Source organism: Siniperca chuatsi, linkage group LG24 (assembly GCF_020085105.1).
Source record: "Siniperca chuatsi isolate FFG_IHB_CAS linkage group LG24, ASM2008510v1, whole genome shotgun sequence".
NCBI lineage: Eukaryota > Metazoa > Chordata > Actinopteri > Centrarchiformes > Sinipercidae > Siniperca > Siniperca chuatsi.
In genome coordinates, this window is record NC_058065.1 from 16,336,649 (window position 1) to 16,464,268 (window position 127,620).

Genomic DNA, 127,620 nt, shown 5'->3' on the forward strand with positions numbered 1-127,620 from the left:
GTGCTGAATTAGTTTGTTTTTTTAAAGCAAAAGTAGGGCAGTATGCCTAACATTTTACTTTCCCTGACAACAAAATAAAATATAAATCTTCTCGCTTCTGAGTGAATTGATGTTATTGATGACATAGTAACTATATATTTAGAATTCCAGCACTGTAAAGAAATTAATGTTAAATATTCACTCATCATGGATTGGCTGAGGAAAATTACATCACAAGCCTCTCTCTCTCGCTCTCGCTCTCTCTCTCTCCCTCCCTCCCGCTCTCTTTCTTTGTCGCTTGCTCGCTGTGAATGAACGGAACGTTTTCTGGTGCGCGAGAAACCATGCCATAGAAGCTGGGCGGCCAGATTTTTATTGTCGGGATTATCGATGAGTAATCAAGAAGTACTAGTGATTGGTTGCTGTTGATTTGTTATGTGTTTATATTCTAAATTCTTATGACAAACCGGCTGATTGACACAACATCTACCCCCAGAGAGGAAAACTGCATTATATAAATTGGTTAATATAGCTACCAGAAAGAGAAACCATAACAGAAGCAAAGGACCAACAACACAGAGTAAATACTGATTCGCCGGTACTCAGCGGAAGTGTAGGGGGAGGATAAAATAAAAAATTAAAGCGATATAAAATTATAGAAGGACCACGGAAGGAATTTTGTTGCGACAGCCAGTGGAAAACTTGGATAAAGGAAAGTGGACGAGAGAAAGCGAAGAAATAGGGGAGAGAGGTCTCAGGTTGGCAGTTGTTGGTGCTCCGCCATGCAACATGAGTAACGACAGTAACGGAGGTTGGGGGCTTCAGCCCCTCTGGAACTTCAATGGTGAGTGAAAAGCTCAATTAATTTTGTAAAAGGACACGCGCACAGTTGTTAATTAAGGCTTTGACAATACTGGTAATGTTAAATAAAAGACGGTTGGTTAATTATAATTATAGTAACCACTTATAACAACAACTTAAAGAAACGAAATAAGCATAATAATTCAGAATTTTCACGTTTCAAGTTCAGAAGTTTCTGGATATGTTAAACAACGTGAGGCAAAAAAATCATTGTATTTTAACAATGGAACATTTTGAACCAAACAACGTGGTCAACATTTTCACAGCCTACCAATACTGACAGGCTAAAGATGTGGAGTAGACATGGTGTTGTGGCATACTTTTAATGATAGAAAATAAGGGCTGCATTTAGTCCATGATTATTCTTTATTCTTAATTACATTGACATTTTTCTACCTTTTATAACTAATAATTGACTTAAAAAGTGCTCTTGGTTCAGCAGGTAAGTGATAATTTGATATTCACATGATCAATAATTAACATCATGTTGGAAAGATCAGTCAGAATATGATTTTCTTTTTCATGAGCATATCTAAATGGTGGAAGGGTGTGTTGTTTTGGAAATCCAAATCCAAACAAGAGCAGCAGCTTTGTGTGTGTGTGTGTGTGTGTGTGTGTGTGTGTGTGTGTGTGTGTTATGAGATACTCAGACCTAAAAGGAAACACATGAAGAGACATAGGAGGGAGAAGGAGAGAAATGTGGGAAATATAGTTTATAAACCATTTGAAGACACTCAGTGTATATCTGTCATAAAACACTTACTGACTGAACAGCTCTATAGTTGTATGAGTGATAACTCAATTCTTTGTATTAGACTGCATGATCTTGAAAGATGTTTATAATTTTTTTCCAGCTCATTTACATATACTGTATGGAGAAGCAAAATAGTAGACACACCCTACAATGTAGTGCAGTCCAATATAACAACACAAAAACAAATCTAAAGAAAACCTCTATGACACCTTATTGGCAACAACAGTTAAAAGTTTGTCAGAGGTTGTATTGTATACTCACTCAGTGTATGTGTTTCATAGTATTAGAATAGTATTTAATTAAAGGTCTTTATCATGTGCATTTTTACATGTCTTACCTGACCATTTATTACAAATTGCATGTATAAAACAGTATGTTGGGTTAATGAGTTAATACGTGGTTACCCAAAAAAAGCTTTCCCGGAAGGAAAAGTGCTGCAAGACACTGTACAATAGAATGATTGACAGCTCTGAGTTCTAGAATAAACATCAGGGGGTTGATGTAACATTCCCCCTCTTCTCCATTTTCTCTGATCTGTTCTTATGTTCTCCTCGCCTCCCTCACTTCACCTCTTATGTCTCCTCTCTTCTTCCTGCTCTCTTAATTCTATCCTATTTACATCCCTGCTCCTGCAGAGAACAGATCCCTGCGGTGTAAAGGTGTGTGTGTGTGTGTGTGTGTGTGTGTGTGTGTGTGTGTGTGCATGTATGGTTATGTGTGTGGATAAAGCATTTTGTATGCAGGTCTGTATACATGATGACATGCATATACTGTAGGTAAAACATGTTTGTGTATTTCAGCAAGCAGCAGTGTGTGTGGGGAATTCATTTCTTGTATGTATTTACAGTATGTGTGAGTATGTGTCTGAGTATGTTTGTGTATAGATGAAATGAATGTATGTCTCTTTGTGTTTGTCTTTGCAAAAAACAAAACAATAACATACATGCATAAGTATTGTGGTGACACTAACTAACTACTAACTACTACCGTGGGTACGGAAAGTATTCAGACCCCTTTAAATTTTTCACTCTTTGTTTCATTGCAGCCATTGTTGAAATGTAGAAATTTTTGCAAATTTATTAAAAAAGAAAACCTGAAATATCACATGGTCATAAGTATTCAGACCCTTTGCTGTGACACTCATATTTAACTCACATGCTGTCCATTTTTTCTGATCCTCCTTGAGATGGTTCTACTCCTTCAATGGAGTCCAGCTATGTTTAATTAAACTGATTGGACTTGATTAGGAAAGGCACACACCTGTCTATATAAGTCCTTACAGCTCACAGTGCATGTCAGAGCAAATGAGAATCATGAGGTCGAAGGAATTGCCCAAGGAGCTCAGAGACAGAATTGTGGCAAGGCACGGATCTGGCCAAGGTTACAAAAGAATTTCTGCAGCACTCAAGGTTCCTAAGAGCACAGTGGCCTCCGTAATCCTTAAATGGAAGAAGTTTGGTATGACCAGAACTCTTCTTAGACCTGGCCGTCCAGCCAAACTGAGCAATTGTGGGAGAAGAGCCTTGGTGAGAGAGGCAAAGAAGAACCCAAAGATCACTTTGGCTGAGCTCCAGAGATGCCGTAGGGAGATGGGGGAAAGTTCCAGAAAGTCAACGATCACTGCAGCCCTCCACCAGTCGGGGTTTTATGGCAGAGTGGCCCGACGGAAGCCTATACTCAGTGCAAGACATATGAAAGCCCGCATAGAGTTTGCCAAAAAACACATGAAGACTATGAGAAATAAGATCTTCTGGTCTGATGAGACCAAGATTGAACTTTTTGGCATTAATTCTAAGCGGTATGTGTGAAGAAAACCAGGCACTGCTCATCACCTGCCCAATACAATCCCAACAGTGAAACATGGTGGTGGCAGCGTCATGCTATGGGGGTGTTTTTCAGCTGCAGGGACAGGACGACTGGTTGCAATTGAAGGAAAGATGAATGCGGCCAAGTACATAGATATCCTGGAAGAAAACCTCTTCCAGAGTGCTCAGGAACTCAGATTGGGCCGAAGGTTCACCTTCCAACAAGACAATGACCCTAAAATAACAAAGGAGTGGCTTCGGAACAACTCTGTGACCATTCTTGACTGGCCCAGCCAGAGCCCTGACCTAAACCCAATTGAGCATCTCTGGAGAGACCTGAAAATGGCTGTCCACCAACTTTCACCATCCAACCTGACAGAACTGGAAAGGATCTGCAAGGAAAAATGGCAGAGGATCCCCAAATCCAGGTGTGAAAAACTTGTTGCATCATTCCCAAGAAGACTCATGGCTGTACTAGCTCAAAAGGGCTTCTACTCAATACTGAGCAAAGGGTCTGAATACTTATGACCATGTGATATTTCAGTTTTTCTTTTTTAATAAATTTGCAAAAATTTCTACATTTGTTTTTTTCTGTCAAGATGGGGTGGTGAGTGTACATTAATGAGAAATAAAATGAACTTTTTTGATTTTAGCAAATGGCTGCAATGAAACAAAGAGTGAAAAATTTAAAGGGGTCTGAATACTTTCCGTACCCACTGTATATGGGCAGAGTGATGTTATGAGGATTTCTTTATCATAATCTTATATATGAATATTTTCAAGTAATTATACCCTAATCTACTAATACCTGCCATTTATTACCATGATTCAATATATACACAAGTTTTTTACATTTTGTGTAAGAGTTATATCTCCACCAGCACAATTTAACATGCTATTTACACAAATTATATAACTTGCTATTTATATTATTTCCATCTGTACTCCTAAATAGAGTAGATAGCATGCTCGTTTGTAGTGATTTTCTTGTTAAATTAAATAAGTTCATATTGTAAGCCTTCGTGCTATACTGAGCTTAATTTCTTTGTAAAAAGCTCAGTTAAGAAATCCCATTGGAAATCAGCCATACTGATTGGAGCTAACGTCCAGGTTGGACTACAAAAAGACACATCACTGCTGGACTGCCCTAAAGATTGTCAACCTGTGCAAAGGACAGGTACAAAGACATTTTTATGTTTATGGCTAATGTTGGTTTAATATAGAAGATTATTCGCAGTCTTACTACACAATTCGTTTAGTAGTTTGCAACAACCTGTAGTGCTTGCTCAATGGCTCAAACAAGAAAAAGAAAAAAAATGGCTGAAGGATACTTTTACTTGCAGTCACTGAGCTAAGCGACACTATATATTGAAGACAATTTAAATGAAAAGTTGTCCAGCGTTAGTACTATGTATTTGTTTTGAATTTTTGATTTTGAATATGCTTTAGATTACTGGTATTACAGTGGTTACTTGTGGTGACTGTTGCTGACTGTGTTTTTAAGTTTTCTTTGTAAAAACAATGTGATGAATCCTCTCAGGCCACCGTTTGTTTGACTGCTGCCTTCTTTTGCATTTCAGACAGTGTAGCTGCTCATTGCATGTTTGCTGACCGTGGTGGTTGATAGAAGTTTAATTTTGAACAGATTTGTGGTAGTAAAATACACTTACTCTAAATACCATCAACCACAGGTGCCACCAAATATACCAGTACTGACTTGGCGAGGCGAGGTTGCCAGGCAACCAGCACAGACTCCAGGATGTCATTACCTCTGGTCAATAAATAGTCCTGCACATAACCCCCTGTAAATTAAATTTTAAACAAACAAGATATAACGTGTTAATGCTTTAGAGTTGCTGGTAGGTGGATTTTGTTACTTTCGGACAGAGCCAAGCTAGCTGTTTCCCCCTATTTCCAGTCTTACTGCTAAGCTAAGATAACCGGCTGCTGGCTGTAGCCTTATATTGTAGCCTTAAAGGACAGACATTAGTGGTATTGATTGCTCAACATTTAACTTTAATTTAACTATCTAAGAAAGCAAATAAGCATAGTTCCCAAAACGTGAAACTATTACATTAAGAGCTTACAACAATGTCTCTTTAGAATCAAACAGTCACTCTTGTAAGCTTGAAAGGTGACTGTAAAAAAGGTTGTATTTAACTCCATTGCAGAGAGTGGAGGCTGTGATCAGCTTGGAATTATGTTGGTTACTAAGGTTAAAACAGCTGGTTCCTTCTTGTTCGAGCTCCCTGAATTTTTATTGAGTCTTGTTTTAAATTATGATAGAATTGTTGTTTGTGGTGATTTTAATATTCATGTTGATGACTCTTCTAATGCCCTTGCTGCTGATTTTTTAAATATCACTAGCTCTTATAACTTTCAACAACATGAACAACTGCCAAACTCATTCCCGTGGCCACACTTTAGACCTAGTCTTTAGTCTGGGTCTGAGAATATCATCTGTGGATATCAGGGACATGTTTTTATCTGATCACCAATGCATTGTTTTTAACTGTGGATTACAGGCTGCTAGTACTGAACTATCCTGCTCTAAGTACACACGTGTCCTTAATGAGCATAGTGCCTCAAAATTCTGTACACTGTTCAATTCTCCAGGCAATGTGTTTCCTGATTCCTACAACATCAACAATGTGGTTGATTATTTTAACTACCTGTGTTCTTCAACCTTAGATCTCATAGCTCCTCTGAAAAATAGACCAAACTCAAGGACTAGAAAAAGCCATGGTTAAATGACAGTATTCAAAGGTGTAAAAGGAAATTCAATTCAATTTTATTTATATAGCGCCAATTCATAACAGAAATTATCTCATTACACTTTTCCTATAGAGCAGGTCTAGACCGTACTCTTTATATTGTTTACAGAGACCCAACAAATCCCACCATGAGCAAGCACTTGGCGACAGTGGCAAGAAAAAACTTCCTTTTAACAGGCAGAAACCTTGGGCAGAACCAGATTCAGTGTTAGGCGGCCATCTGAGTGAGAGAGAGAGAGAGAGAGAGAGAGAGAGAGAGAGAGAGAGAGAGAGAGAGAGAGAGGGGGGTGTCTGCCTCCCGAACCCAAACTAGGACCTGATTCCACAGGAGAGGAGCTTGATAACTGAAGGCACTGGCTCTCTACTTTTGGAGACTCTAGGAACCACAAGTAACCCTGCATTCTGGGACTGCAGTGTTCTAGTGGGGTAATAAGGTATCATGAGCTCTTTAAGATACGATGGTGCCTGACCATTAAGAGCTTTGTAGGTCAGGAGAAGGATTTTATACTATATTCTGGATTTTACAGGAAGTCAGTGCAGAGAAGCTAATATTGGAGAAATATGATCTCTTTTCCTAATACTTGTCAGTTCACGTTCTGCAGCATTCTGGATCAACTGGAGACTCTTAAGGGACTTATTTATTTATAGTAGTCCAACCTAGAAGTAACAAATGCATGGACTAGTTTTTGGGCATCATTTTGAGACGAGATGTGCCTGATTTTTGCAATGTTACGTAGGTGAAAGAAGGCAGTCCTTGAAGTTTGTTTTATGTGGGAGTTAAAGGATAAATCCTGATCAAAGAACTCCAAGGTTCCTTGTGGTGGTGCTGGAGGCCAGGGCAATGCCATCTAGAGCAACTATGCAACAATGGAGGTGTTTGGGGCCAAGTAAAATAACTTCAGTTTTGTCAGAGTATAACATCAGAAAACAGTTAAGGTCAGTGTTCATGACTCCACCTTAAGAAAGAGACTGGGCAAAAATGGCCTGCATGGCAGAGTTCCAAGAAGAAAACCACTGCTGAGCAAAAAGAACATTAAGGCTCATCTCATTTTTGCCAGAAAACATCTTGATGATCCTCAAGACTTTTGGGATAATACTCTGTGGACTGAGACAAAAGTTGAACTTTTTGGAAGGTGTGTGTCCCAATACATGTGGCGTAAAAGTAACACAGCATTTCAGAAAAAGAACATCATACCAACAATAAAATATAGTGGTGGTAGTGTGATGGTCTGGGCTGTTTTTTTATCCAGTCTCTTTCTTATGGTGGAGTCATGAACACTGACCTTAACTGAGGCAAGTGATACCTGCAGTTCTTTGGATGTTGTTGTGGGGTCTCTGCATGGCTGAAGAAGAACATAATGAAGACTTTGGAGTGGCCTAGTCAAATTTCTGACCTGAATCCTATTGAGATGCTGTGGCATGACCTTAAAAAGGCAGTTCATGCTCGAAAACCCCCAATGTGGCTGAATTACAACTATTCTGCAAAGATGAGTGGGCCAAAATTCCTCCACAGCGCTGTAAAAGGCTCATTGCAAGTTATCGCAAACGCTTGATTGCAGTTGTTGCTGCAATCAAGGTGGCCCAACCAGTTACTAGGTTTAGAGGGCAATCCCTACTTCACAGAGGGCCATGTAGGTTTGGATTTTTATATTTGTATATTTAATAATAACAACCTTCATTTAAAAACTGCATTTTGTGTTTACTTGTGTTATCTTTGACTAATATTTAAATTTGTTTGATGATCTGAAAAATTTAAGTGTGACAAAAAAATAAGAAATCAGGAAGAGGGAAAACACTTTTTCACAAGACTGTATAAGGTGAATAGAATCAATCCAAGCACAGAACCTTATGGAACCCCGTGACTAACTTTGGCGTGCACGGAGGACTCATCATTAACATGGATAAACTGAGATCGATCTGATAGGATTTAAATCAGATTAGTGCGCTTCCTTTAATACCAATTACATGTTCCAGTCTCTGTAATAGGATGTGATGGTCAATGGTGTCGAATGCAGCACTAAGATCTAACAAGACAAGTACAGAGACAACTCCATTGTCTAATGCAATTAAAAGGTCATTTGTAATTCTCACCAGTGCTGTCTCTGTGCTATGAGTCACTCTAAATCCTGACTGAAAATCCTCAAATAAACTATTGTTATTTATAAAGACACACAACTGATTGGCGACTGCATTCTCAAGGATCTTAGAGAGAAAGGGAAGGTTAGATATAGGTCCATAGTTGGCTATGGATGAAGAGTGGGCTTTTTAAAAACAGGTTTAATTACAGCTACTTTAAAGGACTGTGGTACATAGCCTGTTAATAAAGACAGATTGATCATATCCAGCAAAGAAGTGCTAACTAAGGGTAAAATGTTTTTTAAGCAGCCTAGTTGGAATGGGATCTAAGAGACAGGTTGATGGTTTAGATGAATTAATCGTTGAAGTTAGTTGAAGAAGTTCGATAGGAGCAAAGCAGTCAAAATATATATCAGGTTTCTAAGGTTCCTGTGTTTGAAGATAAATCGGTACCAGTTGATCATCAAAGAAGCTCATGAATTCACTACTACTGAGGGCTAGAGAAATACATGGCTCAATAGAGCGGTGATTCTCTGTCAGCCTGGCTACAGTGCTGAAAAGAAACCTGGGGTTGTTTTGATTTTGTAAAATCTAATCTTTCAGGAGAAAAAGACACATCCTTCTCTGTTGTCTGTCTGGTGCAGAGTGAGGTTTGAATGAATTGGAAGAAAGTGGGAGGGTAGGTGGAGCTTGCATGAACCAATGGGAGCACAGCAGGCAGGGTTAGGGTTAGCCAATGGGAAAATAGGTTAGGAGGAGCTTGCGTGAAACGAAAAAAATAAATAAAAGCAGAATATTTCTGGTCTGAAACATCAAACAAAATGAATCAGTTGAAGATGATCAACCAGACTGTATCTGAGTCGGATCCAGACGCCTCAACCCCAACACGCTTCAGGAGGAATGGGTTTTAGAAGATGGAGGCGTGTGGGGATATGCGTTCAACTATGAAGTCAATGAGCTTTATTTTTACCGGCTGGAGAAAGGAGAAACGTTTGGCCCCCTCACTCCAAAAGCAACGCTCACATCAATGGACATCAATGGATTCATCTTTGTGTGAAAATTACCAACACAGACGGATCAAACCTAGCTGCCTACACAGCAGTGGGTCTCATCAATTATCCTCTGAATACAATTTTTAACCAATGCAACGTAATTCTGGGGGATAGGTTGATTTCACAATCCAGTGCAACTCACCCTTACTGAGTGATGATAGAGACCCTCTTCAACTATTCAGGCGATACGCTAAAAAATCACTGCCGGGTTATTTTACAAAGACACGGCCGGTGCAATGCGGTGAGGACTATAGTACCAAATAACAGTCAAAACAGAGAAAGCTAATGACGCCTTCTGTCTCATGGGCACTGCTTCCAGCACCTTCTGTTTAAAAATACTGGGGGTCTCGTTGTTTGTCAAGAAAGTCACCGTTTCCCCTGCTGTGCAGTCACGCGCCGGCTTTAATGAGGGGCAACGCTCTCTACCCTTTATCACGCGTGAACGTAAAAACCTACTCCATCCCAGAGAATTCCAGAATATATAACCAAGAAAATCTCTTCCTGGCAACAATGCCTAAATATTTAGTGATAGCCATGGTGAACCACGAAGCCATTACAGGAAAAAGAGATCTGTAAACAACATTGAATATATGGCTCTGTCAGGACTGGAGACAAGTGCCCGCCAAAGCATTTCCAACCTCAATTTAATCAGGGGCTATCCGTCAGAGAGTTTTACAATATGTTTACTGCTACAGGGAGACACTTGAAAGATTTTTTTTAAGGTGGGGGGGATGTTTTCATCACTCTCATGGCCCCAGCGCAGTGCTAAGGGCGTCTGTTTTTTCCCCTTCTTCAACACTAGGAGTGACCCTTCATCCGCATCGTCCCAATGCAGTCCTCCCTTTTGAAGTTTATGATATTGCTTGCGAGCACTGGGGTTACTCATCAAGGATGAAGGGATGTTGAGCTCTCGTAAAGTACTTAGAAACCCTGTTCAATCCCTTGGGTTCTCTGTATTTTTTATGCATGATGGACAGATTTATAAACAGGTCTAGCAGGTGTGAGCCTTTCACAATCTCTCCCTTATGGACAAACTCTCCAGAGGGAGCCCATCTGCTCTTGGCTAATTTCTTCATAATGTACTCATTGAACTGCATTGTTACGGTAGCGAGCAGGTAGGTTTTGCAGCACCTTGCTAGCAGTTTCATCCAGCGTTACTTGTCTTTTCGCTTATCTTCTTGCTCCCCAGATACTTTGGCAAGAGTCAAAGTGATATGACAGTCTTCTTTCTCATCTTGTTTGAGCAAAGCTAGATATCTTTTAGCGTTGTATTTTTACATTTTTTCATGGGCGTTCAACACATCCCTCATTTTTACATCAAAATCATTTTCGGCCGTACGTCTCATCATTTCCCCAGTGTTGGGGCTAACCAACAAAAACATCTTTTGACTCATAATTTATCTTCTAATAAGCCCTCCAAGCAGCTCTCCAAACATCGACACTACCGCTTACAGCAAAGGTAATAGAAAACCTTCTGACTGTTTTCTCAGAGCCTGATTTTTGTTTTTACTGGCCAACAATCTGATAATTTTCTTTTGTTTTCTGAGTTTTTTGTATTGAGCTGAGGTCAGGGGAATGTTTCCTTTTAAGAGGTTTAAGGAGAGCTCGCACAGTGACTGAAGAAAGTCCGATGAACAATGGTTGAGAATATCTTTACGTTTCCGAGGCGTGGCGTGACATAAAGCGCATAGTAAATGCTGACATGCTGGATCAGGACTTGGATTTAGGTAGATAGACGATGGGCCACTGATGGGGGAATATTACCGTCCTTAGTCTGTATTGTTCTGGGTAGCTGGGTGTGAGATTGATGATTAAATACCCATGAAGATCTTTGGTAGAGTCTTCAAAACTGTCTAATAAAAAGTCTTTTTGTCCAGGAAACATTTGTTGAGCCAATATATTCATCTGTAATCTGTGTCGAGGGTTTATAAACAGTACTAGATAATTACTGTTTAAACTGATGGTGTGGCTGTGTTTACAGGCTGTGTTATTCTTGATGGAAAAGATTTTGAGTCAGCATCATGATGGACATGTTCTTGTGATGTCTGTATTGTGTAAAAATTCTGACTTCATCGGGATCGTCCAAAATAATCAAATGATTTTGATCAGGGGGAAACAGGGTGGGAGACATTGTCCAAGATGGCATGTAGTTTGGCCAGCATCCTCCTCTCTGACACCACCGCCAGAGAGTCCAGCTCCACCCCTACAATGTCACCGGCCTTACGGATCAGTTTGTTGAGTCTGTTGGCGTCCGCTACCCTCAACCTGCTGCCCCAGCATGCAACAGCATACAGGATAGTACTGGCCACCACAGACTCATAAAACATCTTCAGCATTGTCCGGCAGATGTTGAAGGACCTCAGCCTCCTCAGAAAATAGAGGCGGCTCTGGCCCTTCCTGTAAAGAGCTAGAGTGTTCTTAGCCCAGTCTAGTTTATTGTCCATGTGTACTCCCAGGTAATTGTAATCCTCTACAATGTCCACACTGACCCCATGGTTGGAAACTGGGGTCACTGGTGCCTTGGCCCTTCGTAGGTCTACGACCAGCTCCTTAGACTTTGTCGCATTGAGCTGCAGATGGTTCTGCTCACACCATGAGACAAAGTTCCCCACCACAGCCCTGTACTCAGTCTCATCACCACCGCTAATACTTCCTACCACAGCAGAGTCATCAGAAAACTTCTAAAGGTGGCAGGACTCTGTGCGGTGGCTGAAGTCCGTGATATAGATGATGAGGAGGAAGGGAGAGAGGACAGTCCCCTGAGGGGCCCCAGCGTTGCTGACCATGCTGTCCGACACACAGTGCTGTAGGCGCACGTGCTGTGGTCTGCCAGACAGGTAGTCCACAATCCAGGACACGAGGGGGGCCTCCACCTGCATCGCTGCCAGTAGGGCTGGCCGGATGGTGTTGAAAGCACTGGAGAAGTCAAAAAACATGATCCTCACCATGCTTGCCGGCCTGTCCAGGTGGGTGTGGATGCGGTTCAGTAGGAAGATGATGGCATCCTCAACTCCCGGCTGGGGCTGGTAGGTGAACTGAAGGGGGTCCAGGAGGGCTCTGACAATGGGCCGCAGCTGTTCCAGCACCAGTCTCTCCAGGGTCTTCATTATGTGGGAGGTCAGTGCCACCGGTCTGTAGTCCTTGGAGCCACTGGGACACGGCGTCTTCGGCACAGGAACGAGGCAAGATGTCTTCCACAGAACAGGGACCCTTTGAAGACTCAGGCTCAGGTTGAAGACATGTTAAAGGACTCCACCTAGCTGGGGGGCACAGGCTTTTAGCACCCCGGGGCTAACTTCATCGAGGCCTGCAGACTTTTTTGAGTGGAGTTTCATCAGCTGTCCTCTTACCTGGTCAGTAGTCAGGCACACAGCAGAGGTTACAGGCGGGGGAGGGGGGGAGTCATTAGTGTGAAGAGTGCTGTTAGCCTGATAGCCAGATGAGGGGGAGTAGGACTCTCCCAGGAAGATGGAGGAGGGGGGAGCAGAGGACTCAGAGGAGCTTGAGGGCCAACAGCAGCTGATATAGAGGGGGGATGAGCATGAGCCGGTGTGTCGAATCTGTTAAAGAACAGATTAAGTTCGTTGGCCCTGTCCAAGCTGCTTTCAACTCCTCTGCTGCCAGTTGGTCTGAAGCCAGTCATGCTCTTCATGCCATTCCAGACCTCTCTCATGTTGTTCTGCTGGAGTTTCAACTCCAGCTTCCTCCTGTACTTCTCCTTGGCCTCCCTGATCTTCACCTTCAGGTCAGCCTGGATTGCCCTCACCTCCTCCCTTTTACCATCAGTAAAGGCCCTCCTCTTGGCATTCAGGATGTCTTTGATGTCATTTTTTACCCACGGTTTATTATTTGCATAACAATGGACCACCTTAACTGGGACATTGCAGTCCACACAGAAGTTAATGTAGCAAGTGATGCACTCAGTGAGCCCATCAATGTCCTCTCCATGAGGCTCACAGAGTGCATCCCAGTTTGTCACCTCAAAACATACCTGCAGTGTCTCATAGGCCTCCTCTGACCATCTCCTCACTGACCTTGTGGTCGCAGGCTGCCTTTTAACCAGAGGCACATAGCAGGGTTTGAGGTGAACCAGGTTGTGGTCCGACCTACCCGGAGGGGAGGGGGGAAGAGCTGTATGTGTCCTTAACGTTAGCATACAGCAGGTCCAGTGTCCTCTCCTCTCTAGTAGGACAACTCACCTAATGGGTGAAATTAGTCAGTGCTGTTGAAACACTGACATGGTTGAAGTCACCCGAGATTAATATGAGTGCACTCGGGTGTTGAGTCTGGAGTTGTGCTATGGCGGTGTGAATGGCGTTGCACGCTGATGCTGGGTTAGCAGAGGGGGGGATATAAACAGCCACAAGGAGGGCATGTGAGAATTCAAATGGCAGATTATATGGCCGGAGTCCCACGCTAACAGTTCAATGTCCGGGTTACAGATACTCTGCTTGATAGTAACGTGACCAGGATTACACCATCTGTTGTTGACCAGAATAGCAAGCCTGCCGCCTTTTCGCTTACCGCTCCCGGTGTGATCCCTGTCGGCCCGAACAGTCTGAAAGCTATCGATGGAAACATTATGATCCGGGATATCCTGGTGTAGCCATGTCTCTGAGAAGCACTTCAAACTACACTCACGGAACTCCGTCTGACTCTGAGCTAACGCCGTTTTTTATGCGCCAGTGATCTCACGTTTCCCATTACGAGAGAACGCAGACACGCCTTAAATCTCTTGATCTTAAGTCTCTTTTGTCTGGACCCCTCTCTCTTCCCTCGCCGCTTCATTCCACCTCTGCATCCTCAGTGTGTCCTCCTCTAGATGTCAGTGGGGACATCGGTTGTTCTGGGCGCCATGCTGCTTGGCTTCAGCGCGATCAGCTGTTCCCTGGTGTAAACAATGCGGCCAAACAGCTGATCTGCAGTGGTGCCGTGACCGAGTGGCAGGAGAAGAAGTTCCACGGCGAAAAAAAGTACAAAAATACTTTTTACTCTCATTTTCGTAAAGAGCATAGTTTAAATTATACTTACACACAAGTTTGGAAGGAAAAGGAAAGCTAAAAGTTGGAAAAAGTAAGACGACGAGATGGAGCTACGGCAATAGACAGCATGTACGTTGGCGCATGCGCACTGGAAACTGGAAAAGTTGACCCTTTCGCAGCATTGGTGCGTCTGCGTAATGCCTTTTAAGAGTAAAACAACCTTTTTGTTTCAAGTTTGGTAAGCATAACTTTTTGGACCCACAGTCACAAATTCTTTGATGCTATCTCCCCCTAACTTGTCTTTCAAATTTCCCAGCTTGAGTGTCTGTCCCTCTTTGACATAGATGAGGCTGTCTGTATTGTATTAAAGGACTCTGTCTTGCAGCTGTTCCAAATAACTGTACAACATCAGACGCCTATGAAAGTAGTGAAAGCGGCTATAAAAACGTTATTTACCTTGTTTGGTGGCAGGATACAACAGTCTCCATAAGACCACTGTACCAAAGCCACTTTGTCATTGACAAAGGAGAAGTACTTGACTTTATATTTTTCAGAAAACGTTAGGTTAAAGAATTCTTCTGGGTCTGTGACTAGTTTGGTTTGTTGCATCTCTGTGCGAACTTACCCCAAAAGGGGTTCAGACATAATTTAGGGACTTGCCTTTTAGCAGGGTTTGGTTTGATTTTATCAGCCTGCAGCTTGATTTGCATAATAGTCACTGATGTACTTTTCTCTGCTTTCCTGATCTACAGCATCGGATGTGTAATCCAAAGATTCCTTCAGCTTACCATTCAGAAAAGTGTGCATATAGTCGACAAATAAAGAATCGCTCTGTCTATCAAAGTGCCATACCTCAGTTATTTCAGCTATCCGATAGCCCATCTCCAAAGCCTTGTTAAATTCATGGGTGACCCAGACACCGGTCAACGTCCTGTCATCATTGCTCAAAGCCGACACAGACCCTCCTGCAAATTGAGCTTGGCGCATGCTCGACAAAGGGTAAACACAAGCTTAGCCCCTGCCATTCTATAGGGCAAGACTGGAAAGTACAACTCTGTCGGCAGGTAGACCTTTGCCCTTATTATCCCAAAGCAGCTTTGAGGTTTTTCTGGAAATCTTCATAGATTATTTCAGGGTGTCCGAGAGGATAAGGGAAGTTGGTGTTACAGTGAGGATAGAGAGATGTCATAACTACATAAGAGATTGTCTTGTTTGATGCAGCGGTGTGTCTCAACTTTATAGCAGAGGTACGCCCTCCGTACAAAGCTTTGCGGGGTGATAAAGAACAGCCGTGATTGAAACATCCTAGAAACTCAGACATATTTCACCCCGGCGAGCTCAGCATACCCGTCTACAAAGAATCGCCCCAACTGTTTTTCCTCCTTATTTAAAATATGTTGGATAGGGATGTCATGGGTGGGTGCGTTTGAAAATGTTTTGAATTGATGCCTGTAGTCGTCCGGTGAGGGGATTGCTAAAGTTTTCGATGGTAGAAAGTTTGTAAGAAACACCTTCATGCATGCCAGGAGACTTCCCATGATGCGCCTCTTTCCTCTCTCCTTCTCTCCCTCTCCATCTGTATGCATTTTTGTTCCATTACTGCATATTACTAACTCAACATCTTCTCTCTCCTATAGTTTTGTGCTTTCTCATTTCTCTCCTCTCTCCTTCTGTCGCTTTCAGCAGGTATTTCTGCCTCCGAAGCTGCAGAGACTGGATCTGTGGTTGTGGGCCACCTGCTGCCCCCGTGTTCCTGCTCAACAACTGCTACTAAAGTTGTTGTTTTTTACTGCATTATATAGGTCATCTGAAATGCAGTAGAAAGTCTTTGGCACAGTCTGTGTACTGGGAGCTCCATGTTTTACCATCTAAGGTTCATGTACACACTAAAAATGGAACGTGAACGCCGTTCTCGTTGACATAGGTTTCATAAAACACTACACCATGACCTTTTGATTGCCTGAGGCAAGCACGATCTCTGTGGCTGAGATGATGGCGATAGCCCTTCTTGGAAATATTGGTCCAATCCCCCACAGGTCTAGCATGAGAAAAAGTTTTTGATAAATATTCTGTGTAAGTTTTAGGTAAAAACTGATTAAAAATGCAGCAACTCACCAGGTAATACCACGTCCTTAGAAAGCACAGATAAGGAGTCAGTATCAGATGAGGTCTCATATGTTGAGGTGTCAGTTGATGACTCTGAAAGGCATAATTTCTAATTACGATAGGAAATAAAAGTCTTTAAATATTTCTGTATTAAAAATACACAATGTAGACCTGTACTTACCAGACTCTTCTGATTGAAGCCCTCCGCTTAGAGTCACTGCAAAGAATGAAAAAACTCTATATGTTTTTGCCTAAAGGTTTAAACGTATGAAATATAGTTTTAAAGATATTAGTAATTTACCGGTTGCTTGAGCCATTTCCCGTTGTCAGATGTCAGATGTCTTCCTGCTCTCTGTCTCACTTTAATATCTACCACGTAACTGGGTGTCCCCTGTCTGTATAGGATTCCTGTGTGAAAACAAGGGTTTTGTGTGTGTGTGTGTGTGTGTGTGTGTGTATTCGGTGCAGAGATTAGCCTCTGAGATTTAATGTTTTTCTTTTACTTCTTTTTCTCATTATTTGTGATGTTTATTATACAGATCTCACACACGGAGCTTCACACAGAAACCTCAGTTATATTTAACATCTGGCTCTGTTTTAAAGGCAGTAATTGTAATTTCCCCTTATGATATTGTGAAACTTTAAAGTAGAATCTTTTTCAACATAAGAGTGAGTAAAGGTCCTCAAATACCATATTTTATGGGCAATTTACTCTTATTGTGTAATAAGTGTGTATGGAAGTGTTGTCTGGTTGACACGCATTCAGTATGCCTTGAAGCCATATAAGATGCATTCCTCTGTCACACAGTCATTCCTCAGTCACACAATCTGCCTTCAGAAAGAGCAGCAAACTTTGACCTTTTAGGGACACAGGATGTACTGATGATTGAGAATCACCGTGGGCACCCCTTATAGATTTATTTACCCAGTGTGAGGAGTTTCACCCGACAGTTTCAAATTGCCTTCACAGATGATTGAGCAGCAAGGAATCTTCAGAATGAGCAGCAAACTTTGACCTTTTAGGGGGGACACAGGATGTAGAGATGTATTGATGATTGAGAAACGCCGTGGGCACCCTTATGGTTTTATTTACCCTGTGTGAGGAGTTTCACACGGCAATTTCAAACTGCCTTCACAGATGGCTGACCTTTAAGGGTGATGGTATTACGGAGGAAATCTGATATACCCTCATTCCTCAGTCAACCTTTACACAGTCTGCACAAGAGCTGCAGGAGAGATGCAGTCTAATGCTAGCCACAGATCACAGTCACAGGAGCTGTAAGAGATGCCGCACGTTGACATTCCTCAACGTATATCCAGACATTTATTCAGCTTCAAAACTTTTCATTCAAACCTCACTCTGCACCAGACAGACGTGTCTTTTTCTCCTGAAAGATTAGATTTTACAGATGGTAAGTTTGTAAATAATTTTTTATACTTTTCATACTATTGATTTCACTTAAATGATTGAATTATTTAATCATATTATTTAATTTACATGTTTTTTTCATTCCCACGCCTACTTCGCTCCCATTGGCTCCTGATAGCTACGCATGCTTCACGCTCATTGGTCCACACATAGCGCCACCCATGTCCGGAGGGAGGTAGGGTCAAGAGGTCAAGTGGGCGGGGTTTCATTCAGGTTTAATCAAAGGTCACCATCCATCACCCATTGATTAAAAAGTGACAGAAAGTGTTGCATATCACTCTCTGCAGTACTAAGGCTATCATTTTCAACATCCAAATAAATACTGAAATCAACTACAATAACTACTTTATCTGTTTTAAGGACTAAACATGACAAAAACACAGATAAAAATTCAGAATAAAGACCAGGAGCACAGTACACTATAACAAACAGAATTGGCTGTTGTGTTATCCAGGTTGGGTGTGAAAGACTGAGAACAAGGCTTTCAAATGAGTTATAATTTAGTTTAGGTTTAGGATTGATTAATAGGCTTGAGTTGAAGATCGTTGCAACTCCACCTCCTTGGCTGGTGCCTCAAGGAATGTGAGTATTAATATTACTGGGCGGAGTGGATTCATTTAGGCTAACATATTCTTCATGACCTAGCCATGTTTCAGTAAGACAAAATAAGTTAATATGATACTCTGATATTAAATAGTTCACTAGTAGAGCTTTAATTCTCCTATTTTGTTGTGCTATTTCAACGTTTTTGTTTAGGTTTTTATGTATGTAACTCCTTCTGTTAACTTTTGATTTTATTCATTTAAGTGGTCGGGGGGCAGACACCGCCAGTAAGGAGTTTTGGGTGGATAACTGCTCTGGAAGTGCAGAGAAGTGTGTTGGACTCAACTCTGGGTTGTCATGGTTTTGGTCCATTAATAAACTCAGCCAGATTTCTAGATATGAGAGCTGCTCCATCCAAAGTGGGATGAATGCCGTCTCATGAGACCAGGTCTTCCCCAGAAAGTCCACCAATTATCTACAAAGCCCACATTGTTTGCTGGACACCACCTCGATAGCCAGCGACGGAATGAAGTCATGCGGCTAAACATGTCCTCACTGGTCAGGTTTGGCAGGGGCCCAGAGAAATCTACGGAGTCCAACATTGTCTTTGCATATGTACACACCGACTCGACCGAACATTACAGCCGATGTGAATAACATTCTTACTGTATTTACACTTATCTTTAGCCAGGAGTTTTAAATAGGAATAGGGGCGCCCGCTCTCGCCCCAGGAATACATTTGACTATGGTCGCTGGTTTCGCTAACTTCGCATTTCTCAAAATGGATCTGCCAATAATCAGAGTTGGTTTGTCAGCAGGTGTGTCGCTGAGTGGGAGAACTTATTAGAAACGTGAACAGGTTGATGGTGAACCGTGGGCTTCTGCTTAGGGCTATGCTTCCTTCAGACAGTCACCCAGCCTCCCTGGGACAGCTAACAGGAGCTATCTCTGGTTGGTATGCACCGGCTACAGGCTAACTACAGCAGCTAATGCTTGAGTTCCCATGGTGCGGAACCGTCTTTCCAATTCACTAAGCCTCGTCTCCAATGCTACAAATAAGCTACATTTATTATATGTACCATTATCAATAAAGGAGGCAGAGGAATAGCTAAACATTTGACACACCGAGCAGGAGAGAGCAGGAGGGAGAGAGAGAAGCCATTGCTAGCTGCTAAGCTAAAGAACGGTAGCTAGCAAAACTGAATAGCGTGTAAACTGTGGGATTAGTGAGAAATAGGTTAAAAGAAGGAGAGCGCTGTGAGTGCTTGAGCAGAACTAGTGTATGTTAAAGTGTATAGCAGATAGTCACTATAATAAAGAATCGAACAAAATTAACTGTGATGAGCTAGAGCAGCAAAAATACGCTACTAGTAACACACAAACACCGATGACCGGAGGAAATTAGACAATACGCTTACCGCAGCATGTCAGCGGTATAAAGAGTACAGTCTGAACCTGCTCTATAGGAAAAGTGCAATGAGATAACTTCTGTTATGAATTGGCGCTATGTAAATAAATTTAATAAAATAAATAAATAAAAATAATATTAGAATATGGTAACACAAACATAAGCGTTACTTGTCTTTTTACATATATAGCAGTATATACTTGTTTTCAGATACAAGAACAGCAACTATAAATACATTTAGTTCCACAACTATTTATTAATCTGCAGAAATATAAATGTGCAAAATACAGCGTTTGTGTGCTTCAGCAGGAGACATGGGCCCAGGGCTGCTGGTGATCACAGGAGTAAACACACTGGTCTGCAGCCTGCAGTTCACTTTACCTGTCTGTTTCATCTGAAAAACACGGTGACACGGTCTCACTGCAACGACATTGACAAGATATAATTTTGTATGATCGATTTAGCCAACCCTTGTCTTAAGAAACACCAGGATTCTACACCATTAACGTTAGTGGTTGGCCTTAGCATGTAGCTAATGTTAGCTTTTGGTTAGGGTAGCAATAGCATGACATCAGTTAGCAGGTATAGCATTTAACAAGCAGTCTGTGGGCCGTATGTGATTTACCTTCAACCGAATGGTGTCTTCCACCACTGCTTCAACAGCGCAGTAGCTGAGCCGGTGCGCCAGAGAAGGCCGGCCTGTGAGCCAGCAATGCATCGATCCAGACAGTCAAACCACCGCTGCTCAACCAATCAGAAATGTTCAGCACAGCAAGCTACTACCCAGAGCAGGGAGGGGGGTAAAAAATGTCCCTGGTACTTAATTTAGACCCTGGTCCCTGCGGTGGAGTTCCTCCAAAGGTTCCTAGTGCCTGGGGAACGTTCCTGCTGTCGAAACGCAGCTTATGATGTATTTGTTACCCTGTGCGTAAGCTTCTCATGATTTTTTGCTTATTTCTTGCTGTGCTGGACGCACTGGAAACCTGACCAGCAGGCTTGTTAGGGTGTAGACCACAATAGCCCCCTGCCACTTTTATATAGTGATCTCCTTGGTAATTATATCTACCTCACCTTTATTCATCTGCCTATTACTTGTATGCTGATGCTTAATGCTCAACATAATAAAATGCAGTCACTGGATATACATATCACACATTGCACATTGTGTGATGATGCCACTCTGGCAGCCTAAATCTTCTCTGTTTCTGTCACTGCTCTGAGAGTTTGGTGTGCTTGCTCTCCCCTGACTGATTCTCCAGACAGCTGTCACACTCCAGAGGTCAGCACTGAGTTGAATATATCTGTGTTCATTTTTGGCAGATGCATTCTTGTTGTCCTGCACTTGACTTCCACATAGTGTAGTGTTAAAGGAGGTCAGCAGCAAAAATATCCACATTGTTAAGCATGCTGGCAAGAAAGCACTTGAAAGACGGCTATGCAGATGTGATGTGGATCACTGTCATCAGTCTACATCAGTCTGAATGTTAATAACGGCCAGAAGCCTCCATATTTAAATGTATCTTGCCTACATGCAGATCATTTAAATACAGTGACACTTCTCCAGCTCTTCAAAAGCAATGCTGTTCTCCTTACAGATTTTACAATACAATGGTACAAATCCAAATCTATTGCATTTTGCAGTTTTCTGGTAACTGTGTAATAGCACAAATCCATTGCATGTTATCCTGTGTTGGAAAACATTACCAATGTGAAATTAAGGGGGGGCAGTGACCTCATTTAGGATCCTAGTGTCCTGAGGGTAGAAGCTCTTCCTGAGCCTCCCGGTGCTGGCCTGCTGTATCCAGCACATTCTTCCTGACTGCAGCAGGGAGAAAAGGCTGTTATTCTCCTAGCCTTATTCTTGCAGTGCCTGGTATAAATATCCTTTAGGCAGGGTAGAGCACCGCCTATTGTATGTTCTGAAGGGATTTACAGACGAGTTGTGATACTGCTCCTTCCAACTATAATTTCCATCTCAGACAGTTTTCCTTTACCTCTCTTTGGATCCTTTATTCTTGACTCTTGAATCTTTTGATATATTCACCTGATTGGCTTTTTCATACAACTTCTTTTAAATTTGTGAGCTTGTTTCAGATTTTGCACATTAATTGCCTGCTTCACTTTTAGGTGATACCTAAGCTTGAAACATATCCTAGCTCTATTTTTCAATCAGTCATGTTCCCCAGAACATCTTGTAACTTGTTTTCATTGACAAGGATGTACATGTCATGTTTGTCAATTTTATGGCTTGGTCATGTAAATCAGCTCAGGCCTTTTCTTCTCATTGACTCCATTGATTAAAGAAAGGTGGTCTAGCAGAATGTGGTCTAGAGAGCAGTGTTGGGCATAAGACATTACTAAATAATGCATAACAGAAATGTGATTCCTTTTTTCAATAGTGGCTAGTGTAACAGATGACATTTGAAGGTGGAGGGTTTGCTGCCCATCAGACTGCGCAGGGCTGCCACAGTCTGAGTGGAGATCAAATACGTGGAATAAAAATGAAGTCCTTCCTGGCAGTATAATTACCAGAAGGAAGTTTCATTGACTGTGGTTTTCACTGTTTCATGAATGGATGTAATTTAGAGAAGACAGGTTTGAGCATACTAGCCAAAAAAAGCTAATGACTTTTCATATACTTAGGATAGCTGCGCTGAGTGAGATCTGATCTCCTGCTGCGCGCACAGCACAATTAGTTTTCCGTTCATCTTCAGCCATTTTAATAGTAAATTCATCTTTCAGTCATTTTCTAAGCAAAAATGCTAAACATTTTGCTGCTTTTCTTTGTTTTATATAATTGTAAACTGAATATCTTTTGGTTTTCAAAGGTTGGTTAAAACAAGTCATCTGAAGACATTGTTTTGAGATCACAGAAATTATAACAGGTAGTTTTTATTAGTTTCCAAGGTTTTTATAGACAAAATTAATAATTGATTAATCAAGGAAGTAATCTGCACATTAATTGATGATTAGTGATGAAAATAATTGTTAGTTGCAGCCCAAGTTTGAATGAGCTATAGTAAACAAGGTGCTCTGGTATGTGTCAAATATACTGCCGGCCGATACAGCTTATTTGTACTCAGAATGAGTGGTTTATTAAAGGTGGGGTGTGTGATTCTGGAGAAATCCAATACAGTGATAAATACCATGATATAGAGTGAACAACGACACAGCAAGTAATATAACTAACGTTAGCTAGGTTGTGTGTTAGCAAACTGTTGCTACAGTTGCTGCTGTGAGCTAACATGCAGAGAGGACGAGACGTTTCCCATAGCCAGCAAACCAGCTCCAGACAGCGTAGCTGCTTATTCTAGCTCTCTGATTGGTTACACAATACACTAGATGGCACTGCAAATGGCTTCCTTTGTGTTTTGGTGTGTGTTGTTTTGTCTTGTTTTGTTTGTAAATTTAGTTTTCTGCTGTGAGCTCATGAACATCAGGGAAACTACACCAGCGGACTTATTTCCGTCTTTTATTCTGTCATCAGTGGAATTGTTGGACATTCTGGTCAAAGGTGCTCTCACCTTTACTTATGCAGCAAAACGCCAAAGGAGAGGGAAACGTGCCGGGCGCTTGTGCGCCTCCTTCAGTGCGGATTTCGCACACCGTTACCGGGAATATTTCGCTCCAACGTATGCTCTCTGTGCAATAAACTGGATGAACATCAGCTACTGGTGAGGAAAAACAGAGACTTTTATTCATCTTCTGTTTTATGCTTCCCAGAGACATGGCTGTGTGGATCGATACTGGATTCTGCGTTGCAACTGGCAGGCTTCCAACTCTTCAGAGAGGATCGCAACACAGCACTGTTCTCCTGATCTGGAATTTATTCATAAACTGTGAACCTTTCTACTCCCTCCATGAGTTTGTTTCATTCGTTCTCGTTGGTGTTTACATTCCACCAAAGGCCAATGTGCAGGATGCACAGCGCATTCTCAGATACTGTGTATGGAGGGGACAAACCTGGACTCCTTAGTTACTGTCCTCTGTGACTTTAACAAGGGAAACCACAGCCAACTCCCCAAATACAGAATACCAGAGTAGAGAATATTCTGGATCATTGTAAGCAGTAAGCAGTGCCTATCACGCCACTGCACTGGGACACTGTGACCATCTCATGGTCCACATGATTCCTACATACAGGCAGAAATTAAAGCTCTGTAAACCTGTTGTGAGGACATCAAAGCAGTGGACCAGTGGAGCTATGGAGGACCTTTGGGCATGCTTGGACTGCACTGACTGGGATGTTTTCAGGGCTGCTACCAACAGTCTGGATGAGTTCACAGAGGCAGTGACATCATACATCAGTTTCTGTGAGGACTGCTGTATACCATCATGCACCATGGGGTGAGTTACAACAATGACAAACCTTGGTTCACAGCTAAACTCAGACAGCTACGGTTGGAAAAGGAAGAAGCATTCAGGAGTGGAGACAGGGACAGGTTTAGGAAGTCAAAGTATAGGTTTAGCAAGGTCTGTACTCAGACAGACTACAACACCAGTTCTCAGCCAACACTTCCGTCTGTCTCAGACGGATCACTTACTACAAACCAAAAGCCCCCCACTCCATTAATATGACTATGAATAGACTTGTGCATGGCCAACCACAGAGGTCAATGGGACACCATATCCCTGTGACTCCATCCACCAGCTCCAGCCCACCAGCTCGACCCCCCTCCCCTACTGCAACAATGGCTCTCACCCCCGCAAAGCAGCCATCCACCCTGAAGCACTGCACTGATCAGCTGTCTCCAGTGTAAATGGACTGTACTTATAGCGCCTTTCTAGTCTTTCTGACTACTCAAAGCGCACTAACTACATATCATATTCACCCCATTCACACACATTCATAGGTGCCAACTGCTCATCAATCATTCACACACTCAGCATCAGTTGAAAGAAACTCCGGCATCAGTTGAAAGAACTTCGTAGGCTGGGGGAAGCTGAGATCGAACCGCCGACCTTCCGATTGGTGGATGACCCACTCTACTACTAAGCCACAGTCGCCCACGGATGTTCACGGACATCTTTAACACCTCACTGGAGACATGCCATGTGCCAGCCTGCTTCAAATCCTCCACCATCATCCCGGTCCCCAAAAAACCAAGCACCACAGAACTTAACGACTACATACCCTTTTCCCGGACCTCTGTGGTAATGAAGTCTTTTTAGCGCCTTGTGTTGTCCCACCTTAAATCATCACAGACTTCCTGTCTGACAGGAGGCAGCACGTGAGGCTGAGGAAACATGTCTCTGACTCCCAGACTATCAGCACCGGTTCCCCCCAAGGCTACATTTTTTCCCCTCTGCTCTTCTCTCTGTACACCAACAGCTGCACCTCCAGTCACCAATTCGTCAAGCTGCTGAAGTTTGGAGATGACACCACCCTCATTGGGCTCATCTCTGATGGGGATGAGGCTGCCTACAGGTGGGACATTGACCACCTGTTGACCTAGTGCAGTCAGAACAACCTGGAGCTCAATGCTCTCAAAAGACAGTGGCGATGGTTGTGGATTACAGGAGGAACCCAGCCCTACCTGCCCCCATCACCATGTGTGAGTCCCCTTTCGAAACTGTGGAGTCCTTCCGCTTCCTGGGCACCATCATTCCCATGTAAATATTTTGCACCTTGCGCATTCCTGCACAAACTGTAGTTTAAATACAGTGGTGTGAAAAAGTGTTTGCCCCCTTCCTGATTTCTTATTTTTTTGCATGTTTGGTTTTGCCTGGTAAAGCCCTCATCAGACACAGATATGCAGAGGCTAAGCAACAACAGGCATTTTACTTCTACAAGAGACATGGAGTAAACAACTTGCCACTTTTACAACCGGGAGATCAAGTTCTGTTAAAGTTGGATGAGGACAAGGCATGGAAAAGACCAGCATCTGTCATCTAAGAGAGCTGTACTCACACCAAGTGAATTCACCAAGGTTAGGAGAGGTGAGAAGGAACAGACATCTACAACTTGTACAGTGAAAACAGATAGCGAACACAGGTACTATGAAAGCGAGCTCAGAGCCAATAGGAATGGAAACACAACACCAGGGCTCTTGTCATGGACAGAGTGAAAGTAATGGACTTAATAGAAACACACCAGAAGGTCGGATAGTGACATGGTTTGGTAGAGTTTGTAAACCTGTAGTAAGACTGGGCATGTAAGCATAATGTAATATCCTACTAAAGAGGTAAAGTGGAAACTCTAATATACATTGTCCTAAATAGAATGAAAAGTTAAGAGGGATTAAAAACGTTATTGTTTATCCTGGAAAAAACAAACAGAATTAAGCTGTTGATTACTGGACTGTCAGTTTTAGTTAGCAAATGTTGTGTTTATGATCAGAATCAGGATCAGCTTTATAGCCAAGTATGTTTACACATACAAGGAATTTGCTTTGGTATTTTGGTGCAAAACAATAAACATAGCAGAAATATAAGAAATATAAAGCAAGTATTGCAGGCCAAGATTCATAAATATAAAATATAAAATTGACAAAGATATTAAAGAATATAAAAAATATTATAAGAAAATAATAAAGAATATGCACAATGTGACTGTTACAGTGGTGTAAAAAAGTGTTTGCCCCATCCTGATTTCTTTTTTTTGCATGTTTGTCACACTTAAATTTTTCAGATCATCAAACAAATTTAAATATTAGTCAAAGATAACACAAATAAACACAAAATGCAGTTTTTAAATGAAGGTTGTTATGTGTGAAAAACTGATTGCCTCCTAAACCTAATAACTGGTTGGGCCACCCTTAGCAGCAACAACTGCAATCAAGCATTTGCGATAACTTGCAATGAATCTTTTACAGTGCTGTGGAGGAATTTTGGCCCACTCATCTTTGCAGAATTGTTGTAATTCATTGGAGGGTTTTCGAGCATGAACTGACTTTTTAAGGTCATGCCACAGCATCTCAATAGGATTCAGGTCAGGACTTTGACTAGGCCACTCCAAAGTCTTCATTATGTTCTTCTTCAGCCATACAGAGACCCCACAACAACATCCAAAGAACTGCAGGTCTCACTTGCCTCAGTTAAGGTCAGTGTTCATGACTCCACCACCTTCAGCCATTCAGAGGTGGACTTGCTGGCGTGTTTTGGATCATTATCCTGCTGCAGAACCCAAGCTCGCTTCAGCTTGAGGTCACGAACAGATGGCCAAAAGTTCAACTTTTTCGAAAAAAAAAAAAAATTCTACGTGGTCTTTGCATTGTACCTCTCTCGATCGTTATCACTGACTATCTGGTCAGGGATGTCAAATCTTGCAAATGTGGATTCAGTAACTTAACAACCTGGTAGTTGACAAGTGCAAGATTTCCAAGTAACATAATATCACAATGTAGTGCCTTTATACTTACATATGTCTGTGGCTTTTGCCATGGTTGTTCAGGTAGAGGTGTGGGTGTGGCTCTTTGCGCTGTGTACGTTTGTTTTTCGGGCAGAAGTGGCATGTTTTCAAACTGCATTTTATATCTGCAGATGTTTAAGGCCACCACACAGTTTCCTTTGCACGTTCTCTACATTTTGACAGGCTTTGATGTCTGCCATGTATGCGCTCCATTATTTCCTGACTCATTGAATGAGGAATTACAATTTGACAGCCTAGTGTGATAGGGCCCTCACATGTTGACAATGAATCTTTCAATTTGTAATAATCTGTTGCACTGTTTGTGATGCTACTCACTCGTTCAGACCATCCAAATTTGATCAGCTTCCGTACACTTTGCAGCTGCTCATCCCTCTGTGTAGCAGACTTTATCATGTCCAGTTTGTACTGTGATATTGGCCAACTGTGAGTGACAGCAAGAACGTGACAGGCAATGATCATCTTTGCAGTGTTGTCTCTGTCCTTTACAGGGCTGCGTGACAAGGCATCAGCAACGACCAGTGTTTTCCCTGGTGCATATTCTGCCTTGGCATTGAACAGCATCAGCCGCATCAGGAGTCTTTGACCTTTCACTGGTACCACATCCAAATCCTTAATGTTTATCAGTGGCACCAGAGGCTTATGATCCATGATAAGTCGGAATCTGTTCATGCCTACCAGGTACTTTTGGAACCTCTCACAGGCCCATAATCCTGCTAAACATTACTTCTCAATTTGTGCGTACCTGGTTTCCAATTCTGTCAGTCTCCTGGAACAATATGCAACAGGTTTCCAGCTTTCGCCGTGCAACTGTAGAAGGATGCCCTTGCTACGTATATGTTAAAGATGTACTTCCTCTGTTTATGAAGTGTACTAGCAGTGAACTGTTCCACAATATTTAGTGTCCTTCCTGGGCTGTCTGGGAGTCCGCTACATCTAAGTAGCTTTCTCTTTGACCTAAGTGCTCTAAATGTCTTCAGGTTCATTATGATAACGTCAGCTCCTGTATCGATTCTAAACCTAACTGGAGTGTTTCCTACATTTATTTGTTCTGTCCAATGCTCAGCACTTCCCCTGATGTCATCCTCTATCTCCCCTCCTCCAAAGGTGAACGTCTTGAAAATATTTGTAGCCCATTGTGTAGATAAGTGTGCTAACCTCGACCTTGCCATCTTCATTTCCCAACTTAGCAACCGTCTGCCGACCTGTACCATGTGAATCTCTGTCTCCAGTCAGGCCAATCTCAGGGCTCAAAGTTGAAGTTTTCTAGCGGGCTAAACTTCACCATAGCATTGGGTGTCTCCCTCAGAACACTTCTGACTCCATGTCAAATAAACTGTTGGCCAATACAGCTTATTTGCAGTCAGAACGATTGGTTTATTAACTCCACAACAATGTCATAACATGAGCAGTACACAAAGTGCTGTCAGTCACTCACTTACAGTTCATCACAGCATAGTTGCTTAATCTAGCTCTCTGATTGGTTACACAGTATGTCTACCTGTATTACCCAATACCTTGACAGTATGGAGGACATATGCTTCCACTAGTAGAAAGAGAAGAGTAAAATGGAGAGAAGAGAGCGGATGACTAGGTCGTCGATCAACCAGATTAATTTTCACCCACATTTCTTTCACTTAAATTAATTCAAAAGAAATGCCAGCATTTTAATTTTCTTTATTTTTTGGTGGTGGGGGCAGAGGTGTTCTATGTGAAGAAACAATAGAACATCTTTACAACCTGTAGTTCTGCCATCATCTTCTATTCTGTTTCCACCCTGTAATGGCCTAGTTTTTGATGATAGTTGCCATGTTGCATTTACTGTGTGGATATGGATATGTGTCTGAATGTGAATGTGTATGTGTCAGCCCCAGATGTTGTTACTGGCGCATTTCCTGTGAGCTGGCAAGAAAATGGGCACAGCGGAATGTAAAGTTGGAGAGAGAGGGAAGGATGCAGAGGGACGATAGAGGAATTAGGTGGTAGGGGATTGACGAGTGGCAGATGAGGATTTATGCCAAATGTTCAAAGCTAGAGAGGACAACTAGTCTAGTACTGCTCGTTACCTCAACAGCCACTATTTGAACTCGGGCTTTATTTGACACAGGCTTATATTATATACATACAAGCCTTTATTTCTACTTCCCCATTTTTTAAACACTATTTCAGTAAGAAACCTTTTCTGATCTGCTCCTGTTTTAATTTGCTGTTTATGCACATTCAACACTTTCTCCATGTTTACCTGTTGTCTTGATAAATTCAACGGATGTACATTTCACAGCACTAAATCCATCTTTACATTAGATGTGTTGAATAACATTGATGGCAACCTTACGGGGATCGATTGAAACTGCAATGGAAATGAGCAGCAGGAAAACAGTATTTCTTTTCTCAGAGCAACAGAATGGGGAGACATAATTCTGTTATTTTACAGACAGAATTCTGTTATTTTACAGACAGAACTACTGCTGTGGAAGTGTACATTGTGCAACATTTTTCATGCAAGCTATTAGTTCATACTGGCCATTGTTATTATTATTAGTATTTGAATACAAGCTTAATTGAATTGAATTTATTTATTTATGTATGTATAAATTCCTATATAATATAGATATTTGTATACCTTGATGTCTGTAGTAATCGTAGAATGTCTGAAACCTGACCTATATTATTGAATGTTATTGTTGCAAAACCTATGGCCTCACTCACTAGATTCATAGTTTCTAATCTAGATGTGGGGAACATTAGATGGTGCCTACTAACTTTGACTGTATAATGTGCAGGCAGACAGAAATATGCACTGAAATTGAGTTTTTTAAGACACACCCAGCATTGCCTGATGAAATGTAGATAAGGACAGCTCCAGTGGAAGTGCAAATCTCTGATGTGATACTGGGAGAATTCACTGGAGGAAATAATGTAGCAAAAGTAATCTCATTCTGTCCTATTAGAACTTGTGCTGCTGGAATTGTTAGTACTGATGTTAATCACAAAGGAACACTTTAATTGCATTAAGTGTATGCTGTCCTGGCTCCACAACAATAATAATAATAATTATTATTATTATAATTTTATTTATAGAGCACTTTTCAAGCAATGAGCACATGACCTTTCCAAGGTCAGAAGATTAAAAACATAAGCAACATGGTCAATAATGAAACATGTGCATATACATACAAGCATAAATATATACATATACACATAGTACATACAAACACTTTAAAGATAAAAACCAAAATTACCAAAAAAAAAAAAATAAAAAATCAACCAACAGCTCATGACCACAGAAGTGTAGTCTGTCAGCTGTTAGGAAAAGCCATTTTGTAAAAGTAGGATTTAAGACGAGATTTAAAAGCAGCAACAGAGTCAGATGATCTGATGCTCAGTGGAAGGCCATTTCAGAGCCAAGGAGCCAGTACTGCAACAGCTCGATCACCCTTTGTTTTTAATCTGGACTTTGGAATAGATAGAAGACCCAGACTCGCAGGCCTAACTGGCCTGTTTGGGTAATACAGTGTGAGGAGCTCAGTTTTATACTCAGGCACCAGATCATTGAGAGCCTTGTATGTGATTAAAAGCACTTTAAAATGGATTCTAAAAGAGACTGGAAGCCAATGCAGTGAAGCCAGAATTGGTGTGATGTGTGAGAATCATTTTGTTTTGGTCAGTAGTCTAGCTGCTGAGTTTTGAACAATTTGAAACTGTTCCATAGCTTGATTGGTAAACAAGACATTACAATAATCGAGGCGGGATGTTATAAGAGGCAGATTTTTTTTGTATCTGACTTTATGTTTGGAGTGAGGGAGCCAAGGAGCTGTATTTGTTTTGAGATGTGTTCAGGCATGGTGAGAACTTCTGTCTTGTCAAAGTTAAATTTTAAAAAGTTTTAGGACATCCAGCTTTATATGTCATGTAGGCAGCTTTGCAGTGAGCTAATATACTGGTGTCAGAAGGTTTAAAAGACAGGTACAGTTGTGTGTCATCCGAATAGCTATGGAAGGAGATGTGATAACGGATTATATGTCCCATGTTTTTCTGCCGGGGTGCAGGCTGATGACTGCGAGGACCACCAAGAGCCAGGCGGGTGCCCAGGTACGGGTTCGGAGCTGGGACCGGCTCAAGGACAGACAGATTGCAGGCTAGCATATCCGATCCTGACTGACAGAGGGCTAGTAGGCTGGCTGCTAGCATGTTGGTTGCTAGCAGGCCGTGAGTCAGGCTGATTGGTAACAGGCTGGGAATCGGGCTGAGGACTGGGGGCATTCATGAAGTCGTTGGTCCAGCATAGTGAGCCCCAGCTATGGCTGTCTGCTTGTACTGCTCACTGCTGACTGTCCTCCAACATTCCCTCGAGCTCATCAGGTCCAAGACCAGTTCGACCAGCATTGTGTCTGCTGGGTCCATTTTATGGTCAGTTCGTTCTGTTGTAGTGGATGTCACGCAAGGGAACACAAGGAATAGAACCCAAATGCAGACTAGAGGCAGAGCAGATGCGGTTCATTAAATTATTGCGGGAAAGGCTTACATGGGTAGTCAGGCAGGCAGAGGTCCAAATCCGGAAGGCAGTCCAAGACAAGCAAACAAATCAGACAAGGAGCAGGCAATAAACGAAAACCAAAAGTCGAGGTGAGGTCCAAGCAAACGCAGAAATAAATCCAAGAGACTCAGAAGAAGCACAGGAAACAAGGCTGGGACACCTTACGTGTAGACCACATACTACTGCTGATGCAAATAATCATGACAACGAACTGACACTGAACAACGAGACACAGGTGCAATTAATCAAGGCGGGGCCAACAATCTAAAGAGGGATTATTACTGTTGTTATTTCAGTTGTGTTCAATTGTAGTTTTACCTCTAAATAAAGTGGGTCAGATAGTCAGGCTAAATAATTTGCTTGTTAACAACTTGTCAGACTACTCCTATTTCTTGCCCTGTCAGACTTTGTTGTTGCATTCCCATATCTCAGCAATTACTTTGGTGAGTACAATGTTATCATAACCAATAGAGACCAAAGCTACAAAAATAAAGCTAAAGTTGTAATAAGCCATTTGGGTAAAGGCTTTCTATGTTATTTTATTTATTTATTTTTTCCCCAAAACATAACAGTGTCATTTTCTGGCTCTTGCATTACTGTTTTGTTTTCTCGTGCTAGCAGAATAATAATTTATTTGTGATCTTGACATAACAGGCTTTGTTCATACCCATGGTCTTTAAGGCTTTCTGTACTTTATCTTAGTGTGGCCTGCACACAAAAACCCACAATGAGCCATTAATGATGATGATGATGATGTGGGCTGTGCAATGGGATCTGTGGGTTTGGTGTGGGTTTGCTCTATTCCACACTGCCAACAAAAAACCAACAGTGGCCCCACAGGGGCTTGTTTGCTGAAAAAGTCCTAGACCAGCTTCCTTCCCTAGGGACCATTTTGGATTTCTTCCCCTTTTTGAGCCTTCTCCCCAGGAGGCCACCCCACTGTTCACCTCTTCCTTCTCTGGAGAGATCCTGGGGAGGAGATAAGGAAAAAGACAAGAAAAAGAGACAGGGAGAAATCAGCGCATTGAGCATAAAATTTCCAAACACCTCAAAGCATATCCAGTCCACAACACACTAAGGGAAACTACAGCTTCAAACAGTAACATACAGTTATATCAACCTTGCTCTTACAGAATTTCAAAAATTAAAAGGTTGTACAGTAATTATTACAGGATTATTTGAATGCATCACAATGTTCATGGGTTTCTATTTTTAAACATTCAGTTTGAGAGTAGGTTATTTGCCTTAAAATTTAGATTTTTTCAGATCTAAAGCTGCAGTAGGTAAATGAGGAATGAAACAGGCTAACATCAACAGTTATATAATTTAATATAATGTCAATTTTAGATGAATATTGCAATAGAGTGCTGGCTGCTAGTTGTATGTTGACTGTGAGAGTGTATGCCCATGTTAGAGAGATATAAATGTTACAATGTGCTGGCTAGAGCCTTGTTGCTGGAATGCTGTTGATATGAGTCTGTGATGGTGATGAAATCAGTGGTAATGTACCTTTCATCTGCCTGTGCTATATATTTCATAGAAGATCTAAGCCAATTCTGTGAGCATGGATGTGTCCTTGAGATATAATTTAATTTTTTTTCTTTTTTTATCTTTTTATTTTTGGCAAGAACTATTTTACACAGAAAAATACACAGAAAAAATGTTAGAAAATGTAGGGCATATTGCAGACTATTAAGGAAAATATTGCTTTTAAATGGTGTGAACATTCAATAACTGAACTGTACTCTCCAAAGTATTTTATGTGACATTAGCATCTAAAGGAGACACTTGTACATCACATGAAAAGGTTAGCTGATCATTCTTAGGAAAGTAACCGGAAATTAAGAAATAAAGCTGCTTACTTATTTGGTTGCCATCTTTGTTTGAGGAAAGGAATCGAGATGTATCTTGTGAAATGCGTTAAAATTCTACTTCTCTGTACATCAGAGAAAATATTTTCTTACGTGGCAGGATAGAGTTTTTAAGGATTATGAACAAATCTTAAATTGTAAATTTTGAACATAAAAGTTCATTCTTGACCATCAACAGCAAAATAATTTTAACTCAACGTCCATGTACTATTTTTTCTGACTGCTTTTTGCATTGCATCTCACTGTCATTGCTCAGTTGTTTTGGTCACGTGAAAAAAGGTGATTATAGGGAGATGGGAGACAATGGAAGAGGGAGGGAGGGGGACAGTTTTTCTACTACATCTCTTTCTCTTCGTCCTCTTTTCAGTCTATGAACAACAAAACTGCACATCACAGCCAACATCTGGTAAGGAGTGGGACAGACAGCCAGTTAAACCTCTGTTCAGTCCCCTCCTGCTCTCCTTGATGATCTATACTGTTTTTTTTTTAAATTTACATATTTTTCTGTTGTCAAGACAAAGCAATGAGTATAAAACTGTGATTTGATCACGGCTGATAAATAGTACATGTTAACCAGGTAGTTTGTCTGACAGAATCATACCTGCCAACATTTAGGTTTTAAAATGTGACATTTTGACAACAGCTAACATTAATATGCTGGCCTGTATGCCTGCGGAGAGAGAGCAGCTGTGCAGATGCCCCTTGGATCGGGCTGTGGGTTGCCAGGTTGCAGTGGCAGATGGGTTGAAATAGTATGTAGTGTGTGTAGATGTGATTCATAGACAATCTGGCAACTTGGGTGACGTCAGTGCCTGCAAGACTACCTGTAAGCCTCTTTGTATTTTGATTTTGGCATATTAAATCATTTTAACTGCACCAGCTCAGCCTTAGAGTCTGCATTTGGGTTCAATTCTTGTACTCCTCATTACCCTGCTTGACAAATCGTGACACCTCTGCTAACAAACTCTGTTCTCCCCTTACCTGAGAGTGCTGGCCAATAAGCAGCGTCAATAGGTGCTGCCTTAGTGGACTCACTTGTTGTATAACGTCATTGTTATCATCATCATCATCATACGTTGTATGATGTCATGTGTTGAAATATAACACATTATTGGTAATAAATACCAATACGTATGCAACTGATTTGCAATAATAACACAACTCAACTTCACAATAAACAAACTAACTTTACTAAACTCACCTGCTGCAGGCAGTGATGGAGTAGCAGAAGATTTAGTGTCTGTACTCCCTTCCCTACAGTGCCTTGCGAAAGTATTCAGCCCCCTTGAACTTTGCGACCTTTTGCCACATTTCAGGCTTCAAACATAAAGATATGAAACTGTAATTTTTTGTGAAGAATCAACAACAAGTGGGACACAATCATGAAGTGGAACGAAATGTATTGGATATTTCAAACTTTTTTAACAAATCAAAAACTGAAAAATTGGGCGTGCAAAATTATTCAGCCCCTTTACTTTCAGTGCAGAAAACTCTCTCTAGAAGTTCAGTGAGGATCTCTGAATGATCCAATGTTGACCTAAATGACTAATGATGATAAAAAGAATCCACCTGTGTGTAATCAAGTCTCCGTATAAATGCACCTGCACTGTGATAGTCTCAAAGGTCCGTTTAAAGCGCAGAGAGCATCATGAAGAACAAGGAACACACCAGGCAGGTCCGAGATACTGTTGTGGAGAAGTTTAAAGCCGGATTTGGATACAAAAAGATTTCCCAAGCTTTAAACATCCCAAGGAGCACTGTGCAAGCGATAATATTGAAATGGAAGGAGTATCAGACCACTGCAAATCTACCAAGACCTGGCCGCCCCTCTAAACTTTCAGCTCATACAAGGAGAAGACTGATCAAAGATGCAGCCAAGAGGCCCATTATCACTCTGGATGAACTGCAGAGATTTACAGCTGAGGTGGGAGACTCTGTCCATAGGACAACAATCAGTCGTATACTGCACAAATCTGGCCTTTATGGAAGAGTGGCAAGAAGAAAGCCATTTCTTAAAAATATCCATAAAAAGTGTTGTTTAAAGTTTGCCACAAGCCACCTGGGAGACACACCAAACATGTGGAAGAAGGTGCTCTGGTCAGATGAAACCAAAATTGAACTTTTTGGCAACAATGCAAAACATTATGTTTGGCGTAAAAGCAACACAGCTCATCACCCTGAACACACCATCCCCACTGTCAAACATGGTGGTGGCAGCATCATGGTTTGGGCCTGCTTTTCTTCAGCAGGGACAGGGAAGATGGTTAAAATTGATGGGAAGATGGATGGAGCCAAATACAGGACCATTCTGGAAGAAAACCTGATGGAGTCTGCAAAAGACCTGAGACTGGGATTGAGATTTGTCTTCCAACAAGACAATGATCCAAAACATATAGCAAAATCTACAATGAAATGGTTCAAAAATAAACATATCCAGGTGTTAGAATGGCCAAGTCAAAGTCCAGACCTGAATCCAATCGAGAATCTGTGGAAAGAACTGAAAACTGCTGTTCACAAATGCTCTCCATCCAACCTCACTGAGCTCGAGCTGTTTTGCAAGGAGGAATGGGCAAAAATTTCAGTCTCTCGATGTGCAAAACTGATAGAGACCTACCCCAAGCGACTTACAGCTGTAATCCCAGCAAAAGGTTTTTGATTTGTTAAAAAAGCTTGAAATATCCAATAAATTTTGTTCCACTTCATGATTGTGTCCCACTTGTTGTTGATTCTTCACAAAAAATTACAGTTTTATATCTTTATGTTTGAAGCCTGAAATGTGGCAAAAGGTCGCAAAGTTCAAGGGGGCTGAATACTTTCGCAAGGCACTGTAGTAGCAGAGTCACAGGGTTGTGCAGTGTTGGGCTGTGGCTGTCCCAGATATTTCCTAAGCATATCTAGAAAATTATGTAATAGATAGATGTTAGCCAAAATAAGCATTAATGCATACATATACACTAGATATCTGTAAAACCCACTCTGCATTTAATTAATTACATCACTGGTCAGTCCCACAAACACTGCAAAACTTGAATGTCTTTCAGCTCTAAATACACACTCCTTTTAAGTGCTTGGCTGGGCATTTATACAAAACACATTTTTAGAATATCTCGTAATATATATTAATTTCAAACTATAACCCTGGTTTATCCTATACACACACACACAATTATTTTATGTCTATTGCTATTCATCAGGGAGAGGAATACAGATAATAACAGGTTAATAACATCATGATTGCATGGCTATAGTGATGAAATTTCCGGTGGCACTAAGCAAGGATCAAGGAGCAGCTTGTTTTAGCATTTTCAGTCACTTTTAAGTTATTTAACGTTATTAAACCAATCACTATTGTATCACAGCTCCGTTGGCTTTACGAGACTTCCCCGCTTGCCTTCTTATCAGATTACACTTCACTTACTCTGCTTGGCTGGCTTGTTTGTTTTTAGCTTGGTGGCTAAGCTAACAGGCACAGCTATGCCAACTACACCCTGTGAGGACTGTATGCTATTCGTGAAAGCAAACAGAAAGATCGCTAACCTTAAGCAGGATATTCAACGGCTTTCTGATGAACTGCAGAAGAAAGACTCTTTTGAACAGCTTCATGGATGTGGCTTCTGGGCAGTCCAAACAGATTGCCTCTCAGCTCAGCCATCCAGGGCACAGTTCTGTGGGACTCCTCCACTTGTCCATGGCTTTCCTCTTGCCTGACACCGAAACCATCGGGTATCCTGGTTGCACGAGAGACCTGGACGAGGCTGCCTCACCCCTTACATAAGCCTCTCCAACAGCTACGCGGCCCTGTCTGATGTTCCTATGGTTCCGACTCGTTCCAATCTGGACCCTTCTCTGTCAACGGCTGTCGACACTGCGGCTATCCCTCCTCCACTGGTGGCTAGCGGTGTTCAGGTGGCTTGTCGTTCCACTATGGGGCCAGATCAACTGCCGTCATCCGCTTCAAGTCAAAGGATCTTGAAAGAGCGTGTGCTCAAGACTCTGGAGGTCTTCCTTGCCCTGTACCCGCAGGGAATCCTTCACCCAGGTCTGATGTCGCCACCTCACCACATCACTCGCCTCCTCAGACACCCCATCCTCAATCGGCGACCTCATTACACAGTGCAAAAACAAATCGTGCACTCTCCTCATCCCCTCTTCTCCCCAACCACATTAATAGTTGGGGATTCCATAACCAAAAACCTCAGTTTCTTCAACGCAGCTACTTACTGCTTCCCTGGAGCCACGCCCCCTGTCATCCGGGACAAGCTCCTGGGGCTAGTGCACTCACTCCCATCCTCTACATATCGAGTGATTGTCCCTGCGGGGACAAATGATCGAGCTCGTAACAGTCTGAGCTGACTAAAAGAGATTTTAACAACCTTTTCAGCTTTTTAAGTACTTGTGGAAAACTTGTGGTTGTATTCGCTGTATACTAATTTCTTATCTCTCTGCTCTGACACCAAGTAATTTTGGCCTCTTGAATGTGAGGTCTCTTGGTAATAAGTGTAACCCTTTTGCCAACCAGCTCGTTATTAACAAGGAATAACTATATTACATAGACTCCTTTGACTTCCAAATTAAACACTGGCAAAAGAGACATCCCGATGTATAAAACCTTTGTCTAGGGTAAAAGTATGATTCTAGCTTCAAAATAAATGAAAGGATTCTCAGGTATAATAATTTATAATTAGTCAATAAACAGTTACCTCTAAATGTAATTACCTTGTGGTTATTTTCCTTTTACAGTGTTGATTTTACAGTATACAAATGCGAGACTCACACATTGGATACGTTTTATGCTTTTGTATTTAAAAAGGTTCAGTTTTAAATCAAATGTATTCACTATAAGAAATTCCCCCGACATAAGTTATTTACCACGAGTCATTCCCACCACGAGTGCACTCGATTTTGAGTCAGCAAGCTTGCGTTTCGTTGGCGCGCGTTGGAGCTCAAATCCTTTGGAAAAGTTTGGAATAATCCTACCAGTCTGCAGTTCACCATTACGGCCAAAAAAAGGAAGGATGTACAACGATGAGATGGGCACACGGAATCCGCTCTCCTGGCTGTCGTCCTCAACGCAGGTGAGTGCGGGTGTTCGTCCGGTGACCACGCGGTCTCTCTCTCCCGAATGGTTCCGAGGTGAATTAGCAAAGACACGGCGCTAGCAACTTTAGCTTAGCTCTTCCAGCTCATTCTTCAGAAAACTATTTAAACTCGCCCCAGGCTGCACGAGTCGTCTGCGAGTCCTCCACAGTCCTCCGAAACAAGGGGAAGTTTTCCAAGCGTGCTGAAGCGCTTCTCGTGTGTTGTTTTTTTCTCTCTCTCTCTACGCTTTAGTGTTGCGTCATTACGTACACTCCAGCAAATCAAATAATAAACAAAACAAACATTACTGGGTTTCTTTCCTATTAAATAAACTATGAATTCTTCTTCTATTTATAAACTTTTAACACTATGCAAATGCATATTTTAACTGTATAATAAACAATGAAATTATTTATCACAAATGAAATTACAATGCCTCAATGCAATTATAATAATGAAATGGTATACATTCTCGTAAATAAAAAACACAAAATACCCTGATATACTAAATAATCAGGTTATTACATAAGTCTTATCATTAATGATTTTATTGTTTCTAATAATCTGGACATTTTTATAATTACTGAGACATGGCTAACCCCATGGGACACTGTTCCCCTAATTGAGGCTAAGCCCCCTAAATTTGCATATTTTCATATTCCCATATTCCCAGGCCCTCTGGACGGGGGCGTGGTCTAGTTTTTTAGGTTTTAAGTGCCATCCTGTTTCTTTTGGCAATTTTATTTCCTTTTGAAGTTTAAAGTTTCTTAATCACGGGCCCTACCTTCTTACTCCACATCTTAATTTATAGACCCCCTAAATCAGTTAGTTTAATTTTTTGAGTGTTCTGAGCTTTTATCCATTGATATGACAGGGTGCTTATTCTTGGTGATTTTAATATTCATGTATGTTGTCCTTCCCATTCCCAAATCTCTCATTTCTTAGATCTTATAGACTCTTTTAACCTCATGTAATCTATTAAGGGGGCCAAGGTTAAAAGGTCACACCTCAGACCTGGCACTCTCGTGGTATCTCTCTTGAGTGTGGTAATTTGGTGGATATTCCTATAATTGACCATAAAGCTGTTGCTTTTGAAGTTCCACTACAGCTGCCTACTCCTAGTCCCTACACTCTCGCATTCTCAATGCTGGCTCTGCAGTTAAATTCTGTGATGCTTTTAATTCATTATCCCTTAATTCCTTTGTATTTCCTCTCAAACCAAACGCATTGTTAAATTCATTTAACAATCAGTGCCTATCCATTCTTGACCAAACTGCACCATCTGGAACTAGGAAACAAAAATCAAATAAACTCCCCTGGCTGAACGATCACACTCGAGCCCTTAAAAGACTCAAAAACCACATGTTAATCTAAGAGGATACAACATTGACCTTACGGATCAGTTTGTTGAGTCTGTTAGAGTCCGCTACCCTCAACCTGCTGCCCCAGCATGCAACAGCATACAGGATAGCACTGGCCACCACAGACTCATAAAACATCTTCAGCATTGTCCGGCAGATGTTGAAGGACCTCAGCCTCCTCAGAAAATAGAGGTGGCTCTGGCCCTTCCTGTAAACAGCTTGAGTGTTCTTAGCCCAGTCTAGTTTATTGTCTAAGTGTACTCCCAGGTACTTGTAGTCCTCTACAATGTCCACACTGACCCCCTGGATGGAAACCGGGGTCACTGGTGCCTTGGCCCTCGGTAGATCCACAACCAGCTCCCTAGACTTTGTCGCATTGAGCTGCAGATGGTTCTGCTCACACCATGAGACAAAGTTCCCCACCACAGCCCTGTACTCAGACTCATCACCACCGCTGATACATCCCACCACAGCAGAGCCATCAGAAAACTTCTGAAGGTGGCAGGACTCTGTGTGGTGGCTGAAGTCTGTGGTGTAGATGGTGAAGAGGAAGGGAGAGAGGACAGTCCCCTGAGGGGCCCCAGTGTTGCTGACCACGCTGTCCGACACAGTGCTGCAGGCGCACATGCTGTGGTCTGCCAGTCAGGTAGTCCACAATCCAGGACACAAGGGGGGCATCCACCTGCATCGCTGCCAGCTTCTCACCCAGCAGGGCTGGCCGGACGGTGTTGAAAGCACTGGAGAAGTCAAAAAACATGATCCTCACTGTGCTTGTCCAGGTGGGTGTGGATGTGGTTCAGTCATTAGTGTGAAGAGGACCGGGAGTAGGACTCTCCCAGGAACATGGGGGAGGGGGGAGCAGTGAACACAGAGGAGTCTGAGGGCCGACAGCAGCTGAGTTAGAGGGGGGATGAGCAGGAGCCGGTGTGTCGAATCTGTTAAAGAACAGATTCCTTTATTTTGTTACATATCTTTTTTGTGCATGTAATAGGATTGCGCATGTAATAAGTTTGCAAAGTGAAAAAGCCCAAAGTCCACCCCAAGGGGAGTTACCCTCTCCCACAGAAAACACTGCTCCTTACCTGCCTGAAAACAGCTCGACTGTAGTCCAGCCTTTACTTATCTACATCACTATGTAACCACGTCATAATGCACGAATTGAGCAGTTTCCACAAGTACACCTAAATATGAAATTTAAATAATGTTAGATACCCTTCAGACAGTCAATGGGCATAAAGATGTTACTGTGATGTAGAGACAGTGCACAGTTAAAATGTTACGTATGAAAGATAAATTAGTTAATAACTTACCACTCTGAAATGTCTTGCTCCCGTCGTAACCATAACGGCTGAACTGAAGCCATAGTTACCGGCTAAAGTGGCTTTGTTTTGGATCACACTACCTTGCTTGTCAGGACCCTTCTGATTGGCTAGTAGTCCTTACCGAGGTACTACACATGTGCAACTTCCAACAAAGATTGAATAGAAGTGAGATGCCTCACTCGGTAGCAAAAACGGAGCGTTCAAGACACAGGATGTAAAGAGGTGCTGCAGCAATGTACAGTGTGAGCAAAAATATGGTGTTTTTTGAAAATTAAACTATGTAAATCTCTCTCTCAAACCTCTGTACAACCCCAAAATAGAATTTTGAACCTGAAAATGGACATAATATGACCACTTTAGGCATGTCATTGTGCACCCATTGCTAAAGAAACCTAATTTGGACCCCTTGTCCAAGGGGACAAGACCTATTATAGACCTATTTCCAAATTCTCTTTTTTAGAGAAAGTATTCTCATCTCAATTGATATCTTTTATGAATAATAATAGTGTTTTTAACTGTTTCCAGTCTGGTTTTAGAGCACTTCATAGTACAGAGACAGCACTTGTTAAGGTTACTAATGACCTGCTACTGACTGCAGACAGAAGTCAATTGCTCAATTTTGGTTGTTTTAGATTTACTCTTACATTGCTTAGAGACTTTGGTTAGAGCTTATTACGCTCTTACCTCTCCAAAATAACTTTTTCTGTTGCTCTGGGCAACTCTACTTCCCCCGACAGCTCATTTGAGTTGTCGTGTCCCTCAAGGCTCCGTTCTTGGGCCCATTCTGTTCTCTCTATATATGCTTTTGGCCTTGTTATTCAAAATCATGATGTGCATTACCATTTTAATGCCGATGACATTCAGTTATACATGATGTTATAATCCACAGATAGTAGCAGCCTAGCTAATCTCACAACTTCCCTATCTGATATTAAATCCTGGATGTCCCAAAACTTCCTTATATTTAACCATGGTAAGTCTGAGGTCATTCTGTTTGTGCCCCCAAATTCCATCAGCTCTTTTGCTGCTAATTGTGGCGGTCTGTCAAAAAATATTAAGCAGGCTGCAAGTGTTACAGACTCGCCAGTTTCCCCCGTCAACCAGCCTCAGCGCGATCCCTCACCAGAATACTAATCACACACACCTGCTCCCCATCAGCACCCAATCACACCAGGATAAAAGCACACCACTCATCCCAGTCAGTTGTCCGGTCTCGTTCAAGACTAGTCTCGACGACTATGTCTACCTACTTCAACGTGATTCCACTTCCTCGTGTTTCCACTCCAGCGTGAGTTCCACTCCATCCTGCTCCAGCGTGTTCCCACTCTAGTGGGTGTCTCCCTTCATTCCACTCCAGCGTATTCCGTCTCCAGCCTGTGCTCCACTCCAGTGTGATTTCCCTACTTTGTACATATTGTTAAAGTATTTACCGTTTGTTTTTGTATAATTGTTTTTTTTATCATTTTGATAATCACCTCAGTGTCTTAGATAACTGTTGATGTGATGTTAGCTTAGTGTAGCACCATTGTACCAATCAGCAGCCTGATTTTCACAGCTTAGCTAACGTTAGGTTGCAATGGCTCTTTTTTACACTCAGTGCTTGGAGGAGCTGCTCATTTTCGATGGTGCAAGTCTGTCATTTTCATTTTTGGCAGCTCTCTTTTCGCAACCTAATGTTTTGAATGTAGGTAGAGTGGACAACAGAGAAAGAGAGAGATAAAAATCTACACAGGTGTCTCTCCTCACTTCCCCACAGGTTACATATAGTAAGCCTGGCAATAATAAGTAAATAATAATAAGTCTATAAGTCTCTGTACTGATGCCAGTCTGCTCCCATTGAGGAACTGCTTAAATTTTACATCATCTGTGTCCAGCGTTCACCACTGTTCCATGTTTTTGCCATTTGTGGATAATGGCTTTCACTGTGGTTCACTGGAGTCCCAAAGCTTTAGAAATTGCTCTATAACCTGCTTAACATATCAATTAATATACATTTCAGTTCTACAAGTCAGTGTCTTTGTCCTTTGTGTTCCGAGTCCTAAGTTCCAGTTGATGGAAACCAGAGATCATGAGATGTTCCTTGAAAAGGGTGGTGTCAGGTTGTGCTATGCATGGTCAGGGAAAGCAAGTTGTAATTTACTAAACTGGCTTAGGTTGTCAGAATTGGCCCGTAACCTTTGTTGTTCATGCTCTGTGAGTTTTTGCAGGCCTGTCGTAAATCAAGAAATTGTCATTCAACTTTCCATTAGCGACCTCACAAGTTCTGCAATGGTCATGTGACAGCAGAGGTTCCTGGAAGAAGTTTATCAGTTCTCTGGAAAGATTTAAAATTCATCATCATCAAATCATCACCATTTTTATGACGCTACATAGGTCTAAAGACTACTGAAGACAGACAGGTTGTCATAGAACAACCAGCAGCCCCTCAACCCAAATGATTACTAGGAGTGGTTCCTATCAGATACCAAATAATATCACGGCCAGAAACACTGATATCGATACAGATGCTTCCTACTATTAAAAGTGAACGTAATGTCAGACAGATATTTTTTTCAGAATCTTTTAGGAACAGCTTCTTTGCTGAGAGGGTTGAGCTGAAGCTCATATTATACCAAGATAGCAAAGCTGAAATCATCAGCACAAATTCATGACTCATGACAAGGAACTTCAGTCAGGCTTATCCAGTGGTATAAACTCCAGCTATCGTCAGTGAACAACATTCTCACACATCGTTCACATTCACACTATTTTCCGAATCATGTTACACCAAATCAAAAACAATTATACTTTTGGATTTCACTGTTCAAAATGGTTGATGTTGTGTTGATGATGGCTGTAAAAAAATATCATCAGCAGCAGCTTTTAGTAATTTTTTAAACCTGAATCTCTGCTGTTTGGCCTTTGGTCCCTCTTTTCTGTTTACAGTGGTCACTGTTCTACACACGTATTGGAACTGTTAGAGCTGATTTAATATGAAAGAGCAGCAACAGTTGCAATCTATTTGTTACGACATTAGCAGCAATTGCTATTGATTGGTGAAAGAAAATACTTCTACACAAGTAAAGCTGGATATGTTGGGCAGCTTTTGTAGGTGTTTGTTTTAATGATCACAGGGAGGAATACTAGGAGAAGAAACAGATACAGTGAGGCTTTATGGAAAGAGATTTATGGAAAACTTATTGTGCTGTGCATGGAGCAGGAGATCAGATCTCCCCCAGCACAGGTATCCCAGCCACATGAAAAGTCAATAGCTTTTTTATGACTAGCATACTCAAACCCGTCTTCTCTAAATTATATCAATTTATGAAACAGTTAAAACCATAGTCAATGAATCATCTTTCTGTTAAATATACTGCCAGGAGTGACTTTGGCAAAACTCATCAACGACATGTTTGATCTCCCCTCAGACTGCGGCAGCGAGTGAGTTGAATGTAGAGTGGGTGGGAGAGGGACAGTCCCCAGTGCAGCTGTGGCAGGAGAGAAATGGTGAAGAAAAAAATGAGCGACCTGAAATATGGTGCTGTGTGTGGTGGTGGCCACCACTGACCACCTGCTGACTCCGCCATTGTGAACGAGCCACTAAACAAACATTCACTGGGGAAAAGTGCACAGCTAACCTCAGTTTGCAGGTGGATGCAGAGGGGAGATTGGTCTTTTGAAATGCCATATGAACAGCAGGAACAGAGCTTTCAGGTGAACAATGTGGCAGCAAGCATGGCAGCAAAAGAGTGAGTAGAGCACTGACAGCTGAAGTAAACCACCATAAAGGGTGCATTGGATATATGTTGCAGTGGGAAGAATGTCATTTCAGTGTAACAACAGACTCGAGATGACTGCTAGAATTAACTCACAGTCTTCGCTTCATTCTTTTCAGCAGTAGTCAGGCTACCAAACCGAAGCAAATTTTCCACAACCGATCACGTAAAACTGAACTATCGCTTATTTTCGAACTCCAGATTTTTTGAGCTTCTCAAAAAAATTGAATTTCTAATGAGCCAGCTTTAAGATTTTATTAATATCGCTTTACCATTTAAGGTTAGCAGAGAATATAATGCCAAGAAATTTTAACTTTTTCATATTCCAACTAGTTTCCCAGCAATTTCAAGAAGTACCCTCCACTTTCCCAAAGTCTAACATCATCTCTTTAGTTTTCCCAATATGAAGCTGAAGGTTATTACCACTGCACCAGCACACAAAATTAGACCTTCCTCGTGTATGTCGATTTGTTACTAACCCAACTACTGTAGTGCCATCAACAACTGACTGTTATTTATTTTAAGTTTTTTAAAATACACGTTATTTCAAAGTTAAAATTAAAGTGTGACATCAGCCACTATACTACGACGATGATGATTACTTCCATTGTATGTCCCATATTTCTCTTATTTATCTCTGGTCTATGTTCTTATCTCTCTCTTTCTTCCTTCAGGGTCTTCGGTCAACCAATCAGCTGACCTGCTCTCTAACACCTCATGCAATGTGTCCACCAATGATTCAACATACTGCTCTCCTGCAGACGATGGAGTGGGGGCAGGGAGTCCATATAAAGCTCTGGAGATGGTTTTTATTGCCTTGGTTACAGGATCTCTGAGCTTTGTGACTGTCACAGGAAATATTTTAGTCATGTTGTCCATCAAAGTAAACCGCCACCTACAAACTGTCAATAACTATTTCTTATTTTCATTAGCATGTGCTGACTTGATCATTGGTGTTTTCAGCATGAATTTGTACACAGTCTACATCATTGTTGGCTACTGGCCGCTCGGGCCGGTAGTCTGTGACCTGTGGCTAGCTTTAGATTATGTTGTCTCAAACGCCTCAGTGATGAATTTATTGATCATCAGCTTCGATCGCTATTTCTGCGTGACCAAACCCCTAACGTATCCAACAAGAAGGACAACTAAGATGGCAGGGTTAATGATCGCAGCAGCATGGATCCTGTCGTTCATCTTGTGGGCTCCTGCCATCTTGTTCTGGCAGTTCATCGTTGGACAGCGAACAGTGCCACCTGGAGAGTGTTATATTCAGGTACAGTACATAAAACTTTACTGATCCTTTAGGCAGATACAGCAGGGAAAAAGGAAATACAATAAAAGCACATTCTCTGCCAAATTATTAAGAAATATATTCTTTCTCACTTCTCCTTCAAATAAAATGTAAAAGTGCATTCAGTTAGGAAAGGGTTGTATGGAATATAGGGGACTATATTGAAATAATAATGTAAAAAAAATTAAATGAAAATTAAAATGTAATTTCACAATATGTATGTGTTATTTGAGTAAAAATGAAAATGAAATAATCCAATTTCATTTTCATTTTCACATACTCGGATGGGTGAACTGTGACCATATTAGAATGAAAACGGACATTTTACTTTCAAAGTCGTACCCTGCTGTACAGTGGACAATATTCAAATGTTAAAGGTCCAGTGTGTAGGATTTAGTGGCATCTAGCAGGGAAATTGCAGTTTGCAACCATTTGAATACCGCTTGCATCACCCTCCCCTTCCAAGTGTGTAGGAGAAATTACGGAGGCCGCAAAACTTGCAAAAACGCAAACAACCCTATCTAGAGCCAGTGTTTGGTTTATCCATTCTGGACTACTGTAGAAACACGGTGGTGCAACATGGTGACCTCCATGGAAGGGGACCCGCTCCCTATGTAGATAAACTGCTTATTCTAAGGTAATGAAAACACAATTCTTATTTTCAGGTGATTATACACAATACAATTTAAAAACTACAAATATCGTATTCCATTTCTGCCAATCCTCCCAAATGTTACACCGACCTTTAATTCAAATTTGAAAATAAAAAATGCAATATAAACAATGCAGTCAAATTTTCCATTTCTGTAAGCATTATTTAAGTCACAATTAAAATTAAAATGCAATTTTCTAACAGTTTGAAAATGAAACTGAGACTTAACCTGTTATTCAGTGGACAATATTCAAATGCAATAAGCAAAACAGTGGCCACAGTCTATTGCATTTGCATTTACATGTTGCCACGCACTTTTGGTGTCGATATGAAAATGAAATCTGTCAGTCCTCTCATCAGGGCGGGTCTTCAGTTAGGATGTAACTTGCGTGAACACCTGCATTGTGCATGTGCTTAGTCCACTTGTGGCAGAAAGGCAAGAAGGCGACTGAGCGTAACTAATTACTGTACGGAAACACAACTTTATAACTACATTCACTGATTTTGGTGAAACTAGAGATGTGGAGTACTTAATTTGTAGAACTGACTGGGAAAAGTGTTTATATGAGGACTGTGAGTAAATTAATTTAAGATTTCAGATTTAGGTTCTGTGCCAAATGTATTATAAAAACCTTTGGGTTTATGTCAATTATGTTGACATGACCTTGTTTGATTTATCTTGTAATAAAAATTATTTGAAATGGAGCAGGCCATGGCGTAGGTTGTGTTTTTACTCAGCTCCTCCACCCTCTCGCAAAATCTAAACAATAAATGCTTGCTTTTTACCCATATTGACGTTGGCAAGTAACTCATAAAACTCTGAACAATGGTTAAAAACAAGAAACAGACCCAAAGGACGCAAAGATACTCTTTCGGGGAGAGATGGTGATAATGTTAGCCTGTGGAATGAATTAGCTAGCGTTAGCTCATCAGGTTTAGCTAGCTCCAGGGATGCCCTCATGAGGAATCCTCGTCAATATTAGACGAATGGAAAACTCAATGAACACAAGGTTTGATAACCTGGAGACATCCCTCGCTGTGGTTAAAACTGCCCTGGCTGCAAATTCATCCCGCATTACTAGCCTGGAAGAGACACAAAGGCAAGGCAGGATTATGAACCGGGCAGGTGGGGCCAGTCCTGGGCCCCTCCGTACTTACAATGTGCCCCTTGGTGCTTAAAGTGTGAGCTGACTACTAGGGCCCCCAGGCCCCTCGGTGCATACATCGAGCTGGGCCCCTTGTTACATACAGTGCATACTTAAAACAAGAGCCTCTTGGAGAATACAATGTTTCTGAGCCACAGGCTGGCATGCTACAATATGCTGCCCATGATGATACAATATTCACCAACAAGTCAGTTCATTCTGCATAACAGGACAGTTTGAAGGGTACCATAGTATGGCAAGCCATTCGTTATTTGACTTACCGTAACTAGCTATCCCTCCATTTTCACTAGCTAGCTGCCCATATGATTCCGCTTGTAAACAGAAATTACAACCAAATTAGCTGCTGGAAAATAATTATCAATGTTCCCTATAACTTTTCCTTAATAAATGCACACTTAACCTAACCTGCTTTTTTCTCTCTAATCCAGCTGGCAGGGATATCAATGCCATTTTTATCGTGCATACTCAAAAGCCAACTCCCGGCATTTCATGGCACGTATGCTGTGAAACATTGCTGCTTTTGCCTTTATATGGTCTGCCAGCTCTGTCTCCATTTTTTCTTTGAAAACTTGGTTGGCAAGTCCTGTTCTCTTAAACCCTGTCTTTGTTACTTCTCCTATCTTCTTCTTCTCCATTAATCTTTTCAAGGTCATCCTGCAGATCTTCATGTCCCTTGCCACCTGACATATGGTCTTTCCCTGTTACACCTCTTTCACTGCTCTGTCCAACTCCACAAGAGGAATTGAAGCCCAGTCTGTCTTCCTTTTATAAGTGCGTGGCATGGTGGGTTTTGGTCTAAAATTAAGAATGTGAAAGTGCTAAAATGTAAGAGTACAATGTACAATTACAAATTAATAATGTTGAAAATAATTATAAGTGGGAGTGAGTTGTGCCACTGGCACAACTTAACCCAGGCCCTTTGGCACAAATCACCCCAGACCCACAAGTTTGAAAAACTAGCATGATCCAGCAAGAGCTAACATCATGGTAACTGTATAGACTTATTGTGTAGCCTGCTAAAGCACTAAAACATGTGAGATGTTTTCAACTTGTCTATAATTGTTCAGACACTACAATCAAAAAACCTTGATCATAGAAATTTTACTTTGAAAGGAAAAAAACTGTTTTTTGAGCTAAAATGTGCTTACCTCTCATTCCATGTGTTCCAGCACTATTACTGGGCAGCCAATGCCCGAGCCCTCATTTACTGGCAGGACGCATACTTTGAGGAGCTTAAAGACACAACCTCATCATGGGTGGCTGTAGCGTAGGACGTTAGCAGCACTTTTCTCCCAGCACTACTCCATTCAGCAAAAAAAAACCTCCTGGATCTTTTAAGGGGATAGGTTTTATAGTCAAAAACTCATTAAAGGTAATAATAAAACAATGTTCCAGCTACTAAACACTTTAGCCCCCAATGAAATAGGAGTCAAAATTTCAAAGATGCATGGGCTAAATGTCTTCATAGTATACACGCTTGCCATTCTAGGCTGGTCACAACAGGTATTGGAAAACTTGATCCAATATGGAATGGTCATTGCAAAGAAAATCATTCTTAAGGTCTGTCTTTTCTTCTCTCTCTTTCTTGTGAAATGAGGGGTGGGATGAGGCAATATGGTAACAGGTAATGTTCCTGTTTGTTGACCTCCTCAATGTTCTGTCCCTTTTTTCTGAAAAAGAAAAATCATTTGAAATGTTTCTTTGCCTCAAAAAAAAAAAGATATACGCTGGAGTGGAGTGTTTCTGGGGACTAGTCATCACTGATTACTGTAAAAAAACCAAAAAAAAAACCAACTTTATAACTTCACTGATTTTGGTGAAACTGCTGCTTAGCTAATTGCAGCAGGCCTGAGTGGTGGTTACGGTGGAGTCAGCCCCAAGGTGCCAGGAGCCAAACCCTGCAAGAAAACCATCTTGATAATATCACTGTGTTCCCTGAAGTCAAACTGGCTTCACTTCACTGGAAGGCTGCTGAGCCCGGTTCCGTTGTCCGCAAATTCTGTTTTCATTTTTCAAATTGTTAGAAAATTTCATTTTTCATTTTCATTTAAACACCAAAAGAGCATGGTGTCATGTAAATGCAATAGACTGGGAGAGCTGTTTTTCTTATTGCATTTGAATATTGTCCACTTCATAGCAGGTTCAGTCTTTGAAAATGAAATGTCAAATGCAGTTTTCATTTTTATTTTCAAATTGTATAAAAATGTAATTTTAATTTTAATTTTGACTTAAATATTGCTTGCACAAATGGAACATCAGGTTACATTGTTTATATTTCGTTTTCAAATTTGAATTAAGGTTTGAATATTGTTTGTTATTATCATAGATATAAATTTAGTAAGGGGAGGATAACCAGACACAGGTGAAACTAATCAGCGCAGGTCAGACAATCAAAACTGGTGGGAAAACACAAAACGGCAGCAAGTAGAGTAACCCAAGACACATGAGGAAGGACTCTATCAAAATAAAAACAGGAAATAACTAAACTAAAACTCAAAACCATGATAATTGGATTGCATTAGACTGTACAATGTGGCTGTGGCTTAGTGGTAGAGCAGGTCGTCCGTCCACTTCCCCCAGCCCACATGTCAAAGTGTCCTTGGGTAAGATACTGAACCCCAAATTGCTCCAGAGGGCTGTGCCTTCAGTGTGTGAGAGTGTGTGTGAATGATTAGTTTCTTTGGACTGATGAGCAGCTGGTACCTGCCATCAGTGTATGAATGTGTGTGAGTGGGGTGAATATGATATGTAGTGTGAAGCGCTTTGAGTGGTCGGAAGACTAGAAAGGCGTTATACAAGTACAGTCCATTTACTATTTACAAGTGCACCTAATAGACTTAGTGTATATATAAAATGCATATGTGTAAACATTCTCTGTAGATGATGGAAGATTTTCTTTCTTTCTACAGTTCCTTTCTAACCCTGCAGTGACGTTTGGGACAGCTATAGCAGCATTCTATCTTCCTGTCATTATTATGACAGTCCTGTACATCCACATCTCCCTGGCCTCCAGGAGCAGGGTCTCCAAACACAAACCAGAGAAGAAAGAGAGGAAAGGAATAAAGTAAGAGCATTGAGCATCTTTGTCTTTAACATAACAGTTTCTCTTGGTTGACATTGTCATTAAATTATATCTTATTTCTCTTAAACCAGAAGCCTCCAAAAAACATTTAAAACAATATTCCATCAAGAAATCTGTCTACCGAAAGATGGTTGTAAAAGGTTTTACAGTGACGGGGAACAACAACTGTGCTGAGCCTGAATCTGGTTAGTTACAAGGGTTTCCAATGATGACCCATTTTCACTGTAGAAGAAAGTATCAAAACAAACAGAGTTGACCCAAAATATGGCTAAATACACAATATCAGTGTACGCTATAACAGTACAATTCTCACTGCTTTACCGTGCTGTCAGACAGCTCTTTCCTTTGGCACTACATGTTCTCAACCGCGGGACTTCCGTATTCCTACGCATACGCGCTGCTTCACAGTGCACTGTATTACGCCGCTCGTAAATCAGCTGTTAAGGTCGTAGTTCGAGTGGTTTATTAAAGAGGTTTTTTGGCAGCAGAACAGTGGAGACGAGCAGAGAGAGGCTCGGAACGATCTAGAATTGGCGTTTGACATAAACTGGTTTCTGACTGGACCGGGATGGCAATACAGGTAGAAAATGATGAAGACAATATGAAGTGATGACTGGACTCCGGTTTATAGAGGAAGAGGGAGAGGAAAAGCAAAGATGAGACAAGAAGAGGAGATAAGGGCGTCTGCCAGCCAGAGCAGTAAAAGAAGCTTAGAGGAGAATAGTTCCGATGAAGGTAACCGGGTTGTTCACAGGAAGGTAGAGAGAGAGGAATTTAAAACAATACTTAAATTCAGGAGGGAAGATGAGCAAGTGAACATAAACCCAATAGCGTTATCTAGGGAGTAGAAAAAGAGGTTAGGAGAAGTAGATATGGCCAAGATTCTTCAAGACGGGAACCTGTTGATAAAATGTAGAGATGAAGAACAGAGAAATAAAGCTATGCAGGTTGTAAGTATTTGCAAAAGAACAGTGTGTGAAAGAAGAGTTCTGGGTGAGATTAAAGTTACTGTCACCTGTTAGTGATAACAGGCATTCCCATTGACGAAGATCTGGAGTAACTCATACGAAGTATTCATGGAGGCGAGGTGAGGAGACTGAAGAGATTGTTAAAGACAATCAATCGGGAGAGAGTAGAAAGTTTGTCAGTGCTTATAGCGTTCCAGGACCTGGTACTTTCTGATAAAATAAAGATAGGCTGTATAAGTTTCCCAGTCAGGGCTTATGTTCCTCCTCCGCTTCGGTGTTACAAATGCCAGAGGTATGGGCATATAGCAATGGTTTGCAAAGGTGTGCCAAATGCAGAGGATCATAGATTTAGGGAATGTGGAGATAATGTACAGGCTAAATGTTGTAATTGTGGTGGCCAACACAGTGCAGGTCAGAGATCAGATTTCACCGTTTTCGAACTATTTCGATTTCACGTTTATGAACTATTTTGGGTCCACTACTATTTTTAAGTAGTGGATCAGAGCTCAAAATGTGTAAATGTTTTTGTATAGTTGTTTTTCAAAATCTTTACCCAGAGCTGAATATTTTAAATAGCACCTAGGACCATTATTTGGTGGAGATTTTTCTTTTTTGATAAGGTATTATTCCTCTTTTACAGTACTGAACCTGAGACCAGCATTTACTAAACTTTCGTTATACCCTCTTTCCTTGAATCTATATTCTAATTCATCTACTTGTTTGTCAATTTATTTAGAGTAAATTATCCTGATACGACTAAACTGGCTGATGAGGAGGTCTTTTATTTAAAAATTGGGTCAGAGCAATTATTTATTTACTATGGTCGACATTAGTAAATAAATTCTGTATGTCCACTGTGACTAGGTTTGTACCAAATACTTAGATTATCCACTGTCTTGTTGATGTTAATCATGTCCATTGAATCCAATACATAGGATGAAAGGGCTTTAAAAATCTATCTACATAATTGGAAATGCTTTTAGTTAGTGAGCTAATAGCAGAAACAACTGGTCTACCAGGTGAATGACTTGAATGTGATTTTTGTGTTAGGGAATAATAAGGATATGACACCTTCATATATTTACACTGTTTTTGTAACTTCTCCTGCTTCCAATAAGACTAAGTTTCTCATCAATTTCTTTTTATAATTGAGAGTAGGATCTTTTTCAGATTTTTCATAGTAAATGGGATCTGACAGCTGTCGTTCAACTTTGATGTAATCTGCACGTTTGAGTATGCAAATTGCACCACCTTTATCAGCAGGTTTTATAACAATGTCATTATTTAGTTCTGACAAGGCTTCATTTTCCTTTTTGGATAAATTGTTATACACCTTATACTCTTATTCAAAATACCTATGATATCCTTTTCCACAAGTCTACAGTAGGTGTCAATAGAAGCATTGAGGGGGGGAGAGGGGCAAACAGTGGATTTAGCCTGAAATTGCCTGTTAAGGATTAACTAACCACACTTGCCATCATAGAGCTTGTCAGCCTATTGGTGGTGTGATTGGGTGTGGTTTCCATTTTTCAAACAAACATTCTTACCTAATAAAGATCCAGGCAGGATCAAAACATTATTATTAAACTTTTGTGGCATGGAGTCAGTGTGCAGGCGTTACCTTTTTTTCATTGACGCTGTTTTCTGATAGCCTTGCACCTACGTGATGTGCATATAATTACTCTCCTTCAACCAATAATTAATAGGTGACCTGAAAATGTTCCTACATTTTATATATCATTTGCAGTTTGATACTATCATTAGACAAGAGTTAACAAGTGGGTCAGTAAGTCACAAACTGGCACCAGATGCATGTCACCCAGGCAATTAACATTAATTTATCATATACAAAATTTGCTTCACAGTTAATTATTATAATATGTGCACAATTCATATCCATTTTGGATTTTATAATGCATCTGATTCTTTGTGAAAAAATAATTGACATTCTGTTTTTTTCCAGAACTCCCAGCTTGATGAACAGTCACCTGTTAAAGCAGAACAATAACAATGAGACAAGTCCTCAAGCCAGTCCACGCTCTACCCCCAAACTCAGTCTGGATTCAACTACCACTGCTTTGGAGGCTGTGAAGAATGGCAGAGTGGAGGAACCAAAATCAGTTCAGCGACAGCCTCCAGCACAGCCCAGTCCAGGACTCACACAGGTACTGACTTGTACACCATTAACATCACTGCTTAAATATACCCACCAGACTTTGTTCAGCAGCTTTATGGCTTCAGTGTCCACTGGAAGCACTCACTGTGTGGTCTGAACCTTCATAGTTCCTTAGTGTATTATTGTTCCATTGTGTAAATCAATCAGTCTATCTATCTATCTATCTATCTATCTATCTATCTATCTATCTATCTATCTATCTATCTATCTATCTATCTATCTATCTATCTATCTATCTATCTATCTATCTATCTATCTATCTATCTTCCTATCCAGGAGGAAAAAGAGAGCTCCAACGATTCATCCACAGCTTTTATTCCCCCTACAGAACCAAAGGACAGCACCAACAACAAGGGGATAACTGAGGTTAGTGTTCAAAAATTGGAGAACTTTTTTTTTTTGCCATTCTATGCTTTATTTCTAACACCTTCTTATCTTTGGGGTTTAAAAAATTCACGTCATCAAAAATAACACAGACTGAGAGATAACTACTTGGACAACAAAGCTGGACAACTTTGTTATGCACACTACATATGCACAGAAGCTGAGAGCTGCTAAGGTTTTAATCATTTTGATCTTTTTTCACTCTCATCTTGTCTTCTTGGGTTAAACAAGTAATTTTCTTCTAACAGCGGGTAATCTCTTGTGCTAATGGGTTCAATATTCAAGGATTTTTATTTGTCATTATACAATAGGACTGCACAATGACAGATATTCAAATATTTAAATTAGAATAGAATATAAACAACAAAATGAGGCAATAAAAAACAACAAACTATTCTAAAAGTAGTACTAATGGAAGAAATAAAAAGGAAAACTAAATTTTATTTCCAAATGTTGAGCCACCATGTGCCGCCAGAACAGCTTCAATGCACCTTGGCATTGATTCTACAAGTATATGAAACTCTACTGGAGGGATGGAACAATTCTTCTGGATAGAAATGTTTCATCATAGGATAAAGGTCATCACTCAGATCCATCTAAGGGGACAAGTGGACCCAACCCATGCCAGCAAAATGCCCCCCACAGGATAACTGTAGGGTCAAGCATTAAGGCCTGCACTTGCCCACTTGTTGAGAATATGGTGAAGGATGGTTCATCTGACCATATCACTTTTTTCCACATCTCTGTAGACCAGTGCCTATGCTTTTTGCACCACTGAAATCCCACATGTGCTTTCATCTTTGTAATGTGGGGTTTATGCACTACAACCCTACTATAATATCCCTCTCTATGTAATTGTCGACGGACTGTATATATAGATATAGAGCTATCTATATAAATATCTATATATAGATAGTGGGTAGCGGGACTAGAGGCTGGCGACTGGAGTGCAGAGCTGAGAGCCGGTGGATCCAGGGAAATGGGATTGTCGCAGCTGCAGCAGTGGAAACTGGGAACAGCTGCATTTCCACAGGAACAGGACTCTGCAGCAGCTCAGGAACAGTGGATTGCTGCAGCACAGGGACTGGTGATTGCGGTAGTTCAGCAGGACGTTCAGGAGGTTGCGGCTCAACCGGAGCAGGAGGTGGTTGTGATCCAGCAGAGGCAGGACTGTGCTGCGGCGGCGCAGAAACTGGAGACCACCAGGCTGCCGACTGGGGACCAGGCAGGACTGCTGACAGCTCTGGGACATGGGGCAGCCGTGAAGACGAGCAGAGCAGCTGGGCGGCAGTTAAGAACCACATCGGCGGGAGCCACGTATCCTCCTGCGGGGTTTCCCAGAAGGCGCCAAGACAGTAACGGACTGAGGTGCCAGCTGGTTAGTAGGTTGTGATGCAGACTGGAGACTAACACGCAGGAGGTAGGCATGCACGAATATCTGCTGGGAACTAGCAGGCCGGGGTGCAGGCTGATGACTGCGAGGACCACCAAAAGCCAGGCGGGTGCCCATGTATGGGTTCGGAGCTGGGACCGGCTCAGGACAGACAGATTGCAGGCTAACATATCCGATCCTGACTGACTGACGGGCTAGTAGGCTGGCTGCTAGCATGTTGGTTGCTAGCAGGCTACCAACAGCAGCTAGCAGTGAGTCAGGCTGGTTGGTAACAGGCCAGGAATCAGGTTGAGGACCGGGGGCATTCATAAAGTCCTTGGCCCACTCAAGTACAGAGTCCCTCAGCCAAGACACAGCATAGTGTGCCCCAGCTATGGCTGTCTGCCTGTACTGTTCACTGCTGGCTGTCCTCCAACGCTCCCTCAAGCTCATCAGGTCCAAGACCAGTTCGACCAGTTCATCAGACATTGTGTCTGCTGGGTCCATTTTATGGTCAGTTCGTTCTGTCATAGTGGATGTCACGCAAGGGAGCAGGGAACACAAGGAATAGGACCCAAATGCAGACTAGAGGCAGAGCAGATGCAGTTCATTAATTTACTGCAGGAAAGACTTACATGGGTAGTCAGGCAGGCATAGGCTCAAATCGGGAAGGCAGTCCAAGACAAGCAAACAAATCAGACAAGGAGCAGGCAATAAATGCATAACACTTGTGTAATAATACTTTGACATTTTAATGACTAGTCCAAATTGTATCACTCTAAATGAGGTCAAGGAAAATATTTATAATACAACTATAATGATCTTATGACAGCCAATGTCACAACCAACCACATAACATTATTATTTTATATTAAACAAACTAATGATAAAAGAACATTATAGCATTAGTAATAATTAGTAAAAATTATGGATTATCATTTCACTGTTTAACAGTAAAATAACTATTAACTAAAGTTAATTGATTAAATCTATTGGGTGGGTTTATGACAAAAGCCAATCAACTCTAATAATGAAATAAATGCAGTGCTAAGGCTAATCATTTTCAACCTCCACATGCATATTGAAATCACCTAATTACTATTTAATTCCTTGAAGAACTTGTGCCAGGTGAGGAAATGGGGCATATGAGGCAGAATCTAGACCATTTTGTGATTGTAAATTTCACTATTCACGTCTTTCAGTCACAGAGAGGTTTACAGCACATCCCAGAATGGTGTCACTTTTCCTTCCACCTTACATCTTAAAATTAAACCTTAATTTTGTGCACTTGGAATTTCTCTGTGCAGAAATTGCCCTACAAAAAGTCTATTGAAGCACAATTGCATTTCTGGTTAATTTTAGTGACATACTGCAATGTGGCACAATTCATGCAATAAAGTTCAATTTAATTTTATTTATATAACGCCAATTCATAACAGAAGTTATCTCATTGCACTTTTCCTATAGAGCAGGTCTCTCTTTATAATATTATTTACAGAGGCCCAACAAATGAGCAAGCACTTGGCTACAGTGGCAAGGAAAAACTTCCTTTAAGAGGCAGAAACCTCGGGCCACTGCTGTGTTAGGGTGACTTTTTTTTTTAAATGGACTCTTAGTTTATGCTAAGTAAATAAATAAATGCTTTTACAAAGACAATAGTGACACTGATAGTGTAATGCTGTTGTTAGTGCATTTTTATGGTCATTATATAATGAGTGACAAAGTGTTACTGTTGGCAGACAAATGTTCTCAGTATTCTGGTATAAGAGTTGATACTGAGATGTTGTATGAAGTATTTTGGTTGCATTAGTAGCAATAAAGGAACATGTTACTTCGGTGATGCTATTTACTTTTGACAGACAGGTAAAGGGTTTTGAATGAGTCACGGCCATTTAAAGGACAGTTGAAATCTTCTGCTGCTCAGTATAAAATGATTGCTCTTAGTGTTTTAGCAATTGAGAAAAACTGTAATACTAGATGCTTGCATTTGAGCACGTTTGTTGTGGTACACAATGACGATTTTCATTGAATTTAAATCCCTGACTTGCCCCTGACTTCATGAACCTTCATGCATCCTACAACAGGTCACACTGGCTATAAAAGTTCCTAACAAAACTCTGTTGGTTTTGTTACAGGCTGCAACAAATCCCAACCTAATTGCCATGACGACAGAAATTCCTGCTGAGCCCAAGATCAACCCCACCTCGAGGTGGTCCAAGATAAAGATTGTAACGAAGCAGGCCGGGGACGAATGCATCACAGCTATAGAGATTGTCCCACCTGTAGAGGGAGCCGAGAGGCATTCAATCCCAATCAGCCGTCCTAGGACTGTGGCAAGAAAGTTTGCAAGCATTGCTAGAAGCCAAGTGAAGAGGAAAAGACAGATGGCTGCTAGAGAAAAGAAAGTATGTTAATGTAACACTGCACAGATATGAGGCATACATGGATAAACAATACACGGTGTGCTGAAAGATGGATGTACATGACATGAAACAGCTGTTTGTTTGATTGGTAGTGGAAGAATACAAAGGCAGATATGAGTGCTTATAATGAGACTAATGGGGGGGTTTTACCCTCAAATTATTCCCATGATTAAATGTTTATAAGACTATAAACATTTAATTAGCATTGCATTTTTGGTGTGAATTTAATTCATTGGTTTGCCCAAATTAACATGGTAATTACAAATAATACAGGTAAGATCCCTTTTTCAGTGTCCCTTAAATGTGTAAAAAAAAAAAAAAGCAGTCTAAAGAGTAGGTGATACAAACAATCTGTACCATGATGCAAGTTACATCTTTACTGATCATCCAGACAGATAAGAGTATATATTTTCTCATGACAACAAACAAAATTAAAACTATTGTTTTTGCATAGCAGTATATGTTGCTGGAGTACATGTGGGACTACCCAGTCCACCAGCGTGTGAATGGTATGAAGCAGCTGTTTTCAAAGATGAGTTGCTGTTGTGCTGCAGTTACATCACTTAATTATTGTTCAGAATGACAGATGGCATTTAGAAACATTCCTTTGAGCTTTTAAAATGACCAAAAACCATATTTTTCTAATTTTGGTCTAGCACTCAAAATCACCATAGGTCACACTTGAAATTCAAACCATCAGCAGTGAGGGAGGGAATTTTGGGTTTGGTGGATTTATTGTATACATTATCAAAAATTAGTAATGTATCTTTAATGAAAACCCCAGGCCAGTCTTTCTTATGGTAGCACTAATTTTAAACTTCATGAATTAATTAGAAATCAGCTAATCAGCCAATCAGCCATGAATGCTACATATCCTGGAAGTTTTGTGATGATTGGACACACGTCTGATTTCGATCTGATTTATGTTATGCCTCCCGAACCCAAACTAGGACCTGATTCCACAGGAGAGGAGCTTGATAACTGAAGGCTCTGGCTCCCATTCTACTTTTGGAGACTCTAGGAACCACAAGTAACCCTTATATTCTGGGAACGCAGTGTTCTAGTGGGGTAATATGGTACTATGAGTTCTTTAAGATGTGCCTGCTGGTGAGGAGAAGAATTTTAAATTCTATTCTAGAATTTGCAGGGAGCCAGTGCAGAGAAGCTAATATGGGAGGAATATGATCTCTTTTCCTAGTTCTTGTCAGTGCTTGTCTTGCCACTGCCATCTGGAGAGTCTTAAGGGAGTTATTGGGGAAGCCTGATAATATGGAATTGCAATAATCCAGTCTAGAGATTTGTTACAAGTGCATGGACTAGTTATTCTGCATCTTTTTGAGACAGGATGTGCTTGATTTTTTCCAATTTTACGTAGATGAAAAAGGCAGTCCTTGAAGTTTTTTTTAATGTGGGAGTTAAAGGACATATTCTGATCAAAGATAACTCTGAGAGTCTTTATGATGGTGTTGGAGACCAGGGCAAACCCATCTAGAGTAACCATATCTTTAGAAAATGTGTTTCGGAGGTGTTTGAAGTACAATAACTTCAGTTTTGTCTGAGTTTAACATCAGGTTTTTATGTCCTTAAGGTATGCCTGAAATTTAGCTAACTGAATGGTTTCATCTGGCTTGATCGATAGATATAATTGGGTATCATCTGCATAACAATGAAAGTTTATAATATTTATAATAATATTGTCGTATGATGTGTGTATGGACCCAAATGCAGATGACCAGGAAGCGTAATGAGGTGAACAACAAAAATGAGGTGAACAACAAAAAGTGCACCAAACAGCGACACACACAAAGGTCAGGAACACTCACAAGACAGGAACAAAACCTCAAGGCAGGAATCACTCAGCAGGAACAACACCATGTGTAACGATGACCCAACACTGAACAAAGACAGAGACACGGACTAAATACCCTACTGGGGGGGAACAATGAGACACAGGTGCAAACAATCAAGGAAGGGCCAGGTGGGAGACTTTGGGCGGATGGCCCGGGGGCTGTACATGTGCAGGGGTTGGTGCTGCTGTGATCCAGCCGGGAAAGGAGGCGACTGCGGTCCAGCGGTGGCAAGGGGTTGGTGCTGCTGTGATCCAGCCGGGAATGGAGGCGACTGCGATCCAGCAGGGAGTCCAGGAGGCCGCTGCGATCCAGCAGGGCGCCCAAGAACTGGGGGCTGCTGCGATCAGCAGGGCGCCCAGGAACTGGGAGCTGCTGCGATCAGCAGGGGGTGATGGCTGCTGCGATCCAGCAGGGGGGTGGAGGCCGCCATGGAGCAGGCGAGCAGCTGGGCAGGCGAGCAGTTGGGCAGCGGAGCAGGCGAGCAGTTGGGCAGCGGGGCAGGTGAGCCGTTGGGCAGCGGGGCAGGTGAGCCACTGTGGGAACCACACTTCCTCTTTGAGGGTTTCCCAGAAGGAGCCAAGACAGCAACAGCCTGAGGTACCACCTGGTACCAGCAGGCCGGGGTGCAGACTGATGACTGGTGGGCCGGGTGTCTGGCTGGTTGCTGGCTGCAAATCCTACCTCATGCTGGAGATTACCACAAGGTTCTCTACCAGAATGGGGAGAGTTGCAAGCCTGGGTCTGGATAGTACTGTCCTCTCCATTAAGGAGTATACAAAATGCCTGCGTTGGATATCCACCGAGTCTCTAGCGTGGAGAGCACTTCCTTTAACTCCCCCATGAGAGAGTCGACTTCTGCAGGGTCCATGACAGGTTGGGTCATTCTGTCGTATGATGTGTGTAGTGGTGTAGTGGCAGACCGGTAAGCAGACAGGTAAACAAACAGGCACAAGGCAGACCGGTTACCGGCTGGTAGTGGTGGAAGCAGGGAAGTTAGTCCAAGGTGGTAATACAGTTCAAATAGGGAGCAGGCAAGTTACAAAATTCAGGATCCAGCCAAGGTCCAAGGGAGTCAAAGAATCCAAAAAACAGAACTCACGGTAAAACTGCCAGTGAACTGGGCACTGGAACCAGGTACAACAAAAAGTGCACCAAACGCTGACCCACACAAAGGTCAGGAACACTCACAAGACAGGAACAAAAACTCAAGGCAGGAATCACTCAGCAGGAACAACACCATGTGTAACAACGATGACCCAACACTGAACAAAGACAGAGACACGGATTAAATACCCTAGTGGGGGAGGTGAAACAACAAGACACAGGTGCAAACAATCAAGGAAGGACCAACAATCAAAACTGGAGCGAAAACAAAGACAGTAAGTACAAACCACAAGATACACCAGGGAAGGAACACAGTACAAAATAAAACAGGGCGTGACAACACCTAAACTACCACAAATATTGCCTAAAGGAAGCATATATAAGTTGAATAGGATTGGTCCAAGCACAGAACCTTATTGAACACAGTTACTAACTTTGGTGTGCATGGAGGATTCATTTTTAACATGTACAAACTGAGACTGATCTGATAAATAGGACTTAAACCAGCTTAGGTTGTTTGTGACGTTGAAGAGTAACTTGGCACATTTAACTGTCTACAAGCCATTGTTTAAATATGTATATTACAAAGCATAAATGTTGTAAATGACAGAATAAAAATGTTTGATAATGTAACTTAATGTCTGCAGTCAGTTGCCTTAGGCTACTGGAAGTCAGTTTAAGAAAGTAAACTTTGACCAATTTATCTGCTAGAGGCAGACATTGTTCAAATCAGATTGGGGCAGTTTTTATACATTTCATGAATATGTACATCATCAATTGTGCATGTTATCCCGTCGTTTTTTTCCTTATTAAACCCAAACATTAAAATTGAAATTGTCTGTCAAAAAAGAACAAAAAATACATAGCCTGCAGCTGACATATGCAACCCAGAATTTAAAAAAAATATAGATACTGAAAGCAGAATATCAGGAAACATTTCAGACAGAACAAATTAATATGTTATCCATATTGCCAATGATTCTTTGATTTTGCTAAAAAGAAAAAACAAATTTCAGTGTTGTACACTCATCACTATGATCATTGAGGCGGACAGTGGTGACAGAGACAGAAATCAGTCAGTCAGTCTCGCCCAAGGATACTTCAACATGTGGACAGGAGGACCTGAGGATTGAACCGCCAACCCTAGTAGTGGATGATCCACTCTACCTCCTAAGCCACAGCCAGCCTGTGTCTTTTGGCAAGTCGCTGCACTGACTCATTTAATACAGTGGTGTGAAAAGGTGTTTGCCCCCTTCCTGATTTCTTTTTTTTTTTTTTGCATGTTTGTCACACTTAAATGTTTCAGATCATCAAACAAATTTAAATATTAGTCAAAGATAACACAAGTAAACACAAAATGCAGTTTTTAAATGAAGGTTGTTATTATTAAGGGAAATCAAAATCCAAACCTACATGGCCCTGTGTGAAATAGTGATTGCCCCCTAAACCTAATAACTGGTTGGGCCACCCTTAGCCGCAACAATCAAGCGTTTGCGATAACTTGCAATGAGTCTTTTACAATGCTGTGGAGGAATTTTGGCCCACTCATCTTTGCAGAATTGTTGTAATTCAGCCACATTGGAGGGTTTTCGAGCATGAACATGTGACATTAATGGTGTTTTTTACCTCAGTATCATTGCAACAACAAAATGACTGCCGCCATGATACTTTCCACAGTCGTAAAATCCTTTCGAAGAGTAGTATAAACCTCTATACGGTGTTTTGGTGTCTGAAAGCCTTCAAACTCATGGATCATGGACTTTACTACCACAGATTGATTCTCCTCCTCGCCTTGAGATTATTTTGAGAAACAGGGCAACTAGGCTTCTTTATCAATGTAAGAGTAATAAACTTAGTACACAAAAAAAAAATTGGTCTACAGAATAAGTCACTTATTAGAATAAGCACTTTTGGAAGAGAATGCCGTGGTTGAAGGCACTTCTTTGTTTCACATAGTACATCAAAAAAGGCTGAAACCGTGCTTTGACATGTTTTATCCCAAGTATTAAAGCACATACAATTTACAGCCAAGAATATTCCATAGTGTGTTAGATTTTTAAAACATTTTTCCCCTTTATTGCCTGTCATTAATTTCAGTTTATTTTAGATGAGAATATAATAATCAACCTTCACAGGTCTGAAACCTGGGTAAGTATTTTAGGGAATCAATCTTTCAGAGTCTCAGGACTGCTTTTATACAACAATAATAGCAGTCCTGAGACTTGAGAATTGTTTCGTAGTAATAAAGTGCATACTTTTCGAATCAGTCTGCACTTACAGCTACAGTAACATATTTTTCACTGCACAACAGCAGACTCAGTCTTCACGCTTGTGGATTAACCATCTCAAATATGTTATAATTCTCAGCGAATTGATTTTCATACCACAGTGAAATGAATGAAAACTCAATGACTGTCCGGAGAGTAGAAAAGATTATCAGTGTTTTGATTTTTTCTTCTTCACTCTTCCTCTCTCTTTTCTTCCCATTCTCTATAGGTGACCAAGACTATCTTTGCCATCCTGCTGGCTTTCATCATCACATGGACACCGTATAACGTCATGGTGTTGATTTCAACCTTCTGTCAGTCCTGTGTCCCTGACACTGTGTGGGCTATTGGCTACTGGTTGTGTTATGTCAACTCTACTATCAACCCAGCTTGTTACGCACTGTGCAACGCCACATTCAAAAAGACATTTAAAAACCTGCTGCTGTGCCAGTATAAAAACATAGGTACAAGATGAGATGGAAGGAGAAGAGTGAGGGTGGGATTGATGGGGAAGGGGTAAACCATTGCAAGTTCTTGGGGGACAGAGGAAGGGACAGAGTAAATATTGTTGAAAGGTGAGTGACAGAGGGCTGAAGGAGCTGGAGAAGAGAAATGGATGGTATAATTTAGTAGAAGGGTTTCTTTTAAAGAGAAGAGACATCTGCAGGGGATGAGTATCCGTGGTTTATTTTGCAAATGAATGCCAGTCATCCCTATTGTTATATATAGACTCAGAGCGAAATGTGAGTGTAAGCCAGGGATTTCTTAAATTGCCCAGCTTCCCCTAAGATGGAACAAATCACATATTAAGTGAATGAATGGATGTAGTGATACAGTTGAAGACACTGTAAAGGTATTTTCAGACGGTAAGCGACACTCCGCCTGCGTACCCATTTGGATCTGCGGCGTCTCACTGCGCTCCTCATGTGAATAGACAGACTGACAAACATTGCTGTTGAATTTTTCAAATGTATTTTTTTTTGGTGATTTGAGCACCGACAGCTGAGTGTCATATAGTGCCATTTAAATTTAAAAAATGCAGACATCCATACGGCCCATATCTCCAAAACTTGGCAACTCACAACCAAAAAATCTAGATGGATAAAAAGCACTACAGGTAAAGTGAAAAATATGTACTTTTGATTTCTGGGCGAACTGTCCCTTTAGCATTGACTGAGAAAGCATTATAAAGCCAGACATTTTGTCTCTTTGCCATCCTTCTGGTTTTCATCATCACATGGATGAATGCCATTCATCCCTATATATAAATAATATATATATATATAATGTATATATATTATATATATAATATATATATAATATATATAATATATATTTATGTGTATATGTGTATGTATGTATGTATGTATATGTATATATGTGTATATATATATATATATATATATATATATATATATATATATATATATATATATATGTAAATATATGGGTAAATATATATACCATATCAGAGCAAAACGTGAGTGTAAACCAGGGATTCCGTCGCGGTCGGTGCAAGCAGGTAAACAGGAATACTTCTGCGGCAGAGATAGTGCAGTTCAATGATTTAATTAACAAAATGAGATATATAGGCTTACGGAAAGGTGAGGCAGGCAAGGGTCAAGACCAGAGAGCAGTCCAACACAAACAAATCCAATACAGAGCAGGCAGAGTCCACTAAACAGGCAAAAGGTCAAACACCTGCGTGTAAGGCAGGCAAGAAACAGGTAACCAAGACAAGGAGCAACATAACACACTGGCAAGGACCAAAGAAAGTGAATTGGTATATATGGTGAGTGGCTGATGAGGGAGGGGGAGTTGCAGGTGAGGAGTTGGCTGAGTAGGCCAGGTAACTTACAGAGCTGATGAGAGAAGTGGGAACAGGTGTTTTGATGGGTGGAGTAGTCGGATGATGGGAAAATGACTGAGGATGGCAGGTCCAGGCTGGGAGGGACAGAGAGCTTTGGCAGAGGGCTGAAGATGAGCGTGTGTGGCTGAAGCGAGGGAATGACGAGCAAATTGTGACAACCAGTCGGAATACAGTAAAGATAACTATATTAACAAGCCTCCAATAGATAAATTGACTGCAATGACACAGACATGTGGTTGAGCCAGCCACAGCTGAGGTTTTGCACACTCCCGCTGTGGTCACAGCAAGCCATTGTAACCAAAACATAATACATAATATTATATCATCATAATGTATCTGTGCTGTGTGCTACTGTTAGAGCTCAGCCTTCCTCTATGGATCAGAGGGAATGCATAAAGTATTGCGAGGTAGCACAAAACTTGAACTTGGTTAGTTCAAAAATTGTTCTTCTAGACCTTTTGGGGGCTCCGTAGAAATAACCTACAGTTTGGTCATTTTCATTTAAGTGTAGCGCATCTGTGATACTGGAAAAAATATCTATCTATAACTGGTGGTGATGTTTTTTGAAGTTTTAGAATTAAATTTCTGATTAATTCACATTGATACCCCACATTTTTTAATTGTTTTTTTATACCATAGACCGAAGGCAAAAGGATCAAAAAATGAAACGATCTAGATATGGACGGAAGTAACGAACAGTTGTTATGGAGGACAGAGATGATAACAGCAGTACAACAAATAAGAAATAAGTTGATTGTGCTTCTAAACATACAAATTTAGAAGCTTGACCACCTCCATAACTGTAGTGGCAAATTATTTTCCCTAGCATACATGATGAGTTTGTGTTTAGGTCATTCCAGTTCATAAGCCAGCAAATAATAACCATTGTCAACCATCACTGTCTTGCTTTCAATACATTTCAGTTGCATGTCATAGAGCGATAGAAGTTACAGATAGCAGTAGCTTAGCTCTATGTCTTCAAATAAGGTTACTTTACATCAGTCGCCTGCAGTTTGTAAGCTAATAGTTGTTTATTTTAGTTTTATTTTTTTCTAGTGTTAATTACCATATTAAAACATGATTAAAGGCCTAGCTGCACTAGCAGTCCTTAAAAGTTGCAATGCTCAACTACACCCCCAATATGAAAGTTTTAAACAGTTGAAACAACATTCTGATGATTTAATTATTCTTAGTGCCTTACCAGAAAGTCTTACTGAGGGACCCACTTAGAAGAAAGATAAACATTGATTTATTAAAAACATTAAATTTTATTGGAAGCATGGTAGTGAGCAAAATGCATGCTAAAAAAGTTTTTTTTTTTCAAGTCAATAGCAATTCAACCACATAATATGGATCATGATACGATCTCTGTAAAGCAAAAGGAATTTGCTCAGTTTTTTCATGAAGCTTTTCATCTTCATGAAAAATCATCTAAGTATGTTACTTTGAGATGTGGACAGAAATTTAAGAATGAACTTTCATGCTCAAATCTAATTTCAATTCTCCACACTGTTCCAGTAGTCCATAGGGGCCAGATGGGGGATGTACAACATATGTTTTACCTAATTACCAACTTGTGATTGTCAAAGAGTAATTTTTAATGTGTGATTATCAGGTCCAAAATATTGGATCTGTACACTATAACTCATAAGATTGTAACAGTAGATGTCTTCTCTACTGTTACAATCTTATCTTATAGTGTACCTTGTTAAATGTGATTTCTGACTGTTACTGTAACTGAGCTGGTTTGTTTTGCATTGTAACAGGGTTGGGGTTACAATGAATAATCAGCATTTGGGTTTGGTCCCACATTGGGGGGACAATGACAGCTGTTAGTCAATCATTTGTGTAAATGATCAGAATTTTGTGCAGGGTTTAACGCATCTGAGATATGAAGCGTCAGCCAAAGTGCTAAAAAAAAATCCATGGCTCAGCAGGACTTGGGTTTCTATCTGATTGCGTCAGCTTGGCTTGGCTCAGGGGCCTGTCATGACCTAATCATGCACCTATTACTCACACTGAAGAGAAAAAAAGGGTGCAAAAAGAATATCATGTTCATCCACTCTAGGACTGAGGAGGAGTGACTAAAATATAGGACTCAGACTGCTTTTTTATTATAACCTCACAGAGTGAGCGTGTACTATTGTAAGTAGACGACTAGGAAGTACAACTTGGAATAGTTGATTGTCATACTTCTCTTTATTCACCCACACTGTGTAAGTCTGACAATGCTTACTCAGTGTGGGTGAGTGAAAGGTCAACAAACCGTAAGAAATGTTGATAGTCAAGTAAGTATTGGAGTCCATGAAGTGTCGTCTGACAAACCTGTTGAACAGGTTTTTTTTTTTTTTGTATTATTTTTTTAGCAGTTAGTTTTCTTTGCTGCCCAGTGGCTTGTTGCTCTTGTTGCAGACCAGAGAGGCTGCTCTGTTGGCAGTCAATTAATGGTTCGGCTTGTCATTAACAAATTAAAGGCAGTGTCCTTGGTGGAGGACCCGTCCACGTGCGTTGTGACATAGCGAAGTGATAGAATGTTACCAAGGACTTGGGCGCCCCTGGTTCCAGATGTAAAAGTTATTTTTTCCTATAGACAATGTTAGGTGACTAACAGTTGGAGCACTTCTAAAGCTTGGATGGACATGAAACTCACCCATTTGAGTCATCAGTGATTCATTTTTGCTGGTTAAATAAAGTTATAAAAACATAAAGATTGCACATCTGACCTGCTTTTTCTACCTAGCAACATGGGTATTGTAGTTTTTAGATCTATCCTGCCATGCCAAAATGATGCACAAAATGTGATTTCTGCAAAACAAAGTTGAAATAATAAAACTGCTGGCCAAAAATAAACCTGAATGATTGTTACAGAGTCCCATGTCTCTATGTAAAGTACAATTGAGGATATTGTTGAATACAGAATGGTGAATAACATTTCCTGAACCAGCAGTCCCACTTTACAACACTAGCCTTTCTCTCCCCTCACTTCCTGTCACATCTCTACTGTCTGTCTGTTGTAACTAATGTAGTCTCTGATATACCCAAAATGCACCGTGATGTGATGAGGATTCCAATTTAATTCAATTAAATGTAATTTATATAGCGGCACTTTATAACAGAAGTTATCTCATTCTACTTTTCCTATAGGTCCAGGTCTCTATAATATTATAGATATTATTTACAGAGACCTAACAACTCCCACCAAGCCCTATAGTAATTTCAAATAAAATTCCTTTATTCTGGCTAAAATATTTTAGCAACAACTCCGCTTTACTCTGATCTTCCACATTTTCATGCCATCTGCAGTTTTGTACAGACTATCACATGTTTTGTACCTAAACACTGATCATTTAGAATAGGACTATAATTTAGAATATAATTTTGTGACTGTTGCCATAAGATGCGCCATAATAATGTTTGTACTGTTGTATTTGTTGTTGTATTGTACTGAAATTTACTACATTTGCATTGCATGGCAGATTATAATCATAAATCATTCATCATCATTAAATTCCCACTTAAACAAGGGAGCTGCAAAATTGAACTTAACTACTTTTTCTTAATGTTACTGTCTCTGTTTATTGTCTTGAAAATATTGTCAAGCCCTGACCTCTTAACATTGACGTCTAGCATGGAGAAAGACGCTGGTTTTATGAACAGATCCCATTATTGGCCATTCTCCACTGTGGGGCAACACACTCAGATTTTCATGTATTTGTTCATCCAGTTTACTTTTTTCGGTTTTCCATCAATTCCTGCCCGCACTGTATGATCCCAGATTCCTTTTGATTACAACTGTATACTACATTTGCCAAACTTCTCTAAATAAAATTCCTGTATTTGGTGAAACTGCCAGGGAAAAAACTGTACTATACTTAAAATACAATGTAATGTATAATAAGGCTAATAACAAGTTAATAGTTCAGTGCACTACCGTTTGTTCAAATGTCAGTTTGAAGCGCATTGCTGTAAATACACAACACAATAATTCTGAATATACATCACATACTGAATCATTCCAAAGAGAGGAGACGTGGCCCCTGTGTTATTTTAAATTATAGGAAGTATATTTACCTCCCAATGTACAGAGCTTGTATTTTATATTGACATTGTGAATTATAGTCTTATTTTCTGTCCGAGTATTGCTATTAGAAGTTTAGCTCAATGGCATCAGTTAGGTGACAAAACATTTTCGCTATATTGAGGAGCAACTGATTCATTCATTCATTCGAGTTCTTCTCTGCATTAGGATGATGTATTTTTTATATTGGGAGCTGGAAATCTGTACTATAAATGCCAAACTAAAGGACGACATATAATGTATTAATAATGTTTCCTTTATGTTGGTAACCTTTTGTGTATGTGCTGTATATGTTTTTGTTCTAGGTCCGCATCAGCACATGAGATGCTAACAAAATGATTCTTTAAAGGGTAAATCAACAATAAATGTAGCAGGTGTTTTGGCTTTGGAATTTGATTCTGGAATTGGGGTGCACACAAAAGTTAAACATCCAATCCACCCTTAGCAAACAAACATGGTCTACGCAAGTATGTGAATGTATATGACAATGCCTGGCTCAGCCAGCACAAACTTGTGACTCCAGTGAACATTCTCAACGTTACAAACGTCAATCTCCTCAAGGGGGTGATCACAGCATTTCCATGACCACAGAATTTACATTTTCAATTGGATTCCTGTCTGAATGTGTGTCCTAAATATGCCAATGCATACAGTTCTTCTTAATACATCTATGATACATGAGTGTCTTCAAACTGGTTGTTTTGAGCGGAAGTGAACCCAAACTGTAGAGGTCAGTTTTCACTTGTTTTCTTTGGGCGAACCCTAAATTGCTCCCGATGGTACAATCGGTGCGTGTGTGAATGGGATGAATGTGACATGTATTCTTCAAAACAACACGGTGTAGTCCCTCATTCGTCCATGAGTTTTCTGTTTTCACAATTCAGAATGACTTCCGGATGGGAGCCGAAACGTCTTGATTCTGAAAACAGTGTCCATATGACTACGAGTGAAACCTTTTCTACGATGTGACATGTATTGTAAAGAGTGGTCGGAAGACTAGAAAGGTGCTATACAAGGACAGTCCATTTACTATTTACATGTGAAATCGATCTTGCGTAGCTCAAAGCAACTGCGTACTTGTGTTGGACCATGTTTGTGCCCGTAAGCTCACATGAAAGACTCTTTGTAAGTACACAAATAGGCCTCTTCCACTACAGAAGCTTAACAAACCCATAACGTAGTCATTGTCACAGGTTCTGCTTTTGTTTCCACTGTTCTACCTCCATTCTGGAGGCGAGTTTCTGAACCTATATTTGGGCACTTCTCAGGAGATGTTACTAAATCCAAAGTCCAGGTTCTCTCGAATTTCAACAGCTGGTTTGCAACACGGTAATTAATAACTCAGGACATGTGTTTTGATTAGCACTGCAAGGAAGTGTGTTTCATATACAGACGATGTCACTGGTGACTTGTCAAACATTATGCTTGTGCTTTATAGAAAAAAAATTCAGGTGTCGTATGCAGCAATGTGTTAAAGGCAGAAAACGTAGGATTTTTTGGTTGCAGTTTGTAAATAAGCGATAAGTCAGCCCTCCCCTCACCGAGCAATAGAGAGAGAAAGAGCTAGAGACTAAATTAAATGCGTATGTAACTGATAAACACGCCTACACCTCTGCACACCTCCACAATTGCCGGATTTATTGTGAATGCAGCCGAAGCCAAGCTTCATCCTGTCCACTCTGTGGCCTCTCTGCTCTGCGTGTGTGTAGCTCAGCTCTGCCCTCGGTCAAACGGACACACAGTCCTGCACACAGACAGAGAGGAGAGACAGCGATGTTGCTACGTTTTTATGGACAATTAATTATTAACATGAATCTACAGGTAGATACAGACAGCGCCACACACTTCAAGTGGATCACAAGTGATGATTGAGTGGGATTATTTTTGTGTGTCTATACATTGTTTTTAAGGAAAATCATATTTTTTCTGCCTTTAACGAAACTTGATGAAGATTGGTGTGGTCAGAAGTGTGCTGTAAACCCTGGAGTACACTTCTGTTTCAATACAGCATGGTAAAAAGTACATAATACATTCTGGAGAAGTAGTAAATAATTTAATTATTAATGAAACTAACCGTTACTCTACGTAGTGGTCGTATAAGTAGTAGTGACTCTTCAAAATTAAAGTACTTCAGTGATGTATACTTTAATGAAAATATTTGGTTATTTCTCACATGCAGTGAAACAACTGTTTGCTTGCACTTAATGAATCAAAGTTGATTTACTCTTTAAAACATTGAGTGCCATTAAAGTGCTATTTTTACTTTTCTCCTCTGGTGATTTTTTTTGTATGTAAACTGCTTAATGGCTGTTTGTACTGTCACTATTTGAATAGATGCATTTTGAAAAGCAACATATAGCATTGCCTGGCACAATACACAGCAAGTTTTACTTTAAATTAAATGTATTATAGATATATCAGAAGCAATCTGTGTTGATAAGAAAACTGTTATGCTAATAAACACCTGCTGTTGAAAGGTTGTTTGATGTGTGTTGTTTCAAACTACACAAAATAATACACTGAAAATGGCACAGCCATCACACTGTATACACATTATTATTCAGGGCCCAAACTAAATTGCATGGATTGTCTTGTACAGGCTAAAATTCTATGTTATCTTTACTTCACGCATGTTTCACCTGACACATTGTGAGGAACAGACTGAGAGAAACATAACATCTATGCATCTCGCACAATTGTAATATAAAACAAAATAATTTATGTCATTGGTATTAAACAGTCACTCACACAGAAGCGGAGAGGCAGTTCCTTTTGAGGATGAATAATCACCATGAATGTGAAATGATAACTCAGGTTTTACGCATGAAGATTCTCATACAAAACCCACACACATTTTAAACAATTAACTAAAATTGAATCTTGCACCAACAAAAAAGTGTGTAAATCAGAAACCCAGAGACTGTGTAATTTTCAATTAAATTTTATTTATACAGTGCCAACACTTGACATAAATTATCTCATTGCACTCTTCATATAGAGCACTTGCAAATGACAAGGTAATACAAAATGTAAAACCATACTTTAGTGTTTCATTTTAACCTCTTCAGATTTCATTAAACTCTTTATAATATTTTTTACAGAGACCCAACAATTTCCACAATATAATAGAATACTGTATGTATGTAATACTGCATTGTATGAATCACTAGATCGTCAGCCTCTTTTTAGAAATAAAGTCGCTGAAAGACGCTGTCACAGAGACTGCAATGAATACTGTGTCTGTGTGCATGTCAGGTACCCGTGTTTGTGAGGAATCAGAGATAGCTGTTTGCTACAAAAGATTCAGTGTGAGCTCATAATTCATATCTACTGTCTGTGCACCCATTGTGAGTATGGAAAGCAAAGTGGATCATAAATTCCTCAGAAATGTAGAGTACCATCCAACAGGCACATTATACAAATGCCCGTCGAGGCTATTGTTACCTCAGCAGGTGACTGAATTGCTACAAAATATTAATTATAAAGTTATTGCCAGTAATGTGCCCTTAAATGATTGGTCAACACATTTCATTGTACTCGTTGAGCCAGGTTCAACTTTTTGAAAAACGTTGTTTGGTTTTTTTGTCAATCGTTGGCAACCTTCGTGATGAAAAGTTGTGCTAACTGTGAGTTTCGTTGATGGCCGTGTCCGTGGGGTGGCGTCGCATGTCAGTGTTTCACCATGAAGTCACTGTACATGGTCAAATCTGCTCCAAACTTCACTTGATTGGTGAGTCCCGCCCTGAAGAAATCCACAGGCCAAAATTGAATATTAGTCATAGCATTTTAAGCAGGACATTACGTTGATTTAGAAAGCAGAATGTTTAGAAAAGGATATTAGAAAATCTAAATCGTCGGGCCTTGAGTATACATAATGTGCCTTAGATGCACAATGTCCATATGTGGTAGCAATAAATAGGTACAATCTAGGGTAGCCCTGAGAAATAAACGCAGTGTAACATGCAAATAGACAAAACACAAACAAATTAAGAAAACATATTTACCAAACACATGAACATGTATTATCAAACTGGTGAAGATGCTGATCCATAAGTATCTGTTGGTTTGTTTTATCTGGAGGGTGATATTTGTAATGTGACCAACGTTGCTTCACATAGGATAGCAAACAGTTGACAAATGTGTTCCTTGAAACACTCAAAGTAGTTAGTTTTGAGCTGTAAGACGCCAAGAAGGCATTCCCTAAAAGATACATGTATTAGGAACCTACTAGGTAGAATTTCAGCGAGATTTTCCAATGAGTGATGACTTAATGGTGATATTTAATATCGGACTATTTAGCAATACTCATATTTATTATAAGAAGAAGTACAATGTTGTATTTCATATGGTTTTCCATTCCATAAATAATGAAATAATTTCTCTTCTAGAAGTTTCAAAAAGGAGTCACTGGGGCTGAGTATAAACTATAATAATAATAAGTATAGAATATAAATAAATGACTATGTTACCAGGACTATGGCTTTGAATAACTGCCATGACGACACACAGCCCTCACACCCTCTTCATCCACTCTCTTGCAGCTGCAATACAGCCTGGAGCATGTGTGACACCATAAGTTTGCACATGGGTTTTAAAACCTAACTTGACAGCGGCCAAGAGTTTATTCGTCTGCTATCAAACTAATGTTGAAATGTATCTTAAAGATTACTCACATCAAAGATTATTAACTTTGTGCCTTCTATTATACTGGATTGTTTTTATCAGTCATTTTTTGTCCAGTTCAGATTAAATATTATTAAAAACTGATTCATGACCTTTTGTTGTTAAAAAATACAACTAACAGGTTGGACTCGATTCCGAATAATCCCCACCAGTCTGCTGCATCCTTGTCCTTTACAAAAAAATACACCATTCTAAATATTTTAAATGAGACAAATCAAAAGCTCTTTTGACATTAAAGCACACGTCAGTTGTGCTACGTCTTGTAGATTCAAACTGCACTCATTTGGATTTCCATTTCAAGCGCCAGCAGGGCAGGAGAAATTGTCTTTTTTAGAAGTTTCTCTTTCTCATGGCGACAGTACGTCCTCTCCAAGATGCTGCACTGTAGACCATCACCAGATTAATAACAAGCACGGAATCGTAATTATTAATTCATTAAATTATGTGAATGATTTTATAATCTCTGTAGAGCATTATGTGTTGTAATTATTCACAATTGTGCTGTGAAGTGAAGTGACTACATTATTTAACTTGAGGGAACGATGGTCGAGCATTTATACAAATGCATGTATAAACCTGGTGTAGTGACTTTCAGTTCTTCAAATGTGTGAAAATCATAAATTGTGTATATAGTTTGAAAATCTACATTACCAGGCATGGCGGTCCTTCAGTCCAGAAGTCCATTATTTCAAGAAGGTAGGAATAGATCATAACGTCATGTGGAAACAAAAGGAAACATGACATTTTCTAAATTAGCACCTCTAAAAGTTGTTTTTTTCATGTACAGTATGTAGACATTTCAACATTATAGCCTCATGCTATCCTCCTTAATGACTGCATGCTTGCCATTTATGGTGATCAGGATAATGTCTTCCGCATCTACCAGGTCCTAGAAACAGTCCTTGTTGCTAAACACTCTAATGGCTCGTCCATCAAGCTGTCATTCATCAACTGAAGCTGTAAGTCTGATTTGTTGTAAAGTGGTACTTTTCAACCCCAGTTTTAGTAAAATTATTATCTTTCAAGGTATAGTCACTCATGGTCGACATGTTTTGATGTAGAGTATAATGTCAAAATGCCTACATATAAAATATTGAAAGAACAATGAAAGAACAAGAACTGAAGTAAGAAGTAATGACATCTAAGTGAAAATATGGATTTCCAACACATACACAATAAAATAACAAAAGAAGTAAGAAAATATTGATGAAAGCATGGTTATGTAGTGGCTATCTTATCTTCTTTTCGCTCACATTTCACACTAGCATCCTTTCCCTATATTTTTTGTGATAGCCCCAAGAAAACCACATCCTAACTAAATAATTTAGTTTACCTGATCTTAAATGAGGGATCATCCAGTCTTCCACAGACTTGGCAAGGAGCACTAAAGCTGTTGTAGAGATTCTCGTGGTGGCCTGACAACATACTAAGACACTTGTTAAGAGACAATCAACTTTCAGTCTCAAATGAACTGTTGTATTATCAGCAATCAAGTTTGGAGAACTCTGAGGGACTTTATGACCCTCAAAATGATGCGCGTAACCTGTCTGCATATGGCCGCATCTCAGCCACCAAGCGTCTATGCATGTCCCTCTTCCTCCTCCTCCAGCGAACAGGCTTCTCAGTGTTTTTCAGTTTTTCCGTGGCCTCACCTGTTTCTTTCCCCTGAAATTAAAACGTCCATGCAACAGTTTATAGTGCGAGGGTTTTACTGATTAAAATAATTGAGCACTTGTTAATTGAGCAGGAAGATGTGCAAATTTTATTTTATCATAGCATTTAAAATGCACATGTGAAAATCATTTTAAAAACAATAGGAACCATAGGTGTTGGCTCTGTACATGAAAACAGTATGTGTCGTCCACCACGAACCTCAAGAACAGCTTCAGTGCTCCTTGCCAAATCTGTGGAACTCTATTTGAGGGATCAACACCATTCCTCCACAAGAAATGCCCTCATTTATATATAGCACCTTTATTTAATCAGGTAATCTCATTTGAGATCAAGAGAGACCTGAGTACAGCAGATAAAAAGAAAAACAAACATAGCCAGACATAACATATAGCAACAGAGACAGAAGAAGAAAAGAAGATGAAAGTTTGGTCTTATGGAGATGGCATTGTTTTACACGTTGGTCCAAAATTTTCATAGTGAAACTGGGTTGAGATCTGTAAAGGCCGCAGCATTTTATTCACATCATTTTCAAACTCACCAAACCATTCAATGAGCCCTGGTGCACGGAAGCATCATTTGATATGTTTCTCCACTCTGTTATTCAGGTTTTTCCTTTCATTTGTCCCCATCTTTATGTTCTCAACCCATCAATTCATAATCGGGAAAAGACACAGTTTATAGTAATTTTGATGTGCAAAACATGACCTTTTTTCATTTGACTAATCTTAAGATGTGGGGAAATGCACCGACTGTGGCCAGAATGAGTATTCCGAGGTTCAGCTAGCCCCATTTTGAATGAAAGAAGACAGTGAGCACCAAGACTTACACTAAACGCCAAGTTTGTTTACCAATTCTGTAGGGACTTTAACGTATAACTATACTTGGTGGAAAGAGGGCAATTACAGCTTTCATTTGGTTTATACTTTTCCTGTTTTTGTTCTACTTTCTGAGCATTTTCAATTTTAGCAAAACAAAAGATGTGGCATATATTTATGTATATATCCACATTTCTCGGTGTGACCTCTATAGGGTAAGGAACACATTTTGATCAGTGGACTTTTATTTGGTAGGTCTGCCTAGTAACTGATGATACTCGCCACCGCGAACATTCGAAATAGAACTGTACAGCCAGGAGACTCAAGCGAGCATGATAAATGTTTACTCATTTAATAAGTTACATTTAATTATAGTCTTGTATAACTGTGATAATGCTTGGGATACAATTCCCGCATATAACACATATACATCTGCATTCTGCGATTTTATTCTCTCATTTAAATTAACGTTAAACAATCGAGGAAACAACCGGAGATTAGTCAAAATTCGCTCCCTCTCTCTTTACTCTACTCTACTGTTGTTGTTTTTAGAGATGCTCAGTAGTTCAATGAAAATATGCCCTGGCTGTAAAGCAAAAATCTGCGTGACATGCAGAAGGTACCCCCAGTGCGTAGTGGTTTTTGTTGAACAAACGCTTTATTGTCATTTCATTAAAAAAAAAACTATGTCCTGAAACTTGAAATATCTTGTTTGATAAAACTAACAGGGTTTAATTCTACTGAATAAGCGAATGTACATGATATGATACCCGTCAACTTTCCTATCATGGTGAAACCGCTGCAATATCCTGAATATTGCCAAATTTGGACTCCTGTTTCACAGAACTAGACCATCAGAAAAACACAGCTTTTCGTTTATGGCATTGTAGTTTTGCATCACTGACTTATCCGTCAGAGGTCTACTTTTTAAATGCTAGAATGATTTGTACCATATAGCACTTGAACTTAGGCGGAAAGCTGTTGTGAATTACTTTAAAGGCATCAAGTGTCACAACTGCTCCCACAGTTGACGTACAAATTGGGTGCGTTATTTGCTTACCTAAGCAATCTTAGTGAACGGAGCCTCACTGAATAATGCAATTTAATAATGCTCTTCTTTTTCAGTTAGATCGTTTCTCCGTTTCTCCAGTTTTGCTTATTTGGAAGTGGTTTGAGTGGAGGGTGGCAGCTGAAAATCTAAACTGTATTGCAGCAGCCATCCACCCTTGAAAAGGGTCTAATGACGACATTCGAGACCATATTGTAAAGTAAGTATAGTCCATATAGCACTAAGTAAGTATAGTCCATATAATCTATATACTAGAGATGCACACCACTTAGCAGCTGCTGTTTGCAAAGGTTTACCCAGTAGATAGAGAGCTACTCCTGATATAATTTTATAACAGATGTATTTAATTTGTAATTGTGTTTTTGGTAAAAGAAATATTTTATGGTTTTGTATTTTATTTTAGCAACCTTTACTCATTAAGCAGTTTTCTAATAAGGGCTCAAAGTTTATATTTTCACCCTTTACTTTCAAAGAAGTTTTTTTTTTTTAGCATTTGCAGCATTGTGTTTGGAATCCAAGCAGAAACTTTGAACTCTTTTAATACATTTGTTTTGTCTCAATATATTTTAATAGAACCAAGAGAGCAAGGATCCGGGTTTTCTTCACCTCAACAGTACCGCCCACCTCATCAGTACCCTCCACCTATCCAGAAACCTCCAACATCTTCAGTATTACAGATCTATCTGTACTTACATCTTGCCGGCATAGATAAATGCTAAATGATAAAAAAGAGAGTTTTAACATTCTCAGCCCCTTGTTACTCTGCAGGATAAGCAGGAGGAGGGAGGGAGGTCAGTAGGGCCCACGCCCACAGCCCACAAAAGCTGGGATCAAGGGTTGACTTTCAATAAATCGCAGCGAGGGCGCTGCTCTGCTACATACGAAACCCTGACCCAGAATCTGGTCTTCTGCAATCGATATTATCACCAGGTTCTCCACAAACTTGCGTTGTGAGATAGGGCAGGGGCGACTATTATCCTCATCATACTCCATGATAGCAGACTATCATCAGTGAATCAAAACAAAGATGCACGGCTGCAAAAAGCATATTTCTTTCTTTATTTAAAATTAAATTAGATATAATCCACACACCATTACTGGAGACCACGCTCCACCTTTTCAAATCCTATTTTGAAATTAGGAGTTATATTAAATTAGGAGTATATTAGATGGTAAATGGACTGTACTTATATAGCGCGTTTATAGACTTTTCTGATTACTCAAAGCGCTTTTAAGGAGTTAATATAAATTAGGAATACATTAATGAATCATGTCAAATAAATTTGCCTCTTTGAAATCAACGAGCTTGGTGTTTTGCTACTATTTTATCAGCGGTGTCACTGCCAAATCTGTGTTGGCTACTATATTCTCAGAGTGAGGTAACTAACTGTCTACAGCAGCTGCAGAGTTGTTATGACAGATAGTGTAATGCCCTTCTCGCCCAATGTCAGCCGGGATCAACTCCCGCCAGCCCCCCTGCAACCCTCCAAAGGATACATTTATATTTTTAAGATAGCTGGAATACAAGGCAACTGAATAAACTGGTAAAAAAAAAACAGGTATTTACTAGGATTAGGAAAATGAAAAAATAAAATAAAAATTGTTTTAAATTTAATTGATACTTGAAGGCATCGCAGGCCTTATTAAAAAACAATTCGTTCTTCTCAAACATACAAAACGTACCGCAGAATTGATTACTTTTTAGTAGTTTTCTAATAAGGGCTCAAAGTTTATATTTTCACCCTTTACTTTCAAAGAAGTTTTTTTTTTAGCATTTGCAGCATTGTGTTTGGAATCCAAGCAGAAACTTTGAACTCTTTTAATACATTTGTTTTGTCTCAATATATTTTAATAGAACCACGCCTATCACATGCTAATCAGGCACTTAACAGTGATGAAGTAGATGCAGCCAGTAAACAATAGGCCTGATTACTGATTACTGGGCCATCTTGAAACTATTAGGTCAGTTTCAGGTGAAACTAGCTATTAACAGATACTCAGGCAGATTCCTTCTTGAGGGCAGGGCTTATGTAACTCAGAGTAGCTTAAATTTCCAGTTCCGGTCCAATTTTTTCACAATTGAGAATGACTTCCGGATGGGAGCCGAAACGTCTTGATTCTGAAAACAGTGTCCAGATGACTACAACTGAAACCTTTTCTACGATATACTTGTTACATTTCTCTTTTTAGAATGTTGTCTTGGGGATGGGTCGGAGGATTTTTATAAATGCTTGTTCTGTTTTTCAAAATGAACAAACAGCCAATAAACATAGTTTTTTGGGGAGAACAAGGGGAGAGAGACAAAGGGAGACATCAGTCTGTATCATGCCGTAAATCAATTTTTATTTTATTTAGAGAGAAAAACAAACTGCATACCAACAACGAACTATCGTCTAGTTAAGTTAAAAAGTTTTCACATGCATCACTTTCACATGCATTAATTTGTGTTAACAATCAACAACAACCACACCTACACAAACTGATGAAAGAGCATATTATAATCTTATGAAAAGATATAATATTAATTTCATCTATTATGTCACAAAAAATAACCAGAAGACAGCACGTTGACATGTGTATTTGACCATTACTAATCAAAATAACCAGTCGTACACAGTGAGGCTCCACTTTTTGAAAGGCTAAACCTGATAATCCAAAACTGGTTTAGTAAAATATTCCCCTTGTTCTTACTCTGTTTTGATGACATGGAGGGCACATTTGCCACCTCATTTATTTTTTCGAGCCCTTGTGTGTCCGTACAGTTCTTTGGCACCAAATAGCATTTGCCTATATTTACCTATATAGGTAGGGTGGGGTTGAATGTCAGTAATGGCTCGGTTCGAATCTGGAACTAATTTAGAGATAGTTGTGGGTAATCTACAAATCTACTTTGTGGTGTGAAGTGGGAGGCTCACTAAAGTGACTGTAACTTTGTATCATAGTGTCAGTGGGGTTTGGTGTTGAGTTGCCCCTGTTGTTAACCTAACTAGATAGTATTCTCACTGTTGTCTTTCCTGTCTCGTTGTCGTGCTATTGGAGCTGCAATAAAGCCGTCATATTTTTCTGTGTTTTGACGTCACAGAGACGGCTGTTGAAATTGTTTGCAAATGTGTTGTAGCCGTTCTCGTTGGTCTCATATGGTAGGGTGATGTCCCAGGCAAAGGGAGTGATAGTGTATAAGCGACGATGACTCCATCTGAGGGTGTGTCTCTCTGCTCAGTCTTCGTTCTGACATCATCGTCAGGTTCTAAATGAAAGGACAAGGACAAGTTATTATTCAATAAACCATTGTAACTTCACTTGAAATTCTGCCATCTACTACTCCTCCATGTCCATGTCAAACTCAAAAGTCCATACATAACTATTCATCAGCATATTTTCATATGCTGAAGCTCTGAAGCTTGTTTCACTCTTGTAAATGCTTGTGTCAAAGACATTCGAAGCTTCAATGCTGCTTCAGAAAGTTTTTCATTCAGTTAGACAGTTTTGATAGTTTTGCAGCTAAACGCTTGAGTGATCCTCACATTGGTGGAATAGAGGAGAAAAATTGAGAAACATGGCAATGTATGCCAGAAAGACAATCTTGGGAACCTAAACCAAGTAATAAGGTAATAAAAGTAATATTTTGAATATCAATCTGCAATTATTACATTGCGACTCATATAAAATATTACACATATATTGAATGAAGTTAAAACACGAGTCATCAGTTATTTTACTGTAGCATTCATTACTCAATAATGTGTGCATTTACTGCACACATCTGTGCAAGAATATTACACATTGAATAAATAATACTGGACTGTTATTGCTCACACATAAGATTGAAACTATTAAATCAGCGGGATGGTGCACTGCTATAAGTTGTGCAAACCACCAGATGTCCTTGTACTGCTGAGTCCCTGAAAACCCTCAAGCTTCAAATTTTTTTCAGCACTTTTGGGGTCTGGTGTACTTACTAATCATGTATAAGTAAGGGTTGAAGCTGCAGAACAGGGCTTTCCCATTCTTTATTTTGATTAATACACTGCATACACAGTGAATGCATTATTTAACTAATAATAATTGTTGATTGTTCTGCTGCTAAAATTACTGTATACTTTCTTCGATTGCAGCTCCGCAGGCGTCTACAATTCCATCCTAAGCAGCAGCACGTCACCAGTTTTTTTGCAGCTGAACATGGTAGTCGGAAAACTGAGCAGAATACTGTTTATGGGATTACTTCCTTTATATGTTGTCAGATCAAATGAATGCCAAATACATCTACTCTACTGTTTCTCTCCTATCCTCTCTCCATGCTTTGTTACTCCTCCAGATTTTATGTCAGGAAGACTGCTTTATTACACTGTTGTTAGGTAGAACTGTCCTGCAAGTGGATAGATTTGATTTCAGAAGTGACGGGGGGGCGGGCATGATGAAATATAAAAAAAATGCTGCTAGCTTCTTCATCTTCCATGCTGTAAATTAGTGTATTCAACTGGTTAGCCTGTGAGCTAAGATGTAGGTTCGGGCCAATCAAATGTTTTCAAACCTACTTATCGTCTTTCCCCGTGTCAAAATACTACTGTATGTAAACTATTACATGTATTTATCAGAGTGACAGCTGCCACCACGCCTCGTGACACTAACACCGTTTTTATAATTTTCTACATTTGGTTCTTTACCTTTTTTGTTCTGGCCATGAAGGTCCTCCCTGTAAAGACGGGTCCCTCCAACCTCTCTTCCCATGATGCTATCTTCTGACACCAACAGGTTCCCCAGAAGGAAGTAAGTGGTCATCTGGCCTTTACCCTTCACTTCAATCTGTCCACGCTTTTGTATGTTGAACCCCAAAGCCTTCAACTCACTGAAGAGGGGTGTGGGTTGTGGGGTGTGGGTTGAGCACACAGAGGAAACCACGAGATGGCCTCAAATTTACTACATAAGTGTAGTAAGTTCAGGGCATAATAACTGCCACTGTATTTCAGCCCCAGCATTGTATTGTGCATGCACATATTAATGTTTGGAATAAATAAATAATATTACAGAAGAATTAACATTATAATCCATATGATTGTGGATATTTAAACCTGCTCAAACAGGTTTAGCTGCTGCTGACTCGCTCAAAACTGCAAAACTGAAAAGAAAAAAAATCTTAAACTTGCATCATTAAGATGCATCTTAATGATGCATCATGTTTCTGATACTCTCCATCCTTTCTGTCAGTACTTTCTCTGTACATACTATTGTATTCATCTCCTTACCTCCACAAGTCGATAGTAGGTTAGTTGCTGCTCTGTGCGTGATTTGATTAACTCACTTAACTTTGGAATATATTTTTGCATATTAAGTATAGTACAGTGTAAAGCATAGCCATAAAGTACCTGTTACAACACTGATCATAAATAAGTTGCCAATTTGTTTTCAATACGTGGTAAAACACCCAAATCTTTCTGCAAAACAACTCTGAGCAACACAGCTTCTTAAATCTAATAACTGAGAAAAATCAAGGAAAAACAAAAATGAACAAAATATAACTAATTCTGGCTGCTGAAGAACAGACAGCTTGAAGATGCTTTATGTGTAGTTATAGCCTCAGACATAGAAGACTAATCTTCATCAGTTCCACACAGAGAAGTTCACAGCTTTTCAATTTTTGGGGAAAAGAGCACTGATTACTGATTACTTTCTGATCATTATTAGCAGATACCTGAGGTTGGATATCGGGGGGAAATGTCAGTGCATCACTAGTTAAGAGTCCCTGACTCTGCTGTGGGTCACAGCAGTTGGCTGGGGGTGAGACACGTGCATGTAAATACACACCTATATGTGGGAGTGCTGAGGTGAATGTGGTCAGGGACTCAATGACTCTCCATCCTGGAGGCAGTGTTAACAGTGTCTCCAAACAGGCAGTAGCGAGGCATCGTTTCTCCCACCACCCCAGCTTACACTGGACCGGTATGGAGACCCACACGGATCTGAAACATACTTGGTGACAAACATGCTGGATAGTTGTGGTCTACATTATAATATATACTCAAGTAGCAAGTGTAACATCCCCTTCAGCCCTTCTTGTTGCTATAATGTGTGCTCTGTTCTCAGAGGCAGAAATTGTGTGGAGGCTCATCAGGTTGGAGTTCACCTGAGCGAGTTGCTTTACTGGCTTCTAGTTTGGTTTTACACTCTACACCTGCAATAGTATAGTCTTCACACAGATAGTTTGGATACAGCTACTTTACTAACTGAGTACAAAGGCCTGGAATGCACTGTCAACAGTTTCTGGTTGAAACTTCTACTAATTAAAAAATGCCACCCGAACAATATACAGTGCGTGTATTTCTCTTTTATAGTGTAGCTGCACTTTTAATATTCAATACGTTTTTTTAATTTACTATACTTTTAATACAAATGTACATCATGTCTTAGAACATTTTGTCCTTACAATAATAACTGTGTCTCCTTATACTCTACTGCACTATAAATAATCCGTCAAATATGTTAATGTAGCTTACATTAAAACTGCAGTGGAAATCTTGCAGTGAAAACCACATTATGATTTTTTTCCTGAGACTCATAGCCTGTCTACATTACTGACAAACTGATTACATTTCTACATGCCCTAGACCTGTGTTGGTGACATGAGCGACATTGTTCCTGTCGCTCATGTCCAAACTGACGAGCACACAGTGGCTGAACCACAAAGTCATGCAAACGGGCTATAAAGCGAACATGAGAGAGGAGTTGAGCCACTCGGGCTTTTGGGATCAGTTGCGCGGTGCGATGGTCAAGGCTTACAAGAAGGGGGAGAACGAAAGCGTCAGTCCTTTCGCGCGGTGTTCGAATGGCGACAGCGATGGCGAGTGGCCACCGACGTGCAGACTGACTTTCACCTTGGACTTCAACGAGGAACCGGTGCACTCTGTGATACTGGAAGCTACGACTGGCATCGAACTCCTGAACAAACTCACTTTCAACAAGTGCGTGTTGGAGGGGAGATGTTCCGGTGCCCTTGTATTACAGACGGGCTATCAGAAAGGCAACCGCACCACTCAGACTGAGCACTAAAGCAGACCCTAAGGTGAATGCCCCTGGGGAGAAAGGATATTACCTAAGAGGAATGTGTGATACAGCAGAACGAACCGAATGTGTGATACAGCAGAACGAACCGCCCCACGGGTCATATGCCCTGAGCAAGGACAACTGGAACGGGATTGGATCATCAGCAAGCGGCTTGCTGATGATCCAATCCCGTTCCAGTTGCTGATGATCCACTGGACTCCTATGAAGAGTGTTTATTATGTGCTTTTCAAGACCTTAACAGCCGCAATGGGAGTAAGGTCACGTGATCGCTCCAACCCTCTCTCTCTCACTCTCTAGAAAGTGGGTTTATGCTGAACACGCTAAAGGTGTTGGTGGCCCATATGTCTGGTCAGGCCGATGTCAATGTGCCATGCGTTGTATGTGAAATATTACAATCTGTGTCTTGCAATAAATCTTTATCACCCCTGTACTTCTTGTGTATGTTTCTTTTTACATGCAACATATTACGCGGCAACGTGTCCAGACAAAATGGTGTCGATGGTGTTATTAGATACCAGCACCTGATTCACTAGCCGAATGTGGAATCTGGTCGAAGTGTGGAATGACCCTACATGCCGAATGCAAAGCCCGGATTATTGCTGTTTCATGATCCACAACGGGAACACTTTTAGTGGAAATGGTGATTATCAATACCATTACTTCATGTATCAGAGACAGGAGCAAGCCGACACCTCGTGCTCACTTCAACTGTTTTTAACAGTGCTGGCGTTCTAATTTCAAAATGCAGCTCACCCTTATCCTTTCCCTGCAGGTATACAGGACTTGAAGAGGATGATAGATGAATTCGAACAATCATGGAAGTCCGCGGGGCCTAACATCCAAACGAACAGTATCCTGACACCCCTTGTCATGATGGCAACGCTGGTGGTCACAATATAGCAAGCGTGTACGCCCGGTGGCGCACTCCTAGTTTCCGAGATACCTCGATGTGACTGATCGAACTGAGTCCAAGTACAGCAGCATAGCTTGTCCAAGTCTAGCTAATGATGGGGATACAATATCCTTCAGTCCTGCCTACATGGCGGCTACGCATGGATTGGAAATGTCTATATTGGCATTTTTCGGTCCCCTGGCCATATGGACACGTTGCACATTTAAGAAGATCAAGACCTATTTTAGCACACGGAACTGTGAATTGATGATTGTGTACAATAAAGTCTTTCAAATGTATTCTTTATGTCCTATGACCCTCTATTGTTCACGCAAAGGCACACGGCCATGTAAGCCAGGTGTCAGTTGTTGTGTGATAAACACAGAAAGTACGTTTCAACACATGTTATTGAATTAGGCAACACAACAGTTCATAGCCTTTGCAACAGACCTATCCACTCCTCTTGTGGTTGGATAAATGCAGCCCGGGTGTTGGAAAATTGTGTACTAACACGCCTCCCATAGTAAAACAAGTGGCCTCACTTGGATAGACGCAACCCGGCTGTGGCTGCACTTGTGTTACCCTTGCTGACACAGTAATTACTGGTTGGGGGAACAAGCGTTGGGCAATTGTGTCCTGGACTCCTGTCCAACCGCCTATCCATCACCATCTATTATCAAACCACATTATCCAACCGTCCCCTGTATCCAGTCATTTAGTATCCAACCACCTGCTGTGTCCAAGTGAACGGCGGTCCCTCCTCTGTTCAACACCATCCAGCTCAACGTGGAGCAGCGGGAATCGAGTACTACTGACAGCCAGAAGCGATACCTGAGGATGGATTGAGCGTGGACAAATCTACACCACCCACTGTGGACCCACCGGGCATCGTGTTCCTCAGCGGAATCTCTGCTGAAGTCAAGGCTAATGACTTAAAAACTGTCTTCAGTGACTACGGCAGGGTCATCAAAGCTAGAATAATAGCTCAGGACACCGAGTATTCTAGTCACTACGGACTCATTACCATGTCTTTGGTAAGGTGTGTGGAATGTCTCAACTGTGCAGTGCAGTTCGGAAAAAAGATATCCGTCAGGCATCTCAAGGTCGACCCTAGAGCCCGGTCCGTGGCCACCACCCCGGTCGGAGGAAAAGTTGCAGCTACTCACAAAACCCTGGGTCGCTCAGCAAAGGTGCCACCGTGGACCAAGGCAGACGTTGATCACCAGGGCAAAAAGCTACTAAACTCTAAGCCTAGTAAAACCGAGCACAGGTGACAAAAAGCTCACATGTGATAAGAAGTGTAGATCTCGAGACACACCAGAGCGAAATCGGGAAAGACGCCGCCAGCGGAGTCGAGAAATGGAGAGGAGAGGAAGCTGTGACGGGATGGAGCGGACAGGATCTTGCCACAAGTGGAGTCGAGAGATGGAGAGGAGAGGACACTGTGACGGGATGGAGCGGGACCATGAGCCAGGATCGATCTACACGGTTGGCCGAGAGAAGGAGAGACACAGATCAACCTACGAGAACCACTCATCCTACCCAAAGCGGGACACGCGCAGGCGGCAAGTTCATACCCCCCTTGTCCTATACGGTCGTGGAGGGAGGGAGGACAAACGCAGGCGGCGAGGCTGTACTATGCAACACCCTACCCTACTACACTGCGGTCAAGTGGAGGACTTGTTCTTGGTCTAGGTCTCGGTCTCGGTCTTGGTCTTGGTCTTGACAAGCAACACCTATTACCTATTATTAGCAGCATGAGTAGCAGGAGAGACATAGTTATGGTGATGTGGAACAGAGTCTCCGGTGCTGGAGTGTGAGCTATATATACAGGGATCTGGACTGGAAGTCACCTCCATACATGGACAAGTGGGATATGGGTTGTACACTCCCCAACAACTGAGCGGAAACCTCAGTTGTAGGGATCAGTTGGATGTGCCCGGTCGGACTGTACACCCCTGTGGTAGGATGTCATAACTCCAGTTAGACTGGGAAACCCTTGGGTCGGATATATCTAGCCGCGCATGAAATGGTATGAATGGTTGGTCGATACTAAGACCAATTGTACTGGGAAACCCTTTTCTAAGATTGGGTGGATGGTTCATAAACCAAATGGACTGTAAATCCCTTTGGTTGGATACGTTTTGAGCTGACAATGGTAGGATGATTCATACCTACTCAGTTGTGCTGTCTGTAAACCATGGTATGGTGATTCATACGCAGTTGGACAAGGTGTGGCTGAAAAAAACTGTGGTTGGCTCTACCGAGCCTGGGGCACTCAGAGTAGGTTTACATATAAATACACCCGGAGTGTACAGGCGTTTATCTTGCCTGCTGTGACCCAACCATGCCTTGTTCAGACAAGGGCTCCTTGTTGACCACACTCACTAAAGAACTGCTACTGCAGATGAAGACTGCATACGTTCATGTGCATACCAGGGGGCCTTGCCTGCCGGCGTGGACAAGGAAACCTGGGAGGTCGCCGCCTTGAACATGTACTTCCCCATCTTCTGGACGGGTCCCTTCCCAGCACCCCCGAGGAGCCTGCCTGGCGAGTCTGCGCCCTTTGACAGGAAGCTCAACTGTGAGAGCCTCAAGGGGCTCACAGTGGCCAGAGCTGCCCAGCGCACCGAGGTGTACGTCGGTAACAGTGAGGTTTCCTGTCAGAGGACCAAGATCTCGTTTTACCCCACGGTGAAAGGTCCTGCGGTTAACAACAGGCTCCGTGTCTACGCCGCAGATGTGGATCAAGACGTTGGTGTCACCACTAAGAACGTTTCATGGGAGTCCGGGTTCAACAACCAGAGCCACATCGTGGTCTCTATGACAGTGCGTTATTCCAAGAAGCTCTTGTCTGGAGACCGTTTGAGACTGGGGGGTAGGAGCACTGTGTCCATCTCTAACACCAAGGCGGGAGAACCCAGGCTGTGTCCTCTGAGTTCGATGAACGGCGCATGCTAAGTCATGGACTCCATGTCAGAGAGCAAGCTGGAGTCCCTGGGCAATGTGACAGGATTTAATGTGTACCTTTGGTACCCCTTCAACACCACGGTTCTCATGACTGGATACGTCCTGGGTACTGCCGGTGTACTCTCTACTCTGCATTCCGCCTCAATATTGGACAAGAATGAGCCTGTGTGGACGGAGCTACCCTTGGACTGGACGAGCAAGTGCACCTCGCGCCTTTACGGTTTATCCGAATGTTCGGGGCTGCCTGCCGGAGCACCCAAGTTGGGGCTCTACGGGGGCGGAACAGTCCTTTACAAGTTTTCTTAGCCGGGGTTCCTATGTGGCCATCATTACCTGTGTTCTTTTATGTCTTGTCTTGTGACTGTGGTTCACATTCTGGTTTGTAATACAATAAAGGACTCAAGTGTAACACCTTATGTATTGTGTTCAGTGTAACGTGTCGCTTTCCGGAGCTCTGGTTCCGGTCTCCAGTGACCCATAGTCTACGCTCATTGTACGCGGGGCAGATCAAGCCCCTGTCAACCGGCTTGCATTCCCTACATCAGTGTCACGATGTAGTGTAGTGTCATGCATACAAAACACAAGGGGTCAATATGAACGGCCAACTCTTTATTTGTAAATGGGTTACACACAGAGCAGTACACACATACACATTGCAACATCCTATTCGGCAGTCTCGCCGGTCGGATTGTGAGCAGTGCCCAGGAGAGGGTTCCTCTTAAACTGACATGGAGCATGACATAGATGATATCATAAGCAGAGACTTGTGCACAGCAAGGTTGAGGAAGGACATGTTACACACCATTCAGCCCTGTGTCAATGACTCCTTAATCTCACACAGCTCAGTTTGTGTGAACTTGCTTCAGCTCTGCCAAGAGCAACATCAGACTGTCTTCCAGACGGGTCCACTCTCTAGGCTACCTAACGTACACCTCCATTACTCCAAGCAGGCAGCAGACAGCAATACACTTCCACCTACTGAAGTGTAGCAACTTGACATCCAATGTGGTTTTTGATAGTAGCTCGGCAGCTATCGCCATCGCCTCTCGATTCACCCTGTCGGCATGTGCCTGCGTACATCGCGTTTGCCTACTGAGGTGATCCAGGATCAGATACTTAGACAGTACACTGATGGTATTTTCAGCATTCGCTGGGAACACTCAGGTCCTCACCCAGGTCAACGCAGGTGGTCAAGTATCTGTCCATGACATTCACAGCCGGTATAAGAAAAGAGTGATCTTGTTGCCCACCAACTTTAATGGTATGGTGTTAGCAAACCAGCTGACAGCTGCCAGTCGATGGTTCGACTGTCTGATTGTCTGTGACAACCTGACTGGTTAGCTCCTGAGGGTTAGGGTGATCGATCCCTGTCTTGTTCACCGCGTTTTTACTGTGCATATCCAATTGGTCTCTCAGGGCTTGCTTCAGTTCGACCTTACCCATCGCTGGTGTACCAAAGTCCAATTTGGGAAATTTGAACATGTGGGGACGCGGAGGGTCAGGGTCTTGCTCATCCCTGAACATCTCCCTGGTGATCAGTCGCTGTTTCCTCCTGGACCTTAAGGGGTTCTGAGTTGTTACAGATGTAGACTGCACCTGTACTATAGTATCATCACAATCGAGAGGTTTCATTCGGTCTGAAGATGTCGAGTGTACTACACACTAATACCCCTTCATCCTTCTAAGACCGTGGCCAGTGGAACGTAGCGTCAAACCAGGGTTAACACATCCACCAAAGGCTAGATGAAGTCCGCCTGATATACAGTCCCCGGTTGGAGACTGGCTGCTAACATCCTAATGTTGTTCATCTGTGCTTGTCTCACCCCCTGTTGGACAGAATGTCTCATATCAGTTGCACTAACACCTCTGTAGTCTTTCACATATTTACATGACATGTACGCTTCCAGGCCAGCACAGACACACATCCAAGGTAACAGGAACCTAACACCAGAGCGTTCAATCTGAAGAACACGTTGGAGGGTCTTACCGCTGCTGAGTTGCAATGAGTTAAAGTGTTCCTAGCCCCCAGAGACTGTCGACGGTTATAGATACCATTATTTTTATTATTGGGTACAACATTGTATATCACCTTGATACGGTTACAGTATGTCACGCACAGATATTGCCTTGTACATTACGATGGGTTACACAGCACACATACACAACTCTGCTGTGGGGGGGTTATGTATTCATTGCAAAACAGGATGTGAAATCGCGTTCAGATTCTTGGCCATTGGGTACAGCTTTGCCATCCGTGCATGTGCAGCATACCAGGGGATGGATTCTCCGACGATAGAGAAGATACACCTCCGGAAGGCATGTAAGGCTTTATAGTCAGCATCCGTTATATACATCTCCAGAGCCTCTATGATGCTCTTTGCAAGTGTCCCATTGCGACCCTTGTTCCTTTCGAATATGCCAATCCATCCACAATGGCTTAGACCAGGTGTATGTCCTCCATATCGCCCCCGGCAAAGTGCTCAGGGTGATGGGGGTTCTTCTCATAATGGTGCTTGAATCCAAACTTGGCCATGGCTGTCAGGACTTTAGAGGGGTCAGATAGTTCTTTGGGTGGGTTGAATCCGTTACGTTTGGCCTGGTCCCGTTTGTTCTCTTCCATGTGAATGGCCATGATACCCACGTACGCAGCCGATTCCATCGGACTGGGCATGCTAGAGTCGCGACATGCGATGCTTCGCATGTAATACCGATTGGCCAGCAGGTCCAGTGCATTTCCACTGTGCCTGGTCGCTTGTTCTAGAGCTCTTGCAACCACCATGATCATGGTCACAAACATGTTGTGTGACAGGAAGGCCTTATGCTGCTCTCTCACGGGGAGGCATTCTACCAAGGCATTCTCACAGGTCTTGTCCCAGATGTTAGCTTCTGCGGCGGAGATAGAGTGTGAACCAGCCTGTAGGTCGCATACTGGCTTTCGGGCATCTTAATCGTCACCTTCTTTGTGCGTGCCATAGGTGCAGTCATAGACGGCCTTGGTCATCGGACTTGGTTTGTAGACATACTTGTTATGCTTGGGGATCAGCGGTGTTGGTCTCGGCGGCGCGCCCGTATCCGTAGCAAAGGCTCTTGTTCAGGCCGGGGCAGGCTTAGCAGAAACCATTCTGCGCCTGAAGGTGGAATCCGTGCTGTCCAAGGTTTTGCCGGTTGCAATGATAATACATGGAGATGACCCAGAGTAGAAGTCCGGTAGAGATAAGACTAGAGGCTAGCCATAGTGATGTATTTCTCGCAGCATCATTGTTTCATCTGTCCCTCGAGGCGGTGCAGTTGGCGATGGAGAAGGTGTGCTCCTCATTCCTGTATCCCACTGTAGCCACTCATACACTGGTAGGTAGCCTTGTGGTTGCACGTGTGGTCGTAGATCATTAGGGTCTTGTTACTGGTTACGTTGTAGGTGATGCTTGAGGTACTCGAGTACATGTATGTGGAAATGACACCGTGCTGGTCAATGCGATACATCCCGAACCTTCCTTTCGCTGTCACCTTGTATCAGGTAGTGGACAGAAAGTGATCGGGATTTGTGCGTGGACAAACCAGTTTCGTAGCACATCCCGAGCTGCCGGAGTCACACCCTCAGGGGCTGCAGCGCCTGCGAGTCCGATGGCAGCGTTCGCATATGTGTCAGGAGGTATGGTCCGGATGTGCGCCGGTAGGTTTGTACTCTGGATCCCTGCAGACAGGAGGTTGACAGCCTGATGTATAAACCTTAAATACCCCTCACTACCGCATTGGATTACTGTAGCTGTGCCAGCACAACATCAGCAGTGGTTGGGTGGCCAACTCCGGTCCTGGCACCCTTGGTTGGAGGTTTCGATGTGTGTTTTCATAGTGTCACAGTGCACCTACGCACGCACACACAAAGTCAAAGGAGAGTGTCCATGTTCCTAGTCCTCACAGGCACCACATCCTGGGTCTTTGCACTAGATCTCAGTTTAATGATCATAACAATCAACAAAGGGCACGCTAGAGCAGAGAGGGTGACCGAAGTGGCGGCCATGAACCACCTATGGCTTATCAAGTGGTCGCAGTCAAGGACACCCCTGCGATTGCGCTGCTGTCTCGGCGTGCACTTTGTCAATGCTTTTCCTAGCAGTGCCACTCACGGCGAGGATGTCCTGCAACACTGTCTGTCCTCGTAGCAGCAACTCAGATGAGCAAGCTGCTCTGTCTCAAACACTATTGAAAGACATGTGCATGTCGGCCTCGGATAGAGAGTACACCTTCGAGAGTTTCCTAGGGCTCTGTCTCGCCTGGACCGGACTCGGTCGTTTGTTGCCGTCGCGTATCTATAAGCTTATCTCACTGTCCCGGTTCTCCTTGCACACGGAGAACTCGTTGTCGAGTTCCAAAGGTTTGCATATCCCCCTCGAGTCACAACGGGGCACCCTGTAGTTCGCGCACGCATCGCTCACCATGGGTCTGTCCAGCCAACATGTATGGTTACCATTTGAAAAGCCTATGAAGGCCATGTACCAGTGGAGAGCGCAACCGGGTTCCAACTGTCCCTCTTGATGACCATCACGAGCCTAGATGGCGGCGAACTACTGGCCACGGGTATGTCAGTGTAATACTTGGTGATGAAGCCGGTGGAGCACACTTGATCATAACCATGATTATAGTCAGGTAGACGGTCAAGCAACGGTACGTGTTCAGAAGGTATGTGTCTGAGTGTGGTAGGTGATCGGCAACACCGTCCACAGGATGAGCGGTCCCACGCTTCTCACGTACTTTTCCATCTTGGAGACTTTAGGCTCTTCCAAGTTCATGTAGTAACCCGACGTGAGCTGGGGGGAGGAAAGGCATTCCATGCCAAAGGAGAACAGTATCAGGTCACACGGGATATTAGTGTGTGTGGGCCTGGAAGCGGGGCGATTTAGCATAATTCAAATCGACAACCTGCGCCCCATACAATATGACCTCAACTGTCTCGACAGCGTCCCGGATGATGAGTTCGCTGACAGGCAGCGGAGCGCCTACGTTCATGTGCGAGGATGGGCTCAGTCTCAGGTTCGGGGCGGCGGGGACCAGGGCGAAGCTTTTGGTCACAGGCAGCCCCTCGGCCACGTGCTGGAAGAACGTTTGTACACTCCATCCACATGAGTGTAGGACTATCCGCCGTCCCCGAAGTTCAAGTTCCTGATGCACTGATACCGCAGAGTCCGGGTTTCAGTGGCGCCGTCTCTCTTGCTCTCAGGGAACACAGATATCGTGTCCAGGTTCAGAAACGCTCCATGTGACGAGACGAGCAGCCCTATCTCCGCAACATGGTCTACATGCTCTTGTACGGGAGCCAAGGGTGGTGTGTGATTGTGCACCTGAGGAGGGGTGTGCTGTTCAGAAGGCAGCACCCCTCCTATGTCCTCCAGGTCTGCTGGCTGGACAGATGATGATCACGTCTCCGTCCTGGCACATGATGCAGTTCTGGGGGAACTGTGGCACGTCATGGCAGTCTCGAATGAGAGCGTCAATGGCTTGCTGGTACAGGCGGTGGTTGTCCTGGTCATATATTGAAATCAGTCCTGAACACCTCTCCTTGTCAGTGCATCCAAAGTAATTGTACTCCATCTGGTAGCCTCTGGTCCGTGTAACATGTGTGAGCTCGCCCACCGACCAGAGCCCCTCTGGTCCCTCCTACAGACCCGCTTTGGCGGTGACCAGCGTCCCGGTCTAGCCTACAACAAGTACTTACGGTACAGCCAATACCTGGGAAAGTCCACTCGGTATGTGCCGGCCCTCGGATGGCCTCTTTGTCCTGCGTCACACTCTCTCACTTTTCAGGCACAGCGTTGCCCTGGGGGCGGCGTCGCAAAGAGACCCTGCGGCGGTGTCTCTGTCGTTGTCTTTGCCTTTGTCTTGCGTCGCACTCTCTCGCCTTTTGGGCCCAGCACTACCCCGGGGGCGGCGGGTCAAAGAGACTCGGGTGTGCTCCGTCAAACTCTTCCTCTTTTCCTAAACATGCCCAGCATTGCCCCGGGGGCGAGTCAAAGAGACCCAGGTGACCTCCTGTCACTTCCTTTCCTTTCCTTTCCTTTCCATTCCTTCCCTTTTCGTCCCTTTCCTTTCCTTTCCTTTCCTTTTGTTCCCTTATAATAATAATGTTAAAAAGCACAGCTACCCACCCCCAAGGTCCTCCATGCGTCCCGACCGGTGTTGTTATTAGTTCATCATCTCCATCGACATCATCATCATCATAATCATCATCATCACCGTCACCCTCATAATCGTCATCATCTTCCTCGCTGCTGCAATTTGACGAACGCGACCAGAACCGTGCCAGGGACAAGCTGGCGGCGGTCAGGGAGCTGTGGGAAAGGTGGGTGGAGCTGCTGCCCTACCTCTACAACCCAGGGCCTGAGATAACGGTGGACGAGCAACTGGTACCGTTCAGAGGTGTGTGTGTGTGTGTGTTGTATCCTGCTGTTGAGCACAGTGTGACATCTCTCCCCCTCTCCTCTCTCTCTCTCCCTCTCTCTCTCTCCAGGTCGCTGTCCCTTTAGCCAGTACGTCCCCAGCAAGTCGGCCAAGTACAGAATCAAGTCCTGGGTTCCTGCGACGCACAGTCCAGCTACACCTGAAAGATGCAGGGAAGCACGCAGCCGGCTGAGCCCCGGCCGCCGCCCCCGAAAGGAACCAGGGGATGCGCGTCATGCTCAACCTGACCGAGGGCCTGAGGGGTCCCCGCAACTTCACCTGCGACAACTTCTTCACCTCCTACAAGCTCATGAGCAGGAACGTGCTGCTCATAGGCATACTGCACACGGACACCACCAAAGTCAGCGACTGCAGCGACGGGAGGCCAGCCGTCGTCCTGAACTACAACAGGAACAAAGGCGGCGTGGACAACCTGGACAAGGTCGTCGCCACCTACAGCTGCAGGAGGATGACCGCCCGCTGGCCCCTGGTCGTCTTCCACAACATGCTCAACGTGTCTGCCTACAACGCCTTCGTGATATGGCGAGAGCTCAACCCGGGCTGGCTGTCTAGCAAGCGGAACAGGAGGAGGCTGTTTCTTGAGCAGCTGGGCAAGGTGCTGGTCACGCCTTGCATCGCGAGAAGGCGACGTCTTCCCCCGCACCGAAGCCTCCGCCACGCTGGTCTTGGCCATCCGGATGTGCGGCACGCGTGATGAACGCCAGCAGCAGCAGGGGCACCTCCCCTTCTGCTGACGCCCCCCGTCGAGCGGCGGCTGCTGCAGCCAGCAAGAGGAAGAGGTGTCAGATATGCCCCCCCGAAGAAGGACAGTAAAACGCAAACCGTGTGCCGCGGGTGCAACAGGTACGTATGCAGAAGCTGCGTGCTGCCGTACTGCCCCGTGTACGCTGACGGGGCAGCCGAAGGACACTGGCACCTCTGAGACACTGAGAACTCGGAGGCCGCAGGAGAGTTAAATGCTCATGAGGATCTTTGGTAGTGTCTTCAAAACTTTCTAATAAAAAGGCTTTTTGTCCGGGAAACATTTGTTAAACCAATGTGTTCTGTAATCTGTCTTGAGGGCTTTTAAACAGTACCAAATAATTATTGTTTAAACTGATGATGCGGCTGTGTTTACCTTGATGAAAAAGACTGTGAGTCAGCATCATAACGGACATCGGCCGACAAGGCCTCGGAAGCGCCGTGGTATGATTATCTTTTTATTTTATACGCGCATATGGTGTGCCTGAAGCGCCTGTTGAATGGCTCTGATAAAATGATCCGTCCAAAGCCATTTCGTCAACTCATTGCAGTGCCATTTGAAGAAATAATCAGGCATCTCAAACAGACATTCGTGTTGTAGCTGACTTAGGTGATCAATTTGACAGCCGTTACAGATTTCTGTGGTCAGAACCTTGCTCAACAGGCAAACCACCACAGCGCTCACCGTGTCCTGAAATAGGTCAGAGAGCATCCCGTTATGTTCGTCCTCTTTCTTGGGAGAGGGGGGTGGTGAGGCGCTTGAAGCTGAGGACACCAAAGAAGAAGAGGGCCAGTCAGGGGATTCTGTGCTTTCTGGTTGTGCTAGAAAAGGTATGCTGAGACATGCTTTTTCTCAGAGTGTGTGTGGGTCTGAAGTTGCTGGGTACCTGTTTTAAGTGGAATGAATTCCAGGGCGGAGTCAGAGGAGGAGTTGGGGGTGGTGTCTTCTGTAAACAGTCTTTTTTATCATTAGAATGTCTCTCGATGTCTGACTCCTTAGGAAGAGATCTTTCAGTTTTTCTGCTTTTTCAACCATCATTTTCATCCACACCTTGATGGGCAGCCGTAATGACGTCTGGAACGCTCTGCATTCGGTATTTAAATATGCAAGCTTGCCAAGACTAATTCGTCCGAGGGTTCATCTCCTTCAACCACATGACGGCTTGAACGGTAGAATCATCTGCCGGAACCCAAGCTTTTTGTCTCCTAAATGCTGCAGGTTACAATTTTTTTCGGGGCAAGCACGGGTGGAAAATTGTGTTTAACACACACAAGTGTTTGCATCTGTTTGTCTCCTTGATAGTGACCTGATAATAAGCCTATGGATGAGCACTTCTGGCTGAAAGAGAGGAAGTTTGCTAAACTCCTATCAGCAAATTTGACCCTCTCTTGTCAGTCCAATCTTGGATAAAAGACATCACACTTCAGTATCATGGGTTCCAGGACCGTGACTGCAACCTGCTAAGAACAGACCACTTTGGTCTATTTTGTCTGCATAACGGTAAGAGGCTGGCTACTACTTTTTCCCAGGCTATTGTGTTATGTGGTGTGCGCCATCATACCTTTCTATGTAGCGTTCCTCTAGTGGAATAGGCTACTGTGTACCCGTAGACCAGCAGTGCTTTTGTTACAGCAGCTCACCTTACGTCATACTAACACCTAGGCCTACTTTCATATGATCCCAAAAAGTGTGGAATTGCGTTCTCCCCTTGATTGATGGGTCTCGGTTGGTATATTTCAGACTACTTAAATTTTGTTTTGGGTTGTTGCAATCTACTTGATACAATTGTTGCAAGTAGTGGGCTGCTGTGTGTGTGTGTGTGTGTGTGTGTGTGTGTGTGTGTGTGTGTGTGTGTGTGTGTGTGTGTGTGTAAGGTGCTGTTGGCTTTAATTTTCCTGTACTGTAAATCCTGTTGAGATGCAGGGAATGTATTTTTAATTTTGTGTATGTTGATTAATTTTGATGTATATATTTATTTATATATTTAATATTGATTAATAAAGCAAACTCTTTTTATTCCCATCCTTCCTCAAGACTCGGTGCTCTCATCCCTTATCTTGTGAGAACAAATTCCTTATGCTCTATGTAGATTGGTGAAGCAGATTTCAGAACAAAACATTCAAGCTACGCCCAACCACCGGCAAGTGTGCAGAGGTGCAAAAGACTTCACATTTTCAATCAGAAAAGGTTAATGTGTAGAATAATGGTGCAAGGTTAGAAATGAGGATAGTTAGTTTGCATGTGTCTGTGAGAAACATCACTAACATCAACTTAGCATGTGTAGAAGTAGACATCCAGCTGTACTTGTAAATTAGCTAAAGCAATTAGACAGATTTTGGTTATTTGATAACGAACACTTTAAGCTCTCATTGTGTTACATTGAGAGTTTGCTATTGCTGCTAGCCATTTAAGTTGAATCTACTCTGTAGGAATTGTAAGAATTTCTGCTCAGCATTTGAGTCAGAATCAGAAATACTTTATTGATCCCCGAGGGGAAACTCTTTTGTTACAGCAGCTCACCTTTACGTCAGTGCACACAGAAATAGAAGTACTAGCAAAAATATAATACACTATAATACAGGCCGAGTAAATAAATTAAGTACCAAGTGGGTATAAGTATAAAATAAAATAAGTGTGAAGTACCAAGTGGGTTTATCGGTTGATGATAATAATAATAATACCAATTATGCAATCTAGTCAAGCTGTCAGCTGTCAGCCTTATTTATGCTTTATATACCTCTGAACCAATTGTGCACATGTGGCAAATATTTTCAATATGATGTCACCACACCACACACTTATACAAGCAATAACTTACCTCTTACAAACTTACCTCACATTTCCCAGTGACCCTTGCCGTGCATCACAAAACAGCAAGGGCTTATTTTGTAGAGGCGGCACCAGATCTGGAAAGGACTCACACACCTACTTAAGGAGAGTATTTGCACATGATGTCAGTGCAAATAAATTCTACATTAAAGGTCATGGCAAGCTCAATCTGCAGGAAAAGAGGATATGCAAATATCTCTCTTTGGCTTTGAATAACTACCATGACGAAACACAGCCACCGCTACACCCTCTTCAACCACATTTGAGCCAACCTTTTTTGGCAGTCCCTTTTGCAGCTGCAATACAAGGCACATTGCTGACTGGAGCATGTGTGACACCATAAGTTTGCAAATGGGTTTTATTACCTAACTTTGACAGCGGCCAAGAGTTTATTCGTCTGCTATCAGACTAGTGTTGAAATATATCTTAAAGATTAATCACAGCTTTCACTAATGTTGTGCCTTCTATTATACTGGGTTCTATGTGTCATTTTTTTGTCCAGTTCAGATTAAATATTGCTAGATCACATGTTTCATGTGGAAACAAAAGGTAACATGACATTTTCTAAATTAGCACCTCTAAAAGTCGTTTTTTTCATGTACAGTATGTAGACATTTCAACATTATAGCCTATCCTCCTTACTGATTGCATGCTTGCCATTTGTGGTGATCAGGATAATGTCTTCCGCATCTACCAGGTCCTAGAAACAGTTCTTGTTACTAAACACTCAAACATCAAGCTGTCATTCATCAACTGTGATGCTGTAAATCTAATTTGTTGCAAAGTGGTACTTTTCAACCCCAGTTTTAGTGAAACTAAATACATATCCTGGACATAATGTCAAAATGCCTACATATAAAATATTGAAAGAAAAATGAAAGAACAAGCACTGAAGTAAGAAGTAATGACATCTAAGTGAAAATATGGATTTCCAACACATACACAATAAAATAACGATATTAAGACATGATCATGTAGCTGAATACCTGCAAATTGTCTGCTGTACCTCTTGCACCTCTTACCTCTTGCACCTTAAATGTGGGGGGGGAAAGTAAGAAAATACTGATGATGAAAGCATGGTTATGTAGTGGCTATGTTATCTTCTTATCGCTCACATTTTACACTAGCATCCTATCCCCATATTTTTGCGATAGCATATATTTATGTATATATCCACATTTCTCGGTGTGACCTTTATGGGGTAAGGAACACACGTTTCGATCAGTGGACTTTTATTCAGTAGGTCTGCCTAGTAACTGATGATACTTGCCACCGCGAACATTTGAAATAGAACTGTACAGCCTGGAGACTCAAGCGTGCATGATAAATGTTTACTGATTTAATAAGTTACATTTAATTATAGTCTTGTGCTTGATATACAATTCGCATACACCACATATAGACCCTGTTTCACAGAACTAGACCATCAGATAAACGCAGCTTATCGTTTATAGCATTGTAGATTTGCATCAGCTTATCCTTCCCAAGTCTACTTTTTAAATGCTAGAATGCCATATAGCACTTAGGCGGAAAGCTGTTGTGAATTAATTTAAAGGCATCAAGTATCACAACTGCTCCCCACAGTTGAGGTACAATTTGGGTGCGTCATTTGCTTACCTAAGCAATCTTAGTGAACGGAGCCTCACTGAATAATGCAATTTTATAATGCTCTTCTTTTTCAGTTAGATCGTTTCTCCGTTTCTCCAGTTTTGCTTATTTGGAAGTAGTTTGAGTGGAGGGTGGCAGCTGAAAATCTAAACTGTATTGCAGCAGCCATCCACCCTTGAAAATGGTCTAATGACGACATTCGAGACCATCTTGTAAAGTAAGTATAGTCCATATAGCACTAAGTAAGTATAGTCCATATAATCTATATACTATAGATTTTTATTATTGCAGCAAAAAAGATGCACACCACTTAGCAGCTGCTGTTTGCAAAGGTTTACCCAGTAGACAGAGAGCTACTCCTGATAGAATTTAGAACAGATATATTTAATTTGTAATTATTTTTTTGGTAAAAGAAATATTTTATGGTTTTGTATTTTATTTTAGCAACCTTTACTCAGTAAGCAGTTTTCTAATAAGGGCTCAAACTTTCTATTTTCACCCTTTACTTTCAAAGAAGTTTTTTAGCATTTGCAGCATTGTGTTTGGAATCCAAGCAGAAACTTTAAACTCTTTTAATACATTTGTTTTGTCTCAATATATTTTAATAGAACCAAGAGAGCAAGGATCCGGGTTTTCTTCACCTCAACAGTACCGCCCACCTCATCGGAACCCTCCACCTATCCAGAAACCTCCAACATCTTCAGTATTACAGATCTATCTGTACTTACATCTTGCCGGCATAGATAAATGCTAAATGATAAAAAAGAGTTTTTTAACATTCTCAGCTCCTTGTTAATCTGCAGTATAAGCAGGAGGAGGGAGGTCAGTAGGGCCCGCGACCACAGCCCACAAAAGCTGGGATCAAGGGTTGACTTTCAATAAATCGCAGCGAGGGCGCTGCTCTGCTACATACGAAACCCTGACCCAGAATCTGGTCTTCTGCAATCGATATTATCACCAGGTTCTCCACAAACTTGCGAGATAGGACAGGGGCGACTATTATCCTCATTATACTCCATGATAGCAGACTATCATCAGTGAATCAAAACAAAGATGCACGGCTACAAAAAGCACATTTCTTTCTATATTTAAAATCAAATTAGATATAGTCCACACAACATTACTGGAACCCTCCACCTTTTCAAATCCTATTATCAGAATGTCAGAAATAGTGTTTGAAATTGGGAGTTATATTAAATTAGGAGTATATTAGATGGTAAATGGACTGTACTTATTACTGATTACTCAAAGCGCTTTTAAGGTGTTCAAATATATTAGCAATACATTAATGAATCATGTCAAATAAATTTGCCTCTTTGAAATCAACAAGCTTGGTGTTTTGCTACTATTTTATCAGCGGTCAGTGCCAAATCGGTGTGACTACTACATTCTCAGAGTGAGGTAACTAAGTTTTTACGGCAGTTGCAGGGTCAAGCTTCTCACCAAATGTCAGCCGGGATCAACTCCCGCCAGCCCCCCTGCAACCCTACAATGGATACATTTATATTTTTAAGATAGCTGGAATACAAGGCGAATGAATAAACTGGTAATACAAACAGGTATTTACTAGGTTAGGAAAATGAAAAAATAAAATATATATTGTTTTAAATTTAATTGATACTTGAAGGCATCGTAGGCCTTCTTAAAAAAACAATTATTATTAGTTTATTATTATTATTATTATTATTAGTTATTCTCAAATATAAAAAACGTACTGCAGAATTGATTACTTTTTAAACTATTGGTTTAAACGCTGGTATGATAATATATTGTTGTCTGACCATGCTCCAATCTCATTAAAGATAAATGAATGCTCTCAAAAATTGTTGCCGTACGAGCTTGAAGCTTTTAATGAGCTCTGAAACGGGAATATTACCTTTATTCCCTTTATTATTTCCTTAATATCTGCAAACATTTCTCTTCTGTCAAAACCAGACAAATCTCCGTCAGAGTGTATATAAATGATTTAATATCATTTCTGTTGCATTTGTTTCCCCTGTCTACAACGACTTATTTGTATTTAATTAAACTTGTTACGGTTCTCTTTTTAGAATGTTGTGTTGGGGATGGGTCGGAGAGTATTGCTCTGTTTTTCAAAATGAACAAAAAGCCAATAAACATAGTATTTTGGAGAGAACAAGGGGAGAGAGACAAAGGCTGGATCATGCCGTAAATCAATTTTTATTTTATTTAGAGAGACAAACAACAAACACACATACCAACAACAAACTATCATCTTGTTAAGTTAAAAAGTGTTCACATGCATCACTTTCACATGCATTTAATTGTATTAACAATAATAACAATATATCATCGCAAGAGACACATTTGTTTACAATGAAAGGTTCCCCTGACTGTAAACTCTATTATATTCTATTAAAAAAATTTCAGCAGTTTTGGAGTCTGGTGTACTTGTAATAATTTATAAGTAAGGGGTGAAGTAGCAGATCAGGGCTGTCACATTTCACATTCTCTATTTTGATTAATACACTGCATACACAGTGAATGCATTATTTTACTAATAATAATTGTTGATTGTTCTCCTGCTACTGTATACTTTCTTCGACTGCAGCTCCGCAGGCGCCTAGTACAATTCCATCCACCAGATGTTTTGCAGCTGAACATGGGGGTCGGAAAACTGAACAGAATACTGTAGAGCAGACCTGTTTATGGGATTACTGCCTTTATATGTTGTCAGATCAAATGACTGCAAATATATCTACTCGACCATGTTTCTCTCCTATCTTCTCTCCAGGCTTTATCTCTCCTCCAGATTTTGTAACAGGAAGACTGCTTTATTCCATTGTTGTTAGGAAAAATTGTCCCGCAAGTGGATAGATTTGATTTCAGAAGTGAGGGGGGGCGGGCATAATGAAATGAAAAAAAATGCTGCTGGCTTCTTCAGCTTCATTCCTGTAAATTAGTGTATTCTACTGGTTAGCCTGTGAGCTAAGATGTAGGTTCTTATCAATCAAATTTTCTTATCGTCTTTCCCCGTGTCAAAATACTACTGTATGTAAACTATTACATGTGTTTAGCAGAGTAATATTAAAGAGTAATAGCTGCCACCATGCCTCGTGACACCGTTTCTAATATTTTCTACATTTGGTTCTTTACCTTTCTTGTTCTGGCCATGAAGGTCCTCCCTGTAAAGACGGGTCCCCCCCAACCTCTCTTCTCATGTTGCTACCTTCTGACACCAACAGGTTCTCCAGAAGGATGTAAGTGGTCATCTGGCCGTTACCCTTCACTTCAATCTGCCCACTCTTGTATGTTGAACCCAGAATCCTTCAACTCACTGAAGAAGGGTGTGGGTTGAGCACACAAAGGATTAGCAGAATTAACATTATAATCCATATGAGTGTGGATAATTAAACCTGCTCAATCAAGTTCAAATGCTGCTGACTCGCTCAAAACTATTGTTTTCAATACGTGGTAAAACACTCAAATCTTTCTGCATAACAACTCTGAGCAAAATTGGAGACATAGCTTCTTAAATCTATTAAACTGAGAAAAATCAAGGAAAAACAAAAAAGAACAAAATAACACTAATTCTGTCTGCTGAAAGCTTGAAGATGCTTTACTCCTGAGAAACTTCCAGAACTGACGAAGTAGTGGCACTGGCGGTACATGAACATTTCCACCTACAGTTGATGATGTATGTATTAACTAGGAGCTGAGAATGTTATAAACTCAGACATAGATGATCTTCATCATCAATTTTATTCTCTCATTTAAATGAACGTCATACAATCGAGGTAACGACCGGAGATTATTGCAAATTCCCTCCCTCTTTACTCTGTTAGAGTTGCCCGGTAGTATAATGAAAATATGCGCTGTTTGTAAAGCAAAAAATCTTCGTGACATGCAGAAGGTAACCGCAGTTCTTATATTCTATATACTATATATTATTGCAGCAAAGAAAGCAAGTATCCATGTACTCTTCACCTCAACAGTACCGTCCACCACACCGGTAATCTCCACCTATACAGAAACATCTTCAGTTTTACAGCTCTATCTGTACTTGCATCTAGCCGGCATAGATAAATCTGTTTGTTGCTCGAGTTTGAGAGTTTTAACATTCTAAGCTCTGTACTCTGTACAATCTATACTCTGCAGGAGGAGGGAGGGAGGTCAGTATGGCCCACAAAAGCTGGGATCAAGGGTTGAATAGATGTGAGAGCCTTCCTCTGCTACATACAAAACCCTGAACCAGTTTCTTCTGCAATCGATTTTATCACTAGGTTCTCCACAAACTTGCGTTGCGAGATAGGAAAAGGGCCACTATTATCCTCATCATACTCCATGAAAGCAGACTATCATCAGTGAATCAAAACAAAGATACACGGCCAAGAAAAAGCTAATTTCTTTCTTTATTTAAAATCAAATTAGATATAGTCCACACAACATCACCACACCTTTTCAAATCCTATTTTGAAATTAGGAGTTTAAATTAGTCGTATATTTATCAGCTCCTGCAAACCCCCTGCAACCCTACAACATTTATATATTTTAAAATACAGCTGAATAAAGTGGCAAAACAAACAGGTATTTGCTAGGATTAGGAAAATGAAAAAATAAAAGTCTGCTGCATCCTTGTCCTTTACAAAAAAACATACACCATTCTAAATATTTTATATGAGACAAATCCATGCACAAAAGCTCATTTGATATAGAAGCACACTTCAGTTGTGTTTGACGTCTTGTAGCGTCAAACTGCACTTTCAAGCGCAAGCAGGGCATGAGAAATTGTCTCTTTTAGAAGTTTCTCTTTCTCGTGGCGACAGTATGTCCTCTCCAAGATGCTGCACTGTAGACCGCACCAGATGTTTCAAGAAGGTAGGAATAAATCATAAAATAGATCACATGTTTCATTTGTAAACAAAAGGAAAACATGACATTTTCCAAAGTAGCTCCTCTAAAAGTCAGTTTTCGCCATGTAAAGGATGTAGACATTTCTTCATGTTATCCTCCTTAATGATTGCATGCTTGCCATTTGTGGTGATCAGGATAATGTCTTCCGCATCTACCAGATCCTAGAAACAGTCCTTGTTGATAAACACTCTAGTGGCTCGTCCATCAAGCTGTCATTCATCAACTGAAGCTGTAATCTTATTTATTGTAAAGTGGTACTTTTCGACAGCAAGGTTTTGTGAAACTAAATACATATCCTGGACATAATGTCAACATGCCTACATATAAAATATTGAAAGAACAATGAAAGAACAAGAACTGAAGTAAGAAGTAATGACATCTAAGTAAAAATATGGATTTCCAACACATACACAATAAAATAACGATATTAAGACATGATCATGTAGTTGAATACCTGCAAATTGTCTGCTGTACCTCTTGCACCTCTTACGGCACCCCTTAAATGTGAAAAAGAAAGAAAATACTGGTTATGTAGTGGCTATGTTATCTTCTTTTCGCTCACATTTTACACTAGCATCCTATCCCCATATTTTTGCGATAGCATATGTATATATCCACATTTCTCGATGTGACCTTTATAGAGTAAGGAACACACGTTTCGATCAGTGGACTTTTATTTGGTAGGTCCGCCTAGTAACTGATGATACTTGCCACCGCGAACATTTGAAATAGAACTGTACAGCCTGGAGATTCAAGAGAGCATGATAAATAGTAACAGATTAAATAAGTTACATTTAATTATAGTCTTGTATAACTGTGATTGTGCTTGGGAAACAATTCCCGCATGTTTCAAAGAACTAGACCATCAGAAAAACGCAGCTTGTCGTTTATGGCATTGTAGATTTGCATCAGCTTATCCTTCCCAAGTCTACTTTTTAAATGATAGAATGATTTGTACCATATAGCACTTGAACTTAGGCGGAAAGCTGTTATGAATTACTTTAAAGGCATCAAGTATCACACAGTTGAGGAACATTTTGGGTGCGTTATTTGCTTACCTAAGAAATCTTAGTGAACGGAGTCTCACTGAATAATGCAATTTAATAATGCTCTTCTTTTTCAGTTAGATCGTTTCTCCGTTTCTCCAGTTTTGCTTATTTGGAAGTGGTTTGAGTGGAGGGTGGCAGCTGAAAATCTAAAACTGTATTGCAGCAGCCATCCACCCTTGAAAAGGGTCTAATGACGACATTCGAGACCATATTGTAAAGTATAGTCCATATAGCACTAAGTAAGTATAGTCCATATAATCTATATACTATAGATTTTTATTATTGCAGCAAAAAAGATGCACACCACTTAGCAGCTGCTGTTTGCAAAGGTTTACCCAGTAGATAGAGAACTACTCCTGATATAATTTTATAACAGATGTATTTAATTTGTAATTGTGTTTTTGGTAATAGAAATATTTTATGGTTTTGAATTTTATTTTAGCAACCTTTACTCATTAAGCAGTTTTCTAATAAGGGCTCAAAGTTTATATTTTCACCCTTTACTTTCAAAAAGGTTTTTTTTAGCATTTGCAGCATTGTGTTTGGAATCCAAGCAGAAACTTTGCTCTCTTTTACTACATTTGTTTTGTCTCAATATATTTTAATAGAACCAAGAGAGCAAGGATCCGGGTTTTCTTCACCTCAACAGTACCGCCCACCTCATCAGTACCCTCCACCTATCCAGAAACCTCCAACATCTTCAGTATTACAGATCTATCTGTACTTACATCTTGCCGGCATAGATAAATGCTAAATGATAATAAAGAGAGTTTTAACATTCTCAGCCCCTTGTTACTCTGCAGGATAAGCAGGAGGAGTGAAGAAGTAGGGCCCGCGCCCACAGCCCACAAAAGCTGGGATTAAGGGTTGACTTTCAGTAAATCGCAGCGAGGGCGCTGCTCTGCTACATACGAAACCCTGACCCAGAATCTAGTCTTCTGCAATCGATATTATCACTAGGTTCTCCACAAACTTGCGTTGCGAGAAAGGACAGGGGCGACTATTGTCCTCATCATACTCCAAGATAGCAGACTATCATCAGTGAATCAAAACAAAGATGCACGGCTACAAAAAGCATATTTCTTTCTTTATATAAAATTAAATTAGATATAATCCACACAACATTACTGGAGACCACCTTTACAAATCCTATTTTGAAATTAGAAGTTATATTAAATTAGGAGTGTATTAGATGATAAATGAACTGTACTTAAATAGCGCGTTTATAGACTTTTCTGATTACTCAAAGCGCTATTAAGGAGTTCATATAAATTAGGAATACATTAATGAATCATGTCAAATAAATTCGCTTCATTGAAATAAACAAGCTTGGTGTTGTGCTACTATTTTATCAGCGGTGTCACTGCCAAATCTGTGAAGCTACTACATTCTCAGAGTGAGGTAACTAACCGTTTTCGGCAACAACGATCTATCATCTAGATAAATATGTTTACATGAATAACTTTCACATGCATTACCTTGTTTTAACAATATAACTTATCATCTCAATAGACACATTCGTTTACAAAGAAAGGTTCCCATTACTGTATAATAGAGTTATTATACTCTATTAAACAAAGCTACTATGTGGTGTGAAGTGGGATGCTCAATAAAGTGACTGTAACTTTGTATCATAGTATCAGTGGGGTTTGGTGTTGAGTTGCTCCTGTTATTAACCTAACTAGATAGTATTCTCAATGTTGTCTTTCCTTTCTCGTTGTCGTGCTATTGGAGCTGCAATAAAGCTGTCAAATTTTTCTGTGTTTTGACGTCACACAAAAGCCTGAATTGTTAAACTTCAGTGATCTTTAAGAGGCTGAGAGGGTTCTCAGTCAGCGAAAGACACTGGTACGGCTGTTGAAATTGTTTGCAAATGTGTTGTGGCCGTTCTCGTTGGTCTCATATGGTATGGTGATGTCCCAGAAAAATGGAGTGACAGTGTATAAGCGCAGATGACTCCATCTAGAGTGTATCTCTCTGCTCAGTTTTCGTTCTGACATCAGGCCCATCGTCAGTTTCTAAATGAATGGACAAGGACAAGTTTTTATTCAATAAAACATTGCATCAAACTTGAAATTCTTCTTTCTTTATTTAAAATTAAAATAGATAATTAATTATATTAAATTAGTCATATATTTGTAGTTTCTAAAATTAGGAATACATTAATGAGTCGTGTAAAATAAATTTGCCTCTTTGAAATCAACAAGCTTGGTGGTTGCTACTATTTTATCAGCGGTGTCACTGCCAAATCTGTGTCTCTTTTAGAAGTTTCTCTTTCTCGTGGCGAAAGTATGTCCTCTCCAAAATGCTGCACTGTAGATCGTCAACAGTATACTCACTGCCTGTTATTTATTCATTAAATTATGTGAATGATTTTATAACCTCTCTAGAGCATTATGTGTTGTTGCAATTATACACAATTGTGCTGTGAAGTGAAGTGACTACATTCTTTAACTTCATGGAACGATGGTCGAGCATTTATAAGAATGCATGTATAAACCTTGTGTAGTGACGTTCAGTTCTTCAAATGTGTGAAAATCATAAATTGTGTATATAGTTTGAAACTCTACATTACCAGACATGGCGGTCCTTCAGTCCAGAAGTCCATTATTTCAAGAAGGTAGGAATAGATCATAAAATATCACGTTTCATGTGGAAACAACAACATTTTCTAAATTTGTACAGTATGTACAACACAATGTAGACATTTCAACATTATAGACTCATGCTATCCTCCTTAATGATTGCATGCTTGCCATTTATGGTGATCAGGATAATGTCTTCCGCATCTACCAGTTCCTAGAAACAGCCCTTGTTGCTAAACACTCTAATGGCGTTTCCATCATTCATCAACTGAAGCTGTAAATCTAATTTGTTGTAAAGTGGTACTTTTCAACCCCAGTTTTGGTGAAACTAAATACATATCCTGGACATAATGTCAAAATGCCTACATATAAAATATTGAAAGAACAATGAAAGAACAAGAACTGAAGTAAGACGTAATGACATCTAAGTGAAAATATGGATTTCCAACAAATACACAATAAAATAACGATATTAAGACATGATCATGTAGCTGAATACCTGCAAATTGTCTGCTGTACCTTTTGCACCTCTTACGGTACCCCTTAAATGTGAAAAAGAATGAAGTAAGAAAATATTAGGAAAGCATGGTTATGTAGTGGCTATCTTATCTTCTTTTCGCTCACATTTCACACTAGCATCCTTTCCCCATATTTTTGCGACTGCCCCAAAAAAACCACATACTAACTAAATAATTTAGTTACCTGATCTTAAATGAGGGATCATCCAGGGTTTTACTGATTAAAATAATTGATCATCCAGGCGTTTTTAGTTTATCTGATTTAAAAACATTTATTTGGCTCTGAGTTGAAAACAGTATGAACTGTTGTATGTAAACGAGAAAAACAAAAGTCTGTGTAACTCTATTTGAGGATCATATATATACCATATATAAAGCATATGACATATATATAGCATACAGAGATAGTCACAAACAGTCACAAACATCACCAAATAGATTTGAAGATGAAAGTTTGGTTTAATGGAGATGGTATTGTTTTACACGTTGGTCCAAAATTTTCATAGTGAAACTGTGTTGAGCTCTGTAAAGGCCGCAGCATTTTATTCACATCATTTTCAAACTCACCAAACCACTCAATGAGCCCTAGTGCACGGAAGCATCATTTGATATGTTTCTCCACTCTGTTATTCAGGTTTTTCCTTTCATTTGCCCCCATCTTTATGTTCCGAACCCATCAATTCATAATCGTGAAAAGACAGTTTATAGTAATTTTGATGTGCAAAACATGACCTTTTTTCATTTGATTAATGTTCAGATGTGGGGAAATGCACCGACTGTTGCCAGAATGAGTATTTGGAGGTTCAGCTAGCTTCAATGCTGCTTCAGAACGTTTTCCATTCAGTTAGACAGTTTTGATAGTTTTACAGTTAAACGCTCGAGTGATCCTCACATTGGTGGAATAGAGGAGAAAAATTGAGAAACATGGCAATGTATGCCAGAAAGACAAACTTAGGAACATTTCCCCAAAAACAAGTAATAAATAAAAGTCATATTATGAATATCAATCTGAAATTACTACATTGCGACTCATATAAAATATTACACATATATTGAATGAAGTTAAAACTAAGACATCCGTTATTTTAGTGTAGCATAATAAGTTTTGAAAACCACTGAAGCTTCAAATTCTTTTTCAACACTTTTTTGGTCTGGTGTACTTAGTAATCATTTTTAAGTAAGGGGTGAAGTAGCAGAACAGGGCTTTCCCATTCTCTATAGAATGCATAGACAGTGAATTAATTATTTTACTAATAATAATTGTTGATTGTTCTTTTGCTAAAATTACTGTATACTTTCTTCGATTGCAGCTCCGCAGGCATCTACTACAATTCAATCCTAAACAGCAGCACATCACCAGTTTTTTGCAGCTGAACATGGGGGTCGGAAAACTGAGCAGAATACTGTAGAGCAGACCTGTTTATGGGATTGTTCCCTTTATATGTTGTCAGATCAAATGAATGCCAAATACATCTACTCTACTGTTTCTCTCCTATCCTCTCTCCATGCTTTGTCTGTCCTCCAGATTTTGTGTCAGGAAGACAGCTTTATTCCACTGTGGTTAGGAAGAACTGTCCTACAAGGGGATAGATTTGATTTCAGAAGTGAGGGGGCGGGCATGATGAAATGAAAAAAATGCTGCTAGCTTCTTCATCTTCCATGCTGTAAATTAGTTTATTCAACTGGTTAGGCTGTGAGCTAAGATGTAGGTTCGGGCCAATCAAATATTTTCAATTCTACTTATCGTCTTTCCCCGTGTCAAACTACTGTATGTAAACTATTACATGTGTTTATCAGAGTGACAGCTGTCACCATGCCTCGTGACACTAACACCGTTTTTATAATTTTCTACATTTGGTTCTTTACCTTTTTTGTTCTGGCCATGAAGGTCCTCCCTGTAAAGACGGATCCCTCTATCCTCTCTTTTCATAATGCTATCTTCTGACACCAACAGGTTCCCCAGAAGGAAGGAAGTGGTCATCTGGCCTTTACCCTTCACTTCAATCTGCCCACGCTTTTGTATGTTGAACCCAGAATCCTTCAACTCACTGAAGAGTGGTGTGGGTTGTGGGGTCGAGCACACAGAGGAAACCAGCAGATGGCCTCAAATTTACTACATAAGTGTAGTGTTCAGGGCATAATAACTGCCACTGTATTTCAGCCCCAGCATTGTATTTTGTATGCACATATGGAATGTTGGAATAAATAAATAATATTACAGAAGAATTAATTTTATAATCCATATGATTAACAATGGATATTTAAACCTGCTCAAACAGGTTTAGCTGCTGCTGACTCGCTCAAAACTGCAAAACAGAAAAGAAAAAAATCTTAAACTTGCATCATTAAGATGCATCTTAATGATGCATCATGTTTCAGATACTCTCCATCAGTACTTTCTCTGTACATACTATTGTATTCATCTCCTTACAAGTCGATAGTAGGTTAGTTGCTGCTCTGTGCGTAATTTGATTAACTCACTTAACTTGGGAATATATTTTTGCATATTAAGTATAGTACAGTCATAGCCATAAAGTACCTGTAACAACACTGATCATAAATAAGTTGCCAATTTGTTTTCAATGGTGGGCAGATTGAAAACACCCTGCAAAAGAACTCTGAGCAACACAGCTTCTTAAATCTAATAAACTGAGAAAAATCAAGGAAAAACAAAAATGAACAAAATATCACTAATTCTGGCTGCTGAAGATGCTTTATGTGTAGTTGTAGCCTCAGACTTAGAAGACTAATTTTCATCAGTTCCACACAGAGAAGTTCACAGCTTTTCAATTTTTGGGGAAAAGAGCACTGATTACTGATTACTTTCTGATCATTAATAGCAGATACCTGATGTTGGATATCAGGGGGGAAATGTCAGTGCATCACTAGTTAAGAGTCCCTGACTCTGCTGTGGGTCACAGCAGTTGGCTGGGGGTGAGACACGTGCATGTACATACACACCTATATGTGGGAGTGCTGAGGTGAATGTGGTCAGGGACTCCATGACTCTCCATACTGGAACAGTGCAGCATGTGCAGCTAACAAACAGGCAGTAGCAAAGCATCTTTTCTCCCACCACCCCAGCTCACATTGGACCGGTGTAGAGACCCACACGGATCTGAAACATACATAGATGCTTGGTGACAAACATGCTGGATAGTTGTGGTCTAAAATTATAATATAAACTCAATTAGCAAGTGTGACATCCCCTCCAGCCCTGCTTGTTGCTATAATGTGCGCTCTGTTCTCAGAGGCAGAAATTGTGTGGAGGCCCATGACGGTGGAGTTCACCTGAGCGTGCTGCTTTACTGGCTTCTAATTTGGTTTTACACTCTACACCTGCAATAGTACACAGATAGTCTGGATACAGCTACTTTACTGAGTACAAAGGCCTGGAATGCACTGTCAAAAGTTTCTGGTTGAAACAACTACTAATTAAAAAATGCCACCCGAACAATATACAGTGCGTGTATTTCTCTGTTATAGTGTAGCTGCACTTTTAATATCCAATACGTTTTTTTAATTTACTATACTTTTAATACAAATGTACATCATGTCTTATGTCAATAATAACTGTGTCTCCTTATACTCCACTGCACTATAAATAATCAGTCAAATTTGTTAATGAAGCTTACATTAAAACTGCAGTGGAAATCTTGCAGTGAAAACCACATTATGATTTTCTTCCTAAGACTCATAGCCTGTCTACATTACTGACAAACTGACTACATTTCTGCAGGTACTAGACCTGTGTTGGTGACATGAGCGACATTGTTCCTATCGCTCATGTCCAAACTGACGAGCACACAGTGGCTGAAACATAAAGTCATGCAAATAGGCTATAAAGCAAACTTGAGAGAGGATGTGAAATTCGCCTGGAGGTGGGCAGGCTTTTTCAGCTGTCCACCATGTTCAATTACATTGTCGTCAACACTGCGCCCAGGTACACGATTGAACGCATTATGCTCTTCAACATCACCGGCCCGGGAGAAGGGAAGACTTACGCCAACAATGTGCTGATCTACCTGTTTAGGATGGTCAGGTGCATAGAGACGCTCACCTCACACTGTAAGCGGCAGAACAAGAACAGACTGGAAGCTCTGAACAATCTATCCTTTGGACAGATCTTCATTGAGACCAATGCGGTCTACAAGCTGTGCGCGGCAGCCTGTCTCCGGTCCTCGAGTGGTCGATGTACTTTGCCTGCAAGATGCTGGAGTACATTCTAACCCAGATCCACAAGCAGCACCTGAAGACTACGTTGAGAGATGGACACTTGTTCATTTTGGGTGCTATATACTGTATATGCTATATACTTATCTGAGAAAGATATCAAGGGCGGAAACAACGTGGCGCACGAGGCAAGCAAGGTCCCAGCTCGTGAGGGTGGACACCCTGCCGTGAAGAGCTATAGGCTGTGTACATACAGAATCGCCACCCACCAGAATGCTACGCATACCAGGAGAGCCCGCTCGTCTAACCCACACAAAAAAGTCGGTTCGATCACAGTCCCACTCAATGCGGTGTACGATATGCTGGCCCTATATGCACCAAGGTCCCACTCAGGCTTTTGGGATCAGTTGCGCGCGGTGATGGTCGAGGCAACAACAGCAAAAGCAACCTCTAGAGCAGTCCAGACCCCTGGACGCTCTGCAACTTGTTGATGCTTCTTTACTTTCCTGTCCATCAGTTCTTTTCTTGACAAAGACCCATACACGGGTATATGTGGGCTAGCAGCGGATGTCTATACATGTGAGACCGGGAGGGAAAGTGGACCGACAGATCAAGAGATGAAACGGGAAGCATTCATTACAGTGCAGGAGAGGAGACATGGGAGTATAAGATAGGGATCATTTCCACCCGGATGTTAGGTAGAGCACAATGGTACACTGGTTACATTGGGTAATGTAACATTGTCTATATGTGAAACAATGAGGGATGGTGGACAGACAGAGATGGAACATCAAGCAATGTGTGCAGTGTAGAAGAAGAATGACAAGTATTCTTTAGAGACATGGCTCATTCCCACCGGACTTTAATGCGCTTCTTACATGGCATGGAACACTGGTTACATATGACAATAAAGTGGTTATACAGCAGCAAGTATGGTTTCTAACAGCGGGTTTCGACTAGCAGAACGACTGCCTCACTGAACATTGGAGCATCTGCAGCATGGGGCTCGTCGGTCCAGCAGATACATGGTCACAATATTGTTCACACCGGTGGTGTCCAACTTGCAGAGGAAGACACTTTGTTTGTCGGACGTGACCACAGAGGTGAATACCAGCTTCTTTGAGACAGGGTAGCCTAGCATGTTTTCCATCAAGGTCGTGTTCATGTTCTGTTTAGTCAGCCTTTGGGATAAACTCTGTTTTACAGCTTTTATCATGACAGGGCATCTTCAACCATTACATGTCATCAAACCTGTCCCAAGCAATACCCTCACATCCAATTTCCAGATGCTGACCCACTGTGAAAGGTGAGCGACTGTCTTCAACAGTTTTTTTATGTGGTAATAGGGTCTTATGATCTCCATCTTCATCTTCTTAGTGCGACCGTCCATGGTGTGACCCACGGGTAACCCGGTCAGCTTGTGACCCGCGTCCGTTATGTAGTACCGTCTCTTGCAGCCTATGAGGGATGGGTTCCGTAGATAGTCCGCGATCATCACACTGGGGTTGATGGATGTTAACATTCTTCACCTCACCACAGCTCTTCCAGGAACACCATCCCAGGCCAATCCATGGCAGTGTCTTCGGTGATGGAGCATCTCACTGCACAGGATTTACCATGTTGACAGTGGTTTGTGGTTCCGACCGTAGTGTTCACAGGGACATCACTCACTTACCAGGGCAGAGAGGTTGCCTTGTTGACACCGGTACAGTTGACTCCTGAGTCCTTGTACATTTGTGAACCTCAGGTATTTGTCCCACGAAACCCCCCTTTTCCTCCTTCCAATTCAGTCCAAGTAACCTGCGCAGGTGTTTTCAGGGGGCATGATACCGCTGATACAGTGTCACGTTGTAAGGTCACGTGGAGGACTTGTTCTTGGTCTAGGTCTCGGTCTTGAGAAGCAACCCCTATTACTAGCAGCATGAGTAGCAGGAGAGACATAGCTATGGTGATGTGGAACAGAGTCTCCGGTGCTGGAGTGTGAGCTATATATACAGGGATCTGAACTGGAAGTCACCTCCATACATGGACAAGTGGGATATGGGTTGTACACTCACCATCAACTGATTGGAAACCTCAGTTGTAGGGATCACTTGTATGTGCCCGGTTGGACTGTACACCCCTGCGGTAGGATGTCATAACTCCAGTTAGATTGGGAAACCCTTGGGTCGGACATATCTAGCCGCCCATGAAATGGATCGGTTGGCCGATACTAAGACCAAGTGTGGGAAACCCTTTTCTAAGATTGGGTGGATGGTTCATAAACCAAATGGACTGTAAATCCCTTTGGTTGGATACATCCTGAGCTGACAGTGGTAGGTTGATTCATACCTACTCAGTTGTGCTGTCTGTAAACCTTGGTAAAGGGGGCTCGCGGTCGCCAGAGCTGCCCAGCGCACCAATAACAGTCGGTAACAGTGAAGTTTCCTGTCAGAGGAACAAGGTCTCGTTTTACCTCACGGTGAAATGTCCTGATGTTAACAAGAGGCTCCGTGTCTACGCCGCAGATGTGGATCAAGACGTTGGTGTCACCACTAAGAACGTTTCATGGGAGTGTCTGAAGGTGGAATCCGTGCTGTCCAAGGTTTTGCCGGTGAAATGATAATACATGGAAATGACCCCGAGTAGAAGTCCGGTAGAGATAAGACTAGAGGCTAGCCGTAGTGATGTATTTCTCACAGCATCATTGATTCGTCTGTCCCTCGAGGGGGTGCAGTTTGCAACGGAGAAGGTGTGCTCCTCGTTCCTGTATCCCACTGTAGCCGCTCTCATACACTGGTAGGTAGCCTTGTGGGTGGCACATGTGGTCGTAGATCATTAGGGTCTTGTTACTGGTTACGTTGTAGGTGACGCTTGGGGTACTCGAGTACGTGGAAATGACACCGTGCTGGTCGATGTGATACATCCCGAACCTTCCTTTCACTGTCACCTTGTACCAGGTAATGGACAGAAAGTGATCAGGATTTGTGCGTGGACAAACCAGTTTCGTAGCACGTCCCCGAGCTGCAGGAGTCACACCCACGGGGGCTGCAGCGCCTGCAAGTCCGATGGTAGCGTTTGGATATGTGTCAGGATGTATGGTCCGGACGTGCGCCGGTAGGTTTGTACTCTGGCTCCCTGCAGACAGGAGGTTGACAGCCAGTGTAACAAGTAGGTAGCTGAAAGGTGTTGTTGAAAAAGCCATGGCTTATCTCCTCCGGTAGGACTCGGGCATTTGGCCGATGCCTGATGTATAAACCTTAAATACCCCTCACTACCGCGTTGGATTACTGTAGCTGTGCCAGCACAACATCAGCAGTGGTTGGGTGGCCCACTCCGGTCCTGGCACCCTTGGTTGGAGGTTTCGATGTGTGTTTTCGTAGTGTCACAGTGCACCGGGGTTGCGCGCCTACGCACGCACAAAGTCAAAGGAGAGTGTCCATTTTCCTAGTCCTCACAGGCACCACATCCTGGGTCTTTGCACTAGACCTCAGTTTAATGATCATAAGAAACAACAAAGGGCATGCTAGAGCAGAGAGGGTGACTGAAGTGACATGAACCAGCTATGGCTTATCAAGTGGTCGCAGTCAAGGACACATTTGGTCCCATGCGATTGCGCTGCTGTCTCGGCGTGCACTTTGTCAATGTATTTCCTAGCAGTGCCACTCATGGCGAGGATGTCCTCATAGCAGCAACTCAGATGAGCACGCTGCTCTGTCTCGAACACTATTGAAAGACGTGTATGTCGGCTTCGGATAGGGAGTACACCTTCGAGAGTATCCTGGGGCTCTGTCTCGCCTGGACCGGACTCGGGCCGTTTGTTGTCGTCACGTCAATGGCTTGCACGGCGCCAGACGCCGTCGGTGTTCGATTAGGGCTGGTAGCAGATAGGACCGAAGCACGGGGCGCCGCACACTACAGGGCACGCCAAGCTTATCTTGCTGTCCCTGTTCTCCTTGCACACAGAGAGCGTCTCCTTGTCGAGTTCCAAAGGTTTGTATATCCCCCTCTAGTCACAACGAACGTGACCGCGTTGAGCTGGGCAGACAACTTCAACACCCCGCTCTTCAAAGTGTCTAGCATTTTGTTGAATGTACTCGTATGGGTATGGGTTCCAAGAGCTTACTGGGATGGTAGGACAGGAGTTTGGATACGGGGTGGGACGCGCTCCGGTGCTGGTTGATGATATGCATGTCCATGAGAGCGGCTAGATCACTGAAGACCGCGTCTAGCGATGCCACAGCCTTCTCTCGCGTCGCGCCAGGTGCCAGTGGAGCACACTTGATCACAATCATGATTATAGTCAGGTAGGCCTCTGCAGGCCACAGGAGAACACTCTGGGTAGTTGAGGTTGAGCTCGGTCCAGTTGACGCCTAGAAAGAAATGGTACGCGAGGTAGGGGTTGCATGTCTCGGGTGTGCGTATCTTCCATCTACCAGGCTCGAGTATCACCCTGTGGGGGGCACTGGCGGCGGAATCGAGTCTGAGGACTCTGGTTTCAACGACGCTTGCGGTCGACGTGGATGACAGGGTGTAAAGAACCAGAGCCGGTAGCAGAAGATACGTTCGTCACCATCGTGATGGGGGTAGTATCACTGCAGTTTCCATACCTTTATCTAACACTTGTTCTTGTGGAGCACAGCATTACGAGTAAGGAAATGTTGATTAATACACCGAGTAGGGTAGCACTCAGACATAGCGCGGAGGTGCGGGCGTACATGTACAATACACATTTCACCGTCGGCTCTGCCATCTTCCCGTCAATCAGCGATCTCATTTGAGAGAACAGAGCCCTCTGATCCCTGAGGAAGTCGTTGTCATGCTCACGCAACGGTACGTGTTAAGAAGGTACATGTCTTAGTACGGTAGGCGATCGGCAACACCATCCACAGGATGAGCGGTCCCACGCTTGTCATGTGCTTTGCCATCTCAGAGACCGTAGGCCCTTGAGGCCAACCTTTATGCGTGTAGTCTCCCAACTCTATGCACGAACTGGAGCCTCTGATACACTCGACCATCGTCGAGATCAAATGCATGGACGCCAACCCCCGTGGGCCTGGAGGAGAGGGTGGTGTGGCGGGGCGATTTAGCATCACAGCCGCGTTGGAAAGCCAGTCCCTTTACTCGCTCGTGAGCACAGCTGCATCAAACCAGCGACTCAAGCTCGATATGCTCTGGAGAACAGATTCCCTCATTCTCTGGTGATCGGCAATGTTACGGATACCCTACCATGCCATCAGCATAGCCCCCTTGTGTAACTCTTGCAACCTTTCGAACGAGCCTCGTCGTCTTGTTCTTCATCTTCTATTATTTCTCTTACTTCTGCGCTCTGTATACTACCTGAAGGTAACCGGAGATCATGGCTCTGTACAACTGTAGCTGGTGAATGGATGCAGATTCTGTTCCTATCCTGGTCGACGAACGCCACCGTGTCCTTCTAATTCAAATCAACAACCCGCGCCCCGTAGGACATGACCTCAACCGTCTCGACAGCGTCCCGGATGACGAGTTCGCTGACAGGCATCGGAGCGCCTACGTTCATGTGCGAGGATAGGCTCAGTCTCAGGTTCGGGGCACGGGTTCCAGGGCGAAGCTTTTGGTCACAGGCAGCCCCTCGGCCACGTGCTGGAAGAACGTTTGTACACTCCATCCACATGAGTGTAAGAGTATCCCGATCCCGATGCACTGATACTGCAGAGTCCGGGTTTCAGTGGCGGCTTAGTTGATTACATATGAGAGCTCCGTGAAGGTCGGTGAGCCTTCGGACTTACCAAATGTGTAGTCAAGGTACCCAGCGAGTATCTGCACACTCCCCACTTGGCCATATCCCAGATAATTCCGGTGTGGTTGCCCGTAGAGTAATGGACCCTGGCACCGCCCCAGAGGTTTGGTTTCACATGTCTATTGAGAAGCCGCGCTGCTTGCATCCAGCGCCGGGTATGTAGTTGGCCGAGGGTATGGAAACCACTATTCCGGCACGGTAGTTGGATCTCTTGCACAGCTCCTCAAAGACAAACAGTCCCGTCCGCTCTGGGTATTTTTCATCACAGGGCAGCCTGACCGCATACGGGTCCTCGAGGTCGTACTCACCTCTGGGTAGGGTACAACGACCGGGCCTCACTTGCTCGCAGTCTCTCTTGCTCTCAGGGAACACAGATATCGTGTCCAGGTTCAGAAACGCTCCGTGTAATGAGACGAGCAGGCCTATCTCCCGCAACACGGTCTCCGCTTGCTTTTGTACGGGCGCCAAGGGTGGTGTGTGATTGTGCACCTGAGGAGGGGTGTGCTGTTCAGAAGGCAGCACCCCTCCTATGCCTCTGGTCCGTATAACATGTGTGAGCTCGCCCGCCGACAGCCGGGGATCAACTCTAACCTCGACCCATACAGGTTGTTGAGCGCTGCAAGGTCTGCCGACTTTACGGTTTTGATGTCCACATCGATGACTACCACCACTTGGGGAGCTGGGTTCTGCTGCAACTGGAAGGCTATCCAGGCAAGTGCAGCCGCAATCTCTTCCTGGCAGGGGGGCGGCTCGGAGTGCACTAAGCTGAGCTTCACGCCTACACCGCCCCAGCCCTGTTGGATTATAGTGTTCAGGGTGTCCTCTGCCGGCAGCGGTATGTACAACTCAGGCGCTGTCGCCTTGTTGCCGGTGTTGTCCTCCTTAGCTAAGGCTCTCACGGCTATGGGCAGGTATTGCTCGCAAGTGGGACTCTGGGGAGATCTTTCCATCCAGATGTCGAATGCCATGAGCACGACATAACATCGTAACACGTCTAGAGGCTTGGCTCGTGTGAAAATGTCCATCTTGACCAGACAGCGTTCAGTTTTAGGTGGCACTGAGCCATACAGGATCCGACCCTGGTCCCTGATCGAGGTGTCGGGGTCGTTGTGTGTGACTTTTAACGTCCAGTTGTTATTGATACCCTCTACCCCTTTGGACAGATGCGCAAGCGGACTTGCAATGCTGCTCGGCGAACATAGACCGTTGGGGTTGATGAAGTTCAGAAGTGCACGGGTGCAAATGCAGGCCGGGTGCAGCTTGGGTATCCACATACAGTTGATGTCAGACTCTTGTGTAACCGTACCATGACATACTCATGCTCGTCAAAGAGGTTGACCTCCACGTAGACAGAGTCGTACACACCACAGTGGAATTTGGCCATTACCAGGGAGATGTCTAACATGCCCACGAAGAAACCATTCGATTCCCCTTTGGTCCAGTCTACGCCTATAGTGATGTTGTATCGCCACTCTGATGACAAGATACCCTTGCTGGCTGCAACCACCAACCTATCCCCCAACCTGCCCGTGTACCACTTCAGCGCGTTGGGTATGTACCTGTGCGACATGCCAATGGGAATGGTGACTCTGGTCTGTACGACCCTGCCACGGTGTGGATGGGGCCAGCTCCCGATGTGATATTCGCCGGACCCCCTTGTGAAAACTACAGTTCGGCCAGGACTTGTGCAAAGACACCCAGGAACCTGAAACACACTGACTTTGGCAGCAAATGACATGCCCCCTTAGGCTACTGGAAGGATGGAAGGTGCACGCAGGCATGCTAGGGACACTGACTTTATCTCAGATGCTCCCTACCCGTGGTTAGTCTCTCAATGGCCCCTTTTTTTCACTAGGTTGGACATTCCTCTGTTTGGGTTGGGACTCTGGGTGCGGTGCCCTCTACGGGCACAAGTTGTTTCACCACAGCTTACGGCATACGGTCCCAGGTTAAGGAGCTGCGAGACCTAATGGGAGCGTGTAGCAGGTGGTTGAAGACTATAGAGGCTTACGTGTCGGAACTGCAGAAACAAGACATGACTGCTCCAAACAACCGCCCCTCGCTGCAGACTCAGTACTCTGAACTGTTCGGCGAATGGCATTTCCTGTACATGCGAGACAACACCGTTTTCTGGTACATGACCCTGGTTCCAGAAATGGTCTCGTTCAACATCCACCTCCGTGAAGAGAGCCGAATTCACCATTCCATCCCGGACTGGGAATTCTCTTGTGCTCTAGACAGCGCGTTTGCCTTTCTGGCGTTACAGTTGAGAGCCTGAACCATGTTGTCCTACTCATATCAACCCCGCGCGACACCGGTCACCGCCTGCCCTGCGCCTCCTCATCCCGTTCAAGGGTCCTATGATAGGATCTTGGAAACCATGCGAGAGGACGTGGTGACACGCGACTACCTAATCGGGGTAGCGGCACAAGACCAAGGAGGGCACACATTTGTGCAGTACACAAACACATATACAAAAGGTGCGCCGGGTTAAAGCTCAACCCCATTCAGCAGATCAACATGTTCGTCCAGACGCTGCCAGACCGACAGCGATGTCACTACATACGCTCATGCCCTCGGTCAAGAAGTTGTTCTGGACAAGGGTCTCCCTGGCAGACGTGACAGAGCTCAGCTTGGAACCTCTGTGGATGATCAAGAGGAAGGTGCAGCTGTACTCGAAGCAACAGTGGGTCATGTGCGTAGGCTCTTCACATCCCCGAACCTGGTGTCCCTGCACCACAAAGACCTCTCGCCTCCAGTCCCTTTGTCAGTCCCCGAGCGCAACCTTATCAGCAAAACTCACTAATGACAAGGCCTCCTTTGAGATCCCAGCTCTCTGATCCTCCCCCGTCCCTCGGCAATGGACGGAGGAGCTCTCTTTTTCTGAAGGACTCTAATCCGTAGCCCCCCCTGTCTTCTAGAGCGGCCTCGGCCAGCTCCTTCTCACGACAGACCAGCTGCTCTCTGGACACGCTTGTCGTAGCTCTCGTCATCGTTCCTTCAAGGTCCTGAAATCTCACTACACTCTCTTCTCCTCCTCCTCAGCCGTTGATGTCTGGTTAACAATACGCGCTTTCTTGTATTCTTACAAAGTCCCTGACTTTCCCCAAAGTTTTGGTACAATTGGAGGAGTTGGTTAATGGCTTGATCGGACTGTTTAGGGGTATAGTCGGGAGCAGAAACAACTCTGTGATAGCTTTCATGCCCGGGTGTTTCACAACCGGAGCGCATGCGGAACACGGCTACCCAGACACCTTCACCTTGGACGATGTGGACTATTGTAATCTCATGTACTGGATCATCCTCCCGGTCCTAGGACCTCGAGTGTACTCCACCGATGCTAGTGTGAATGGAGGGGACACCATCTGTACCCGTCTCGTAGCACCCCACCTGGAGACTGAGCTAGGCTTGGGTAACCATAACGCTCTCCCGTCTGACTGGAAGCTGCGCCTTCTCCAAGGTACAGCCTCGAGATTGGACCAACGTCAGTGAACTATTCGAGCCCACCGCATTGACACACAAGCGTTGTACTGACACCGGATTCGGCGAGACGTTGGTCGTCACCTACATGTGGGCGATCATACTGCAAATGCTGGCGGGTATCAGCAAAAACCAGGCCAAGATGTTGCAGGGGATGCACTACAGCACCCTGTTGACTCACATTGTGATACGTGACCACTACGACATGAAATACTACTTGGGCATGTCCTACCTAATGTTCCGAGGCGTGCGTTTCATGTGGCAACTCCCTCATGCGGCAAAAGTCTGCTCTGTACACGGTGGGCACCAGGATCGTCTGCCAACCTACGAGTCACAATACGCATCACGTGCACACCCTCAACCAGTACTGCGAGTCCATCGTGATACCGGAGACCTTGGAATCTCCCAGAGTGTACATCCCTTACCTGTACATGAAAGACATGTGAGGAAGAGACGTGCACATAAACACGGGCGGTCCCTTCGGCATGGTGGTCACAGACAGTGCAAGTGGGTAACGCAGACCTTACATCTTCACCACCGCCGCTCCGACAGACTCAACGGGTCCGTCACACAGGACCCCATGATTCGAACCAACGTGTACACTTGTATGCCAACGCTGCTCCGTCCAGTCAGCTCCATTCTCTGAGCTAGAAACACCGTCAGACATCTTGACAAGGAGGACAGCAACCACAAGCTCTTCTGCAACACTCGGTACACGTTCAAGACGGGCATGCTGGATCCCATCGGCGACCCCTTCAAGGATACCGTGGAGAGGGTGAACGGGGATAAGCGCACCACAGACATAATGCAGCCACAACTGGGAGTGGCCTTCTGCGGTACTTACAGTATAGGACTGACATCTGAAGAAGCTCATGTGCGCCAGCAATGTGACCGTGGAAACCCTGGTCGATAGGCTAGCACCTAGAATTGGTGGAACGGGCATATTCGCTTGCAACCCCATTCAGGCCACCTGTCGCTTAATCAACCCCATATTCAACAGGAAATTCGAGCGCAGCCGGTACTCTCGATACCTCCAGTGTTAAATCGACACTCGGCGCATCAGGGCAACATCCTGTACCCATGTATGTATGTATGCTATGGTGTGGTATGGTATGGCATGGTATGGTCATTCCCTGTGTACGATAATAAAAACCATGACATGGATTCCTCAGTGTCTGTGCTTCAGTGAAAACAGTAAGAACACACTCAGGCAGGTATGACAAGGTCAGTTTACTGTACACACAACAGACCCTAACAGAAGAACCGACAGATCAGAACATACATGAACACCCACCGAACCCAACGTGCCCACAACACCATTACATGCCATTGTCCGTATCGATAAGCGGCGAGTCCTTGCTGTCCTCACGGACAGAAAACCCGTTCTCGGGTCCGAGTCTCAGTCCCTTCAGGTTCCACAGTTTGCAAACATATTATTGGTCTTGGCCATCACTTCGCAGTTCACCTTGGTCCAGTACCAGACAGTCGCCGGGACCTTTGTGAAATCAGCCAGCTTCATACCCATAGCAGTCCTGAGTAGAAGCAGTGCTGCCGCCAGCCCAGAGTAGACCCTTCAGATCTCGACACCAGGAGGAAAAGGACCTGTAGTTGATTACCGCTCCATCAATCTCTTAATTCCCAGCCCCATCGGAACTAGGTTGTAATCGGTCCCACACAGGGTCATGAAAAACAGTTTTTCCATATGCAGGGTCTCATTTCGGATCACACCCTTTCATGCACAGGAAAAGGTGTGTCTCCTCGCTCGGTTCAACCTCATGAAGCGACCGTAGCTGCCACTCGGCACCACACCGCTTAAGTCCGCTTGTGACCTTCCTTCTCTGATCACCTGGATGAGGTGATCCCCTGTTGCTGTTGTGTTCTGCTCCGTGCTGCCCATCCAGACAGGAGATCTTCCTCTTCTCACCGATAGACGGGGGTCCGTCATCTGACACAGGGTCCAATGGCGGATCAGGTTCGGGGTATGGCATTTCAAAGATGTTACAGAAAGTCTTCTTACAGCCACATCCTTCGTCCACGGTGAGCAACCCATCCAATCTGTCCTGCACGTCCGACTCAAACAACCTATACAGGAATGCGCTATATAGAAAACCCCTGATGCCGCCTAGCTATAAACACCGGTCTATGGTTTCCTTCAAGCCGCCCTTCCAGGAGGGCATCGAACTCTCGGTGCTGCCTTTGAGTCACTGGCAGCAGGTGTTCATCCTCTGCGACCAGGTCACACAGCGCTCGGAACATGTCCTCACTGGAGGCAAGCTCCGGCCTCGTAGGGGGGTGGTCATCAGGAGATGCAAAGAGCAGCTCCCCGAACATTGACATGTGCATGTCTCGATCCGCACAGTTGCTCTTGTTGTCTATCCGCAAGGTAATACCCTTGCGGCCACAAGCCGTCAGCACGCCACGACGTCGGAGTCCCCGGTGCACGCCGTCACACTGCCTTTCGGCATGTTGGCCAACTCGATGAGCAGCATGTCGGCCTCTGTGCTCCTACACAGCAGATATGCGTCCCGCAATGTAGACACTTGAGTAGTAACCTCAGGGTCCGCGAACTTGGCCACAAAGATGCCCTCGTGTCCTTCGGGTCTGTCTATCACCCCGCCCTTTTAGCTTGGATCCAAGTCAGACAGCTCACCGTATGCTGGTGAGTGAATGCTCTCTCTTGGGAGACCCCACTTGGACAAGCCCTGGACTTCCAGTTGTGTTGGGTCAACACCGCTACACTCTCCCATGGGGTTGCAATGGCGCCACGGTCTCTCCAATCTCGACAAGGGAGTTGGCCGACTCCGCGATCCTCCTGCTCTTACATCCCTCCTGAGTGAACAATATGTTCCGGTCCTATGGGACGAGCAGGAGGAAGGAGGAGAGATGGTTGTGAACATGACAAAGTTGGAAAGGAAGAGGATGTTGAGAAGCAGAAGAAGAAAATGCAAGACGGAGCAGCGGCAGCAGCAGCGGCAGCAGCAGCAACAGCAGCGACATCGGGTATGCTTTAGAGAACCCATCGCCCAGGTACAGTTGGTATTAATGTCCGCAGATGCGAGAGAGGCTCGTGAATCATATTGGACACGGGTAGCGGCAGACGCAGCAAGGTTCCGGAGGAGGATATCACAGCTAGAGCTTGCCTGCTGTGCATCTCACGCCCGGGCAGGGAGCGGGAAATGACCACGACCACCGCAATGACCACGACCACCGTGACGGCGACAATGAGCACCACACGGCCTTCGTCTGCTTCTGCTGCTGCCGCCACTTCTAGATCGTCTTCTAGATCTTCATCTAGGTCTTCTTCTCATTCCGACAACCTCCTGGAAGACCCGGAAGATGAATACGTGTTGGAAGAAGATGAAGAAAAAGAAGAAGATGAAAAAGAAGATGGAGGAGAAGAAGGCGAAGAAGGAGGCCAACCTCGAGGCCCGTTGTCACCAATACCACGACCAGCATGGCTGATGGTAGGCATGGACGTCACCGACCTGCACGCCTACATGGGGTGTCTACAGGTCCCCAGGAGAAGACGCGGCCAGCCTGTGGAACACACAGAGTGGACGGGCCGTTTTCCTCGCTGCTGCTGAATGGCTCTGATAAAATGATCCGTCCAAAGACATTTCGTCAACTCATTGCAGTGCCATTCGAAGAAATAATCCGGCATCTCAAACAGACATTCGTGTTGTAGCTGATTTAGGTGATCAATTTGACAGGTGTTACAGATTACAGATATGTATGTGGTCAGAACCTTGCTCAACAGGCGAACCACCACAGCTCTCACCGTGTCCTGAAATAGGTCAGAGAGCATCCCGTTATCATTTTCATCCACACCTTGATGGGCAGCCGTAATGACGTCTGGAACGCTCTGCATTCGGTATTTAAATATGCAAGCTTGCCAAGACTAATTCGTCCGAGGGTTCATCTCCTTCGACCACGTGACGGCTTGAACGGTAGAATCATCTGCCGGAACCCAAGCTTTTTATCTCCTATATGCTGCAGGTTACATTTTTTTCATGATCCCAAAAAGAGTGGAATTGCGTTCTCCCCTTGAGCGATGGGTCTCGGTTGGCATATTTCAGACTACTTAAACTTTGTTTTGGGTTATTGCAATCTACTTGATACAATTGTTGCAAGTAGTGGGCTGCTCTGTGTGTGTGTGAAAATGTTGGACCACATAATGAGCATTGAAGTTTCTCTCTCTGAAAGAGCACCCGTTAGGCTATTTATATATTTATCTCCGCCCCTAAATCGGTTTATTTTGTTAATGTGCTGTTGGCTTTAATTAAGTATTCCTGTACTGTAAATCCTGTTGAGATGCAGGGGAAGGTATTTTTAATTTTGTGTATGTTGATTAATTTTGATATATATATATATATATAAATTTGATTAATATAACGAACTCTTTTTATTCCCATACTTCCTCAAGACTCAGTGCTCTCATCCCTTATCTTTTGAGAACAAATTCCTCATGATCTATGTAGATTGGTGAAGCAGATTTCAGAATAAACATTTATTATTCATTAATTTCATCGCCTATCATAGAAAATCTACTCAGCTCAGCCAAGTTATTAAAACTCCTTTATGTGTGTGCCTCAGTACCACCAGTGTCTTCTGGTTGGTTCATTCAGTGCCATTGTGAGAC

General features: G+C 42.3%; 1 protein-coding gene across 4 annotated transcripts; it reads left to right on the forward strand.

The window, feature by feature from the left end:
• The first annotated feature begins 257 nt into the window (after nucleotides 1-257).
• chrm4a (cholinergic receptor, muscarinic 4a) lies at nucleotides 258-65,068 on the forward strand. 4 transcript variants are annotated; one of them, XM_044188110.1, is made up of 8 exons: nucleotides 258-823; nucleotides 23,493-24,116; nucleotides 45,738-46,336; nucleotides 51,082-51,236; nucleotides 54,186-54,387; nucleotides 54,675-54,764; nucleotides 58,290-58,559; nucleotides 64,028-65,068. In XM_044188110.1, the coding sequence occupies exons 3-8, from the start codon at nucleotides 45,866-45,868 to the stop codon at nucleotides 64,271-64,273; spliced, it is 1,434 nt and encodes a 477-aa protein (XP_044044045.1). In that variant the 5' UTR covers nucleotides 258-823; nucleotides 23,493-24,116; nucleotides 45,738-45,865; the 3' UTR covers nucleotides 64,274-65,068. The 4 variants fall into 4 exon arrangements, with proteins under 4 accessions (XP_044044045.1, XP_044044044.1, XP_044044046.1 ...); XM_044188109.1 differs by lacking the exon at nucleotides 23,493-24,116 and having other exon boundaries at nucleotides 64,028-65,067; XM_044188111.1 differs by lacking the exons at nucleotides 258-823; nucleotides 23,493-24,116 and adding an exon at nucleotides 17,972-17,993.
• The last annotated feature ends 62,552 nt before the right edge of the window (nucleotides 65,069-127,620 follow it).

Bases quoted from the DNA above. Each gene is read 5' to 3' on its own strand.
- chrm4a (XM_044188108.1), top strand. From the start codon at position 25,625: ATGAGGACAAGGCATGGAAAAGACCAGCATCTGTCATCTAAGAGAGCT. The intron at 25,710-45,737 runs GTGAGAAGGAAC...TTCTTCCTTCAG, and splicing joins ATTCACCAAGGTTAGGAGAG to GGTCTTCGGTCAACCAATCA. The intron at 58,560-64,027 runs GTATGTTAATGT...CATTCTCTATAG, and splicing joins TGGCTGCTAGAGAAAAGAAA to GTGACCAAGACTATCTTTGC.